The sequence below is a fragment of the Bombina bombina genome, chromosome 1 (genome assembly GCF_027579735.1).
Source record: "Bombina bombina isolate aBomBom1 chromosome 1, aBomBom1.pri, whole genome shotgun sequence".
Lineage (NCBI taxonomy): Eukaryota > Metazoa > Chordata > Amphibia > Anura > Bombinatoridae > Bombina > Bombina bombina.
The window spans coordinates 1,107,081,625-1,107,225,803 of NC_069499.1; the positions used below are offsets into that span (position 1 = coordinate 1,107,081,625).

The following is a 144,179-nucleotide window of genomic DNA, read 5'->3' on the forward strand; positions in this document are numbered from 1 at the left end:
TTTTAGATAAAAGACGCCCTTTGGTTTTTTCAATACTGGAAAGAATGGTTTTGCCTAGAGTTTGTTTTTCTAATTTTGAGGTTTTATTGTTTAAGGTAGCTTTTGTTTTAGCTTATTTTGGAGCTTTTAGAGTGTCTGAATTGGTTTTCTACCCGTTTCAGCTCTCCAAACGAGCCTTTGTCAATAATCTCTTGACAAAGGCTCGTTTGGAGAGCTGAAACGCGTAGAAAACCTAACCAGCTTCCGGAAAGTCATAGAGTGACTGCAACACAACTCCCAGGACCGCTAAATCAGCTGTGAATCAACTCAGAGCCTCTTGAAAAAAGGTAAGCTGAAGGGGCGGTAGGAGTCAGAACCACCATCGAGGAATTACTTTTTTTGAAGAGTGCACGCACTAAAAGAGGAGTGGATCCTGAACACAGACGTGACCAATCCTGGTCCACGCACACATAAACCCAGTGAACACGGAGCAAGCAGGTAAGCGGGTAAATACAACAACCGCTGCTAGTTAAAAGACAGGGTAAGTGTGAATCTACTTGCATACACAAAATACATTTTTTTGGGAACAAGGATATCTAATCCTAAAAACTGGATAAAGTATTGTGGAACCCTTTAGAAATTTAACATCGTTAAAAACAAACAATGAATCTAGTATCAATTGACTATACCTAGAGCCATAGGAGACAAATAAACTTTAGGCTTATTAGCCCGGGAGAATTATGTGCAAACATCCCTTGGACTAAATTTTAAGAGTCATTCTACTCACATGACAATTAATTCACAATTGCTGGTTATTAACTTATTTATTCGTATGAATTTTTTGTGATATATAAAACTGTGACTCTTATTTATAAAGTTGTAAGTTTGGCGAAATCAACCCGTATCCATTTTAGACCACTATGGAACGTATCAATTTTTATTAACAGTTTTAGAGAATTTTTAGAGTGTTTAGAGTTTTTAAGCCTTTAAAGTATTAAGATAGACACCGGTGTCGCTTTATATAAGCTTGTTTTTAGACAGAATTTACTAGCTATATTGATTAATTTTATGAATAAGGACATTTTTAGACTGCGTTAATAAACTATCAATTTTATTGTGAAACACATTTTTATCTCAAAGTTGTGTATTTTATGAGAATCCTTCAACAATTGAGTACTTTATTTTAAACCCTCAGACTGCCGTAGGCGCCACCTCTACCCTGTTTTCTCAGAAAGTTTGCCTGACATGTATAGTTCCCACCTAGGCAGCTCTATCACACTGTGCCTCCTGCTTCCTCCTCACTTATGCCACAGTTTCTCTAAACCTGGAACTGTTGACCCTGGTTTGTATCTCATTGTGTTTGGTTGTAGGCATACATTGTGTTGCTGTAGGTTAGGGACCAGGGAGGAAGAGACCATGATGTGGTCCTGGGCCTATCACCATTTGGCCTATTAATGTTTGGCCAATTGCTGTAACTTACTCTTCCATTTTGCTTTTAATCTAGCTGTGCAAGCTTAGCAGTATGCATGTCTGTAGAACCATTTGGCAGCAATTTTGCAAGAATGTTATAAATTTGCAAGGTATATGTGTAGGTTAATAGTGATTCTACACACATTATGGGACGCTGAACCCAATTTTTTTTTTCTTTCATGATTCAGATAAAGCATGGGATTTCAAGCAACTTTCTAATTTACTCCTAATATCAAATTTTCTTCATTCTCTTGCTATCTTTATTTGAAAAGCAAGAATGTAAGTTTAGAAGCCGCCCCATTTTTGGTTCACAACCTGAGTTGCGCATACTGATTGGTGGCTAAATGTACCCAACCAATAAGCAAGTCATGTCTCCTTAGCTTAGGAGCCTTCTTTTTCAAATAAAGATAGCAAGAGAACGAAGAAAATTGGTAATAGGAGTAAATTAGAAAGTTGCTTAAAATTGCATGCTCTATCTGAATCGTGAAAGAAAAAATTTTGGATTTAGTATCCCTTTAACAAGTTTGCCCTGTTAGTGTGCCTCTTGTTAAAAATAGCTTTCTGTGAGTGCTGGTGAGCCCTCAGAGCTGTGGATTTTTTAGGGTCATATAATGTGTACCCAGTCCAGTTTGAGAGTGCAGTCTATTTATGTGTTCTGTATGTATCTAGGGAAATTACAAAGGGCCTATGTCACCCTTGTTTGTATCTATGTTTGTATGGACCCAGGGTCCAGGAGGAAGAGACACTTGGTGTGGTCCCAGGCCTATCACAATTTGGCCAAATGCTGTAACTAGCTTTTCCATTTTGCTTTCAATCTAGCTGTGTGCCAGACTTTCTATGTGTTGTGTTAATAATTTTCTATTCTAATTTTGCATATGGGCTTTGCACCCAGGCTTGTCTGCCTGAGTCCTGAAAGCTGTGTGCTTGCATGAAATCTCTATCCACTCACCTCTCCCTAATTAATTAATTAATTAGCAGCAGCTAAATTCTAGGCAGAGAATATTTATTTTACCTGCTGAGGGTAGGATAGCAGTGAAAACTTATCTGAGAAAACAGTTAAGCAGAAAGGTTGGTGAAAACTATTATATTGTTTATTAAAACTGGGTTAGTTAGGATTGCTGCATGTTTAGTTAGTGCTCTAAAAGAGCTAGGCTTTTGTTTGTAGTTTTATGAATCACCTGTGAATGTGATTTAAAGCCAAGTGTGGAATGTGTTTGTTTGCAATAAAAACTTTTTTTCCTGCAATTTCAAGTCTGCGAGTGTTTATACCATAGAGGAACACATTGTTTTGCCTGAAAACAGATATCCTATGTGATTGCTGTATCACAATATATATCTATCTATATATATATATATATATATATATATGTGTGTGTACTATGTCTGATGAAGGGGGTGATACCTTGAAAACGTTATCACAACAGACAAGAGGAATGATAACTCTGCAGTGATTGCTTGCTTTGGATCTATTTTGTTATGTATGTGGGATGCACGCTAGATTGAATCTTGGAACAATGAGTGCTGCCTTCTCTACTATATATATATATTCAGCATTTTTGAGTGCTATATGTTGAGCAAACCCTGATTAAAGTCAATAGTGCAATTTGTGCACTTCTAATTGTCAGCACAGCCCACCGACAAGTTCAAAAAAAAACTGTGGGGGGTTCTGGTGCAGAGGGTTAGTGTTAAAGTTCCTGCTCAAATTCTGGGGTAAGTTATACAGTAAAATAACTATTTTTAGATTATACTGGGCCTTTAAAAATAAAAATGCTGAATTTAAAAAGCAAAGTTGACTGTTCATTTAATTTAAAGGGACAGTCCACACCAAATTTGTTATTGCTTAAAAAGATAAACACCTTTACTACCCATTCCCCAGCTTTGCACAACCAATGTTATTAATATACTTTATAACCTTTTTAAACCTCTACATTTCTGCCGGTTTCTGAGCCACTACAGACACTCCTATCACATGCGTTTGTTTTTTTTTTTTTTTGTTTTTTTATTAGCTTTTCATAACAGGACAATGCTCCTTCTGAGCCTACCTAGGTATGCTTTTCAACAGAGGATACCAAGAGAACCAAGCAAATTGGATAATTGAAGTAAATTGGAAAGTTGTTTTAAAAATGCATGTTTTATTTGAATCATGAACGTTTTAATTGTTTACTTTTAACTGTCCCTTCAAAGTATAAGAAAATCAGACAAAACAAAGAATGGCATTGTAATTTATTTTTTACTATACATAATTACATATTTTATGGGTAAAGACATTTTGAGGGTTTTTTTCCCCATTAACCGAAGAAAAAGATCACAGGGAGTGCTGGCATATGTGCTGCAGCTTATTGATGCATTAATATCTTGATGACTGCACCCCCACCCATTTTTTACACCTCTGATAGCTCCCTGGGGCCACCTCTGGATGAGGTAAGGGCTCTCATTTATTTAACGAGGAAAAGGCAGAACTTATTATGACTGCAATAGTTTTTGTGCCTCCCCCAAAAAAAAAAAAAAAAAAAAAAAAAATGTGTGCATTTGGGTGGCCACGACTCAAAAAAGCCACCTGGAGGTAAGAACAGCACACAGAGGGTTCCCTGCAACGTTGGCTTAACCTGGCCCTGTGCCACTGGACATTTTTAGGAAATAAATTTAATAGCTATAAATGTATATGCAGTCCTTAAAGGGACATGAAACCCAACATTTTTCTTTAAAGATTCAGAAAGAGCATGCAATTTTAAACTATTTTCTAATTTACTTCTGTATTCAAATTTAGTTTCTTCTTTTGTTAAAAGCAGGGACGTAAGCTGAGAAGTGTCTAGAGCGCTATATGGTAGCAGTTGGGCAGGAATGTTATGTATTTATAAGCGCTCTAGATGGCAGCACTATTTCCTGGCATGTAGCGCTCCAGACACCTAGATGGGTATATTTTCTACAAATACCATGGTAATGAAGCAAATTTGTTAACAGAAGTAAATTAAAAACTTTTTTTTTTTATTGTATACTCTGTCTGAATCACATAAGAAAATATTAAAGGTTTTATATCCCTTTAAGACACTGAACCCATTTTTTTTTCTTTCATGATTCAGATAGAGCATGAAATTTTAATCAACTTTCAAATTTACTCCTATTCATTTTTCTTTGTTCTCTTGATAGTTTTATTTTATGTTAATCTTAGCAGCCAGCCCATTTTAGGTTCAGCACCATGGATAGTGCTTGCTTATTGGAGGCTTACATTTACCCACCAGTAAGGAAGCATAACCCAGGTTCTCAACCAAAAATGGACCGGCTACTATGCATCACATTCCTGCTTTTTTTTTTTTTTTTTTTTTTTTTTTTTTTTTTTTTTTAAATAGCAAGAGAACGAAGAAAATTTGATAATATGAGTAAATTAGAAAGTTGCTTAAAAGTGCATGCTTTGTCTGAGTCATGAAAGAAAAATAGTGGGTTTAGTATCCCTTTAAGGCTTCTAAAATATTATATGACCTCCATATCTTGGAAAGTTGGCTACCCCTGGTCTTCACAATTAAAGGGACAAATAGAAAGGAAGTAGATACACTGGAAGTGATGGTACATAAAATCAGTTTAAAGGGATATGAAAGTACCTAAATGATTAGTGATATTTTGAAGATGCATCCCATTTTATTTTTTAAAAGCATATTTATTTTATCCAGTCTTTCCCACATAAAGGGCAAATGCATATCTTACTCCTGTACTGACTGCAAACTGATGTGAGTTTACATAATATCCAATATATTACTACTAATGCTGGGGCTTTTATTTTCCTTTAACCCATAGATGATGTCAGGACGTCAGGCATGTGGTCCTAAAAGTGCTGGGCTTAAACGTCTTTAGGACGGCAAGAAACATCCTTTTTCAGCTTACTGCTTTTAAGAGATAAAAAAAATCTGACTGGGGGACGTGTCGGTGTTCTATCGAGAACTCCAATCTGACGTCACTTCTGGTGATTTCATACATCTGATTGGTTTAAGTCTCAGTGAGTGACAGGATTCACAGCCAATCAGATGGGCACTGTGATCGCTTATCTTCACCATCTATTTTGCCTCCGCCTGGGGGTTCAAGGTTTACTTGGGGTGTATGCCAGAGGATCGGCGGTGCGCCCCCCCAAGACAGGCAAAACAGTGAAAAACAGTGAGTCACCGGAAGTGACGTCAGATTGGAGTTTTCGAGAAATTGGAGTTCTCGACAGAACACTGACATTGAAGTCACGTGATTGCATCGACAGTAGCATGATTTCCTTTTTCCAGCAAATGTCTTCAACACTTGTTCCTGTCCTGAAGGAGTGAAATAAAGAAATAGGTGAAGATAATGCTCCACCCACACACCATAAAACAACCAGGTTTGATAAAGTCTCCTACACAGCAGGTGCAGACAAACAAAATGTTGTAAGGGAAATTAAATTACCATGTTAGCAAACCTCCCAACATTTGAAAGCCAAAAAGGGACACTTTTCTCCTACTCTAATAAAGATCACCCGACCGACCCCCCCCCCCCCCACCACACACAATCCTACAAATGGGTTTGTGTTTCCCATTACTTCACCCTATCTGCTCCTCTCCCCCACACAGCCCTCATCCGTTGCTCACCACCCATTTTGATCCTCTCCCCCACACCATCACATTCCTCATTCCCTGCTCGCCCTTCTCCCCCACGCAATCATACAGCCCCCCTCTCCCATGATCTCACCACAGTCCCCAATCAACACACTGACCCTAAGTGAGTGGTGCACTGGAATATGAGGAAAAAGGTATGGAAATATGAATGCAGATAGGCTAATCCAACTGGCTATTTTTTCTGAGGTGGGGGTTAATGCTATTAGAATCAGGGTTGTAAGCTAAGCCCAGTAGATGTAGATGAGGTTGGACCCTGAAAACAGCTTGTTACAGTAGGGGAGGGTTGAGTCAGGAGGGCAGAAAATTACTTTATAAGCGGTATGGAGGCATAAAATAGGTTCAATTGTGCCGCTTCATGTATGAGTGAGGTTAATGACAATCCAGAACATAAACGTGGCCAGGGGAAATGCGTGAGAAGGGCTGGGCTATATGAGGACAAAGTTAAACTAGCAGTAACTGCAACCCGGTCAGAAGGTCACCCCCGACCCGGACTGTCACTCAGCAGAGCACCCACTGTGATCCAACTGAGGTCTGCAGATTCTGCTCTAGACAGTCTTTCCACGGGGCAGGCAGTCTCAAAGAGCCTCATGTCTGCGCCAGCCACTGCGATCCACGTGCCAAAGTAACTGAGCCACGAGAAGCTACAGATAATGGGGCTCCATTTATCATTCATTCTTGAAATACGACTTTCAGTTCTCCGCAGCTCGCCTTTGGAGAGGTGCACATGTGCGCCCATATTTATCATAAAAACTGTAGTATTTTATCGCCAATTTCCAAAGGCGAGATGCGGCGGATTATTGATAAATCTCTACATTCGTATTATATATGCGCCTTATTTATCATTAGAAATACTCCCAAATAGACTTGATTTTTGTATAGAACCTGTCTAACTTTTTTTTTATTGAAATGTAACTTGTTTAAACCACCCTTAAAGGGACATGCCAGCTACATTTTTTCTTTTATGATTTAGAAAGAGAATGCAATTTTAAACATCTTTCTAATTTACTTATATTATCTAATTTGTTTTATTCTCTTGTTATTCTTTGATGAAAAGCATATCTAGATATGCTCACTAGCTGCTGATTGGTTGCTGCACATAGAAGCATCGTGTGATTGGCTCACCATGTGCATTGCTTTTTTTTCAACTAAGGATATTTAAAAAATTAAGCAAAATAAATAATGGAAGTGAATTGTAATGTTGTTTAAATTTCTATTCTCTATCTGAATCATGAAAGAAAAATTTTGGGTTTAGTGGCCCTTTAAAGTAAAGGTCAATTTTGATGAATAAGTGCCCAGTTTTTAATAATCCTATTAAAAACAAGGGCACTTTAATTCATCAAAATTGACATTTCACTTCTTTTCTTTAAAAATTACCTTTTAATCCTGGCAGCCGCTCCAGCACTTCCTCTGCCTGTCGCAAGCCGTCTTCTCGGGTCCAAAATGACGAATCCGGCTTCCTCCAATCACAGCGTTGCTTCAGGCCAAGATTCCCCCGGGGGGGAAGCCGTGATTTGAGGAAGCCGGGTTCGTCATTTCTGACGTCTGCAGAGGCTTCCGACGGCTGAGGGAATTGCTGGATTGGCTGCCAGGCTTAAAAGTTAAGTTTTTGAAGAAAAGAAATGAAATGTCAATTTTGATGAATTAAAGTGCCCATGTTTTTAATAGGATTATTAAAAACCGGGCACTAATTTATCAAAATTGACCTTCACTTTAACTGTGTATTTCATTATTTAAATAAAAACCTATTTTAATGTAATAAAATAAATATCATTACAGTATTTTCTTTTTAAATGACAAAACATGTAACTGAATACATGTATTTTAATCAATAAATGCATTTTTTGGTTTTAGTCATGTGTAAGAAAGCTTTTATATATTTTTTTTTATACGCTACAATAATAAAAACTGATGTTTTAAACAATAACACCTTTATCTTCTTCCACACCCCCTGCAGTACTTAAGACTCCTCTATCTATCTATCTATCTATCTATCTATCTATCTATCTATATATATATATATATATATATATATATATATATAGGCTTACCAGAAGTCCCACTTTTACTGGGATTGTCCCGGTTTGGAGGTGCTGTCCCAGTGTCCCACCCAGTCGTTCATTCTGTCCCAGTAGGGTTGCCACCTCCAGGTTTCAAATCATGTGTCCGGGTTTCAGACCACCTGAAACCCAGACACATTATTCAAAATGACTGGACTGTGGATCTCCAGCATAGTTGGATGCTGGTACTTTGTTACATACAGCTGCTTAGCTTAAAGGGCCATGATACCCACATTTTTTCTTTCATGATTTAGAAAGAGAATGCAATTCTAAACATCTTTCTAATTTACTTCTATTATCTAATTTGTTTTATTCTCTTGATATTCTTTGCTGAAAAGCATATCTGGATATGCTCAGTAGCTGCTGATTGGTTGCTGCACATAGAAGTCTCATGTGATTGGCTCACCCACGTGCATTGCTTTTTCTTCAAATAAGGATATCTAAAAAATGAAGCAAAATAAATAATAGAAGTAAATTGTAATGCTGTTTAAATTTATATGTTCTATCTGAATCATGAAAGAAAGATTTTGGGTTTAGTGGCCCTTTAACGTTCGTGTCCTTCAAATTTACATTTAGTAATACAGGCTGAGTGAGCAGCGTAGGTTTTTTTTTAAATTTTGTAGTACTACTTGGTTTATTTTTCTAAGAATTTAACACCCCCCGTCCCTTGGTGACATTGCCGGTAATACACCTTTAGGGGAATCATATGGGTATGAATAGGAAGAACAGACAGGCAGGATTTTTGGCCTGGATCTTGCTTTACTTCATGCAGGATAGCATTTTGGCAATAATCTTCCTGCATTATGGTATAGAGTAGCCTCTTAAACAGCTTTAGCAGGTACGTGTTTCTTTATACTTTCATTCAATGTTGTATTTATGCCTTATCAGTATTTGGCTCTGTTCCTTAATTAGACACATAAAACACATATTACACTGCAGATATTACATTGTGAAATTGATAATTATGAAAGTGATGATTATGCTTGATGTTTGGCATTATTTAGCACCTGAGATTAAGATTAATGACTTATTTGCCATGACAACGTAATGGTGCCTTTTTCACTAGGGGGTGGTGTTATGGTCTATTTAAACTGTGTGATTCACTTGTTTGTCTGAGGAAGGGTAGAGTATCCACGAAACATTACACACATAAAAGCTACTACTTTAAAAGGACCAGTATTTGCCACGCCCCCTTGACCACGCTTCTGACCACACCCCCACTGGCACCGCACCAGGTGGTCCCAGTTTCACCTCTAAAAATTATGGTAAGCCTATATATATATATATATATATATATATATAATGTGCAAAAATGTCAGTGGTGACCAAAAATATGTTAATATCTATGTACATGTATCACATCCCTACTTAATATAATTTATTGTTAGCTTTAGACTGATAAGCTTGTCTTCCTTTACAAATAGAAATTAATAGGACACCAATTTTTTTATTTTCAAATAATATATTTATTATAAAACCTAAAAATAAAAATAATTACCTTCACATTCATTGATTTAAAAATATATTATTAAAATAAAATTTACATAGATTAATATTTCATTATTATAGCTACCAAAAGTAAGAAATATTCCATCTTCTCCTTGGCGAAAAAAAAGCGATGTTCTCCACAGTGGTTATGGAGAACTTTTGTGGTTGTATTTGTAGAATTTTAGGTTCTCATAAGGCGCAAAATAATGATAAATCTGAATTTTTGCGATTAGTAAGGCGTATTTTTAAAAATGCAACCAAAAAAGGGCTTTTTGTGCTTTCTTTGGCGCACATGTGCGCCTAGGGGAGAGAGAATAGAGTGGGAGAATTTTGCAGTCGTATTTGCTTATTTTTAGGCGTATTTTGCTTTGATAAATAGGAGAACAATTACGACAGCGTATTTATAGGCGTAAATGTGGGAGAATTACAATGATAAATGGAGCCCCTGGTGTTATTAGAATACTCCTGTACATCACGTGACGAAGTAGGACCCAATACAAAGTCTATTTTTTTTTTTTTACGAGTTGTACAGCGTCAAGTGGCCCGGCCCTGGTGCAATGCAGGACTGAAGGGTGTCTGTGTGGTCAGACAATTTAATTTGGCACTGTACCGCACAAATCAGGACAGTTGGAAATGTATGACTGTAGTTCTGGATACCTACTTTTACCTATACGTTAAAGGGGCTTTGCAGTGACCATAAAAACTGTTTTGTGGTAGAATTTTATTTATTTTTTAAATTCATTCTTTTACTTTATCTTCAACAAATTTGCTCTCATAAAAAAAAAAACACATTCAAATCCACACAAATTTGCTTCTGATTTGCTCTTCACGTGGAGTGGCATAGGAGCACAATATTGACTATGTTTTTAATGCCTTTTTAAGGCGTAGTGAAATAAATTGATTTAAATGTGTTAAAAAAAATGTCATACACTCAAAGTTTTCGCTTAACAATTATTATTTTTTTATTGTGGGGCATGTCACTCACTGCCCACCACCAACAGCTAGTGAGCATCCATCACACAACCCCAAATACTGTATATTTCATTCTATACTCATTCTCCTTACGTCGCAACATCTGCCTTACGCCCCCGACTCCTTTACACTGGCGCACAAGTTCTAGTTCGTACTGCTGCCCTCACCAGTATACACTTTCTCTCTATGGCATTTTTCATCAATCCTGTTCCCATGACCAACTACTGGCTTATTATTTCAACGCAAATAAGCAAGTGTCTAACACATGGCTTTGCAATGCAGCGCAAGAACTACATCTCCCATGTTACTCATCGGCGCAGAGAAGACGCTTGCGCATTCGATGGTTTTGGTGGCGGCAGAGTATCTTTTGTTTGTAGGCGCCAGATTCACCAGAACCGAACCGAATCAACCGGCTGTTGAACTAGACTTAAAACTCTAGTACCGATTTTAAGCACACATTTGCGTCCTCTTGCAGAAGCTTGAGACACCGCATAGAACTCGCGACCCTCTTCTAAGAACAGGCCTGAGACCACCGGGAAACGACCAAGTATATAGGACCACCGGTGACAGGTATGATCGGGATAACGGTGTGCAACGCACGTGCATGTGTCACGTGGATGCATCGTTCTTATTTAAACTGAGCGCGACTGTTTGAGTTTGTGGGAGTTATTCACCAAAGAAGTGCTTTAGATTAGAGATCAGTTTATCATAAACTAACACGGGATAGTCTTACTGATCCAGAGAAACAAAATACAGTGACAGGTACAAATAATGCCTGCAATATATATATATATATATATATATATATATATATATATATATATATATGTAAATCGTAGGGGAAAATAGAAACAATTATTCGTAACATCTCTATTAATTTTTAATATAATATGTTTTGGTCAAGGTATTTTGTAAATGGGGTTTTGGCTTTTAGAGGCATGTAAACAGGGATATCATAGATGGGCATATAAATGGCGATAAAAAGTTACGTGATTAAAGCTACATTTAATTAAGAACACTAAACGGGACAGTCTACACAAAAAATGTATTGTTTAAAAACATAGATCATCCCTTTATTATACATTCCCCAGTTTTGCACAGAAAACATGGTAATATTCATGCACTTTTTACCTCTGTGATTACCTTGTATCTAAGCCTCTTCTGACAGCCCCCTGATCACATGACTTTTTTTTTTTTATTTATTTATTATCTATTGACTTGCATAGACCAATTAGTGCATTAGCACACTGTTATCTATATGGCTCACATGACCTAGCAGACCCCTGTTGTGAATAGCTAATAAAAAGGATGTGATAAGAGGCTGTTTTTAAGTTAAACCTATGTAGGCTCATGCTAATTTCTAAGCATATACAGTTTTTCACAGACAGCGCTAGTTCATGTGTGCTGTGTAGATAACGTGCTCACTGCTGTGGAGTTATTTATGAGTCAGCACTGTCTAACCTGCAAGTATGAATAATTGAAATAAGGGGCAGTCTGCAGAGGCTTAGATAATAGGTAATCACAGAGGTAAAAAGTATATTTAAGGGACAATGAAACCCAATTTTTTTCTTTCGTGATTCAGATAGAGCATACAATACATTTTAAGCAACTTTCTAATTTACACCTATTAAATTTTTCTTCGTTCTCTTGCTTTCTTTATTTGGAAAATAAGGCATCAAAGCTATTTTTTTGGTTCAGGACTATGGAAAGCACTCGTTTATTGGTGGGTGAATTTATCCACCAATCGGCAAGAACAACCCAGTTTGTTCACCAAAAATGGGCTGGCATCTAAACTTACATTCTTGCATTTCAAATAAAGATACCAAGAGAATGAAGACAATTTGATAATATGAGTCAATTAGAAAGTTGCTTAAAATTGCATGCTCTATCTGAATCACAAAAGAAAAAATTTGGATCCAGTGTCCCTTTAATATAACCGTGTTAATTATGCAAAACTGGGAAATGGGTAATAAAGGGATTATCTATCTTAAAAAAAATTAATTCTGGAGTAGACAGTCCCTTTTAAAGGGTCAGTATACACCAATTTTCATATGTCTGCATGTAATATACACTACTTTAAAGAATAATATGCACAGATACTGGTCTTAAAATCCAGTATAAAACCTTTTAAAAACTTACTTAGAAGCTCCCAGTTTAGCACTGTTGATAAAGTTAGTCTAGGACACCCACTGAAGGAGGCTGGGATAACAAAAAGAGCAGACCCCCCCTGCATATGAAAAGACTGACAACATAAACAGGAGCCAGCAGGAGTGTGTAAACGCATGTATACATCTGACACTGTGGGGCTTGGTTAGGAGTCTGAAAATCAGCACGTTCTTAAAAAAATAAGCAAAACTATACATTTAAAAAAAAAAAAAAAAAAACACACACTCCCAGATGGGCTATATAGATGGATCATCTACAAAACATTTATGCAAAGATAAATCTAGTGTGCAATGTCCATAAAAGCTTTCCATTGTACCTAAGCATTATGTTCTGTAGCTGATACAGTAAAGATTAAAGGGCATTGCACAGGGTAAAATTGTTTTTCCATAAATGTATTTTGAATGACTTGTTATACCAAATGCAGAGTATAAAATATTTGAGAAATTGCATTTTCGGGTTTATTTGTGTATCTGAAGTAGCTGGTTTTGTGCTTTGAAACCACAGCCTATTACAATGGGTTGAGCTTCAGGTAATATCAGATCTCATTATGTTATCACTTTCATGTACACAGACTTGCTTCCTTATCTTATATTTGTCTGGAACACCAAAGCTCAATACATAGAGAGAACAATGGCAAATTATCATTTTATTACTTAACTATCATGCCCCCCACTGACAGTGTAATCTCTTCTGCTGGCTGTGTTTATTTAGGCTTGTCAATAGCATATACGCCAGTATCAAAACTTTCAGTATAGGTTGGGAAACCACAAGCTAAATCAGCTATTTCAAATGCTGAAATATGAGTAAATGAGCTACTTACAACCAATTTAATACACTCTAGCAGGTAAAAAGGATCATTGGGAATAATTTAAAGGGGAGAAAGTTTTTGGGTGAACTGTCCCTTTAACTTTTAGCTAAGTACTGTATTACATTTCAGTTTGGAAAGCTCATAACGGTATTATAAGACACTTCTGTCCATTCAGCCACCAATCATCAAGCGCTACCCAGGTGCTGAACCAAAAATGGTCCGACTCCTAAATTTAGATACATGCTTTTCAAATGAAGATAACAAGAGAACAAATACAAATTGATCATAGGAGTAAATTAGAAAGTTGCTTAAAATTGCCTGCTTTATCTGAATCACAAAAAAAAAAAAAAAAATGCGTTTAGTATCCCTTTAATGATTGGTGGCTAAATGTAGCCACCAATCAGCAAGCGCTACCCAGGGTGCTGAACCAAAAATGGTCCGGCTCGGAAACTTACATTCCTGCTTTTTCAAATAAAGATAGTAAGAGAACATAGAAAAATTGATAATAGGAGTAAATTAGAAAGTTGTTTATAATTGCCTGCTCTATCTGAATCATGAAAGAAAACATTTGGGTTCAGTATCTCTTTCAAACTGTTTCATGTCCCTTTTTAACTATTTTCTGGGTTGAGCTTATCAACATTGGATTCCACATGGATGCATTTCAGTTTTGAATAGAAGCATTTTTGCAATATACATGTATTAGTAAAAATGCTTCTAATAAAAGCTATAGCTGTTTCAAAAGTGTATTTAAGTATTGACCATGCTTCAGCATTTTAAACACAGCACTTGCTCGGAAAGCTGATATAATACAAGCCCCACTGGTGCTCTGAGCAGGTGCAATATTTAAAATGTTGGTGCACTGAGACTATCAAACTATGCTTCACATGCAGTAAAGTGATAACATTTACTAGAATCATTATTGCCAAAACACGTATATTGCAAGTTATATTTCTATTCAAAGATGTAATTCCTCTATGTGCATGTAAATTTTGCCTCTAATGTCCATTTAAAATAAAACAATAAGTGATCACCTCAAAACTACAATTAAAGGGACACTGTACCCAAAATGTTTCTTTCGTGATTCAGATTGAGCATGACATTTTAAGCAACTTTCTAATTCACTCCTATTATCAAAATTTCTTCATTCTCTTGGTATCTTTATTTGAAATGCAAGTATGTAAGTTTAGATGGCGGCCCATTTTTGGTGAACAACCTGGGTTGTCCTTGCTGATTGGTGGATAAATCCATCCACCAATAAAAAAGTGCTGTCCAGAGTACTGAAACCAAAAAAAAAGCTTAGATGCCTTCTTTTTCAAATAATGATAGCAAGAGAATGAAGAAAAATTGATAATAGGAATAAATTAGAAAGTTGCTTAAAATTGCATGCTCTTTCTGAATTGCAAAAGAAAAAAATTGGGTACAGTGTCCCTTTAATAAGAACTCAAATTGTATTTCAAGAGATATTGTAGAATTATAAGCTTGCTGTTAGTTGAAAGGTTATACTTAGATTTCTTTAAAAAGACAAAAAGCACATCCCAAACACACACTTCTCAATGCCCTAGACAGGCTTTTAGATACATAGCCAGACTGGATGCGTGGGGAAAAATAGTTTTTTGTTTAAAGTAATAAACTTTTGATTCAACTCAGAGGGACATCATTTGTATTGTTTTGCAGTCCAAGCATACATCCCTTGAAAAGTTTCTTGAGGGCTTATCGTAACTCCTTTATGTGGCCATTTAGGGGCCAATATAAATTATCTCCTGCACTAATCCAGCAATCACTGTGGATCATGTAGGAGGGGTCAGGGTTCTGAATGCCATAGAATGAACTTAAAGGGATAGGAAAGTTAAAAATAAACTTGCTTGATTCAGGTAGAGCATGTCATTTTAAGACACTTTTAAATTCACCTCTATTTTCAAATGTGCTACGTTCCTTTGGTATCCCTTGTTGAAAAAGAATACGCACATATCCTACACTAGTGGGAGCTGGTTGCTGATTGGTGCCTGCACACATTTGTCTCTTGTGATTGGCTGACTAGATATTTTCAGCAGGCTGCCAGTAGTGCAATGCTGTTCCTTCAGCAAAGGATAACAAGAGAATGAATATGAATAGAAGTAAATTGTATGTACTGTCCAGATAATGAAAGACATTTTGGCGTTTCCTTTCGGTGCGGGGGGACATTTTCAGAGTTAAATTCCAAGTGGGCAAAATCAGAACATGACGCTTGACAACATCATGTCAGTATACACTTATTTTTTGTAGCAAGTTGTTCTTTTACCATGTGTTTGCAATGCAGGCACGTAAAGTGTAGAAGGGAGCCGTTTGAAACTACTTACTGTTACTTTAGGTGTTGTACTCATACACATGCCTTTTTTTTGTTTTTCTCTTTCCCTTTTGAAACTCAGGAACGTCACCCAAGCAGATAAAAAAAAAATATGGCGGCATCAATGGGAAAAAAACAAAACAAGAAAAAAATGGAAGAGGTAGATGAGGAAGAGGAGGAATATGTAGTTGAAAAAGTTTTAGACAGACGAGTGGTGAAAGGGAAAGTGGAATATCTGCTGAAATGGAAAGGATTCTCTGAGTAAGTGCTAATTTAATGCAAGGGATGTGAAATATAAATTTTAAATTCATGATTTAGATAGAACATACAACTTTCAAATTTACTTTTATTATTAATTTTGCTTCATTCTCTTGTTATCCTTTGTTAAATAGCAGCAATGCACTACTGGTTGTTAGCTAAACACATCGGGTGAGACAATGACAAGAGGCGTATATGTGCAACCATCAATCGACAACTAGCTCCGAGTAGTGCATTGCTGCTCCAGAGCCTATCTGGGTATGCTTTTCAACAAAGGATACCAAGAAAATAGGTCAAATTTGATAAAATAAGTAACTTGTTTAAAATTGCATGCTCTATCTGAATCATGAAAGTTTAATGTTGACTTTAGTGTCCCTTTAATGTCATGATAGGCCTGAATATTTTTTTTGATTCCATATTGTATCTACCTTTTCGCATAGAAGTAAAAGATCAGGGGTTTTTTTTTCCTGTCTTTATTTTTATTCTGTTTTCCTCTCTTACAGCTAGATTACGAGTTTTGTCGGAAAAAACCTGCGGTGCTAACAAGCCTTTTTTTTCCAGCGCTTACTTTAAACAACGCTGGTATTACAAGTTTTCTGAATGGCTGCGTTAGCCTCAGAAAAGTGAGCGTTGAGCAAATTTAGCTCCACTTCTACCTGTAATACCAGCGTTGCTTATGGTAGCGGTAAGCTGGAAAAACGCGCTCGTGCACGATTTCCCCATAGGATACAATGGGGCTGAGCTGGCTGAAAAAAAACCCTAAAAAACCTAACACCTGCAAAAAAGCAGCGTTCAGCTCCTAACGCAGCCCCATTGTTTCCTATGGGGAAACACTTTCTAAGTCTACACTTAACATGAACCCCGAGTCTAAACACCCCTAACCTTACACTTATTAACCTCTAATCTGCCCTTATCGCTGACACCTACATTATATTATTATTAACCCCTAATCTTCCGCTCCGGACACCGCCGCCACCTACATTATCCGTATAAACCCCTAATCTGCTGCCCCTAACATCGCAGACACCTACATTATATTTATTAACCCCTAATCTGCCCCCCCCAACGTCGCCGCCACCTACCTACAATTATTAACCCCTAGTCTGCCGACCGGACATCGCCGCCACTAAAATAAATGTATTAACGCCTAAACCGCCACACTCCTGACTCGCAAACACTTTAATAAATTTTATTATCCCCTAATCTACCCTCCCTAACATCGCCGCCACCTACCTACAATTATTAACCCCTAATCTCCCGCCCCCAATGTCGCCGCTATTATAAGAAAGATATTAACCCCTAAACCTAAGTCTAACCCTAACACCCCCCTAACTTAAATATAATTTAAATAAAACAAACTAAAATTACTATAATTAAATAAATTAATCCTATTTAAAACTAAATACTTACCTATAAAATAAACCCTAATATAGCTACAATATAACTAATAGTTACATTGTAGCTATTTTAGGATTTATATTTATTTTACAGGCAACTTTGTATTTATTTTAACTAGGTACAATAGCTATTAAATAGTTAATAACTATTTAATAGCTACCTAGTTAAAATAATTACAAAATTACCTGTAAAATAAATCCTAACCTAAGTTACAAATACACTATCAATAAATTAATTAAATAAATTACCTACAATTATCTAAACTAAAATACAATTAAATAAACTAAACTATAGTACAAAAAAAACACTAAATTGCAAAGAATAAAAAAAATATTACAAGAATTTTAATCTAATAATTACACCTAATCTAAGCCCCCTAATAAAATAAAAAAGCCCCCCAAAATAATAAAATTCCCTACCCTATACTAAATTACAAAAGTAATCAGCTCTTTTACCAGCCCTTAAAAGGGCTTTTTGCAGGGCATTGCCCCAAAGTAATCCGCTCTTTTACCTGTAAAAAGAAATGCAATACCCCCCCCCCCCCCCAACATTACAACCCACCACCCACACACCTCTACTCTAAAACCCACCCGATCCCCCCTTAAAAAAACCTAACACTACCCCTTTGAAGATCACCCTACCTTGAGCCGTGTTCACCCAGCCGGGCACCACTGGTCATCCGATCCGTCCAGAAGTCTTCATCCGATGGAGCAGAAGAGGACATCCGGACCAGGAGAAGGCTTCAGCCAAGCGGCATCTTCTATCTTAATCCATCCGGCACGGAGCGGGTCCATCTTCAAGACATCCGACGCGGAGCATCCTCTTCTTTCCACGGCCGACGACTGAAAGAAGGTTCCTTTAAATGACGTCATCCAAGATGGCGTCCCTCGAATTCCGATTGGCTGATAGGATTCTATCAGCCAATCGGAATTAAGGTAGGAAAAATCCGATTGGTTGATGCTATCAGCCAATCGGATTGAAGTTCAATCCGATTGGATCAGCCAATAGAATTGACCTTGCATTCTATTGGCTGATCCAATCAGCCAATCGGATTGAACTTCAATCCGATTGGCTGATAGCATCAACCAATCGGATTTTTCCTACCTTAATTCTGATTGGCTGATAGAATCCTAGCAGCCAATCGGAATTTGAGGGACGCCATCTTGGATGACGTCATTTAAAGGAACCTTCATTCAGTCGTCTGCCGTGGAAAGAAGAGGATGCTCCGCGTCGGATGTCTTGAAGATGGACCCGCGCCGGATGGATGAAGATAGAAGATGCCGCTTGGATGAAGCCTTCTCCCGGTCAGAGACTTTTGGACGGATCGGATGACCAGTGGTGCCCGGCTGGGTGAACACGGCTCAAGGTAGGGTGATCTTCAATGGGGTAGTGTTAGGTTTTTTAAGGGGGGATCGGGTGGGTTTTAGAGTAGGGGTGTGTGGGTGGTGGGTTGTAAAAGAGCTGATTACTTTGGGGCAATGCCCCGCAAAAAGCCCTTTTAAGGGCTGGTAAAAGAGCTGATTACTTTTGTAATTTAGTATAGGGTAGGGAATTTTATTATTTTGAGGGGCTTTTTTATTTTATTAGGGGGCTTAGATTAGGTGTAATTAGATTAAAATTCTTGTAATATTTTTTTATTCTTTGTATTTTAGTTTAGATAATTGTAGGTAATTTATTTTATTTATTGATAGTGTAGTGTTAGGTGTATTTGTAACTTAGGTTAGGATTTATTTTACAGGTAATTTTGTAATTATTTTAACTAGGTAGCTATTAAATAGTTATTAACTATTTAATAGCTATTGTACCTAGTTAAAATAAATACAAAGATGCCTGTAAAATAAATATAAATCCTAAAATAGCTACAATGTAACTATTAGTTATATTGTAGCTATATTAGGGTTTATTTTATAGGTAAGTATTTAGTTTTAAATAGGATTAATTTATTTAATTATAGTAATTTTAGTTTGTTTTATTTAAATTATATTTAAGTTAGGGGGGTGTTAGGGTTAGGGTTAGACTTAGGTTTAGGGGTTAATAACTTTATTATAGTAGCGGCGACGTTGGGTGCTGGAGATTAGGGGTTAATAATTGTAGGTGGCGGCGATGTTAGGGAGGGCAGATTAGGGGTTAATAACATTTATTAAAGTGTTTGCAAGGCGGGAGTGTGGCGGTTTAGGGGTTAATACATTTATTATAGTGGCGTCGATGTCCGGTCGGAAGATTAGGGGTTAATAAGTGTAGTTAGATGGCGGCAACGTTGGGGGGGCAGATTAGGGGTTAATAAATATAATGTAGGTGTCGGCGATGTTAGGGGCAGCAGATTAGGGGTTCATAGCTATAATATAGGTGGCGGCGGTGTCCGGTTGGCAGATTAGGGGTTAAATAATTTTATTATAGGGTTTGCAATGTGGGGGGCCTCGGTTTAGGGGTTCGTAGGTAGTTTATGGGTGTTAGTGTACTTTGTAGCACTGTAGTTAAGAGCTTTATGTTCCGGCGTTAGCCCATAAAACTCTTAACTACTGACTTTTTTATGCGGTAGGCGTCTTGGAGGTAGAGGCTGTACCGCTCACTTCTTCCAAGACTCGTAATACCAGCGTTAGGCAAATCCCATTAAAAAGATAGGATACGCAATTGACGTAAGGGGATTTGCGGTAGCCAAAGTCGCGGAAGAAAAGTGAGTGGTGAGCCTCTACCTGCCATACTCGTAATACCAGCTGGCGTTAAAAAGCAGCGTTAGGACCCCTTAACGCTGCTTTTTAAGGCTAACACAGAACTCGTAATCTAGGCGTTAGTGTTTTAACAGTTTTACTCTTCATAGACTTCTGTGGTGGTCTAAATGCAAAACATGGACGTGGTTCCTTACATTATAAAGTGTTTATATAATTATTTTTATAGTGAGGATAATACTTGGGAGCCAGAGGAGAATTTGGACTGTCCTGATTTGATTGCAGAGTTCCTACAGTCCCAGAAGTCTGCACACGAAGCAGAGGGTAGCAAGCGCAAAGCAGATTCAGACAGTGAGGTTGGGGACGAGAACAAGCCCAAGAAAAAGAAAGATGAGGTGAGACTAATGGACAAGAGTTGCCTGATTTGCAAGCAACATCATTGGCTATTGTATAAATTAATTTTCATGTTGATCCAGTAAGGAAAACGCCTCAAAATCTGGGATGGATTTTTGTGAATGCAAATTTGCTAACTGGCTTATAAATTATGTTATTGTCTTAAAAGTGAACTAAAGTTTAGGAAAACAAAGTTGTTGTGGTTTTTTTGGGGGGGGTTCAGCAAATGCAGTGCAAAGCTAAATTCTTATTTATTTTTGAAAACTGATTTCCACCTTATCAAAGACCTGTAATACTTCAGTAGTTTGTGCAGTATCTTTACTGTAGTGAGTTGTCCAAGCTTCTTGTGAGGCTGAAGAATGATGGTAAATTTAGGTACTAATATGGTAACCATCGTGGAAGTCTAAATGGGACATGTATGATTCAGAGCACACAATTTTAGAAAAACAAAATGTATGTTTGCCTGATAAATTAATTTCTTTCATGGTGGTGAGAATCCATTGCTCCTGGCCACTAGGAGGAGACAAAGATTCACAAAGGTTCCAAGAGCACTTCATCCCTCTCACCTCTCTGGTATACCAATATGACGTATAGCCAAGCAAGGAAAAATAGAACAAAAGGTAGGAAAGGACAAAGCAGAGAAAATGAGGTGTAAACTAGAATTTCCGGCAGAACAAATATAATTAGTAAGCAGAAATTGTTTCCTTTTATATGGTGGTGAGAGTCCATTACTCCTGGGTCTTAATACCCATGCTGTGGAGTCCACGGGTAATGTTAGTCGGGACAAAACGTTTTGAAAAAGCAGACACCTAATTTCAAGACATTGCTGCCTGGAGGACTTTCCTACCAGAGACCACTTCAGAAGAAGTAAAAACCTCAAATTAGTAGTATTTAGGAAAATTATGACTATGTTGCTGCCTATGCAAATTTGTACAACAGAAGTCTCATTTTTAAATGCCCAGGAAGTGGAAACTGATCTATTAGCATGGGTTGTAAAGCATTTTAGGGGAGAGTTTCCAACCTCCAAGTAAGCCTCTTGAATCAAGAGTCTTAGCAAATAAATTAAAGTAAGCTGGTTAAATAATAGCCTTGAAATAGAATTTTAACGCTCTCAGTACTGTTTAAGCTTTTCTATAGAAATATGAAGATCAGAACAAACAGAAGGAATAGCGTTTTGAGATTGATGTTATCAGAAAGATGACCTTTAGGAAAAAAGTCAAATGATGTTCTTAAAAACCGCATTATCCTAATGAAATCAACAGATAAGGAGGCTCACAAGAAAGAGCAGACAATTCAGAAAACTCTTCTGACAGAAGATACTGCTAAAAGAAACAATACCTTCTAGAACAGACGCTGGAAGACTAAACTAGGTATAAACCTGCAAAACTCTGAGAACCAAATTTATTTTTCAAATAAGAGAAAATTGGATTAATCACTGATCTTATCCTGACTAAAGCTTTTAAAGTCAGGAAGAAAGCATTTTTTTTTTGGTGGTATAACACAGAGAGAACTGAGATGTGACCCTTAAAGGAACAGTGTACTCTGGAATTGTTATCGTTTATAAAGAAAGATAATCCCTTTATTACCCATTCTCCAGTTTTGCATAACCAACACAGTTATATTAATATACTTTTTACCTCTGTGATTATCTTGTATCTCAGCCTCTGCAGACTGCCCACATTATTTCAGTTTTGTTGACAGACTTGCATTTTAGCCAATAATTTCTGAATCATAAATAACTCAATCGGAGGGAGCACTTGCTATCTATATGGCACACATGAGCTAGCACTGTCTAGCTGTGAAAAACTGTCAAAGTGCACTGAGATAAAAGGCAGCCTTGAAGGGCTTAGAAATTAGCATATGAGCCTACCTAGGTTTAGCTTTAAACAAAGAATTCTAAGAGAACAAAGCAAATTTGATGATAAAAGTAAATTGGAAAGTTGTTTAAAATTGCATGCCCTATCTGAATCCTGAAAGTTTAATTTTGACTAGACTGTCCCTTTTAAAGATCTAGCAGATAAACCCTATATCTAAGCCCTCTTCTAAAAATTGAAGAATTCTAGGCATTCTGAAAGAATGCCGGCTAAAAACCTTTCTCACCAGGAAAGAAAACTTTCCAAATCTTGTGTGTAACAGAGGTATTCTGGCCTGAAATAAATTATAAACTTCAACTTTAGAAAAACCTCCATGTTTAAAAAATTAAGCAATCAGTCTCCAAGCCTTCAAGATGAGGCTTGAGATCTTGATGATAAAAAATGGGGGTTGAGGCAGGAGGCTGTTTCTTCATCTGTTACCAAACCAAGTTCTGCATGGCCAAGCAGAAACAGTCAATAGTACAATGAGAGCTCTTATTTTATCCAAGCTATCTCACACGTAGTAGCAGAACAGTTAGAGGAAAAAAAATACAAGCAAGACTAAATAACTAAAGAGCTGCTAGAGCATCTATAATTTCGGCCTATGGATACTTGGCCCTTGTAAAAAAAACAGGTTTGTTGACAAAATGAGGAGCATCCAAATCTATCTCTGGAAGATGCATTGATCTATAATCTGATTGAAAACTTCTCGAAGAAGAGATCATTCCCTTTAATGAAGGGATTGGTGACTGAGAAAATCTGCTCCCATTTCTTCACACCTGAAATATGAATTACATAAATTGAACAGAGATTGTTCTCTGTCCAAGTTAAAGTTTGAAAAACCTCCTGCACCTTTAAGGAACTGCAAGTTCCCCCTTACTGATTGCAGAGACATTGTCTGATTGAAAATGTAGACAAGTCTTCTTTTTTCAGTAAAGTCCAGCTCTGAAGGGTCCTTAAAGTGCTATCTTAAAGTGATGGTAAATACAAGCATATTACAAACACTAGGATTTACCATCACTAAAAATAAATGAGTTTCTCTCATCGTTTTGTAAAATACAGCATTACATTCACCCTAGCTGTTAGGAAATATCGTTAACACCGAGCCTTTGGCTGCCCACGGCACAGTGCTTTCTTCTATGAGGTGACTTTTCCACCTCTAGACCAATAGCCGTGTGTGTCGGTTGACATCCTAGCATGGCTAGAGGTCTAAACTTCAGCTCATTGGAAAAGAGCGCTGTGCCGTGGGCGGCCGAAGGCACTGTATCAGCAATATGCTTTCCTAACAGCTTGGGTGAGTGCAACGCTATATTTTACAAAACAATGAGAGAAACTCATATTTATTTTTAGTGATGGTAAATCCAAGTGTTTGTAATATTGTATTTACCATCACTTTAAGATAGCACAGAGTTCTAAGATATTTATTAGTAACCTCACCTCCCAAAGAGACCAAACTGCTTGTGCTCTCTTGGATCCCCGCACTGCACCCCAACCTGAGGGTCTTGCGTCTGTTGGGATTATTGTCCAATTGAATGGATTAAGAAAGCCCCCGGAGAAAAGGATTTAAAATCTATCCACCAGGATCGAGATTGCTTAGTTGTGAAATCCAAAAAGGATCCTTCTGAGAAAGCTGAGAGTAATCATTGCCCCATTGACTAAGTATGCAAAGGAGAAACGGTCTCCTTTGAAACTGAGCAAATGGAATAGAATCTGATGCAACAATCATCAGACCAAATACTTCCATGCATACGGCTACTGTAGGATTGGAAAATGACTAAAGTATTGTACAAGTTGTCTAACTTTGAACTCCTTTTATCTGATAAAGATCAACTCATTGTTATTAAGTCTATAATGACTCCTAGGAAAGAGGCCTTAGACTGAGGAGAAAGAGAAAGTCCGTATGAGATTGTGCTAAAGGTAATAATGGAGCGAGTACCAATAAATTGTCCGAGTATGGAGCCACAGAAATACCGTGAACTTTTATTACAGACAAAAGAGTTTCCCTAAGCTTTGTAAGTATTCTGGGATCAGTAGCTAGACTAATGGTAGAGAAACAAAACTGAAAGAGATTGTCCAAGAAGGCAAACCTTAAGAACTGGTAAAGGTCCTTGTGGGGATAGCATATATATAGGAAGCATCCTTCAAATCTATCATGGGCATATATTGACCCTGCTAAACAGGGGGTAGAATAGTCAAAATTGTTTACATTTTGAATGTAGGAACCCTGATAAACTCGTTTTGCAAACCCAGATTAGGACTGAAAATTCCCTGTTTCATGGGAACACTACGGATTAGAATAAAAATCCCAGCCTTGTTCTGACGTAGGAGCTGGAACTACCATTCCAATGAGATCTAGATCCTGAACACATTTAAAAAAGGCTTGTGCCTTTACCAGGTCTTTTGGAACATGCAGAAAAAGACATTGATTTGAAATCCTATTCTGTATCCCTGAGAAACTATGTTAAGAACCCAAAGATTGTGAACAGACTGGGACCAGGCCTTTCGAAAAAGGCATAACTTGCCCCTTACCAGAAGGGTAACTGGATCTGGGCCGCACCTTCATGCTGATTTGGTAGAGGTAGGAGGCTTTGGCTGTTTGGCCATGTTCCAATTGTGGATGGACTTCAAGACGGAAGGAAGAATCTTGTTTTTGTGCAGAGGACGGCTTTTGGTTCTTAGATTGACAAAAGGAATAACAGTTACTAGTAGCCCTGAACTTTCCATTGGACTTCTTGTCCTGAGGAAGATAAGCTCCTTTTTTTCCTCCAGTGACTATATAAATCTAGATTTTTTTTTTTTAAACCATATCAGCTGGTCATGACTTGAGCCACAAAGCTCTTTTTTAGTCAGAACCAATAAGGTTGTATCTTTAGCATTAAAACTAATTATGTCAACAATAGTATCAAAGATAAAGGCATTTGCTAACCTAAGAAGTTTTAAATAGTTTTAAAAATATTCTTCTATAGAATCTTCTGAAATCTTATCATAAAGATTGACATAGCAAAGAGTAGAAGCTGCTGCAAAACAAGCAATTCTGATTGCTGGTTTAAACATGTAACCCCCCTTGTAAAAATACTCTATATTATATTATTATAATAGAGTCTTTAAAAAAGGAACTCTCCTCTAAGAGAATAGTAGTGTATTTTTGATAAAGTGGAAATTGCACCATCCACCTTAGGAATATTTTCCCAAAGCTCTATACTAGGAGCTGGAAAGGGAAAACATCCTCTTCAGTGCTGAGGATGGAATAAAAGTAAGACCAGGCTTAAAGCACTCCTTGGAGATATCTCTGTAATTGTCTCTGGGACATGAAAAACCTCTGAAGATACAGCAGAAGGTTTAAAACTAACAACTAATTAACAGATCTGAAAATGTTCAAGCTTGAACATGAAAGAGGAGGATTCTGTATTCTGACCATCTGAAAAAGCTTAACCTTCAGAAAACAGATCTGAGGAATTAGAATCTAAGCCTGAAAGTAATTATTTAGCTTATCTGATTCTTAGAGATTCAGAATTGCTAGACAAATTAAGTGTAGGTTACTTGTCAGAGACTTTTTGCGCTTACTTGTAGGAGGCATGGCCATGAACATCTCAAAATCTTTAAATCCTGGAGCAAAATCTGAAGAATTCCCCTGTACAGTACAAACAGTACTATTTTAATCAGCACGCATTAAAGTGAATGTCAATTTTGATGCTAAAGTGTTTTTACCTTTTAATCTTGACAGCAGCTCCAGCTTCCTCCGGTCGTTGCAAGCCATTTCTGACGTCAGAAATGATGGATAGGTCATCCTCCAATCACAACTCCCCCCCCCCCCCCCCCCCCCGTGATTGGAGGAAGCTGGATTCCTCATTTTAGACCCAGGAAGAGGCTTTGCGATGGGTGGAATAAGCTGGAGCAGCTGTCAAGTTTAAAAGGTAAGGTGTTTTTTTTTCTCTTTTTTCTCAATAGGAGTGAAATGTAAATAAATTTTGATGCATTAAAGTCCCCCTTGTTTTTAATCAAATTTTTAAAAACCGGGCACTTTCGCATCAAAATTGACATTCACTTTAAACGATCCATACAGGGATTGCAACGCTGAGCTGGAGGATTCACAACTACCAGTTTGCAAAATGCACACCTAAACAGGGTATATAAATGATCAGATGATCTACCTCTAAAAAGGTCTAAGGTTATAGAAGGGGACAGTTACAGTATGCTCCCAAAAAAAAAATGAGAAGAAAACAGTTACAATTTATTTAGACCCAAAGGAAGTAATGGATATAATATTAGAATCAGTGTCCTAATATAGTAAGGAGACAGATGATCGTATACAGTCAGGGACTTAAAACAATAAGGTCTCATCACAAAGAGAACAGAAATTTAAGTAGACCCCTTTAGAGAGAGAGAGAGAGAACCAGATATATAGAGATAGATATACACAAAAAATAAATTAATAGTAGACTTAAAATTTCTAGGAAATCTTACCCCCTCCACACAGAATGGACACTCAGAGGGGCAATACCTCATTGTATAGCGAAGAGTTTTAGGAGCGCTTACTAAGCAGAAATGGCAGGAGTATAGCACAGCAGGAAAAATGTAACTGCCATGCTGCAAACATGTAGAAAACGTCTATCAACGTATATAGCGCACTAACTCTAGTCAGGAGCTTGGCTTGGTAGCACAGGTAGCAAATATCTGTGCAGAAGAAGTCGGTGCATGCTGTAAAGCCCAAAGGAGCCTGCTGACTGAAGCTGGTAAAAATAACAGTTAAAAAAGTACAAAAGAGTAATTAGTGTGTAATATTGCTAAATAGGTCCTTACTATTCCCTGCAGGCTTGATATAGGTACATTTCCCAAATCCAGAATGCAAAAATCCAAAATTATTCTAAGATCCAAACTTTTTCACTAATATTTAACATTTTTATCAAAAATTACTATTTTTCCCTGCCTGTAAGTCACAAAAGTATTAAAACAAATATACAACTACCTTTAGTTACATGTATAAGCTGTATCATGTAATTTAAATATTGACTAAATGACATGTGACATTGCTTACATTTGGTTCCATGCCCTGTCCCATTTTATAGATGCAAATATTCCAAAATCCAAACTATTCTGAAATCCAAACATTTTCTGGTCCCAAGCAGCTTAGTTAAAGGGTTTTCTACCTGTATTAAATATCTAGACTCTTGTGCATAATAAAGTTTAATATAAAATGTCTAATATATACAGGGAGTGCAGAATTATTAGGCAAATGAGTATTTTGACCACATCATCCTCTTTATGCATGTTGTCTTACTCCAAGCTGTATCGGCTCGAAAGCCTACTACCAATTAAACATATTAGGTGATGTGCATCTCTGTAATGAGAAGGGGTGTGGTCTAATGACATCAACACCCTATATCAGGTGTGCATAATTATTAGGCAACTTCCTTTCCTTTAGCAAAATGGGTCAAAAGAAGGACTTGACAGGCTCAGAAAAGTCAAAAATAGTGAGATATCTTGCAGAGGGATGCAGCACTCTTAAAATTGCAAAGCTTCTGAAGCGTGATCATCGAACAATCAAGCGTTTCATTCAAAATAGTCAACAGGGTCGCAAGAAGCGTGTGGAAAAACCAAGGCGCAAAATAACTGCCCATGAACTGAGAAAAGTCAAGCGTGCAGCTGCCAAGATGCCACTTGCCACCAGTTTGGCCATATTTCAGAGCTGCAACATCACTGGAGTGCCCAAAAGCACAAGGTGTGCAATACTCAGAGACATGGCCAAGGTAAGAAAGGCTGAAAGACGATCACCACTGAACAAGACACACAAGCTGAAACTTCAAGACTGGGCCAAGAAATATCTCAAGACTGATTTTTCTAAGGTTTTATGGACTGATGAAATGAGAGTGAGTCTTGATGGGCCAGATGGATGGGCCTGTGGCTGGATTGGTAAAGGGCAGAGAGCTCCAGTCCGACTCAGACGCCAGCAAGGTGGAGGTGGAGTACTGGTTTGGGCTGGTATCATCAAAGATGAGCTTGTGGGGCCTTTTCGGGTTGAGGATGGAGTCAAGCTCAACTCCCAGTCCTACTGCCAGTTTCTGTAAGACACCTTCTTCAAGCAGTGGTACAGGAAGAAGTCTGCATCCTTCAAGAAAAACATGATTTTCATGCAGGACAATGCTCCATCACACGCGTCCAAGTACTCCACAGCGTGGCTGGCAAGAAAGGGTATAAAAGAATAAAATCTAATGACATGGCCTCCTTGTTCACCTGATCTGAACCCCATTGAGAACCTGTGGTCCATCATCAAATGTGAGATTTACAAGGAGGGAAAACAGTACACCTCTCTGAACAGTGTCTGGGAGGCTGTGGTTGCTGCTGCACGCAATGTTGATGGTGAACAGATCAAAACACTGACAGAATCCATGGATGGCAGGCTTTTGAGTGTCCTTGCAAAGAAAGGTGGCTATATTGGTCACTGATTTGTTTTGTTTTGTTTTTGAATGTCAGAAATGTATATTTGTGAATGTTGAGATGTTATATTGGTTTCACTGGTAAAAATAAATAATTGAAATGGGTATACAGGGAGTGCAGAATTATTAGGCAAGTTGTATTTTTGAGGATTAATTTTATTATTGAACAACAACCATGTTCTCAATGAACCCAAAAAACTCATTAATATCAAAGCTGAATAGTTTTGGAAGTAGTTTTTAGTTTGTTTTTAGTTTTAGCTATTTTAGGGGGATATCTGTGTGTGCAGGTGACTATTACTGTGCATAATTATTAGGCAACTTAACAAAAAACAAATATATACCCATTTCAATTATTTATTTTTACCAGTGAAACCAATATAACATCTCAACATTCACAAATATACATTTCTGACATTCAAAAACAAATCAGTGACCAATATAGCCACCTTTCTTTGCAAGGACACTCAAAAGCCTGCCATCCATGGATTCTGTCAGTGTTTTGATCTGTTCACCACCAACATTGCGTGCAGCAGCAACCACAGCCTCCCAGACACTGTTCAGAGAGGTGTACTGTTTTCCCTCCTTGTAAATCTCACATTTGATGATGGACCACAGGTTCTCAATGGGGTTCAGATCAGGTGAACAAGGAGGCCATGTCATTAGATTATCTTCTTTTATATCCTTTCTTGCCAGCCACGCTGTGGTAGTACTTGGACGAGTGTGATGGAGCATTGTCCTGCATGAAAATCATGTTTTTCTTGAAGGATGCAGACTTCTTCCTGTACCACTGCTTGAAGAAGGTGTCTTACAGAAACTGGCAGTAGGACTGGGAGTTGAGCTTGACTCCATCCTCAACCCGAAAAGGCCCCACAAGCTCATCTTTGATGATACCAGCCCAAACCAGTACTCCACCTCCACCTGGCGTCTGAGTCGGACTGGAGCTCTCTGCCCTTTACCAATCCAGCCACGGGCCCATCCATCTGGCCCATCAAGACTCACTCTCATTTCATCAGTCCATAAAACCTTAGAAAAATCAGTCTTGAGATATTTCTTGGCCCAGTCTTGACGTTTCAGCTTGTGTGTCTTGTTCAGTGGTGGTCGTCTTTCAGCCTTTCTTACCTTGGCCATGTCTCTGAGTATTGCACACCTTGTGCTTTTGGGCACTCCAGTGATGTTGCAGCTCTGAAATATGGCCAAACTGGTGGCAAGTGGCATCTTGGCAGCTGCACGCTTGACTTTTCTCAGTTCATGGGCAGTTATTTTGCGCCTTGGTTTTTCCACACGCTTCTTGCGACCCTGTTGACTATTTTGAATGAAACGCTTGATTGTTCAATGATCACGCTTCAGAAGCTTTGCAATTTTAAGAGTGCTGCATCCCTCTGCAAGATATCTCACTATTTTTAGCTTTTCTGAGCCTGTCAAGTCCTTCTTTTGACCCATTTTGCCAAAGGAAAGGAAGTTGCCTAATAATTATGCACACCTGATATAGGGTGTTGATGTCATTAGACCACACCCCTTCTCATTACAGAGATGCACATCACCTAATATGCTTAATTGGTAGTAGGCTTTCGAGCCTATACAGCTTGGAGTAAGACAGCATGCATAAAGAGGATGATGTGGTCAAAATACTCATTTGCCTAATAATTCTGCACACAGTGTATATTTGTTTTTTGTTAAGTTGCCTAATAATTATGCACAGTAATAGTCACCTGCACACACAGATATCCCCCTAAAATAGCTATAACTAAAAACAAACTAAAAACTACTTCCAAAACTATTCAGCTTTGATATTAATGAGTTTTTTTGGGTTCATTGAGAACATGGTTGTTGTTCAATAATAAAATTAATCCTCAAAAATACAACTTGCCTAATAATTCTGCACTCCCTGTAAAGGAATGCCTTCTCTGTTCCTTACCCTGGATGCGGAGAAGGCATTGGACAGAATCAATTGGGAGTATATGCTAGCAGTCCTTAATAAGGTAGGAATAAGGGGTCCATTTTACACTGGGTTAAAAAAGTTGTATTCTACCCCAGATGCGTTTATAAGACTGTCGGGATACCAATCGAAGCAAATAGCAATCAGAAATGGGACTAGACAGGGCTGCCCACTGTCTCCGTTATTATTCGCACTGTGTATTGAACCATTAGCCCAGAGAATTAGAGACAACCCCAACATATCAGGAATTAAGCTAGGTGGAAACGAATATAAAATATCACTATTTGCGGATGATGTCATCCTCGCAGTCACTAAACCTTTGCTCTCCCTCCCAGTAATATACTCAGAGATAGGTAAATTTGGCCTACTATCAGGTTATAAGGTGAACGAGAGTAAATGTGAGGCCCTGGATATCCATCTACCTAATCACACGAAAAAACTTCTGGAGATTAACTTTGCCTTCTCCTGGGCAAAAACATCCATCAAATATTTAGGTATTTACCTTTCAAGAAATATGCACACTCTTTACAGAGAAAATTATAAAGTTATATTTAATCAGGTTAAGACATTGTTGACCAATTGGGCTAAACATAAACTGTCATTATATGGAAGGATTATGTCCATCAAAATGACGATACTACCTAAAATCCTCTATTTCGCTCTCTCCCAATAAACGTGCCGATATCAGAGTTACAAACGATGTAGACGGAAATCCTCAAATTTATATGGCAGGGGAAAAGGGCAAGCATTAATGGCCCAAACCATCCAATGGCATAAAACGACAGTACACCTCTCAGAACAGTGTCTGGGAGGCTGTGGTTGCTGCTGCACGCAATGTTGATGGTGAACAGATCAAAACACTGACAGAATCCATGGATGGCAGGCTTTTGAGTGTCCTTGCAAAGAAAGGTGGCTATATTGGTCACTGATTTGTTTTTGTTTTTGAATGTCAGAAATGTATATTTGTGAATGTTGAGATGTTATATTGGTTTCACTAGTAAAAATAAATAATTGAAATGGGTATATATTTGTTTTTTGTTAAGTTGCCTAATAATTATGCACAGTAATAGTCACCTGCACACACATATATCCCCCTAAAATTGCTATAACTAAAAACAAACTAAAAACTACTTCCAAAACTATTCAGCTTTGATATTAATTAGTTTTTTGGGTTCATTGAGAACATGGTTGTTGTTCAATAATAAAATTAATCCTCAAAAATACAACTTGCCTAATAATTCTGCACTCCCTGTATACAGGTATACCCCGCTTTACAACACTAATACGGAGCTGAAGCTGAATTTTACTACAGTAATTGTCACTGTTTTTACAGTTACTGTACCGTTTTTGAGTGCTAATTGAATATTGTATTGCGCTAGTGTCAAACTAAACGTAGCGCCTATTGCACAATGTCTTTTAAACACACTGGCAACTGAAGAAAGAAAAACCCAAAACCACCTTATTTCACTTTTAAGGCGGTTTTCACTTTACAGTGGGGCTCCGGTCCCTAACCTGCTGTATTATCAAGTTATAGCTGTAATGTGTCACCATGGCTTTGATGTATACAGAAAGTGAAGTATATCAGCTTGTTTCTACTAGTATAGCACATAAGGGTACTCTACTCTACAAAATGTCAGTACCCATTTGGCTAACTTTGCATTCTATTTCTTTTTATCTGTCTGGTGGATCTACACATGAGGGTGCCTCTTTGTTCTTTTTTCATTCTAAAGATAACAAATGTACCTGCTTAAAGGGACATGATGTCATGCCGCACCGCTCTGGCCGTTGCTAGGGGCGCGGCGTCTCCTTCCCTGCTCGTTGCCAGGAGTAGTGTTGGGTCCGGATGCGTGCGGCCCTGACGTCATGTCCCTTTAAGCAGGTACATTTGTTATCTTTAGAATGAAAAAAGAACAAAGGGGCACTGAAGATAAACAGCTTGTGCCACCTCATCTATCTGCCTGACCATTCTAATGGTTCATCCTTGGACTGCTCTGCAATTGCCGCTGGGGACTGTCCTACCTGTGGTGAGTGCCGCCTTCCTCATCTTACTAACTTTCTCTGCTTTGGGATATTCCATATCATTCCGACTCGACGCCTGGATAACAAGACTACTGGGCGAGTTTGGTCTGATAGAGGAGTATCCCATGAGCGTTACATTATACTTGGGCCATGCAGCCAGATGAGGTGGCACAAGCTGTTTATCTTCAGGGACAGATGTTGGGAACCCATACCACACAGTTGCAGAATATGGATTCCAAGCTAGAGGCTATTACCGCTCTTACTAGTTGCAGTGAGGGATGCCGCTCCTGTTGCTACACCACCAGTCCCTACTCCTAGTACTGTGACTTCTTTGTCTGCTTCTGGAAGTATACCCCGTATACCCTTAAATGACAAGTATGAAGGTACTACTGATTGAAGGGCTTTCTAAAGCAATGCAGGCTGCACTTCCGCAATGATCCTCACACCTTTTAGTTTCATCAGTCAAGTGTCACCTTTATCATTTCCCTCCTAAAGGAAGCCCTAGCCTGGGTCTCTCCCCTTTTGGAACAGAACGCTACACTCCTGCATGATGCTGATGAGTTCATTTCTGCTTTATCTTCTGTGTTTGGGGCTTTTGGCCGTACCTCTGCTGCAGAATATTTTCTCCTGGATCTCCGCCAGGGCAATAACACTGTGGCACAATTTGTCATCAAGTTCCGCACCTTGGCACTTGAAACCTCTTGGGATGGCAGTGCTCTCAAGGTAGCCTTTAGGAGGGGTCTCCATGAACGCATCAAAGATGAACTCACTTATCGTGATAATCCGTCTTTGGATGACTTTATAACGCTTTGTATCAGTCTGGACTCTCGCTCTCAGGAAAGACAAGCCGAGAGAGACCGAACAAGGTGGGTCCTTCCCTCCTGTTCGCCCAGTTTGGCAACATCCGCTACCCCTTCAGCAGCTCCAGTTACCTCAGTAGAGGAACCCATGGATCTCTCATCCTTCAAACCTTCAGAGTCTGAAGGGCAGAGGAGGAGACTGAGACTGTTTTTTATTGTGGATCTAACATCCACCAACTAAAGGACTATGACATTCTGCCGGGAAAAAGCCAATGCTTAGGGTATAACACTAGGGTACCTCTAAGCATGATCACTAATAAATCCCCTCACTCCTCTTGGATCCAGGTACCTGTTACCCTTACCTTCCTTCAGAATACTGTCCACACTCAAGCCTTCATTGATTCGGGGGCAGCTGGAAACTTCCTGGATCACCGTTTTATGATTCAAGCTGGTTTGTCTCTTTTGCAGAAAAGACATTGCCTCAACTACCCTGGATGGCACCCCCCTTGGTTCAGGCGTGATCCATTTTGAGTCAGCACCTCTGACCCTGACTGTGGGAGTCCTTCACACTGAACAGCTGCAGTTTGAGGTAATTCATTCCCCAGCATAGCCTGTCATCCTTGGTCTTCCTTGGCTTCGGGAAAACAATCCACAGTTCGACTGGGCTGAGGGACAACTGGCCTCCTGGGGTACCTCCTGTTTCCACTCCTGCCTTGCTAAAGTCATTCCTCTGCCCCTGTATTCCCATAGCCAGTATACAGACTCTTTCAAAGCTTCCTTCAGTATATACGGACTTTGTAGATGTTTTTGAGAAAAAAAGCAGCCAACGTGCTGCCACCCCACCGTCCTTATGACTGCAAGATCGACCTCTTTCCCGGAGCCCCACTTCCTAAAGGGAGGACTTATCCAATCTCCAAGGCTGAATCCAAATCCATGGAGGAGTACATCCAAGAGAAACTTCCTAAAGGTTTAATTTGCACTTCCTCATCTCCTGCTGGGGCTGGCTTTTTTTTTGTCAGTAAGAAGGATGGTGGGCTCAGACCCTGCATTGATTACAGGGCCTTGAACAACATAACCATCACTCTAAGATGCTCGCTTTTTCACCAAATTGGACTTATGTGGGGCATACAATCTGATTCGCATCTTTCTAGGCCACAAATCGAAGACTGCCTTTAACACAAGTTCTGGGCATTATGAATACATTGTTATGCCCTTTGGGCTGTGTAACGCCCCTGCAGTCTTTCAGGCATTTGTCAACAATGCCTTCCGTGACCACCTCAACCGCACTGTCATCTTTTATTTGGATGATAACCTTGTTTTCTCTTCCACTTTAGAGGAGCTTCATAGGCACGCGAGACAGGTGCTTCTTCGTCTCAAAGACGATTCTTTGGTAGCCAAGCTAGAAAAGTGTTAGTGATCAAGTTCAAATCCAATTCCTTGGTTATGTCATCTTGAAGGAGGGTTTTGCCATGGATCCTGCTAAACTCACTGCAGTTCTAGAATGACCTTAACCTACCTCTTTAAAGGAATTACAGAGGTTCTTGGGATTCTCCAATTATTACCGCAAGTTTATAAAGAACTTTTCTCAAACAGTTGCTCCTCTCACTGAATTGACAAAATGGAACAGAGACTGTAAACATTGGCCTCCTGAGGCCATAAATGCCTTCTCTTGTCTGAAAAAGGCTTTCTGTTCAGCTCCTGATCCTGACCTACAGTTCACTTTAGAGGTTGATGCCTCCAAGATAGGGGCTGGAGCAGTTCTTACCCAAAGGGACCCTTTGACTTCCAAGTCACACCCTGAAACCTTTTTCTCTAAACGCTTTACTCCTGCAAAGAGGAATTATAATGTGGGTAATCGTGAACTCTTAGCCACTAAGATGGCTTTGACTGAATGGCGTCATTGGTTAGAGGGCACCGCCAATCCCATTTAGATTCTCACCGACCACAAGAATCTGACTTGCCTAGAGACCGCTCATTGACTCAATCCTCGACAGGCCAGATGGGCCTTGTTCTTTTCCCGTTTTAACTTTGTGGTCTCTTATCTTCCTGGGACCAAGAACAAGAAGGCGGATGCCCTTTCCCGTCAGTTCCCTCACTCAAGTGATTCCTCTGAAGCTCCTATTGAACACATCATACCCCCTCCTGTGTGGTTGCTCAACTCAATACCACCCTTCTGCAAAGATTGCAACTTGCTCAGTCTAGTAAACCTCCTAGAGCCCCCATGGCCTCCGATATCCTCTTTGTATCTCTGTGCTAGCCTGGTCTCATGATTGCAAACTCTCAGGACATCCTGGTTCGACTAGGACTTTCAAGCGTCTTTCCCAATATGTTTGGTCTGACGCTCAGGATTATGTGAAAGCCTGCACAACTTGTGCTGCCAACAAGACTCCCTGATCTTTGCCTCCTGGCTTGCTCCAACCATTGTCCATTCCCAAACAACCATGGACACACATAACAATGGACTTCATTGTGGACCTTCCTTCTTCTGACCACCATACAGTTATCTGGGTTGTGGTGGACCGCTTTTCCAGACTGGACTTCGTACCCCTAACCAAACTGCCTTCTGCTCAAGAATTATCGTCCCTTTTTCTCTTGCATGTGGCACGACTTCATGGCATTCCTGTAAATATTGTTTCCGACAGAGGTCCACAGTTCATCTCTGCCTTTTGGAGAGCCTTTTGTAAGTTGATTGGGACCACTCTGGCTACCATCCTGAGACCAATGGACTAACAGAGAGCAAACCAGGATCTTGAAGCCTACCTTAGAGCCTTTGTCAACGCTCGCCATACCAGCTGGTCTAAGTTGCTACCCCTAGCTGAGCTGACAAGAAACACTAATTGGCACTCTTCTCTTCAATGTTCTCCATTTCAAACCGCAGCAGGGTATCAACCCGGCTCCAAGCTCCTCCACTCCTGGTCTGTGGTGACCCCGAATATGAGGTAGCTAAAATCCTGGACTCCAGATACAGGCGCAGACAACTGCAGTATCTGATACATTGGAAGGGTTACTCCGTGGCAGATCGTTCCTGGGTTCCTGCCCGTGATGTGCGTGCTTCATCTCTGGTCTCCAGATTCCATGCTGCTCATCCTTTGAGGACAACTCTGGTTCCCGGAGGGAACCCTTGAGGAGGGGGCTATATCACGCCGCACAGCTCTGGCCGTTGCTAGGGGCACAGGATCTCTTTCCCTGCTCATTGCCAGGGGTAGTGTCGGGTCCGGATGTGTGCGGTGCTGACGTCATCGTCAGCACTGCACCTGATGCCGGTCGGACCTCTGTGGCGCGAATCCTGCGCCTATTTAAAGTTTGTACAAACGATCTGTCACTGCCCAAGTATAGGTGTTACTTTGTGTGCTCCTGGGTGTGACAGATCGTTGTATCTATGTGCCTATTTACTGTTGCTGAACCTGCCTGACTATTCTACCTGCCTTACCCCTTAAACTGCTGGATTGAATTACTATTGCTAAACCTGCCTGTTAAACTACCTGCTTTACCACTTAACTGCTAGATTGTATTACTGTTGCCGAACCCTGCCTGACCATTCTAGTGGTGTGCCCTTGGACTGTATACTGTTACCGAACCCTGCCTGACCATTCTAGTGGTGTGCCCTTGGACTGCTTTACTGTTGCCAAACCCTGCCTGACCATTCTAGTGATGTGCCCTTGGACTGCTTTACTGTTGCCAAACCTTGCCTGCCTGATCATTCTAGTGGTTCATCCTTGGACTGCTTTGCCGTTGCCACTGGGGACTGTCCTGCCTGTGGTGAGTGCCGCCTTCCTCATTTTACTAACTTTCTCTGCTCTGGGATATTCCTTATCATTCCGACTCGATTCCGGGATAACAAGACTACTGGCCGAGTTTGGTCTGATAGTATCCCACGAGGGTTATACGTGAAACCCAGACATTTTTTCTTTTTTGATTCACATACAGCATGCAATTTTAATCAACTTTCTAATTTACTACTATCTAATTTGCTTTGCACTTTTGGTATCCTTTGTTCAAAAGGATACCTAGGTAGATTCAGGATCTTGAAGCTAGCTGCTGATTAGTGGCTGCACATATATAACGTGTCATTGGTTTACCAGTGTGTTCAGTTTGCTCCCAGTAGTGCTTTGCTGCTCCTTCAATAAAGGATACCAAGAGAATGAAGCAAATTGATAATAGAAGTCAAAGTTATGTTCTAATCTAAAGGGACATGAAACCCAAAAATTTTCTTTTATGATGATTCAGATAATGTGTTCATACTTACCTCAGATGCACCCACTCCATTGTGTTTTCCAGCTGCAAAAATGACTGCTTCCAGTAGATAGCCAATCCAGTGCTGAGCACATTGCAGCAAAGGATTTAAGTGTGGAGTATATCAGTGCCCCAACAGGAGGAGGCAAAGGGACTGGTCACCGCAACACCTCTGGCAGGCTTGTGAATAACTCATTCACTGGGAGTAATTGTGTCGCTACCCCATACTCCAATCAAATCTAATCCCCTGTCTCTTAGTAGCAACTCTCTGATGGGGAAAATAGGCTTCAAATCAGCCTGAGAACCCTTCTCAACAAAGAATCTGAAGCACCTCCATTGTTCACCTTCCTGCAGGAAGGCAAAGATTAGACTGGCATACCAGAGAGGTAGGAGGGATAAAGTGCTCTTGAAAGCTTTGGAAATCTTTGCCTCCTCCTAGTCGCCAGGAGTTAAATCCCAGGAGTAATGGACTCTCACCACCTTATGAAAGAAAAAAGTCCTTGTTATCTTTACTTAAAGGAATACTAAACACAATTTGTTTCTTTCATTATTCAGATAGAACATGCAACTTTCGAATTTACTCCTATTATCAATTTTCTTAGTTCTCTTGCTATCTTTATTAAAAGAAGAAATCTAAGCTGAGTCGGCCCATTTTTGGTTCTGCGCCTGGGTTGTGCTTGCTGATTGGTGGCTAAATGTACCCACTAATCGGCAAACGCTATCCAGGGTGCTGAACCAAAAATGGGCAGGCTCCTTAGCTTAAATTCCTGCTTTTTCAAATAAAGATAGCAAGAGAACAAAGACACATTGATAATAGGAGTAAATTCGAAAGTTTCTTAACCCCTTAAGGACCAGCGACGTACCCTGTATGTCGCTGGCCTTTTTTTGGGACTTGATTGTTTTATAGCGCGGTCTTGCCACCAGCGTTGAGACTGCTCTATTCCACAAAGCCTGCTGGAGGGAGGGAATTAATAGCATGTTCTTGCTAGACTTGTGCTATTATGTCCTGAAAAAACCCTTAACGACTAGTGACATACAGGGTACATTGTGGTCATTAAGGGGTTAAAATGCATGTTCTATCTGAATCACGAAAGAAAAAATATGGGTTTAGTATTCCTTGAACTAACTAAAGATAACAAGAGGACTAACTGAATTTAATAATAGTTTGTCTGAATAATTAAAAGAACATGTTTGGTTTTCATGTTCATTTAAAGCATACAAATTTAAAGGGATAGTAAACTTTGATGATTCAGATAGGACATGTAATTTTAAACAACTTTCTAATGTACCTTTATCATCAAATTTCCTTTGTTCTCTTTATATTCTTGATTACAACCTAAACCTATGTAGGCTCATATGCTAATTTCTAAGCCCTTGAAGGCCGCCTCTTATTTGACTGCATTTGACAGTTCACAGCTAGAGGATGTTAGTTCATGTGTTTCATATAAATGACATTGTGCTCATGCATGTGGAGTTATTTAAGACTCAGCACTAATTGCCTGAAATGCAAGTCTGTCAAAAGATCCGAGATAAGGAGGCAGTCTGCAGAAGCCTAGATACAAGGTAATCTCAGAAGTAAAAAGTATATTTCTATAACAGTGTTGGTTGTGCAAAACTGGGGAATGGTAAATAAAGGGATTATCTATCTTTCTCTTGCAAGATTTATCGAGTCCACGGATTCATCCATACTTGTGGGATATTCTCCTTCCTAACAGGAAGTGGCAAAGAGAGCACCCACAGCATAGCTGTCTATATAGCTCCTCCCTTAGCTCCACCCCCCCCCCCCCAGTCATTCTCTTTGCCTACTCTAAGTACTAGGAAGAGTAAAGTGAGTGTGGTGACAAAAATGTTAGTTTTTATTTTCTCAAGCAAAAGTTTGTTATTTTAAATGGTACCGGTGTGTACTATTCACATTCTGGCAGAAAAGGGATGAAGATTTCTGCGAGGAGGATGCTATTCTTAGCACTTTGTAACTAAGATCCACTGCTGTTCCCACAGAGGCTGAGGAGTACAGGAAAACTTCAGTTGGGGGAACGGTTTGCATGCTAAGCTGCATTGAGGTATGTTCAGACTATTTTTTTTCTAGACAGACACTGATAATTCTAGAAAAGGCTGGCAGTATCCCCATGAGGGAAGGGTAAGCTGTATTCTGATACTTAGTAGGGAATCCCAGCTTGCATAAAGGGCTCAGTTGTTACTGGTGACACTTGTAGAAAAAACGATTTTTTATTAGAAAGATTAACGTTTTTTGAGGGACTTTGAGGGCTCAATCATGGCTTATTATTAACCCACATGGCTAGTTTAGAAACACTTTAGTGTGTTTCTTTTAGGCCCCACTAACATCGAGTGAGGTGGGAGGGGCCTATTTTCGCGCTTCAGTTGCGCAGTTTCTTTTGCACAGAAGACATCCAGCTGCTTCTCCAGAGGGTCCTGCTGTGCTTGAGGGCCACAAATTTATCCCTAAGGGCAGGTAGGCGCCACAGCAGAGCTGTGGCAAGGTGCTGAACGTTTTTTTACCGGTTTTTGATGTTTTGTCAATCCAGTTTTGACATTAAGGGGTTAATCGTTTTTGTCTGGTGGTGCAATCCTACTAAGGCTTTATGATTCCACTGTAAAAATTTCGAAAAGTTTACTGCTTTTTTACACTGTTTTGCAGAGTTTGTGCATCTTTTTTTCTCTTAAAGGCACAGTACCGTTTTTTCTAAGTATTATTTACTTTGAATAAAGTGTTTTCCAAGCTTGCTTGTTTCATTACTAGCCTGTTTAACATGTCTGACATCAAGGAAACTCCTTGTTCAATGTGTTTAGAAGCCATTGTGGATCCCCCTCTTAGAATGTGTCCCACTTGCACTGATATGTCTATAAATTTTAAAGAGCATATTATAGCACTTAAAAATATAACAATAGACGATTCTCAGACAGAAGGAAATGAGGTTATGCCATCTAGCTCTCCCCAAGTGTCACAACCAGTAACGCCCGCACAAGTGACGCCAAGTACCTCTAGTGCGTCAACTTCATTTAATTTACAAGACATGGCCACAGTTATGAATACAACCCTCACAGAGGTTTTATCTAAACTGCCTGGGTTACAAGGAAAGCGTGACCGCTCTGGGTTAAGAACAAATGCTGAGCCTTCTGACGCTTTAGTAGCCGTATCCGATATACCCTCACAATGTTCTGAAGTAGGGGTAAGGGATTTGCTTTCTGAGGGAGAGATTTCTGATTCAGGGAAGACACTCCCTCAGACAGATTCTGATATGACGGCCTTTAAATTTAAGCTTGAACACCTCCGCTTATTGCTCAGGGAGGTATTATCGACTCTGGATGATTGTGACTCTATAGTGGTCCCAGAGAAATTGTGTAAAATGGACAAATACTTAGAGGTTCCTGTTTACACTGATGTTTTTCCAGTCCCTAAGAGGATTGTGAATATTGTTACTAAGGAGTGGGATAGATCAGGTATACCGTTTGCTCCCCCTCCTGTTTTTAAGAAAATGTTTCCCATATCTGACACCATGCGGGACTCTAGGCAGACGGTTCCTAAGGTGGAGGGAGCTATTTCTACTCTCGCCAAGCGTACAACTATACCTATCGAAGACAGTTGTGCTTTCAAAGATCCTATGGATAAAAAAATTAGAGGGTCTCCTAAAGAAAATTTTTGTTCATCAAGGTTTTCTTATCCAACTTATTGCGTGCATTGTTCCTGTAACTACTGCAGCTGCTTTCTGGTTCGAGGCTCTAGAAGAGGCTCTTCAGATGGAGACTCCATTAGAGGATATTATGGATAGAATTAAGGCCCTTAAGCTGGCTAATTCTTTCATTACAGATGCCGCTTTTCAACTGGCTAAATTAGCGGCAAAGAATTCAGGTTTTGCCATTTTAGCGCGCAGGACGTTATGGCTTAAGTCCTGGTCTGCTGATGTATCATCAAAATCTAAACTTTTGAACATCCCTTTCAAAGGAAAGACCCTATTCGGGCCTGAACTGAAAGAGATTATTTCAGACATCACTGGAGGGAAAGGCCATGCCCTCCCTCAGGATAAAACAAATAAAATGAGGACCAAACAAAATAATTTTCGTTCCTTTCAGAACTTCAAGGGTGGTCCCGCTTCAGCTTCCCCTTCTGCAAAGCAAGAGGGGAATTTTGCCCAATCCAAGTCAGTCTGGAGACCTAACCAGGCTTGGAACAAGGGTAAACAGGCCAAGAAGCCTGCAGCTGCCTCCAAGACAGCATGAAGGGGTAGCCTCCGATCCGGGACCGGATCTAGTAGGGGGCAGACTCTCTCTCTCCGCTCAGGCTTGGGCAAGAGATGTTCACGATTCCTGGGCTTTAGAAATTGTATTCCAGGGATATCTTCTGGACTTCAAAGACTCCCCCCCAAGGGGGAGATTCCACATTTCTCAATTGTCTGCAAACCAGACAAAGAGAGAGGCGTTCTTACGCTGTGTAGAAGACCTACATACCATGGGAGTGATCCGCCCAGTTCCAAAAGCGGAACAAGTGCTAGGGTTTTACTCAAACCTGTTTGTGGTTCCCAAAAAAGAGGGAACTTTCAGACCAATCTTGGATCTCAAAATTCTAAACAAATGCCTTAGAGTACCATCATTCAAGATGGAGACTATTCTGACTATTCTGCCTTTGATCCAGGAGGGTCAATATATGACTACCGTGGACTTAAAGGATGCGTATCTGCACATCCCTATTCACAGAGATCATCATCAATTCCTCAGATTCGCCTTTCTAGACAGGCATTACCAGTTTGTGGCCCTACCTTTCTGGTTGGCCACGTTTCCCAGAATTTTCACAAAGGTGCTAGCGTCCCTTTTGGCGGTTCTAAGACCACGGGCATAGCAGTGGCGCCTTATCTAGACGACATCTTAATTCAAGCGTCGACTTTACAGCTAGCCAAGTCTCACACAGACACCGTGTTGGCTTTTCTGAGATCTCATGGGTGGAAGGTGAACATAAAAAAGAGTTCTCTCTTTCCTCTCACAAGAGTTTCCTTTCTAGGGACTCTAATAGACTCAGTAGAAATGAAAATATTTCTGACGGAGGTCAGAAAATCAAAACTCTTAATCACTTGCCGAGCTCTTCATTCCATTCCTCGGCCATCAGTGGCTTAGTGTATGGAGGTAATCAGACTTATGGTAGCGGCAATGGACATAGTTCCTTTTGCCCGCCTACACCTCAGACCACTGCAACTATGCATGCTCGATCAGTGGAATGGGGATTATGCATATTTATCTCCTCAAATACATCTGGATCAGGAGACCAGAGATTCTCTTCTCTGGTGGTTGTCTCAGGACCACCTGTCTCAGGGAATGTGTTTCCGCAGGCCAGTGTGGATCATAGTAACGACAGATGCCATCTTGCTGGGCTGGGGTGCAGTCTGGAACTCCCTGAAAGCACAGGGCTTATGGTCTCGGGAGGAAACTCTCCTCCCGGTAAACATTCTAGAACTGAGAGCAATATTCAATGCGCTTCAGGCGTGGCCTCAGCTAGCTGCTGCCAAATTCATCAGATTCCAGTCGGACAACATCACGACTGTAGCTTATATCAATCATCAAGGAGGAACACTGAGTTCTCTAGCGATGTTGGAGGTAACCAAAATAATCCGATGGGCGGAGACTCACTCTTGCCATCTTTCAGCAATCCATATCCCAGGGGTAGAGAACTGGGAGGCGGATTTCCTAAGTCGCCAGACTTTTCATCCTGGGGAGTGGGAGCTCCATCCGGAAGTATTTGCCCAGCTGACTCAGCTATGGGGCACACCAGAATTGGATCTGATGGCGTCCCGTCAGAACGCCAAACTTCCTTGTTACGGGTCCAGGTCCCGGGATCCCCAGGCAGTACTGATAAATGCTTTAGCAGTGCCCTGGTCCTTCAACCTGGCCTATGTATTTCCACCGTTTCCTCTCCTTCCACGTCTGGTTGCCAGAATCGAGCAGGAGAGAGCTTCAGTGATTTTGATAGCACCTGCGTGGCCACACAGGACTTGGTATGCAGACCTAGTGGACATGTCATCTGTTCCACTGTGGACTCTGCCGATGAGGCAGGACCTTCTAATCCAAGGTCCATTCAAGCATCCGAATCTAATTTCTCTGCGTCGGACTGCTTGGAGATTGAACGCCTGATTTTATCAAAGCGTGGTTTCTCTGAGTCGGTCATTGATACCCTGATTCAGGCTAGAAAGCCTGTCACCAGGAAAATTTTTCATAAGATATGGGAAAATATCTTTATTGGTGTGAATCCAAGGGTTACTCATGGAGTAAGATTAGGATTCCTAGGATATTGTCTTTTCTCCAAGAAGGATTGGAGAAGGGATTATTAGCTAGCTCCTTAAAAGGACAGATATCTCCTTTGTCTATTCTTTTACACAAGCGTCTGGCAGATGTCCCAGACGTTCAGGCGTTTAGTCAGGCTTTAGTCAGAATCAAGCCTGTATTTAAACCCGTTGCTCCACCATGGAGCCTAAACTTAGTTCTTCAAGGGGTTCCGTTTGAAACTATGCATTCCATAGATATTAAGCTTCTAACTTGGAAAGTTCTGTTTTCAGTAGCTATCTCTTCGGCGCGAAGAGTTTCTGAGTTATTTGCTTTACAGTGTGACTCACCTTATCTTGTTTTCCATGCAGATAAGGTGGTTTTGCATACCAAACCTGGATTCCTTCCTAAGGTTGTTTCTAATAGGAATATCAATCAGGAAATTGTTGTTCCTTCACTGTGTCCTAATCCTTCTTCAAAGAAGGAACGTCTGTTGCACAATCTTGATGTGGTTTGTGCTTTAAAGTTCTACTTACAAGCAACTAACGATTTCCGTCAAACATCTTCATTGTTTGTCGTTTATTCTGGTAAGCGGAGAGGTCAAAAGGTTACGGCTACCTCTCTTTCTTTTTGGCAAAATTTTACAAATTCGATACTTTTGCTTCTTTGGAGGCTATTTTTGGGAGACAGGTTCTACAAGCAGTGGTACCTTCCGTTTAAGGTACCTGTCTTGTCCCTCCCTTCATCCTTGTCCTAAAGCTTTGGTATTGGTATCCCACAAGTATGGATGAATCCGTGGACTCGATATATCTTGCAAGAGAAAACAGAATTTATGCTTACCTGATAAATTTCTTTCTCTTGCGATGTATCGAGTCCACGGCCCGCCCTGTCTGTTTAAGACAGGTAGTATATTTTTATTTTCAAAAAACTTCAGTCACCTCTGCACCCTATAGTTTCTCCTTTTTCTTCCTAGCCTTCGGTTGAATGACTGGGGGGGGGGGTGAAGCTAAGGGAGGAGCTATATAGACAGCTCTGCTGTGGGTGCTCTCTTTGCCACTTCCTGTTAGGAAGGAGAATATCCCACAAGTATGGATGAATCCGTGGACTCGATACATCGCAAGAGAAAGAAATTTATCAGGTAAGCATGAATTCAGTTTTTTAACAACATATTTGGTGTTTAATATCCCTTTTAAACAACTTTTCAATTTACTTACAGTATATTATCAATTTTGCTTTATTCTCTTGGTACTCTTTATGGAAGGAACAGCAGTGCACTACTGGGAGCTAGTTGAGCACATTGGTAAGCCAATGATGAGGTATATATGTGCATCCACCAATTACCAGCTACCGCCCTGCTTCTAAGCATACATGGGTATGCTTTTCAAGAAATCCTTCCAATGGAATCAAGCAAATTGGATAACAGAAGAAAATTGGAAAGTTAATAAATGGTATGCTCTATCTGAATCATGAAGAAACATTTTTGGGTTTTATGTTCCTTTTTAAATTGCATGTTTTAAGAGCTATTAGTATTATTATTATTTTTATCCACTAAACCTATAGGGATTTGCTATACCAGAACAGTCTAGGTATTCATAGCTTGAAAAACATGTTGTAATCACCATGTGCCTGGCTTGATTTGGTGTGGGCAGAGGCTAATCTGAGGTTAAACGTGCAGCTTATTTGTTTCATTGTCCTAATTACAAGCTCAGGATAACCTCACGGAGGTGAACTACAGGCAAAGCAGACAAAATAGTTAATGTACATTGCCTCTTTTATGGCTAAACAATGATTTGTAACTGTTAAGAACCCATTGATGCAACACACTGCATAACAGTACTGTGAAGGACTCCGGATACCTTGACTGGGTATCTCCGCCAAAAAGACCTTCTTCAACCCTGGAGCCTGTAGCTGTAGTGCTGGCAAATATTAGCAAGTAGCCCACCCTAATAACCAGACAGTATTAAGGTGAAACAAGAACTGTTTTATTCACGCAAACCTATCATGTAGGTCGAGATTTTGGAGTGATCCCGAGGGAGTGGCGGTCTAAAAAGCGTCATGATACGTGGCTGGGGACCGGAGCGACAGGGTGGTAAAGGTACCTGGGCGTAGTCCATAAAGGAGATTGGCAAAACCCCACAGTTCCGTAGTGAGCTTCCCCTTTGTAATCACCCCAGCCCATGCCCCTTCAAGTGCATTGTAAGTCCCCAAAAGAGCGGAGTCCTGGAGCAATGGGCTTCCGGAGCGACCTAGGTTAAAGTTCAGCATGTATCTCTGGTGCTCGCAGCCGGTGAGTAGTTCATAAGATCCTGTCTGGAGCCGGTTAAAGTGGAAAGAGGGTAAAGCAGGGTAGCAATCAACTTTCAGTGCAAAGTTCAGTCACTGCAACACAAAGATGAAATCTTGCAGCCCAGTATCCATGCCAGTCTCAGCCCCCGATGGCAGGGCAGAGGGGAAAACGAGAACCTTAGACCACCGGATCACCCCTCTAGGATGGTGTATGCCACTGGTCCATGACAAGTACTTTGTATTTATCAAGGCTAGTATTGTATCTTCATTATGTGATAGAAAATGTGCAGTGTTCTTCTTTTTTTTTTTTTTTTCCTTTAAAAAAGAGAGCTTTCATGGAAGTAAGTTACAGGGAAATTCACTTTTCTAACCAAATATCGTCAACACATAAAATGTTTTTGTTTCTTTACCATACATTTGAATTACATCATTTATGCCCTAGTTTTTGCTGAAAATGCACATACCATACCTTCTAAAAGAGAATCTTATACCCACTTTCCTATGTAAACTATAATAAACACTGCCATCATTATATTCTGCAAGTGATTAGATTTGCAGTTGCTTTAGTCTAGTGAGTAAAGCTCTAATTGATCACACCTTTCCAGGGAAGTTAGCTCAAAATACTAAAGCAGTGTACTTTGTATTGTTGGAATTTGTAGTTATTGACAGTCTTTGCAATACTATCAGAGTTATTAGTTATTTCAAAATGTATAAGACTATGGAAAAGGGTAGTAAACATAGAATAGATAAGGGAAATAACTAGCTTAGTTGATTGGGAAGACCTATGCCTTGACAATACCTAAGAAGATGCATTTGCTTACTGGGACTGGAAGCTCTGTAGTTTTCAGAACTAAAAATAGCTGATGAGGGGGCAGAGCCAGCAGCCATTAACAGTAGACGTGTATTAGACAGCTCCGGAGCCCAAGTACTTTAAAATCCGATTTTCCTAAGGCTAATTAGTTCCACCAACTACCCCAAGCAGCAGAACGTCCCTTACCCACCACTCGAGACCACTAAGATACCGGCCTGAACTGCCTGGGACTGCCAACAGATGACTGTCCGGTGCTGATCCTGAGCACGGATTACATTGCGCAGCTGGTACAGGCCCAACAAGTGACTTAGCCGCTTCACTAACGCTCAAGAGGGTCGGAGCTCCGCTCCGGAGCCTGTGTGTACTTTCTTATTTGCGGCGGAAGCCTGTGAAGAGGAGTTCCAGGGTGTCAGCTCCAGCTAACTAGCGGCGGTGTTTGCAATAGAGCCTGATTGATTCTGGCCTAGGAGGAGTTACTAGCCGCGCGGCTGTCAGCAGTCCTAGAGGCATCCACCCTGACAGAACATCTTCTGCCTTTCACGGAGCAGTCATCCAGCGGTAACAGCAAGGAGGGCACCACTGAGGACGATCTGTAGTCCCTCTGAGGAGAAGGGGTTACCGCCATGTGGCTCGGGTAAGTGCGCAGTGTCCGCCATAAGCACACTCAGTGTAAAACGGGCCTAGCTTAAATCAGGGCCAACACATGCATTTTATCTTGGGCTGGGCTGCCCTGTACCTTAAGCTTAATCATGGTACATAGCCACAGACCAATAAGGGTCTTAACTGTTTTCCAAATTAAGAGGTTATCAATAAGTTGGATAACGCACTCCTTCGATGAGGCCTGTCCTGGGATAGTGGTTATGGATAAGATTACCTCAAAAAGACCTCCCGGGACCAATTAGCAGTACAGAGAGGCTTACACAGACCTTTACTCACTATATTGCCCTGCTGGGAACCAACTAACTAACGGCTCTAGTTATTTCATTTCACTGTGCCACTCACCCTATATCAACACATGGCCTGCAGTTAGGGGCTACATTTAACCAGGGTCAATTACTTTAAGTACTGTAAATATTGGACTGCTTTGGCAGCCATAAGCAACTCAGCCCTTTGTATCCCCCTGAGCTATAACCTCCTGGTGTGGCCTAGTAAAGTACAGGGACCTTTGACCAGATTTATGTAAGAGAACCTGCTGAGGTCATGCATTAGATCAGCGGTAATCGCATAAAGCTTCAATCTACCTCGAATGATGAGCTGGATACTGAACTATCAATGTCTAATATTGCTAAATTACTCAACAACGTTACCAAAGTCTCTGTATCCAGCAACCTTATAGAACTTAACATTAAAATTCTACAACGGTGGTATCTCACCCCTACTAGAATCAATAAATTGTTCCCTTCGATCTCAAATAAATGCTGGCGGTGTGGTGAGGAAAGAGGGTCTATGCTACACATTTGGTGGACTTGTAGATTATTGAGGCCAATATGGGTAGCAGTAGTTAAGGCGACTAACACAATGACTGAACTGACCTTAGAACCAGACCCCAGAATTTGGTTATTAAATGTAGTTCCTAATAAAATCCCAACGTATAAGAAAAAGTTGATTTTTATTGCTAGTAATAGCCTCAAAAAACTGATAGCAAGAAACTGGAAGTCTCAGGTAACGTTAAACATAGCCACATGGTATAACCAATTTCAATTCATCCTATCCCTAGAAGAATACGCTTATATGAGGAATGGTAGAAGCGAGGTATTTATACAAATGAAAGTTATGTGGGAAACTTTTATTACCAATACCTAGAATGTGAACAGAGAGAGATACAAAGCAAAGAGATAGCATTGTGGGCGAACTTGAATGGGTGCTAAAGATCAAAAACAAAAGTGAATAGCAACTCGTGGAACCTGGTTAATTATTTGTTGTTGTGTTAAATGTTTTATTTCTCATACTGTTTGACTTCTGCTTGGATGATTTGTTTTAAACTGTATACTTTACCCTTTGTATCGCAATGCAGAAATTACAATAAAAAACATTGTTTAAAAAAAAAGCTTCAATCTACCTCCTGTGCTGTTGGGGACTGGTGAGACAACTGTGTTACATCTTTGGGACTCACACGGGGTGTGCCAACCTCTATTGTACTCATTTACTTCCTGTTTCAAAACGTCCTTATTGAACACATTATGGCAGACTAAAAAAATAGCTGAAGCCCCTCTCCCTGCCGGTGTGAACTAACTGTGGTCACCCCCAGAGTGCTCCTTTTTAGTTTTCAATTGCACCTTCTTATATAAAGTACGTGGAGTACTAAATCCGCGCTCAGACCTACGAAATGTCGCAGCAAGCGAAGAAAAAACAAACCTAATCAGTCATCTAAGCACACGGTCAGGGACCACTTGTTGCCTATTAGAGATCCTAATCCAGGCCTATCAGATGATGAGCGATCACTATCCCCTACTCCTTCTGAAGAGAGGCCCAACCTGAGATATTCTCCACCTTCACGTTCGCAAGGTGATATAATCACAATAGATTCTTTGAAGCAACTGTTGGACAAAGTCAGTCCTTTGCAAAAAGATTTGATAAACTCGAGAGGTCTCTTGATGAGCTGCGCAAGGACATCACTACTGTCAATGAATGTATAGATATCATCGAAAGAAAACAAGAGGACCAATTGGTGGACAACACAAACTGGGTGAGCTACACTCAAAACTTGGCTGATCAAGTATCTTCCTTGGAAGCAAAATTTGCTGATCTTGAAGACCGCTCTAGGCGGAACAACGTAAGGATCAGGGGCATCCCTGAGTCTATCGCCCCCCCAAGACCTTAAAAAGTAAGCTCAGGCTTTATTCCAAGCTATCCTGGGGTCTCCCGGAGGAGAGGAAGCTAGAATTGACCGCATACGCAGAGCGGCTAGACCTAAAAACCTTCCCATGGATAAACCTCAAGACACAATAGCTCGACTACATTACTACACTTACAAAGATAAGATTCCTCGAGCAACCTTGAGGCAGCCTCACCTTTCGGATCATTTCAAAGACGTGATGCTCTACCCAGACCTATCATCACATACGCTACAGCAATGGAGATCCTTTAATTAAGTCACCAAAACGCTGAGACTCAACCAGATCCGCTACCGATGGGGTATCCTCACAAAACTGATAATCTCCAAGGATGGAACGCAGCACACTGCCCTCTCTCCCAGACAAGCCCAGGATTTACTGCAGGGATGGCATCTACCTTTGGGAGATGAAGAAGATCCGAACAGGCCTCCGTGCCCAGGTACCCCACTAAGGGCAGGAGCCCCAGATTGGAACCCAAATAGGCAAGATCCTGTTCGATGATGCAATCCTCTCACTTAACCTTGGAACACTCTGTAGGTCCTATTATAGGCCCTAAGCTGACTTTACTTTTCAGCCCCTCTTCTTTCAGGATGGGTTTGCTTGTCGATTCCTGCTCCAGTGGATGGTCAGTAAAGTAGAACAGAGACATTTGTTTTTTTTCATGTGCTATGGGCTTGTCTCTATGTTTATATGCCTGTTGTTCCTGACTTATTTCATGTAAGTTTTGTTCCTGTTGAGTTATTGATAATGTAACAGCTGATTCTTCTTCACAGGAAACTAAAGACCCCCTAGTTTAAGACCCAGCCCCACCCTTATCTATGCCATTTCTATTTAACTGGCCCTATTTGCACCCCCAGATACCATGCTTTGACACACTACTAACATCAAAAAATAAATAAATAAAAAATAATAAAAAAAATAAATAAAACATAATTTATGCTTACCTGATAAATTCCTTTCTCCTGTAGTGTAGTCAGTCCACGGGTCATCCATTACTTATGGGATTATATCTCCTCCCTAACAGGAAGTGCAAGAGGATCACCCAAGCAGGGCTGCTATATAGCTCCTCCCCTCTACGTCATACCCAGTCATTCGACCGAAACCAAACGAGAAAGGAGAAACTATAGGGTGCAGTGGTGACTGGAGTTTAATTTAAAAATTTAGACCTGCCGTAAACACAGGGCGGGCCGTGGACTGACTACACTACAGGAGAAAGGAATTTATCAGGTAAGCATAAATTATGTTTTCTCCTGTTAAGTGTAGTCAGTCCACGGGTCATCCATTACTTATGGGATACCAATACCAAAGCTAAAAGTACACGGATGACGGGAGGGACAGGCAGGATCTTTACACGGAAGGAACCACTGCCTGTAGAACCTTTCTCCCAAAAACAGCCTCCGAAGAAGCAAAAGTGTCAAATTTGTAAAATTTCGAAAAGGTGTGAAGTGAAGACCAAGTTGCAGCCTTGCAAATCTGTTCAACAGGGGCCTCATTTTTAAAGGCCCAAGTGGAAGCCACAGCTCTAGTAGAATGAGCTGTAATTCTTTCAGGAGGCTGCTGTCCAGCAGTCTCATAGGCTAAACGTATTATGCTACGAAGCCAGAAAGAGAGAGAGGTAGCCGAAGCTTTTTGACCTCTCCTCTGTCCAGAATAAACGACAAACAGGGAAGAAGTTTGGCGAAAATCTTTAGTTGCCTGCAAATAAAATTTCAGGGCACGGACCACGTCCAGATTATGCAAAAGTCGTTCCTTCTTTGAAGAAGGATTAGGGCACAATGATGGAACAACAATCTCTTGATTGATATTCCTGTTAGTGACTACCTTAGGTAAGAACCCAGGTTTAGTACGCAGAACTACCTTGTCTGAATGAAAAATCAGATAAGGAGAATCACAATGTAAGGCCGATAACTCAGAGACTCTTCGAGCCGAGGAAATAGCCATTAAAAACAGAACTTTCCGACTTTTCAGATGTTGTAATATTTTTTTTCTCTTGGCAGGGGAGGAGAACCCCCCTACATTCCAAGATAGTAAGTTAAGTAATTTTTTCATTTCTATTAATGTGAGTTTTTATAGCCCCATCCAAAGAGAGGGGGAAAGGAAAAGGAGGGAAGAAAAAAAAAAAAAAAAACACAAAAACAAACAGACAGTAGAACATGTCGGTGCCGAGCAGGCCAACTAATGTACAAAGAAAGAACATCGCTATTCTCATAGTTAATTCTGACTTTTCTTATTTTCCTAGAAAATGTTTAACCTCCTCCACTGTAGTTAATGTATAAATGTTATTGTCAGTAAAGATTTTGATTTTTGCCGGGTAGATCATAGTGGCTTTATGACCTGCGTTGATCAGTTGCGTGCACCAAGGGGCCATCAGTCTCCTTCTATTTAGTGTTTCCGCAGAAAAGTCTTGAAATAAGTATATACGTTCTTTATTGACCTCTACTATGCTTTTTTTCCTATAGTATGCCAAGATTTTCTGCTTATCCTGAAAATTTAGGAGTTTTGCCAGAACTGGTCTTTTATATTTAGAGGTGTCATCTTTCTTTACTCCCAGTCTGTGTACCCTCTCAACTGCTATCTCTGTATTATCTGATGGCATACCTAATAGTCCTGGTAATGTAATTTTCATAAAGGTCATTAGATCAGCAAATTCTGAAGTCTCTGGGAGACCCACTATTCTCAAGTTGTTTCTACGCGACCTATCCTCTAGGTCGTCCAGTCGTGCTTGCAGTGTGTCAATATTCTTAGTGTGTATCTCTACAAGGGTCTGTTGAGTGTGTTGTCGGTCCTCTATATCAGAGATCCTGTTCTCTATTTCCCCTAATCTGCTTGAAATTTGTTTAAGTTCGTTTGTCAAAGTCATTAATTCTGTCTTAACTTCTCCAAATTGTGGTAGGAAAAGATCAGAGATTTGTTTTACTAGGATATTAGTGTCTATGATAGTGTTGGAGGTTGGTGTAATATCTATTGTAGCTGATTCTAAGCTTCCTATACTTGACCTGGGTTTCCTATCTTTTGTTTTGGGTGGCATTGTGCCTATATCAGTTCTACTAATTCCTAAGAATTTGTCCATAAAAGAGAGATTGGTATGAGAGAGAGTAATAAAGACTGTAGTGGCAACGTGTACTTAAATAACTCTTTAAGGGTGTAATAGGTGAATCTCCACTATCTTCCAAAAAAGTGAACTGCCAGACCTTGGCAAATCTCAAAGAGCACAAAAAAAAAAAAAAAAAAAACAGATATTGCTTTCCTGCAGGAAACACATTTGAGTATGCAGGAAATAGAGAAACTAAAAATGGGCTGGATTGGAGATGTCTATGCGACTCCGGCAGTTAAAAGAAAGAGAGGAGTGGCATGTATTTTTAGTAAGAATCTAGAGTTCCAGTTAATTTCGCAACAGAGAGATGTAGAGGGAAGGTATATTATTTTAGAAATAGAGATTAATAAATGACGCTATACCTTATGTAATCTCTATGCACCAAATGAATGCCGACCAGATTTTTGGGATAAACTTTATGCAAAATTAATCAAATCAGTGGACTCCCAAATAATTATTGGTGGAGATTTCAATAGTGTATGTGTCCCCCAGCTGGACAGACTAAGATCAAGTGGCTCTTATAGGTCTAAGAAGGAGGCCAGGGTCCTAAAATCCTTTATGAAAGGTCTTGGACTCAGGGATGTTTGGAGAATACAACATCCGGATGAGAAAATGTTTACATGTGAGTCCAAGACCTTCCATACATTCTCAAGGAAAGATATGTTTTTGGCCTCTGAAAAACTCTTACAATTGGAAATTATAACAGATATAAAAAGTATAGTCCTATCGGCTCATGCGATTATCTCTTTGTCTGTCCAGCTGGGGAATAACAGAGAAAATCTATGTGGCAAATTTTTTTTCCCTTCATTTCTGTACTCTAACATTTATTTTAGGAACTGGCTTACCCAAAAATGGAGGGATTATGCTCTGCTAAATAAAGATTATCTCGTTAAGACTGAAATATATTGGGAAGCTGCGAAGGCCTTTCTCAGGGGTGAGATAAAGGCCTTTATGGTCAAAAGGAAAAGAAAGATAAAAGCTAGAGACCTTCAATTAACGAATACCTTGAAAAATAAATTTAGAAAATATATTGACAATCCGAGTAGAGAAAATTGGATCATTTATCAGGAGGCAAAGAAAGAAAGAGAGATATTTTTAATACAAAATCAGTTACAAACAGAACTCAAAAACAAAGCCTTATTTGGTGCATTTTCTCCAAAAACGGCAAAAATGCTTGCGACCATTTCAAAAAGCAAAAGGAAAAGTAATTATATTGGCTCAATACTATCTGATGGCCAAAAATACAACACCCCAAAGGACATTAATAGACAATTTTACTTATTCTTCCAAAAACTGTACACTTCTACTGAAGCCAATCAGGAGACGAAAAATAGGTTTTGGAATAGCATTAAGATGCCAAAAATTTCAGCAGCACAGCTGAGTACAATAAATAAGGAGATCACAATGGGGGAGGTTTCAAAAGCTATTATAGAACTAACCCTAGGGAAGGCCCCAGGCCCTGATCAACTTCCCAGTGAGTTTTATAAAATACTCGCAGAAGAGATTGCTCCTATATTGACTAAACTGTTTAATAACTACTTTCTACTGCATGTCAAACCCTCACAAACCTTTACAGCGTCTAATATTACTCTCATTCTAAAGAAGGATAAAGACCCTAACTCACTCGATGCATATAGACCAATCTCCCTCCTCAATAACGATTATAAAATACTAGCAAACATATTAGCGTCCCGTCTCAAAAAGATCATAGGTGATGTCATTCACCCAGATCAAACCGGTTTTTTACCGGGGAGAACAGCACAAAAAAATATAAGAAAGGCTATGATGCTGATTGAATATGTATTAGAATCCCATAGGACAGGGTCAGATACAAAGCAAGATTTTGCTCTTCTGACAGTTGATGCGGAAAAAGCTTTTGACTCTGTCCTATGGGATCACTTATTCACAACGCTAACTAATTTTGGCTTTTCAGGGCACTTTTTCACATATATCTCCTTAATATATCAGAACCCCATCTCTTGTCTTAGCATAAATAATATCCTATCCCCCCCTATAACGTTATCGAAAGGAACGAGACAGGGGTGTCCCCTTTCACCCTTGTTATTTGATCTGGCTATAGAACCTTTAGCTATAAAGAGTAGAGAAATATTAGAGGGCATTAAGATAAAACAACATAAGATGGTTCTATCCCTCTATGCGGATGATATTCTATTCTATATAAGGAACTCTGCGAAAAATATTCCAATCTTAGTGGATCTACTAGCGGAATTTAGCAATTTTACTGGCTACAGAGTAAATATAGCCAAATCAGAGATTTTGTGGATAATTAAGAATAGAAATAGTCTCTTAGAAAATACTTTCAAATTAACCGATAATTTTATCAAATACTTAGGAATTAACATCTCCAGAAATCCACAGGAATGGTATGGCATAAATTTTACTCCTATATGGAGGAAGTGTCTCTCTGAGATGCAGAAATGGAGTAGGTTACCACTGTCTCTATCAGCAAGGATTGCGTTAATAAAAATGCGAACTCTCCCAAAAGTTTTATTTGTTATCCAGAATGTCCCTGTATTTATACGGAAGATGGATATTAAAAAATTCAATACAGGCTGCTCCCACTTTTTATGGGCTTCTAAAAAACCACGGATTGCATTAGCCAGACTGATGCATCCAAAAGAAATGGGTGGTTTTGCCTTCCCGAATCTGGTAAAATATAATTTGGCCTGTCTTGCCAGAATAGCACTGGACTGGCTAACTGAAGCAAACTATGTTACCAGCTTAGAGATTGAGGAGAAGATAGTATCCCCCTACTCATTGAAAGCAATACTACATATATCTCACTATTCAACGATTCAAAATTCTATATTAAAATTTACAATTAACAATATAATTCTAGCCTGGCTCAAAATCTGTAAACATTTAGAGATAAGGCACACTCTATCCAAATACCTACCCATCAGAGGAAATCCTGATTTTGAAAGCGGATGTTCAACCTCTGCCTTTATGAAATGGTCAGCAAATAATCTGATTTTCTTACGGCAACTGATAGATCCACTCTCTAATCATATGAAATCATTTGAAACTCTGACTAGAGAATTTAATTTAGATAGGAAATCATTTTTTGCCTATCTCCAAATAAGGCATTTTTTCTATAAGCAAGGGAGTCTGGAGAGTGATATATGGTCATTAGGACCATTAGACGCAGTCATAAATCGGTTCTCCACTGGAAATCATTCTATTTCCTACATTTATCAATTACTTGTATCTAAAGATGCAGAGGCAAGAATAAATAGTCTCTTAGGTTTATGGAGACAAGATTTTCCTGAAATAGATAGAGAATATTTTCAAAAGAGCTTTAACAAGGTCAGGAAGTTTTCAAGTAACATGGCGATAAGAGAATCACATCTAAAGCTTCTAAACAGGGCATATCTCACTCCCACTAGGCTTGCCAGGTGGAAGGGGAATATGGCCTGTCATAGATGTAGATTCCCTTATGCTGACCTTTTTCATATGTTTTGTGCCTGTCCAAAAATAACTAAGGTATGGAAACAGGTGGAATTTTGGCTGAATAAATTTCTACCGGTCAGCATAACACTTAAACCATTATATATATTTTTTCTGGTACAAGATCAGGTCCAAAACAAACCTCTAATCAACACGGTAATTCTATTAGTGAGACAGATGATTTTAGGAATGTGGAAGGACAAAAATGTTCCAACTATAGCTGCGGTTATCGGTAAGATTCGTTATCAGATGCTCTTGGAACAGCAAGACCCACAAATATTTGAGGAAAATAAAGTAAAAAATTATCTAACTAAATGGGATAAGGTTATTTTAGACCAAACCGAGGAAGTGCAACGACAAATATTAACCCACTTTCGCAGGTCATCAGATCTGTTAGAACTAATACTCTCAGATAGATACCCTGAATCCTGGAGACAATTTCTATCTTGAGATGGATGGGAGTGGGGAGGGGGGGTGAGGACTGGGAGAGGATTAGTTGATTTTTTTAAATTAAAAAAAAAAAATTTTTTTTTTTTTTTTTCTCTTCCTTTCTTTCTTTTTGTGTTTGTTTGTATGTCTGCTGTTTGTGTGTGTGTTTTTTTGTTTTTTTTTTTCTCTTTTTTTTTTTTTTTTATGTTGTTCATTGAAGAAAAGATAATGAATAAAGGACTAGGAAGGAAAAGGAAAGGGGCAAAAAGATAAGAAAAGAAATCCATGTAGGGAGGGAATTAAGGTATCCTTGAGTTATTGAAGAAGACATAGGACTTTTTTTTGAAGATTAAGTATTTGGTTAATTGGATGGAGTATAACTCAATAGAAAAGGCTTATGTTATGATGTCATTAGCTAAAAATTGTTTATTTCAAAACCTTATGTATGCATTTTTTGTGATGTAAAATATCTGTCTTGTATTGCCAATTTGCCTTTCTCACCCCACCTATTTTTTTTTTTTTTCTGTACCCCCTCATGGATTTCATCAATAAATATATATATGAAAAAAAACAAAAAAAAAAACAGAACTTTCCAAGATAACAGCTTGATATCAATGGAATGAAGGGGTTCAAACGGAACACCCTGTAAAACGTTAAGAACTAAGTTTAAGCTCCACGGCGGAGCAACAGTTTTAAACACAGGCTTAATCCTGGCCAAAGCCTGACAAAAAGCCTGAACGTCTGGAACTTCTGACAGACGCTTGTGTAAAAGGATGGACAGAGCTGAGATCTGTCCCTTTAACGAACTAGCAGATAAACCCTTTTCTAAACCTTCTTGTAGAAAAGACAATATCCTAGGAATCCTAACCTTACTCCATGAGTAACTCTTGGATTCGCACCAATGCAAGTATTTACGCCATATTTTATGGTAAATTTTCCTGGTAACAGGTTTCCTAGCCTGTATTAAGGTATCAATCACTGACTCCGAGAATCCACGCTTTGATAGAATCAAGCGTTCAATCTCCATGCAGTCAGCCTCAGAGAAATTAGATTTGGATGTTTGAAAGGACCCTGAATCAGAAGGTCCTGTCTCAGAGGCAGAGACCATGGTGGACAGGACGACATGTCCACTAGATCTGCATACCAGGTCCTGCGTGGCCACGCAGGCGCTATTAGAATCACTGATGCTCTCTCCTGTTTGATCCTGGTAATCAATCGAGGAAGCATCGGGAAGGGTGGAAACACATAAGCCATGTTGAAGACCCAAGGTGCTGTCAGAGCATCTATCAGTACCGCTCCCGGGTCCCTGGACCTGGATCCGTAACAAGGAAGCTTGGCGTTCTGGCGAGACGCCATGAGATCCAGATCTGGTTTGCCCCAACGCCGAAGCAGTTGGGCAAATACCTCCGGATGAAGTTCCCACTCCCCCGGATGAAAAGTCTGGCGACTTAGGAAATCCGCCTCCCAGTTCTCCACGCCTGGGATGTGGATCGCTGACAGGTGGCAAGAGTGAGACTCTGCCCAGCGAATTATCTTTGAGACTTCCATCATCGCTAGGGAACTCCTTGTCCCTCCCTGATGGTTGATGTAAGCCACAGTCGTGATGTTGTCCGACTGGAACCTGATGAACCTCAGAGTTGCTAACTGAGGCCAAGCCAGAAGAGTATTGAAAACCGCTCTCAATTCCAGAATGTTTATTGGAAGGAGTTTCTCCTCCTGAGTCCATGATCCCTGAGCCTTCAGGGAATTCCAGACAGCGCCCCAACCTAGCAGGCTGGCGTCTGTTGTTACAATCGTCCAATCTGGCCTGCTGAAGGGCATCCCCCTGGACAGATGTGGCCGAGAAAGCCACCATAGAAGAGAATCTCTGGTCTCTTGATCCAGATTCAGCATAGGGGACAAATCTGAGTAATCCCCATTCCACTGACTTAGCATGCATAATTGCAGTGGTCTGAGATGCAGGCGTGCAAAAGGTACTATGTCCATTGTCGCTACCATTAAGCCGATTACCTCCATGCATTGAGCCACTGACGGGTGTTGAATGGAATGAAGGACACGGCAAGCATTTAGAAGTTTTGTTAACCTGTCCTCTGTCAGGTAAATTTTCATTTCTACAGAATCTATAAGAGTCCCCAAGAAGGGAACTCTTGTGAGTGGCAATAGAGAACTCTTTTCTACGTTCACCTTCCACCCATGCGACCTTAGAAATGCCAGAACTAACTCTGTATGAGACTTGGCAGTTTGGAAACTTGACGCTTGTATCAGAATGTCGTCTAGGTACGGAGCTACCGATATTCCTCGCGGTCTTAGTACCGCCAGAAGAGAGCCCAGAACCTTTGTAAAGATTCTTGGAGCCGTAGCTAACCCGAAGGGAAGAGCTACAAACTGGTAATGCCTGTTTAGGAAGGCAAACCTTAGGTACCGATAATGATCTTTGTGAATCGGTATGTGAAGGTAGGCATCCTTTAAATCCACTGTGGTCATGTACTGACCCTTTTGGATCATAGGTAAGATTGTCCGAATAGTTTCCATTTTGAACGATGGAACTCTTAGGAATTTGTTTAGGATCTTTAAGTCCAAGATTGGTCTGAAGGTTCCCTCTTTTTTGGGAACCACAAACAGATTTGAGAAAAACCCTTGTCCTTGTTCCGACCGCGGAACTGGGTGGATCACTCCCATTATTAAAAGGTCTTGTACACAGCGTAGAAACGCCTCTTTCTTTATCTGGTTTGCTGACAACCTTGAAAGATGAAATCTCCCTTTTGGAGGAGAAGCTTTGAAGTCCAGAAGATATCCCTGAGATATGATCTCTAACGCCCAGGGATCCTGGACATCTCTTGCCCAAGCCTGGGCGAAGAGAGAAAGTCTGCCCCCCACTAGATCCGTTTGCGGATCGGGGGCCCTCACTTCATGCTGTCTTAGGGGCGGCAGCAGGCTTTCTGGCCTGCTTGCCCTTGTTCCAGGACTGGTTATGCTTCCAGCCCTGTCTGTAGCGAGCAACAGTTCCTTCCTGTTTTGGAGCGGAGGAAGTTGATGCTGCTCCTGCCTTGAAGTTACGAAAGGCACGAAAATTAGACTTGGTTTGGCTCTGTCTTGAGGCAGGGCATGGCCCTTACCTCCAGTAATGTCAGCGATAATTTCTTTCAAACCGGGCCCGAATAATGTTTGCCCTTTGAAAGGTATGTTAAGCAATTTAGATTTAGAAGTCACATCGGCTGACCAGGATTTAAGCCACAGCGCTCTGCGCGCCTGAATGGCGAATCCGGAGTTCTTAGCCGTAAGCTTAGTTAAGTGTACTACAGCATCAGAAATAAATGAATTAGCTAGCTTAAGGACTCTAAGCTTGTCTATAATCTCATCCAATGGAGCTGAGCTAATGGTCTCTTCCAGAGACTCAAACCAGAATGCCGCCGCAGCCGTGACAGGCGCAATGCATGCAAGGGGTTGTAATATAAAACCTTGTTGAACAAACATTTTCTTAAGGTAACTCTCTAACTTTTTATCCATTGGATCTGAAAAAGCACAGCTATCCTCCACCGGGATAGTGGTACGCTTAGCCAGAGTAGAAACTGCTCCCTCCACCTTAGGGACCGTCTGCCATAAGTCCCGTGTGGTGGCGTCTATTGGAAACATTTTTCTAAATATAGGAGGGGGTGAAAAAGGCACACCGGGTCTATCCCACTCCTTGTTAACAATTTCTGTAAGCCTTTTAGGTATAGGAAAAACGTCAGTACACGTCGGTACCGCAAAATATTTATCCAGCCTACATATTTTCTCTGGAATTGCAACCGTGTTACAATCATTCAAAGCCGCTAATACCTCCCCTAGTAATACACGGAGGTTCTCAAGCTTAAATTTAAAATTTGAAATGTCTGAGTCCAGTTTACTTGGATCAGATCCATCACCCACAGAATGAAGCTCTCCGTCCTCATGTTCTGCAAATTGTGACGCAGTATCAGACATGGCTCTATTATTATCAGCGCACTCTGTTCCCACCCCAGAGTGGTCGCGTTTACCCCTAAATTCTGGCAATTTAGATAATACTTCAGTCATAACATTAGCCATGTCTTGCAAAGTGATTTGTAAGGGCCGCCCTGATGTACTTGGCGCCACAATATCACGCACCTCCTGAGCGGGAGACGAAGGTACTGACACGTGAGGAGAGTTAGTCGGCATAACTTCCCCCTCGTTGTCTGGTGAAATTTTCTTTACATGTACAGATTGGCTTTTATTTAAAGTAGCATCAATGCAATTAGTACACAAATTTCTATTGGGCTCCACATTGGCCTTTAAACATATTGCACAAAGAGATTCCTCTGTGTCGGACATGTTTAAACAAACTAGCAATTAGACTAGCAAGCTTGGAAAATACTTTTCAAATAAATTTACAAGCAATATAAAAAACGTTACTGTGCCTTTAAGAAGCACAAAAAACTGTCACAGTTGAAATAACAATGAACCAAATTAGTTATAGCAACCAAATTTTCACAGTAAATGCATTAAGTTAGCAAAGAATTGCACCCACCAGCAAATGGATGATTAACCCCTTAGTACCCAAAAACGGATAACAATTTAATATAAGCGTTTTTATCACAGTCAAAGCACAGTCTCACAGGTCTACTGTGAGTGATTACCTCCCTCAAAACTAGTTTTGGAGACCCCTGGGCTCTGTAGAGACATCCTGGATCATGGAGGAAGAAATAGGAAGACTGTGACTGAATTTTTACTGCGCAATAAAGCGCCAAAATAGGCCCCTCCCACTCATAATACAACAGTGGGGAAGCTCAGTAAACTGATTTTATTCATAAACAAACGACAGCCATGTGGAAAAATAATGCCCATAAAGTTTTATCACCAAGTACCTCAGAGAAAAACGATTAACATGCCAGTAAACGTTTTAAATATAAAATTATGAAATGTTATTAAAAAGCCTGCTGCTAGTCGCTTTCACTGCAGTGGAGGCTCAAATATAAGTTAAATGTATACAGTATTTTCTTAGTGAAGTTCCATTCCCTAGAAATACCTCAGTGTAAACATACATACATATCAGCCTGATACCAGTCACTACTACTGCATTTAAGGCTGCACTTACATTATATCGGTATTAGCAGTATTTTCTCAGTCAATTCCATTCCTTAGAAAATAATATACTGCAACATACCTCCTTGCAGGTGAACCCTGCCCGCTGTCCCCTGTTCTGAAGTTACCTCACTCCTCAGAATGGCCGAGAACAGCAAATGGATCTTAGTTACGACCGCTAAGATCATACACAAACTCAGGTAGATTCTTCTTCTAATGCTGCCTGAGAAAGAACAACACACTCCGGTGCTGTTTAAAATAACAAACTTTTGATTGAAGAAATAAAAACTAAGTATAACAACCACAGTCCTCTCACACGTCCTATCTATTAGTTAGGTGCAAGAGAATGACTGGGTATGACGTAGAGGGGAGGAGCTATATAGCAGCTCTGCTTGGGTGATCCTCTTGCACTTCCTGTTAGGGAGGAGATATAATCCCATAAGTAATGGATGACCCGTGGACTGACTACACTTAACAGGAGAAATGGGTATCTTAATTTTCTCAGTTAATCAGTTCACTAAACCTTTCCCACATGCCCTGGATGCTGCACCCTAGATGTGAAGCAGTACATAATGGGCCACTAACAACTATAGCTGGCTTGCGGGCCTATGTGTTGTATCATTCGCTTCCTGACATCCATTCCGCTGATATACCTACCCTTCTTACTTAGTCACAACTGAAGGGCGCCCACTTGGAAAAGAGTTAATTCCACTGTTACATGTTCTGCACTTATGATTGTATAGATGGCTCAAGATCTGGTTATTATGCCTTTGAATACCTGTATTGTGTTATCCGTATGTGCCTTTCTAGATGTCTTGGGTAATTGCGCCCAGACTGGGAACATGCCAGTTTATTTGTTCTGTTTATTCTTGACTATGCTGTTCGTTCACTGCATTACCTATAGAACTTTTTCTGATTCTGCTATGACTGTCCCTTGCAACCCTACCTACTGTGTCTGGTATGGACTTTGACCTACTTTGCACAATTCATTGCGGTACTTTTCTATGTTTTCTTACCCCCTGACAGACAAGGCTTTCGACCCACCAATAGATCACTACCTGTGGACTATGACAATACCCAGTTTGACTACCCCGATTGTAGAACATGTGACATCCTCTCTCTTTGGTTAAGAGAATACAACTAGTAAAAAAACAAATAGAACAGCTTGAACTGGAAAGGGTGCAGCGTAACCTTTCCTTAATGAAACAGAAATTTTACCATAAAGGTGATAAAGCCGACAGACTATTAGAAAACAAATTAAGACAATGATCCCTCCTAAATAAAATAGCGTACATTTAGAATAAGATAAGCACAGATATTACTCCCCAAATGATATAGGCGAAGCCTTTGTTGACTTCTATAGTCAATTATACCAGATATCAGACAGTGCCTACTCTCGCTACGCCCCTAAAGATGTAATTACTGATTTTTTTTTGGGCTGAATTACAGCTCCTGCGGGTACCTGACAGGTACATAGATTATCTTTCATTGGATATCTCTATTGAGGAGGTTATTACTACTATTAAGGGTCTTAAGCTCCATAAAACTCCGGGCCCGGATGGGTATGGAGCGCTATTCTATAAGAAGTTTGCGATTACCCTCGGCCCTCTCTTGACCAGAGTTTTTAACACGGCAATGGTTTAAGGAAGCTTTCCCAAGGAATTTCTTGAAGCCTCCATTATTACGATCCCTAAGCCGGGAAAAGACCCTACCCTGTGCGAGAGCTACTGTCCACTTTCCCTTATAAATGGGGATGTGAAGATATACGCTAAGATCTTGGCCTTAAGACTTAACAGAGTCCTCACATGTTTGTTTCATCCGGATCAGGTGGGATTTACTCCCAGACGCCAGGGTTCGGACAATACTAGAAGACTTTTCTAAACATCTTATCTGGGGCAGCGTCGCTCGGGATCCCATTGGTAACCCTGTCATTAGATGCGGAAAAGGCATTCGACAGGGTCCGATGGGATTACATGACGGAGGTGCTTCTGGCTTTTCATTTCCCTGACAAATTAATTTCTGAGGTTACTAAGCTATACTCTGGCCCTTTGGCTAGGGTACGTGGATTAGGGTTTGTCTCTAGGATATTTGACATCAAGAATGGCACTAGGCAGGGGTGCCCCCTGTCGCCTCTACTATTTGCTCTGATGATTGACCCTCTGGCGTGCAAGCTTAGGTCGTGCCCGAATGTACAAGGCCTCGTGTTATATGACACCCTCCATTCTTTAGCTATTTTCGCTGACGATCTGACTGTGTTTCTTTCGGAACCAGAGGACTCACTGCTAGAACTATTTAAGCTATTGGGTGAGTTCGCACCCGTGTCTTAATATAAATTAAACTATGATAAGACAGAGGCGTATGCATTGGGTCTCCCCACGGATAGACTGGAGGCCTTGAGGGAACAATTCTCCTTTACGTGGTCTATAGACAGTTTGAAACACTTAGGTATAGAACTCTCACATGATCCAAAGATACCTATTGCTAAGAACTAAGAGCCTCTTCTTCAGGATTTCAGCAAGATAACCGCAAGGTGGTCTGAGATGTAGGTGTCTTGGATGGGCAGAGTCATGGCCCTGAAGATGATGCTGCTCCCTAGGCTAACATATGTCTTCCGCTGCTTGCCAGTGGCGGTCCCTGCCTACCTCATTAACCATTTCCAGTCTGTGTTTACTAAATTCGTCTGGAGGGTCGGCCTCCCAGACTTTCACTTCTCCAGTTGCAAAAACCCAAGACGTGTGGCGGTATTTCAGCCCCCAACGTAGCCTTATATTATAAGGCGGCTATGCTGTCTCTTATTGCTGCCTGGGGAGCCCAGACCAAAAACTCGCGTTGGTTCCAGATAGAGCAGACTACACTGCCGGCTGGAGTGGCACTGGCTGACTTGATTTGGATTCCAGATCATGCAGATGTCCTTAAAGGAATTCATAGCACCATTATAAAGACATGTCTGAGATGCTGGTGAATGCTCCGCTCCCACAAGTCGGTTGCTCCGCACCCGTCGCCAATTCATTCAGTGAGATCCTTACTGCAGTGTTTGCCTAATTCGAGACCTAAAAAATGGGAAACCTTAGAGATCAAATGTGTTTCGGACCTCTACAGGGGCGATGCTCTTATGTTACAGCCAGACAACTTTCCAACTAATTACTTCCCTAGAGACGTACAATTCGAGTATCTTAGGTTGACTTCATTGCTCCTTTCATGGGGATTCCCTAAGTTGTGCTCCCGGATTCTCACACAGTGGGAGAGAAGATGGATGACGGGCAGACCAATTAAGGGTTCACTCTCCTTTCACTACAAACTTCTTCTTGACTCTCCCCACTTTGTCAAACCGGGCACCGTGGTGGACTGGGAGAGAGACCTGCGAGTGGTTCGTCGGGATGCGGTGTGGCAGCAAGCCCTTCAGGATGTGATACTAGCAGTTCGTTGCTCGAATCTCTTTGAACTCTACTTTAAAATATTACTGCAATGGCATTGGGTCCCAACCAGGTTGCATAGGGTGTTCCCCCTTTGGCAAGCAGACTGCTGGAGGGGGTGTGAACAGAGAGGCACTCGCCTACATGTGTGGTGGAGCTGCCCCTAGATTGAGCACTTTCTGAGCACAAGTGGCGGATTTGTTACTTCATTTACAGTTAGTACAGTATCTGACTGGGGACATTGCATTCTTCTACCTAGGACTCCAAATATTGACGAAACCTGCCAGAATCCTATGCGTCATCATCCTCCTAGCTGCTAAACTAGCCATAGTAAGGCAATGGGCCAGGGACTCCCCTATGACTGACATTAGTTCTGGACATTCTAGCTTACATACAGAGAATGGAAGACTATGCATTGAAAATAGAGGGACATTATGACTTTTACTGCTCAGTTTGGTGCCCCTAGGACGAGTTCCAGAGAAATAACTCACAAACTCACAGTATAGGCCAAGTCGCACATAACACTGATACATGGATCACATCTGTTAGGGAATTATTCTTGACTGGGGACACTTTCTTAACCCCCTCCCTTTTTTCCCCCCCTCCTTCTTCTTTTCTTATATGAAAGCCCTAAGCCTGACAATTAATGATTTGTTTATGCACTATATTTGTTTTTTTATTAATAGTTCCATTAGCGTGTCCTCACTGGTTCAATAAAGACTCTGGTCCCTTGAGTGGATCTGTTTTACATGGAGGACACTATGTATCTATAAGGAAAAAATGAGGTGTCTTGAATTAACATGTTGTGTCAAACTGCCATATGATGATGTATGTATAAGCTGTATTACACTGATCCTTTTCTCAGGACATGAGCAAATTGTAACCTGTTTGATGTGACTGTTCTGTATATGCAATTTTCACCTCAATAAAAATAACAATTAAAAAAAAAAATGGCTGACCCCATAAAGACAAACTATACTTAAAAAAAAGTCAGACTTTTAAATTAACATTATAATACATGTTTGTTTTGGATGAGTGCTACAGTATATAATTATCCATATATTGTACAACCACTAGTCTTGTATTCCTCCCTTTTTAGTGATTGTTTTTTCTCTCTTTTTTTTCAGGCAGATAAACCAAGAGGTTTTTCTCGGGGATTTGAGCCAGAAAGAATTATTGGAGCTACAGATTCCAGTGGGGAGTTAATGTTCTTGATGAAGTGGTAGGTTTTATAAAATTGTATTTTCTCTTTCTATCAGTTTATAGTTAGTATTTGTAAATGGAAAATGATTTTGCTTTTCTCTTATTATCCTGCCAAGTTAAAAAATAAGGTTTTCTAACGTTTCTACTGAAGAGGGGGAGGCCAGACCAGATTTTTTGAATATTCCAATGTCAGAAAATCAGTGCAATTAGTGGACCCAGCTGTGCTCTCATTACATCTCTATAAAGGGCCACTAAACAAAGTAGAATAGCATAATTAATAAATGCATAATAAAGAGACAATGCAAAAGCACTTAGTTTGAATTTCAAATGTTACATTTTCCTTCCTAATGCATCATGTGACAGCCATCAGCCTATCACAAAGTGCATATACATATATTCTGTGAATTTTGCACATGCTAAGTAGAGGTTGGTGTCTCAGACAGTGTGCATATAAAAATACTGTGCATTTAGATAATGGAGGTGAATTGGAAAGTTGTTTAAAGTGAATGTCAATTTTCAGCAATGAGTGCCCGGTTTTTAAAAATACTTTTAAAATCAGGGGCACTTTCATTGATGAAAGTTAACATTGCACCGGATTTATAGAAATACCTTTTACTTCTGCAGAGCCGGATTGACGATCCCCCGCCTTCTTCTTCCTTCTGTACAAACACAGCAATGACGAATCCGGCTTCCTCCAATCACAACCGGGCATCACGAGATGGACGCTCTGGGGGGGAAGCCATGATCGGAGGGAGACGGTTTTGTCATTTCTGACGTCAGTACAGAGGTACTGAGGTTGGGATTGGTGATCCGGCTTTGGAGAAGAAAAATGTAAGTATTTCTACAAATCCGATGCAATGTAAACTATCATCAATGAAAGTGCCCCTGTTTTTAAAAGTATTTTTAAAAACCGGGCACTCATTGCTGAAAATTGACATTCACTTTAAAATTGTGTGCTCTATTCTAATTATTTATGTAAGAACTTACCTGATAAATGTATTTCTTTCTAATGACACGATGAGTCCACGGATAATCTAATTACTATTGGGAATATCACTCCTGCCCAGCAGGAGGCGGCAAAGAGTACCACAGCAAAGCTGTTAAATATCACCTCCCTTCCCTCCAACCCCAGTCTTTCTCTTTGCCTATGTTAGAGCAAGGAAGTGATAAAGATAGGTATTAAAATCTTGCTTGAAGATTCTTTTCTATTATTTTTTTTAAGTAGTGCAAGATTGTGCTGCTTTGTCCTAGGGTGTAGCCATAGTCCATATCAGTCTCTTCAGTAGAGCAGTGGTGGCTTTCAAGCAATGGGAACTTGTGGGACATAATTCTCACTGCGCCTCCCATGTAGTTAATGCTGCCCTAATACTGAAATCCTCAGTAAGATTACTCAGTCTTTATCTCTTTTTCCACAGGTCCATGTGAGGGAGAAGACCTCTCAAACCTAATGAGCTGCCTTGCTGCCTGGCAGATTTATGAGGTAAGTGCTGACTTTATTTTTTCTGGGAAACTCAGGAAAAATTGGGCACTTTATTCACTAAGGGACACATACATTTCTCCTATATATTTGGGGGAACATATAAAGGCAGTATTATTATGGCAGGTACTGGTTTGATGTGGTTTCACTTCTCCCGGCTCGAATTTAAAATATGCCGACCGGTAGGTTAATTTGTTAGACGCTGTTGCACGCCATTTCTGCCTTCACTTCCTGTGACCGGGAGGGTACAATAGGTCGTGTCAGATAGCAGTCTCAGACAGGAAAGTGCATAATAAGACTTAATGCTGCGCTTTTAGGACCGGACAGCTGTTTATTGGGCTGCAAGTCGAGTTCCGGATCTTTTACTGGAGAATACTATCCGGTGTCAGCAGGGCAGGTAGGAACCTCAACAAAGCTAAGCTGAGGTGGTCAATATTACTTGTATAACACTATTTAGTTCCTTACTGCAAAAAATAAAAAAGTTACTTTTTAAAATTTAAAGGGACAGTAACTTTGTGTTTAAATTTTTATCAGAAATGTAATTTTATTTTTTTGGTAATTTGTTCCATTGTAAGTCAGAATGGACCAAGAGGCCCTGCAGAATGTTACTTGTTCTTTATGTTTTGATGCTAGTCTGGAACCACCAATCCCTTTCCGTTCCTCATGTTTTGCGAGAACTTTAAATTATAGGGATAGACTTTTTTCTGAGCCAACATTGTCTAAGGCGGATGCTGTTTAGGAGTCTAATGAAAATGTTCAATATATGCCGCAGCTTTCTCCTCAAGTGTCCAAAATGTTATCACCCACACATGCAGTGCCCTGCGCTTCCTCTCTAACTCCACCTGGAGTTACATTGCAAGACATCGCTTCCCTCATGTCCTCTGCGGTTTCTGATGCGTTGTATGCTTTTCCCATGCTGCAGGGAAAGTGCAAGAGGAAAAGTAAACATTCAGTAAGTGAGGTTACTGGCGCAGTTTTTGCTATTTCGAATGCCTCCTCCCAGAAGCCAGAGGAGGAGGATACTTCGGAATGCATCTGAGGGTGAAATCTCAGATTCAGACAGTGTAATTCCTTCTGCTGATACTAAAGTTGTATCCTTTAGGTTTAAGCTGGAACACCTCCGTCTGTTACTTAAGGAGGTTTTAGCTACACTGGACGACAGCAACACCACAGTCGTAGTTAATCCTAGGAAATCCAATAAGCTAAAAAAATATTTTGATGTATCTTCCATGGTGGAGGTTTTTCCTCTACCAGATCTAGCTACAGAGATCATTGCTAAGGAATGGGAGAGACCAGGTATCCCTTTTTCCCCATCCCCTATATTTAAAAAGATGTTTCCTATAGCAGACTCTATCAAGGAGTCTTGGCAGACAGGTTCCCAATTTCCACTCTGGCTAAGAGGACTACTATTCCCATAGAGGATAGTTGTTCTTTTAAGGATCCTATGGACAAAAAATTAGAGGGGTTACTCAAGAAGATGTATGTACACCAGGGTTTACAATGGCAACCTGCAGTGTGAATTGCTTCCGTCACTAGTGCGGTGGCATACTGGTTTGATTCATTGTCTGATTCTATTAGGACAGACACTCCCCTTGAAGAGATCCAGTATAGGATCAAGGCCCTTAAGTTGGCCAATTCCTTTATTACGGATGCTTCCCTACAGGTTATTAAACTGGGAGCAAAGATTTCTGGTTTTGCTGTGCTGTGTTCTTGTTAAAATCTTGGTCTGCGGATGTGTCATCTAAGTCTAAACTTTTGGCGATAACTTACAAGGGAAAGACCTTGTTTGGACCGGGTTTGACGGAAACAATTTCTGACATTACGGGAGGAAAGTGCAATTTCCTCCCTCAGGATAAGAGAAATAAACAAAAGGGACTTCAAAGTAATTTTCGTTCCTTTCAAAATTTCAAGGGAAATCCTTCCACTCCCTCTTCCAAGCAAGAGCAGTCCAAACCTTCCTGGAGACCCAATCAGTCTTGGAACAAGGGGGAACAGTCCAAAAAGCCTGCTATTGAATCAAAAACAGCATGAAGGGCCTGCCCCCGATCCAGGACCGAATCTTGTGGGGGGCAGACTTTCCTTCTTCACTCCAGGCTTGGGTTCGAGATGTTCAGGATCCCTGGGCGGTGGACATCTTGTCCCAGGGATATAAACTAGAGTTCAAGACATTTCCTCCCAGGGGCAGGTTTCTGCTTTCAAACACCAGACAGAAAGAGAGGCGTTCTTACACTGTGTTCAGGACCTCTCCGACCTGGGAGTGATTGTTCCTGTTCCGATACAGAAACGGGGTTTGGGATTCTATTCCAATCTGTTCGTGGTTCCCAAAAAGGAGGGAACCTTCTGACCAATTTTGGATCTCAAGAGTCTAAACAAATTCCTCAGAGTGCCGTCCTTCAAGATGGAAACTATTCGTTCCATTCTTCCTTTGGTCCAAGTGGGTCAATTTATGACAACGGTGGATTTAAAGGAGGCGATGTCCCCATCCACAGGGACCATCACAAGTTTCTACGGTTTGCATTTCTATACAAACACTTCCAGTTTGTGGCTCTTCCATTCGGCCTTTCCACAGCTCCCAGAATTTTCTCAAAGGTTCTGGGATCTCTGTTGGCGGTGCTCCGATTGCGGGGCATTGCAGTGGCGCCTTATCTGGACGACATTCTGGTTCAGGCGCCATCCTTTCAACAGGCAAGATCCCACACGGAAATGTTATCTTTCTTTTGATTTGGAACTAAGAGTTCCTTAGTTCCAAATACAAGGGTAGTTTTCTTGGGAACCATAATAGTATCCTTATCAATGAAGATTTTTCTGACAGAAGTCAGTAAATCAAAGATTTTCGATTCTTGCCTAGCGCTTCAGTCCTCTCCTCGACCATCAGTGGCTCAGTGCATGGAGGTAATCAGTCTGATGGTAGCGGCAATGGACATCATCCCGTTCGCTCGTTTCCGCCTCAGACCTCTGCAGTTAGTGGAACGGAGATTATGCGGATCTGTCTCCACAATTACAGCTGGAACAGGAGACAAGGGATCATCTCTCCCACGGAACCTGCTTTTGCAGACCCTCTTAAGTGATTGTGACAACAGACGCCAGCCTTCTGGGATGGGGAGCAGTCTGGGGCTCTCTGAAGGCTCAGGGAACATGGACTTGGTCGGAGTCTGTTTTACCCATAAACATTCTGGAGCTGACTTCAACTGGGCGTCGATCCAAGATGGCCACTGACTCTTGAACCTCTGTTCAGTTTGGAGCTAAAAGTGGTTATATATATCGCCATCCATTCTCCCTTGGCAATATATGTTCCCGGGAACTGTGCTGGATCAAGATATACGCCCTCTTGGCCGCAGAGAAGCAAGAAAATAAGCCGCTTGGCACTGTGGCGGGAGTATTGCCGCCACGTTTTATACAGCTCTACTACAACATATTATAAGCCAACGTTTACCTCTGTTCCCGCACAATGGAGCTACCTGTTGCTAAACAATATTACATTAACTCCCAAATCCTGGCTGAACTAAAGGCTACATTCCTGCCTAAACTAGAGCGGCTCTTGTATTCTTGCTTGGACCTATGCGCAATAGTGCAAGCAAAGGGACAATCTTGCCAACAACAGAAGCGTCTCTTAAATGCTGCCACACAGAGTACAGCAAGCAGCTCCTCAAACCCACAAACGGGCGACAGCCTCATGACCTTGGGGTGGAGAGAAACGCCTATGATTATGGTGACCGAGGCAGTTACCCCCAGCAAGACCCCATCGCACTCCGTTATGGAACCGATTATAGAAACAGAGAATAGCTTGCCGATATCCCTGATCCAACCGATGACTATCACACCACCAGACCTCGATTTTGAAGTCGGCTACAACGCGCACCACTTTTCAATGAATATGCCGTTGACTATTCACACCCACTACTTGTCTGCCACTGCACAGGTAAACTAGCAGGACCATCAGGCATACAGATTCAAAATCAAGATTACACGTGTAACCAGCAAATTTACAACGGACAGGTTTGTCAACATGAACATGGCACACGCAGAAAGGAAACAGCAAGATGCAGGTGTGTGGGGCTCCTGTGGCTGGCTTCCCCCAAAAATACGCTATGTTCCTCTGAGGTATGGTTATCTGCATCTAGTCCGTGCTGGAATCGGCTGATTTACTTATTTGGCCCTATCCACCTGTTGGGTTATGGCTCTTCCATGTGTGCCCTTTTTTTACTAGCAGGTGTGAACAATTGCTAATGGAACGAGACACCAATTTCTTTGTGCAACATCATCTCCAATTAAACCGGCTAATTTAACTGCAATGGATTTCTAGTGCAATTCACTCTGGTAAAAGGCGGAGATGCCCCATAATAACTGATTGATGTTCAGCCTGTATGGCCATTGTACTGTACTGTATTGTTATTGTTTTGCATTGGCTCCCAACCTTGACCCTGTTGGCCGCTTGTTAAGTTTTATTTTGTTATAATATCAATTCTACCCATGATATAACGGTAACAGCTTTTTGCAAATGACAAATGTGCTTGGTGTGGGTGTCCACAGTCACTCCCATGTCAGCTTCTTCCACCTACTACATAAATGAATAGTAGCTGTATACTTTCTCTAAGCCTCAACTGACGTAGGAGATTGTTAATGGAAATATCATAAGTAACTCCCACTACCTGGTTGTGGGGGGGGGGGTACTTTACACCTGTCTGTTTGCCTCTTACTAACCTATACTCCCTGTCCTATATCTTTTCTACAACTGGATACCTCCTTTTTGTGCTGTCACCCAATGTCTACTCTAATCCTACATATTATTGTTGACACATCAGAGAAACAGATGTTTTCCTCCCTATGATAGCAGTTTGCAATAAGTTTCCATTCCTGACTCCTCTGTTGGGATGTTCATTGCAAAGTGTCCATAAGAGTCCTTCTACTGCAGTCTAGCTACTGTAAATACATATACACTCTTAACATATAGACTCTTCCAACATTGGGAGTCTGTGACCTATACAGAGTATATTCACATATCACTTACAGACCTCCCCCACCCTACGATAGAAACTGTGTACCCGTATTACCTGGACTGCAACGTTTACTTTCTTTCATGTATTAAATACTTTATTATTTTTATTATGTGTGCTTTGTTTTGTTGTAAAATTGGAAAATGAGGGAAATGTTTTAATCAATAGGGGAACCCATGGCACTTGTATTTCAAAGGGACTTTAGATAAATGCAGAATATACACCTATTCTCAGATGTCATCTATTAGCGAGGGTTTCCCCCTCCACTTTCCCCTTACTTATATGAATAGTAGAGCCTTTCTCTGTAGCAGGATAATTACATACATTTTTCATAATGTATTAGTATAGGAATACTCTTCTTGATACGACTTGACATATGCACCTTTTCAAAAATTGTAATGTATGTATACTCTGAAGAGTTCCTCTTCTCATTGTTTTGTCTTTAATGCATTTTCCTCAATAAAAAGAATTAAAAAAATAAAAAACATTCTGGAGCTGAGAGCAATCTTCAATGCTCTCCTGGCCTGGCCTCAGTTAGCCTCGGCCCGTTTCATCAGGTTCCAGTCGGACAACATAACTTCAGCGGCTTACATCAACCATCCATAAGGGAGGAACGCGGAGTTCCTTGGCCATGACAGAGGTAGCCAAGATAATTCAGTGGGTGGAGACTCACAATTGCTTCCTGTCGGCGATTCACATCCCAGGAGTGGACAACTGGGAGGCGGACTTTCTGAGCATGCAGACCTTTCACCTTGGGGAGTGGGAACTCCATTCAGAAGTATTTTCCAGTCTGATTCTCAGATGGGGTCAGCCAGAATTGAATCCCATGGCATCGCGGCAGAATGCCAAGCTTCCGAGGTACGGGTCGAGGTCAAGGGACCCTCAGGCTGTACTGATAGACGCCCTGGCGGTACCTTGGAATTTCAGTCTCGCATACCTGTTTCCTCCGTTCGCTCTTCTACCTTGGGTCATTGCTCGAATCAAGCAGGAAACGGCGTTAGTGATCCTCATTGCACCAGCGTGGCCTCGCAGGATTTGGTATGCAGACCTGGTGGACATGTCATCTCTTCCACCTTGGAGACTCCCGTTGAGGACGGATCTTCTACTTCAGGGTCCCTTCCTTCACCCAAATCTAGTTTCTCTGAAGCTGACTGCTTGGAGTTTGAACGCTTAATTCTGTCCAAGCGGAATCGGTCATTGAGACCATGATTCAGGCTCGTAAAGCTGTGAGTAGAAAGATTTACCACAAGATATGGCGTAAATATCTATATTGGTGTGAATCCAAGGGTTACTCTTGGAGTAGAGTTAGGATTCCTAGAATTCTGTCCCTTTTCCAAGAAGGTTTGGTGAAGGGTTTATTGGCAAGTTCCCTTAAGGAAATATCATCTTTGTCTATTTTGTTGCATAAACATCTGGCGGACGTCCCAGATGTACAATCGTTTTGTCAGGCCTTGGTCAGGATCAGGTCTGTGTTCAAGCCAGTTACTCCTCCCTGGAGTCTTAATTTAGTGCTTAAGGTTCTTCAAGGGGCTCCGTTTGAGCCTATGCATTCCTTAGATATTAAGTTGTTATCTTGGAAAGTTTTGTTCCTTGTTGCTATCTCATCTGCTCGTAGAGTGTCAGAACTCTCGGCATTACAGTATGAATCTACTTACCTTATTTTTCATTCGGATAAGGTAGTTTTGCGTACTAAGTTAGGTAAAGTAGTTTCAGATTGGAACATTAATCAGGAGATTGTTGTTCCTTCCTTGCATCCTAATCCTTCTTCTCAGAAGGAACGGCTTATGCACAATCTGGACGTGGTGTGTGCACTAAAATTCTATTTGCAGGCAACTAAGGATTATCGTCCGTTTTCTGCTCTGTTTGTGGTATTCTCTTGTATACGTAAGGGGCAGAAAGCTATGGCTACTTCTCTTTCTTTGTGGCTGAAGAGTATCATTAGGTTTGCTTATGAAACTGCTGGACAGCAGCCTCCTGAGAGAGTTACGGCTCATTCTACGAGGGCTGTTTCCTCTTCCTGGGCATTCAAAAATGAAGCTTCTGTGGAACAGATTTGCAAGGCTGCAACTTGGTCCTCTCTTCACACTTTTTCAAAATGTTATAAATTTGACACTTTTGCCTCGGCTGAGGCCTCTTTTGGGAGAAACGTTCTTCAAGCAGTGGTGCCTTCCGTTAAGGTTCCCTGTCTTGTCCCTCCCTTATCATCTGTGTACTCTAGCTTGGGTATTAATTCCCAGTAGTAATTAGATGATTCATGGACTCGTGTAATTAGAAAGAAAACAAAATTTATGCTTACCTGATAAATTTATTTCTTGACATGATGAGTCCACGGCCCGCCCCGTTATTTTTGGACAGGGTTTGTTGGTATGTTCAGGCACCTCTGCACCTTGTTACTTGCTTTACAGCTTTGCTGTGGTGCTCTTTGCCGCCTCCTGCTGGACAGGAGTGATATTCCCAATAGTAATTAAATTATCCGTGGACTCATCGTTTCAAGAAAGAAATTTATCAGGTAAGCATAACATTTTTTTTTTTTTTTTTTTTTTTTTTCATGGTGACGAGAGTCTAAAATCTGTTTTGTATGGTATGTCCATTCCTACCAGGAGGAGGCAAAGTTTCCCAAACCTCAAAAGCCTATAAATACCAATCTCACCTCACACATACCTTAGTTTTACGAATAGCCAAGTGGTGATATGTTTTAAGGCATAAAAAAAAAAAAAAAAAAAGATCCGGAAAAAAGGTGTGCTATTAAACAAAAAAAAATACAACCCCAAATAGGTGGGGCCTCATGGACGCTCGCCACCATTAAATAAATACATTTATCAGTTGTTCTTATATAAATTATGTTTTCTTTCATATAGCTGGCGAGAGTCCACGAGCTGTTACGTATGGGATATTAATACCCAAGATGTGAAAGTCCATGAGTAACAATAAAGGAAGGGATAAAAAATAAAAACCGCTTTTTTAGCTGAGAAATGTAAATAAAAAATAAGGTCTTTTATGGCAAATTATAGGTACAATTATGATGTGGCATAAATAAGATGTGGCAACCGATCTAGTAGAATGAGCTATAATTCTCTGAGGCGGAGACTGACCTGCCTCCAAATAAGCTTTGTGGATCAAAAGGTTCAACCAAAAGGCTTAAGAAAAAGCAGAGGCCTTCTAGCCTTTCTTAGGACAAGAAAACCAAACAAACAGACTGGAAGTCTGTTTGAAATCCTTAGAGCATTGAAATATTATGTTGATGCTACTAACATCCAAAGAAAGAAAAGCTTTTTCAGTAGCATTTTTTTTTTATTAGGACACAAGGAGGGAACAATAATTTCCCTATTAATGTTGTGGGAATAAACAACTTAAGGTAAAAATTGAAAAGTAGTTTGCAAAACAGCTTTATCCTGATGGAAAATCAGATAAGGAGACTCACAAGGGAGAGCAGACAATTTAGAAACTCTTCTAGCAGAAGAGATAGCCAAAATAAATAACACTTTCCAAGAAAGTAGTTTAATGTCCAATGTATGCATAAGCTCAAAAGGAGGAGCCTGTAAGACTTTTAGTACTAGGTTAAAACTCCAAGGAGGAAAAATAGGCCTATTAACAGGTTTAATCCGGATTAAAGCCTGAACAAAACAATGAATATCAGAAAGATAAGCAATTTTCTTTTGAAATATTATAGAAAGGGCAGAGATTTGTCCTTTCAAGGTACTGGCAGATAAACCCTTATCTAAGCCATCCTGAAGAAACGGAAGAATCCTAGGAATTCTAAAAGAATGCCAGGAATAATCATGTGTAGAATACCATAAAATATACATTTTCCAAACTTTGGGATCTTTCTAGAAACAGGCTTGCGGGCCTGAATTGTAGTAATAATCACAGAGTCAGAGGATTCTCTGTTTGAGAGCAAAGCGTTCAATTTCCATGCCTTTTTAAGTTTAGACATTTTGGATCTGGATGGAAGAAGGAACCTTGAGACAGAAGGTCTAGCCTTAGAGGAGAAGAGTCCACTGCCGGCAACTGGACATTCGGAATAGATCCGCATACCAAATCCTGTGAGGCCACACTGGGGCTATTAAGATTACAAATGTTACATTTTGATTTTGGAAATTACGCTGGAAAGCATGACTAGAGGAGGGAAGATATAAGCAGGTTGTTAAAACCAGGGAACTGCTAGAGCAACACCTCCATCTGAGGATCCCTGGACTTTGCAAGGTACCTGGGAAGTTTCTTGTTCAAACGAGAGGCCGTCAGATCTATTTCTGGCTCCAAAGTTGTACAATCTAATTGGATACAACTAGGTGGAGAGGCCACTCTCTTGGATGTAGGGACTGATGACTGACGATAATCTGCCTCCCAGTTGTCTACCCCTGGGTTGTGAATCGCAGAGGATGAAGCAGGAATTGGTTTCTGCCCAAGAAAGAATTTGAGATACTTCTATCATGGCTAGGGAATTTTGAGTTCCCCCTTGATGGTTGACATAAGCCACTGACGTGATAATGTCTGTCTGGAAACAGATATAAGCCTGCTCCTTCATAAGAGGTCAAGCCCGTAGGGCCATGAAAATAGCTTGGAGTTCCAAGATATTGATTGGTAACCTCGCCTCTAGAGGATTCCAAACTCCTTGTGCTGCTAGAGACCCCCATTTAGCTCCCCAACCTGTAAGACTAGGTAGGATGAGCAAAAGGAAGCCCCTGAAGAGTAGAGTGGTGGTTTAACCACCAAGTCAGATAAAGTTGTGTATTGGGATCTAAGAATATCAGTTGTGATATTTGAGTATAATCCTTGCACCATTGGCGCAGTATTCAAAGTTGAAGAGGTCTCATATGAAAAGGAGCAAAAGGGATCGCGTCCGATGCTGTAATCATGAGGCCTAGTACTTCCATACACATAGCCACTGAAGGGAATGATAAAGACTGAAGGTTTAGACAAACTAAAACCAATTTTATAAGTCTCTCTCTTTTCTGTTAGGTTCAGTGTCCATGACTCTTTGCCTATCTGGAAACCCAAAAAGGTGACCTTTTTTGAGGAATAAAAGAACTTTTTGGTAAATTGATCCTCCAACCATGTCTTGGAAAGAAACAACAGTTGACTTGTGTGAGATTCTGCTAAATGAAAAGATTGAGCTAGTACCAATATATTGTCCAAATAAGGAAACTCTGCAATACCCTGCACTCTGATTACAGATAAAAGGGCACTGAGAACCTTTGTACAAATTCTTGGAGCTGTTGCTAGGCCAAACGGAAGAGCAACAGATAATAATGGTAATGCTTTTCCAGAAAAGAGACGCTCAGAAATTGATAATGTTCTGGATGGATTGGGATGTGAAGGTAAGCATCCTGTAATTCTATTGTGGACATAAAGTGACCTTGCTGAACAAAAGGCAGAGTAGTATTTATAGTTTCCATCTTGAAAGTTTGAATTCTCACAAATTTGTTTAGAGTTTTCAGATCCAGATTTGGTCTGAAAGGATTTTCCTTTTACGGAACAATGAAGCGATCTGGATAAATCTCATCACTTGTTACTGTAAAGGAACTGGGACAATCGCTCCCATATTTTCCAGGTCTGAAACACATTTCAGAAATGCCTGGGCTTTTATCGGATGCCTTGGAATATGGATGAGAAAGTTTTAGTCTGCCCCCTACCAGAAAACTGGTTTGGGGGCCGCACCTTCATGCGGTTTTAGGGACTGGATTAGATTTCTTAAAGGGACAGTCAACACCAGTGTTCCCTCTAAGGCCAGTTTTGTGTGTGGCCCAGCATTGAAACAGTTAATTAGGTAACCACACCCTGCAATTAGCAAACACTGCACAATGCAGATGGCAAGGTATGGTTCTCTTGTTAACTGTTTCACTGCTGGGCTGCACACAAAACTGTCCTTAGAGGGAGCACTGGTCAACACCAGAATTTTTGTTGTTTAAAAAGAAAGATAATCCCTTTATTACCAATTCTCCAGTTTTGCATAACCAACACTGTTATAGAAATGCACGTTTTACCTCTGTGATTACCTTGTATCTATGCCTCTGCAAACTGCCCCCTTATTTCAGTTCTTTTGACAGTCCTGTATTTTAGTCAATCAGTGCTCACTCCAGGGTAACTTTACGTGCATGAGCTCAATGTTATCTATATGAAACACATGAACTAATGCCCTCTAGTGGTCAAAATTCAGTCAGATTAGAGGCAGTCTTCAAGGTCTAAGAAATTAGCATATGAACCTCCTACGTTTAGCTTTCAACTAAGAATACCAAGAGAACAAAGCAAAATTGGTGATAAAAGTAAATTGGAAAGTTGTTTTAAATTACATTTCTTATTTAAATCACGAACTTTTTTGTTTTGTTTTTTGGACTTGACTGTCCCTTTAAATTGTTTGGATTTATTCCAATTTGAAGAAGGTCTCCAGGTTAAGCTAGGGGCTTTAGGGGAGGGGTAGTTTTTTGTTCTCTGTTCTGATGAAAGGAACAAAAACAGTTGGGAGCCTTAAATTTCCCATTTGAATTTTTGTCTTGAGGAAGGAACACTCCCTTACCTCCAGTAATAGTGGAAATAATAGAATCCAATTGTGATCCAAATAGATTATTTCCTTGAAAAGAAAGATATAGTAATCTGGTTTTAGATACTATATCAGTATTCCATGATTTAAGCCAAAAAGCCCTTCTGGTAAGAATAGCTAAGGACATAGCTTTAATGGTTTTCATGATGTCAAATACTGCATCCCAAATAAAATTATTTGCATGTTATAGTAAATGCAGAATTTTGGAACATTCAGGGTCAGAAGATAACTGCCACGCAAGACTAGATAACTAAAAAGTAGAGGCAGCCGCAACGTCAGCAATAGGTATGGCTGGTCTAAGAAAATAGCCAGTATGTAAATATGCACACTTCTTAGATAAGATTCAAGTTTTCTATCTAAAAGGGTCTTTAAAAGAAGTACTGTCTGCCAATGGAATAGTAGTAGTATGTTTAGCTTAAGTGGAAATGGCCCCATCAACTTTGTAAAGGATATAATCTTTTAAACCTTGAAGGATTAAAAGAGGTACTTGGTTTAGATCATTATTTAGCAATCATATCAGAGACTGCATAAGGAACAGGGAAAATTTCAGCGAGATTAAAGGGACACTGTACCCAAAAAATTTATTTCGTGATTCAGATTGAGCATGAAATTTTAAGCAACTTTCTAATTTACTCCTATTATCAAATTTTCTTCATTCTCTTGGTATCTTTATTTGAAATGCAAGAATGTAAGTTTAGATGCCGGCCCATTTTTGGTGAACAACCTGGGTTGTCCTTGCTGATTGGTGGATAAATTCATCCACCAATAAAAAAGTGCTGTCCAGAGTACTGAAACCAAAAAAAAGCTTAGATGCCTTCTTTTCAAATAATGATAACATGAGAACGAAGAAAATTTGATAATAGGAGTAAATTAGAAAGTTGCTTAAAATTGCATGCTTTATCTGAATTAGAAAAGAAAAAATTTGTGTACAGTGTCCCTTTAAGAACACTGAATTTAAATGATTACAGGGTTTATTATCAGAAGGTTTAACTTCTTCAGTCCCTAAATTGATTAAAATTCCTTTTAAAAGAGAAGAAATAGGCTCAATTCTAAATAAAAAAAGACGACTTATCAGGTTCTGTGTCTAGGAGGTATCAGAGGAATCCTCATCATATGAATCAATACTGCCGTATTTTGCTGGTCAGTACAAATATTACTAGTAGAAGGTAAAATAGGACCTGACCTTTTATGTTTATTTGCAGGCGGTAGTGCAGTCAGGGCCCTCTCAATGGCTATAGCCAGGGCTGGCTCAAGACATTGTGCTGCCTGGGTCCGAGCACAAAATGACGCCCCCTCCCCACCTAGGGTTGCCACCTTTCTTGGAAGAAAATATGCTAATTAACATACATTTGCATAAATAATTAAACAGCATAACTCAAAAACTAAAGCTGATAGGACTGATTTTAAATGCTCATTTGTTTATAACTAGTATTCATCACACAATGCCACTCCTCTGCATACCTCCCAAATTTGCAAAGAGCCAAAGAGGGACACTTTTCTGGCTTTCTTAGTGGGACAGACCTCTGAATTTGGGACTGTCAGGACAATTGGGAGGTACACTATCACCTCTAATTTAACTGTCTTTCTTGCTGCTCCAATTTCTCAGCCAGTACATTCCAGTATTTATTTTTTTGTTTAAATTTCATTTCTCCAACATAGGTGTGTCCGGTCCACGGCGTCATCCTTACTTGTGGGATATTCTCTTCCCCAACAGGAAATGGCAAAGAGCCCAGCAAAGCTGGTCACATGATCCCTCCTAGGCTCCGCCTACCCCAGTCATTCTCTTTGCCGTTGTACAGGCAACATCTCCACGGAGATGGCTTAGAGTTTTTTAGTGTTTAACTGTAGTTTTTATTATTCAATCAAGAGTTTGTTATTTTAAAATAGTGCTGGTATGTACTATTTACTCAGAAACAGAAAAGAGATGAAGATTTCTGTTTGTATGAGGAAAATGATTTTAGCAACCGTCACTAAAATCCATGGCTGTTCCACACAGGACTGTTGAGAGCAATTAACTTCAGTTGGGGGAACAGTGAGCAGTCTCTTGCTGCTTGAGGTATGACACATTCTAACAAGACGATGTAATGCTGGAAGCTGTCATTTTCCCTCTGGGATCCGGTAAGCCATGTTTATTACGATTGTAAATAAGGGCTTCAAAAAGGGCTTATTAAGACTGTAGACTTTTTTTGGGCTAAATCGATTGATTATTAACACATATTTAGCCTTGAGGAATCATTTTATCTGGGTATTTTGATATAATAATATCGGCAGGCACTGTTTTAGACACCTTATTCTTTAGGGGCTTTCCCAAAGCATAGGCAGAGCCTCATTTTCGCGCCGGTGTTGCGCACTTGTTTTTGAGAGGCATGGCATGCAGTCGCATGTGAGAGGAGCTCTGATACTTAGAAAAGACTTTCTGAAGGCGTCATTTGGTATCGTATTCCCCTTGGGGCTTGGTTGGGTCTCAGCAAAGCAGATACCAGGGACTGTAAAGGGGTTAAAGTTCAAAACGGCTCCGGTTCCGTTATTTTAAGGGTTAAAGCTTCCAAATTTGGTGTGCAATACTTTTAAGGCTTTAAGACACTGTGGTGAAAATTTGGTAAATTTTGAACAATTCCTTCATGTTTTTTCGCATTTGCAGTAATAAAGTGTGTTCAGTTTAAAATTTAAAGTGACAGTAACGGTTTTATTTTAAAACGTTTTTTGTACTTGTTATCAAGTTTATGCCTGTTTAACATGTCTGAACTACCAGATAGACTGTGTTCTGAATGTGGGGAAGCCAGAATTCCTATTCATTTAAATAAATGTGATTTATGTGACAATGACAATGATGCCCAAGATGATTCCTCAAGTGAGGGGAGTAAGCATGGTACTGCATCATTCCCTCCTTCGTCTACACGAGTCTTGCCCACTCAGGAGGCCCCTAGTACATCTAGCGCGCCAATACTCCTTACTATGCAACAATTAACGGCTGTAATGGATAATTCTGTCAAAAACATTTTAGCCAAAATGAACACTTATCAGCGTAAGCGCGACTGCTCTGTTTTAGATACTGAAGAGCATGACGACGCTGATATTAATATTTCTGAAGGGCCCCTAACTCAGTCTGATGGGGCCAGGGAGGTTTTGTCTGAGGGAGAAATTACTGATTCAGGGAACATTTCTCAACAAGCTGAACCTGATGTGATTGCATTTAAATTTAAGTTGGAACATCTCCGCATTCTGCTTAAGGAGGTATTATCCACTCTGGATGATTGTGACAAGTTGGTCATCCCAGAGAAACTATGTAAAATGGACAAGTTCCTAGAGGTGCCGGGGCTCCCAGAAGCTTTTCCTATACCCAAGCGGGTGGCGGACATTGTTAATAAAGAATGGGAAAGGCCTGGTATTCCTTTCGTCCCTCCCCCCATATTTAAAAAATTGTTTCCTATGGTCGACCCCAGAAAGGACTTATGGCAGACAGTCCCCAAGGTCGAGGGAGCGGTTTCCACTTTAAACAAACGCACCACTATACCCATAGAGGATAGTTGTGCTTTCAAAGATCCTATGGATAAAAAATTAGAAGGTTTGCTTAAAAAGATGTTTGTTCAGCAGGGTTACCTTCTACAACCAATTTCATGCATTGTCCCTGTCGCTACAGCCGCATGTTTCTGGTTCGATGAGCTGATAAAGGCGGTCGACAGTGATTCTCCTCCTTATGAGGAGATTATGGACAGAATCAATGCTCTCAAATTGGCTAATTCTTTCACCCTAGACGCCACTTTGCAATTGGCTAGGTTAGCGGCTAAGAATTCTGGGTTTGCTATTGTGGCGCGCAGAGCGCTTTGGTTGAAATCTTGGTCGGCTGATGCGTCTTCCAAGAACAAGCTACTTAACATTCCTTTCAAGGGGAAAACGCTGTTTGGCCCTGACTTGAAAGAGATTATCTCGGATATCACTGGGGGTAAGGGCCACGCCCTTCCTCAGGATCGGCCTTTCAAGGCAAAAAATAAACCTAATTTTCGTCCCTTTCGTAGAAACGGACCAGCCCAAAGTGCTACGTCCTCTAAGCAAGAGGGTAATACTTCTCAAGCCAAGCCAGCTTGGAGACCAATGCAAGGCTGGAACAAGGGAAAGCAGGCCAAGAAACCTGCCACTGCTACCAAGACAGCATGAAATGTTGGCCCCCGATCCGGGACCGGATCTGGTGGGGGGCAGACTCTCTCTCTTCGCTCAGGCTTGGGCAAGAGATGTTCTGGATCCTTGGGCGCTTGAAATGGTCTCCCAAGGTTATCTTCTGGAATTCAAGGGACTTCCCCCAAGGGGGAGGTTCCACAGGTCTCAGTTGTCTTCAGACCACATAAAAAGACAGGCATTCTTACATTGTGTAGAAGACCTGTTAAAAATGGGAGTGATTCATCCCGTTCCATTAAGAGAACAAGGGATGGGGTTCTACTCCAATCTGTTTATAGTTCCCAAAAAAGAGGGAACGTTCAGACCAATCTTAGATCTCAAGATCTTAAACAAGTTTCTCAAGGTTCCATCGTTCAAGATGGAAACCATTCGAACTATTCTTCCTTCCATCCAGGAAGGTCAATTCATGACCACGGTGGATTTAAAGGATGCGTATCTACATATTCCTATCCACAAGGAACATCATCGGTTCCTGAGGTTCGCATTCCTGGACAAACATTACCAGTTCGTGGCGCTTCCCTTCGGATTAGCCACTGCTCCAAGGATTTTCACAAAGGTACTAGGGTCCCTTCTAGCTGTGCTAAGACCAAGGGGCATTGCTGTAGTACCTTACTTGGACGACATTCTGATTCAAGCGTCGTCCCTTCCTCAAGCAAAGGCTCACACGGACATTGTCCTGGCCTTTCTCAGATCTCACGGATGGAAAGTGAACGTGGAAAAGAGTTCTCTATCTCCGTCAACAAGGGTTCCCTTCTTGGGAACAATAATAGACTCCTTAGAAATGAGGATTTTTCGGACAGAGGCCAGAAAAACAAAACTTCTAGACTCTTGTCGGATACTCCATTCCGTTCCTCTTCCTTCCATAGCTCAGTGCATGGAAGTGATCGGGTTGATGGTAGCGGCAATGGACATAGTTCCTTTTGCACGCATTCATCTAAGACCATTACAACTGTGCATGCTCAGTCAGTGGAATGGGGACTATACAGACTTGTCTCCGAAGATACAAGTAAATCAGAGGACCAGAGACTCACTCCGTTGGTGGCTGTCCCTGGACAACCTGTCACGAGGGATGACATTCCGCAGACCAGAGTGGGTCATTGTCACGACCGACGCCAGTCTGATGGGCTGGGGCGCGGTCTGGGGATCCCTGAAAGCTCAGGGTCTTTGGTCTCGGGAAGAATCTCTTCTACCGATAAATATTCTGGAACTGAGAGCGATATTCAATGCTCTCAAGGCTTGGCCTCAGCTAGCGAGGGCCAAGTTCATACGGTTTCAATCAGACAACATGACAACTGTTGCGTACATCAACCATCAGGGGGGAACAAGGAGTTCCCTGGCGATGGAAGAAGTGACCAAAATCATTCTATGGGCGGAGTCTCACTCCTGCCACCTGTCTGCTATCCACATCCCAGGAGTGGAAAATTGGGAAGCGGATTTTCTGAGTCGTCAGACATTGCATCCGGGGGAGTGGGAACTCCATCCGGAAATCTTTGCCCAAGTCACTCAGCTGTGGGGCATTCCAGACATGGATCTGATGGCCTCTCGTCAGAACTTCAAAGTTCCTTGCTACGGGTCCAGATCCAGGGATCCCAAGGCGGCTCTAGTGGATGCACTAGTAGCACCTTGGACCTTCAAACTAGCTTATGTGTTCCCGCCGTTTCCTCTCATCCCCAGGCTGGTAGCCAGGATCAATCAGGAGAGGGCGTCGGTGATCTTGATAGCTCCTGCGTGGCCACGCAGGACTTGGTACGCAGATCTGGTGAATATGTCATCGGCTCCTCCTTGGAAGCTACCTTTGAGACGAGACCTTCTTGTTCAGGGTCCGTTCGAACATCCGAATCTGGTTTCACTCCAGCTGACTGCTTGGAGATTGAACGCTTGATCTTATCGAAGCGAGGATTCTCAGATTCTGTTATCGATACTCTTGTTCAGGCCAGAAAGCCTGTAACTAGAAAGATTTACCACAAAATTTGGAAAAAATATATCTGTTGGTGTGAATCTAAAGGATTCCCTTGGGACAAGGTTAAGATTCCTAGGATTCTATCCTTCCTTCAAGAAGGATTGGAAAAAGGATTATCTGCAAGTTCCCTGAAGGGACAGATTTCTGCCTTGTCTGTGTTACTTCACAAAAAGCTGGCCGCTGTGCCAGATGTTCAAGCCTTTGTTCAGGCTCTGGTTAGAATTAAGCCTGTTTACAAACCTTTGACTCCTCCTTGGAGTCTCAATTTAGTTCTTTCAGTTCTTCAGGGGGTTCCGTTTGAACCCTTGCATTCCGTTGATATTAAGTTATTATCTTGGAAAGTTTTGTTTTTAGTTGCAATTTCTTCTGCTAGAAGAGTTTCAGAATTATCTGCTCTGCAGTGTTCTCCTCCTTATCTGGTGTTCCATGCAGATAAGGTGGTTTTACGTACTAAACCTGGTTTTCTTCCAAAAGTTGTTTCTAACAAAAACATTAACCAGGAGATTATCGTACCTTCTCTGTGTCCGAAACCAGTTTCAAAGAAGGAACGTTTGTTGCACAATTTGGATGTTGTTCGCGCTCTAAAATTCTATTTAGATGCTACAAAGGATTTTAGACAAACATCTTCCTTGTTTGTTGTTTATTCCGGTAAAAGGAGAGGTCAAAAAGCAACTTCTACCTCTCTCTCTTTTTGGATTAAAAGCATCATCAGATTGGCTTACGAGACTGCCGGACGGCAGCCTCCCGAAAGAATCACAGCTCATTCCACTAGGGCTGTGGCTTCCACATGGGCCTTCAAGAAGAGGCTTCTGTTGATCAGATATGTAGGGCAGCGACTTGGTCTTCACTGCACACTTTTACCAAATTTTACAAGTTTGATACTTTTGCTTCTTCTGAGGCTATTTTTGGGAGAAAGGTTTTGCAAGCCGTGGTGCCTTCCATTTAGGTGACCTGATTTGCTCCCTCCCTTCATCCGTGTCCTAAAGCTTTGGTATTGGTTCCCACAAGTAAGGATGACGCCGTGGACCGGACACACCTATGTTGGAGAAAACAGAATTTATGTTTACCTGATAAATTACTTTCTCCAACGGTGTGTCCGGTCCACGGCCCGCCCTGGTTTTTTTAATCAGGTCTGATAATTTATTTTCTTTAACTACAGTCACCACGGTACCATATGGTTTCTCCTATGCAAATATTCCTCCTTAACGTCGGTCGAATGACTGGGGTAGGCGGAGCCTAGGAGGGATCATGTGACCAGCTTTGCTGGGCTCTTTGCCATTTCCTGTTGGGGAAGAGAATATCCCACAAGTAAGGATGACGCCGTGGACCGGACACACCGTTGGAGAAAGTAATTTATCAGGTAAACATAAATTCTGTTTTTAGTTAGGACTACCAATAATAGCTGAATTATTTTATGTAGTGTTGTGAAGCATGATATAAGTGCATGTATGAAGTAGATTTTATTTTACAATCATACACATTACCTCTCGGGCACAATACATAGTCTCACACACACAGGCAACTGATACAAAGACACAATCACTGCCACACGGAGAACAGATCAGTGCAGTGAGATACAGATCTTTTACAACCATACACATTACCTCTCGGGCACAATACATAGTCTCACACACACAGGCAACTGATACAAAGACACTATCACTGCCACACGGAGAACAGATCAGTGCAGTGAGACACAGATCTTTTACAACCATACACATTACCTCTCGGGCACAATACATAGTCTCACACACACAGGCAACTGATACAAAGACACTATCACTGCCACACGGAGAACAGATCAGTGCAGTGAGACACAGATCTTTTACAACCATACACATTACCTCTCGGGCACAATACATAGTCTCACACACACAGGCAACTGATACAAAGACACAATCACTGCCACACGGAGAACAGATCAGTGCAGTGAGACACAGATCTTTTACAACCATACACATTACCTCTCGGGCACAATACATAGTCTCACACACACAGGCAACTGATACAAAGACACTATCACTGCCACACGGAGAACAGATCAGTGCAGTGAGATACAGATCTTTTACAACCATACACATTACCTCTCGGGCACAATTACATAGCCTCACACACACAGGCAACTGATACAAAGAGACTATCACTGCCACACGGAGAACAGATCAGTGCAGTGAGATACAGATCTTTTACAACCATACACATTACCTCTCGGGCACAATACATAGTCTCACAGACACAGGCAACTGATACAAAGACACTATCACTGCCACACGGAGAACAGATCAGTGCAGTGAGACACAGATCTTTTACAACCATACACATTACCTTTCGGGCACAATACATAGTCTCACACACACACAGGCAACTGATACAAAGACACAATCACTGCCACACGGAGAACAGATTAGTGCAGTGAGACACAGATCTTTTACAACCATACACATTACCTCTCAGGCACAATACATAGTCTCACACACACAGACAACTGATACAAAGACACTATCACTGCCACACGGAGAACAGATCAGTGCAGTGAGATACAGATCTTTTACAACCATACACATTACCTCTCGGGCACAATACATAGTCTCACACACACAGGCAACTGATACAAAGACACTATCACTGCCACACGGAGAACAGATTAGTGCAGTGAGACACAGATCTTTTACAACCATACACATTACCTCTCGGACACAATACATAGTCTCACACACACAGGCAACTGATACAAAGAGACTATCACTGCCACACGGAGAACAGATCAGTGCAGTGAGACACAGATCTTTTACAACCATACACATTACCTCTCAGGCACAATACATAGTCTCACACACACAGGCAACTGATACAAAGACACAATCACTGCCACACGGAGAACAGATCAGTGCAGTGAGACACAGATCTTTTACAACCATACACATTACCTCTCGGGCACAATACATAGTCTCACACACACAGGCAACTGATACAAAGACACTATCACTGCCACACGGAGAACAGATCAGTGCAGTGAGACACAGATCTTTTACAACCATACACATTACCTCTCGGGCACAATACATAGTCTCACACACACAGGCAACTGATACAAAGACACTATCACTGCCACACGGAGAACAGATTAGTGCAGTGAGACACAGATCTTTTACAACCATACACATTACCTCTCGGGCACAATACATAGTCTCACACACACAGGCAACTGATACAAAGACACTATCACTGCCACACGGAGAACAGATTAGTGCAGTGAGACACAGATCTTTTACAACCATACACATTACCTCTCGGGCACAATACATAGTCTCACACACACAGACAACTGATACAAAGAGACTATCACTGCCACACGGAGAACAGATCAGTGCAGTGAGATACAGATCTTTTACAACCATACACATTACCTCTCGGGCACAATACATAGTCTCACACACACAGGCAACTGATACAAAGACACTATCACTGCCACACGGAGAACAGATTAGTGCAGTGAGACACAGATCTTTTACAACCATACACATTACCTCTCGGGCACAATACATAGTCTCACACACACAGGCAACTGATACAAAGACACTATCACTGCCACACGGAGAACAGATTAGTGCAGTGAGACACAGATCTTAGTTGAAGCTAAAACAGGAGCTGATCAGCTGTGTGAGCTGCACTGGTTAGAGGTGTAAATAGCGAAAACAGGCAGCATAGGAAAACAGAGCTGAACCAGCCCTGCAAAATGCATGCATGTAAATATTGTCGCTTCTTATGACGTGCATGAACTGTGTGCAGCTAAATGTAGCCACTAATCTCAGCAAGCGCTACCCAGGGTCTGAACTAAAAATGGGTTGGCTCCTAAGCTTACATACATTCCTCCTTTTTCAAATAAAGCTAGTAAGAGAACAAAGACAAATTGATCATAGGAGTAAATTAAAAGTTGTTTAAAATTGCATGCCCTATCTGAATCATGAAATAAACAATTTTGCTTTAGTATCCCTTTCATTTTATGTTATGTGCACACTACTAACTGCCCTTCTTTACTGTGCAGGCAGTGTGATGCCAATCACTTACTATACCACATGTGGAAATATTGAAGTTGAGAAAACTTTTGTGCTCCTTTATTAATATCTTGTCCTGTTCCTTTAGCACAATGATTGTTTGTGGCTACATATATGCTTGGTTTTAACCCTGTTAGTGCCAGTGGATATTTTAGCACACTGCTGATCTCTCTGGCTGCCAATGGGTTAAACAGTTTGAGCCACTGAGTAAGTTGGAGCCTTTTGGTGAGCTTTGCCCTCATTAAAATTAGAGAGACTAGAAAACTTTTTGCAGTGTCTCTTGTAGAGACCAAATCTTTAATAAAATAAACTCTCTGCTACCTTGCATGTATGTAAGTATATTAAATTATTTTTTGATAGCATACATGATCCAGTTATTTCATAAAAAACCTACATTATATATAATATGCTATCAATTTTCATTTTAATTGATAAAAAATAAATGAAAATTACTTAAACAACTAATATATTATCTCTATTGTTGGGGGAAAAAAGCAAGACAAAACAAAAAAATAGTCTAAGAAATGGTATCATTTCATATACAAAATACATACCAGTTTTTCTCTATTAATAGTGGGTTCATGTAGATTGATAAAAACAGAAAGTGATAATAACAAAAAGTGTACAACATATGTTTTTTATTTTGAAGAAGAAATTTTTTTTTTTAATATTTTGCTCTTCCCCTCACAATTCTTCCTTCCACTTTAGAGTTAGTTTTTATAAACAATTAAAATAAAAACTTCCTATAAACATTATTAGCACTGAAGCAGAATATATGCTTAGTAGTATGACAATAAAACATAAATATTCCTTATATGTGGAGGGAAACCTCCTGTAATTTACTTAATATATACTTGGTGCTCTAAATAGCTCTTTCCAGTTAAGAACAAAATTGCAATACAATTTTTCTCTCACACATCCTCCCCATCTGAGCTCTCAGATTTGCTTACCTTGTAAATCAGCAAACTTCTCAACAGCCCTGTTAGTGTGAAGGAGTAGAAGGGAGGAGCTAACCTTTACCCTTCTGATAGCAGGCACTGTAAAGTTAGTTTGTACTAGTGATCAGAGAGCAGAAATAATAATTACTTTTTGCATGTATGCTGGTTGCAGGGCTGCTCATCTCTGTGCTGCTTGCTATCTCAATATACTCCTTTACAAAGTGCAGTACAGAGATGAGCAGCCCTGCAACCTGCATGCATACATACAAATGTTGCTGCCATACCTATTCTAGCTGTGTGCAGCTGCTTGTGTGTGATGGTGGATGGTAAGTACTGTTGAGGCATAGGCTAAGCAGATGAGTCCCTTACTCCACCGGTATATATTAGAAGCTGTCTGCTTGTACTGATTGCTCACTGCGGTGCACACTTTTTTGATGTCTATATGGTGCAAACTACTTTTTTTTTTTTTTTTTTTTTAATAAACTCTTTGCCGCCACCTAGAGGTTTACCCATAGGAATTGCGCATCCAGGCTTTCTAAAATAAAACAAAAATGCCGGTTTGCTTGGAGGATTCGTGACAGACTCACTGCCAAGTGCCGCTTGGACCCATGGTTATGCCGGCCCTGGCTATAGCAATAAATAATTTCATTACTGGTGGTACGCCCTCTGCATCCATCTGATATTGAGAAACAGTAGGTGCATTAGTACACATAGAAACATTATTAGATTGATCCGTTTTAGACAAAAAAAAAATCTAAACATGAGCTACATAAATGAGCTGAAGAAGCTACTTTGGTTGTTTTACAATAAGCACACTTGGCTTTGGTAGAAAGGTGTTCAGCTTTTGAGGAAAGGGCAACATTTGCCTATAAAAAAAGTTTGCATGTAAAAAGTCTTATCATGAGAGTAAAGAGTGATTGAAATAAGAGTTAAAAGATGGTATATCGTTTAACATTAAACTTAAAACAAAATTTGCAATGGGGCGGGTCTTTTATCACAGAAGAAATGGCATAAAAACCTGTGGGGGGATGCACATTAAATGGAGCAAATTAATGACGCAACATCTTTTTCTTAAATGGAGGCGTAGTAGCGTGCATGCTCACACACGAAAATTTAAAAGGTATGCCTTGTGAACTGAAGGCTATGTCCTGCTAAAAAGAGGGAGCCTCTATAATCTAAAATAATTGCACCCTTATATCGCACAATAAGCATACTTATGGCCAGAATATGTCCCATAGACCTCTTATATTTGAAATATATCAAAGTGTATATAGGGGTGTGACGACCAGGGTTAACCAACCCTGCACCAGTTACTTTTTTTTTAGCACAGAAAGGGTTAACAGACCCTTACCACCTTACTCATTCTTGCCATTTCAGGCAAGCCTGTGACTTTGTTCGGTGGGTGCAAGGGTTAACAAACAATCTCTTGTAGCTTGATGCTACTTGGAACGCATAACTATTTACTAAGAGGTGGAAACCTTACCTCACAGCAAATAGTGTTTTGCCATGGGCTGCCTGAGCAGCTCAGTGCGGCGATTACTTCCAACAAATTTTATACTTCATGACTGAAAATCCCTTCTTTTTTTTTTCCAATTGTAATTCCTAGCGTTTCTAAAATGCTAGAATTTACAATCACTTTAAGATTTATTATATGGGAAATCTTAAGGAAAACCCAGACTAACAAACTAAATCCCAGAATACAATTTATCTTTTAGTAATGTGGTTCAAATATTAGACAACTGCAAAAACTTAATAAATTAATATTTATTATCCAAAAAATGAGGCACAGTGCATACCTAATAAAAAGATGATAAATAGAATTATACACAAGCAAACAGTTTTTAAAATAAAAAAGAGAAATAACAGAACCTAATACTGTACTAGCTTAGATGTCTGCATCAGCGAGATTGACAAAAGATGGTCACTCACTCCAATGTAGAATGAACATCAAATTCCTTGATCAAACCTCCTTCCAGGGGGGCCAGGGAAATATCCACCGCTCTCTTTTCTGACATGTCATAAAGCTCTGTCTTTGACTGAAATTATATCTATCTATTATCTAGTTCATATACTCAGATAGGCAATCCCTTTGTGATGTCAGGAGTATTTTGATAACAAACACCATATATTTTGCATTCTTTATGGTTCTGAGGCATTATGCCTTCTAAAAGTATATTTATTTGAAAGGCTGGTGGTCCTGTCAATGACCTCAGGTTAGTGCCTGGATAGAGGCTCTGTGCTGAAAGGTTGGGGCAATAAACCAACCATAGGCGATTAAGTTCTATCTTGTGGATCTTACAAACTATTTATGAGGACTCTTTCTTATCTAAGGGAAAACACAGGAACACATTTCTTCTGAGAAAACGAATGTTTTCAGCTCACATGCTAAAAAAAGTAACCCTTTAACAGCTAAATCATGAGTTTTTCATGACAAGGGAAATAGTGCCTGTCCCAAGGCTCTTATATAGAAATATACATAGGAAGAACTTTTAACAAAAAAGTGCCCAATCCATAGCTGAGAGTGTCTTCAGAAAAAGAAATGTTTAATATACTTACCTTCAGACACTCATCCACTTATAGCAGACAGCTAAACCAGTACTGAAACATATCAGTAGAGGTAATGGAATAGGAGTAAAATGTTGATCTTTAAAGGGAGGCAGATGATGAATCCCTGCGACCGAATTTACAGATTGTCCATGAAAGGATTTTCTGTGAGGCAAAAACATGGTGACATGAGGCAGTACTCCCTTTACTTCCCTCTGACAATCACTGTAATCTGAAGGGAACTGGGCTTCAAAATGCTCTGATGCGTCTTTCACTGAAGAAATAAAGCACATCATAATGCTTCAACCACCACCTAAGAAGGCAAGGTTTAAAACTGAGGTATGAGTGAGCAGTATTTATAGGCTTTTGAGGTTTGGGAAACTTTTTGCCTCCTCCTAGTAGGAATGTATATCCATTATATAACAGCTCGTGGACTCTCGTCACCTATATGAAAGACATTTTAATTTTTACTTGACTGTCCCTTTTTACATTTGGTCTGTCTCCAACACTCAAGGGTAAAAGTCTTTACTATGATCCAACTTAACAATTGGTTACAGATAGCAATAGTAAAGTTTTCCAGTTGATTCTTGTGGCAAACATGAAGCACGTGATTATTATCTGATATGGAATGGTAAGATGGGTACTGTCACTGGCAAGTATACTAAATTCACATAGACTGTGCATATTCATTTTAGGGTAGCTCAGTTATGATTCACTACATCAAGTTCATTTTTATTCTATGTGAGGATGTAGAAGAGTGGAACTTTACAGTTGGTAACATGAAAATATAACGCTGTAAGACCACCCAAGTCCAACTATAGCAATCCTCAGAAGCCACTAACAAGCTAGATTTTCAGGATTACCTTAGACAAGACCAATGACTGAGCATGAAATATCACCTGATCACTGGAGTTAGAAAACATTTCCTTTGACAGATTGTTTCCTCTTTAATGAACAAAACCTATTTTTGTTGTGATATTGATATTTTTTTAATATTTACCTCCAGGAAAAACTCGGATGAAGCAGATCTTGTCCCAGCAAAGGAAGCAAATGTGAAGTGTCCTCAGGTTGTGATATCCTTCTATGAGGAACGGCTGACGTGGCATTCATACCCCTCAGAAGATGATGAGAAGAAAGATGAAAAGAACTAAATGCAGTTTGTACCATCCTCATGGTGGGTGACATTTCCAAGCCGGCACTTCCACTACACAGTAGGGAGGGAGGCACATGCAGGATTCATTGTCTGCCCTGCAGCCTGCGTCTGTACATCATACGTAGCTGTTTTTTAGGAGTGTCGGTGAGCAGAATGCAGGAGACACTGCACCCTACAAGCTTTCCTCCTTCCCAATAGTGTTACAGACTTTCTACATTTTTACCAAGTAGCATGTAATGTTTGGCTATTAGTTATGTCTGTTGAAAGCTTTGAGGTCATAGGGGGAGGGAAGGGTTGAGAATTTTATTTTTTAACCTTGCAACAAAAAAAGGGGGGGGAGAGATTATAAACCCTACTACTCTACAGGGATCTTACAGACTATATACCTGTCAACCTAGACTCGGGTCCAGAAGAATAATGGATGGAGTGGCTATACATTGTATGCACATACAAGGATGATGGACAGCTATGTATATGGGAAGGGTTCCATAGATTTTAAATGTGTGTTTGGGGGAGGAAGGCGCAAAGGGGATTTATTACATAAATGACAAAAAAGGTTATGGGTTTCTGTATCACTGGACACAGGAACTCGGTACTACTTAGATTTTATAACCCATCTCATTTAAGATCCCTTTGTAATTGTTTTTAAAATAAATTTTAAAAAATCAAGGTTTTGGTCCTCACACTAGAACCACTGTAAAAACTGTCTGATTTTGTATATTTTTTTTTAAAGCATGTGCTCTGGGTTTATGTGAAAAATCTGTTTAATGTCCAAGTAAAATTTAGGAAGCATTTTGTCAGTATGTTGTCCTATTAAAACTTTTAGATTTATAATTAATTGAATGTGTGTTTTTATTCTTCTGTAAGAGAACTAAATGTGAATGTGTTCAAGCAGATCTACTGTCTACAGTGTTTGCGGACTCTCTGCTAACTCTGTGTCTTAACTTTAATGGATGTATTCAGCTCTCATCAACTTATATAGGCGAAGAATTTTAAAACAAACGACACTCAAACCAAATAGCGTGACGTATAAGATGGGAGCATTTTATCTATCCTTCCACTTTTCTAAAAATTAATTTGGCATACATAGGATTCAAAAATCAATATTTCAGTACTTGAATTTTGTATTAAAGTTATGGTAAATCCTATTGTTTGTGAAACACTAGGATTTACCAGTGGAACAAATAAAGGGGACTTTCAGTCATGAAGTATAACTCTAGAAAAGAGAAGGAAATATTCAACAATTTACAAAAATACAATCCGATAACCATAAAACAAGCAGACGGTGGTGATGGTGGTGGTGGGGGGTGTTGTAATGGACACAGATAAATATTTATTGGAGGCAGAGAGACTGCTAGGTGACAAGAAGACATACAAAAAAATTGGGCTTGGACCCACGAAAAAGTTTCTAGAAAAAATAAGGATCCTAGATAAAGGAAAGGCAGAAGGGATACTTAAAGAAATACTGAACTCAATTTTTTTTATTTCGTGATTTGAAAAGCAAGAATGTAAGTTTAGATGCCGGCCCATTTTTGGTGAACAACCTGGGTTGATCTTACTGATTGGTGGATAAATTTACACATCAATAAACAAGTGCTGTCCATGATCTGAACCAAAAATTGTCTGTCTCCTTAGCTTAGATGCCTTCTGTGTCAAATAAAGATAGCAAGAGAACGAAGAAAAATTGATCATAGTAAATTAGAAAGTTGCTTAAAATTCCATGCTCTATCTGAATCACAAAAGAAAAAAATTGGGTTCAGTGTCCCTTTAACGAAAAAGAATACCAATTTTTAAGACCCCAATTTACCAGAATACCAATATTTTATTTTGTGCCCAAGATCCATAAGAATCTTAAAAAAAACCCAGGTAGGCCTATAGTCTCTGGGATAGGATCCATAACAGCAAACCTCTCTCAGTATGTAGATGGTTTCCTGCAGATATATGTGAGCCAGTTGTATTTGTATCTAAATGATTCCACTAGTGTGTTAAGGCTTATACAGGAAATTGAGTGGGAGGAAGGCTTAATACTTGCCACATGTGATGTTTCATCACTGTACACAACTATCAACCACAATCTAGGATTAGAGACAGGCCAGAACTTTATCAGTCATGACAGTGAATTACTTCCGGCACAAAGAACATATTTATTAGACAGTATAAGATTTATATTGGAGCACAACTATTTCTGTTTTAATGGCATATATTATCTGCAGATAGAGGGAACAGCAATGGGCACAAGATTCGCACCCAGCTACGCAAATTTGTTCATGGGAGATTGGGAACGAAGGTTTTTGGCGTTCTCAGAGCTGGATGCGACTCTTGTGCTGTTCAAAAGGTATATCGATGATATCCTTATAATATGGAGAGGTACTGAAGAATCTTTGGAGGAGTTTTTCTTACAAATGAATAATAGTGATAGAAGCCTTGGGGCATATTTATCAAGCTCTGTATGGAGCTTGATGCCCCGTGTTTCCTTAAGGCTCGCCGGAAACTGAAGTTATGAAGCAGAGGTCTAAAGACCGCTGCTCCATAACCTGTCCGTCTGCTCTGAGGCGGCGGACAGGAATCAACCCGATCGATATGATCGGGTTGATTGACACCCCCTGCTAACTGCTGATTGGCCGCAAATCTGCAGGAGGCGGTATTGCACCAGCAGTTCACAATAACTGCTGGTGCAATGATAAATGCCGAGAGCATATGCTGTCAGCATTTATCGATGTGCAGCGGACATGATCCGCTTTTTCAGATCATGTCCGCTTGCACCATAATAAATAGACCCCCTTAGCTTTACTTATGAATTTAGTAGGGAAAGAAGAACATTTTTAGATTTGGAAATCACAGTGACTGAAGACCATTTTAAGACTAGAACGCACTTCAAAAAGGTGGATTCTAATAACTACATACATACTAATAGCTGTCACTATAAAAAAATGGAAAAACATCCCAGTAGGCCAGTTTATTAGATAAGTGGATGAAGCGAGCGCCAAAATAGGCTGAGGTGAATAGATATGTATAAAATATCACAATTTTATTACAATACAGTATTACTATAAAACATAAATATAGCTATATATCATGGATCCATGAATGACATATTGGGCTACATAAACTTAAAATAGACCATATGTATAAAAACAGTTAATAAAAACAATAACAATAATATAAAAACAATAAAAGACGGGGGGCGGAGCTTGGCCGTTCAGAGAAATGACCGTGTAGTGCAATAGCTCCTAGGCCCTAAGTTTTCAAACCCAGCAGCCATACCTGACCTAAGCCTCAAATACAGCTCCACATCAGAGGTGACAGCCCGCTGAACCCGGCTCAACATTTCAACAGCCGCAAACCCCTCTTGTCTGCACCGGGCCCGCTCATAACATCGGGCGACGCCCGGACCTGGGGGAGAGGACGACACGTGCTCAGGCCTCAGCAGCACCAGGGTTGGGCTCAATCCAGCGAGACACAACGCGGCAAGCCATCGGCTGCCGGCACCCGCCAACGACCTTACACGCCAAAGCCCATCGCAGCCCTGCGGGTGTGACTCTTTCCTAGGGCGCGACTCACACACCGGGGTAGCGAGGTAAGAAGGCGCGCATCACAGGCCTTAGGCGGCAACGGACTCAACCACTTACAGCTCCGCCGCATAACCACCCACCACAGCACAGGGGAGTCCAGAGACTAAGCACCCCGCAAGACTACCGGAGCCCTCAGTGGGGAGGGAGCACACTCTCTGCACCCAGATAGACGCTGAAACAAGGGGTTTACCCATATTGCCTATAGCGGTCACTGTGCAATACACATACTGCGCACCTCCTGGGGGATTTATTTTTATTTCTACCGCTGCACATCACTAAGCTACCGGCTCACCTGCCCATAAAGCCACAGACACCAGAGATAGCATGCCTACACAGTTCCCTTAAGGCAGCAGTTACACTCAGGAGACCCTTGAGCTGCACTGTACAAAAGGCAGACCACAGGACTGTAGCCCCTTAAAGTGTGTAGGAGAAAAAGCCCAAACACCAGCTCAAACTCATTTGCTTTATAAACACTCTCTTTGGCTTCTAAAAAAAAAAAAACGGTCAGCCATCATCCACTCTAGCCTTCATCATATTACATAAAAAGCAGATCACAGGGCAGCAACCCCTTAAAGAGTACAGGGAGGAAAAGCTCAAACGACAGCACAAACATCCTCGCTTTATAAACTTTATTTCTCCAACATAGGTGTGTCCGGTCCACGGCGTCATCCTTACTTGTGGGATATTCTCTTCCCCAACAGGAAATGGCAAAGAGCCCAGCAAAGCTGGTCACATGATCCCTCCTAGGCTCCGCCTACCCCAGTCATTCTCTTTGCCGTTGTACAGGCAACATCTCCACGGAGATGGCTTAGAGTTTTTTAGTGTTTAACTGTAGTTTTTATTATTCAATCAAGAGTTTGTTATTTTGAAATAGTGCTGGTATGTACTATTTACTCAGAAACAGAAAAGAGATGAAGATTTCTGTTTGTATGAGGAAAATGATTTTAGCAACCGTCACTAAAATCCATGGCTGTTCCACACAGGACTGTTGAGAGCAATTAACTTCAGTTGGGGGAACAGTGAGCAGTCTCTTGCTGCTTGAGGTATGACACATTCTAACAAGACGATGTAATGCTGGAAGCTGTCATTTTCCCTATGGGATCCGGTAAGCCATGTTTATTACGATCGTAAATAAGGGCTTCACAAGGGCTTATTAAGACTGTAGACTTTTTCTGGGCTAAATCGATTCATTATTAACACATATTTAGCCTTGAGGAATCATTTTATCTGGGTATTTTGATATAATAATATCGGCAGGCACTGTTTTAGACACCTTATTCTTTAGGGGCTTTCCCAAAGCATAAGCAGAGCCTCATTTTCGCGCCGGTGTTGCGCACTTGTTTTTGAGAGGCATGGCATGCAGTCGCATGTGAGAGGAGCTCTGATACTTAGAAAAGACTTTCTGAAGGCGTAATTTGGTATCGTATTCCCCTTTGGGCTTGGTTGGGTCTCAGCAAAGCAGATACCAGGGACTGTAAAGGGGTTAAAGTTCAAAACGGCTCCGGTTCCGTTATTTTAAGGGTTAAAGCTTCCAAATTTGGTGTGCAATACTTTTAAGGCTTTAAGACACTGTGGTGAAAATTTGGTGAATTTTGAACAATTCCTTCATGTTTTTTCGCAATTGCAGTAATAAAGTGTGTTCAGTTTAAAATTTAAAGTGACAGTAACGGTTTTATTTTAAAACGTTTTTTGTACTTTGTTATCAAGTTTATGCCTGTTTAACATGTCTGAACTACCAGATAGACTGTGTTCTGAATGTGGGGAAGCCAGAATTCCTATTCATTTAAATAAATGTGATTTATGTGATAATGACAATGATGCCCAAGATGATTCCTCAAGTGAGGGGAGTAAGCATGGTACTGCATCATTCCCTCCTTCGTCTACACGAGTCTTGCCCACTCAGGAGGCCCCTAGTACATCTAGCGCGCCAATACTCCTTACTATGCAACAATTAACGGCTGTAATGGATAATTCTGTCAAAAACATTTTAGCCAAAATGAACACTTATCAGCGTAAGCGCGGCTGCTCTGTTTTAGATACTGAAGAGCATGACGACGCTGATAATAATATTTCTGAAGGGCCCCTAACCCAGTCTGATGGGGCCAGGGAGGTTTTGTCTGAGGGAGAAATTACTGATTCAGGGAACATTTCTCAACAGGCTGAACCTGATGTGATTGCATTTAAATTTAAGTTGGAACATCTCCGCATTCTGCTTAAGGAGGTATTATCCACTCTGGATGATTGTGACAAGTTGGTCATCCCAGAGAAACTATGTAAAATGGACAAGTTCCTAGAGGTGCCGGGGCTCCCAGAAGCTTTTCCTATACCCAAGCGGGTGGCGGACATTGTTAATAAAGAATGGGAAAGGCCCGGTATTCCTTTCGTCCCTCCCCCCATATTTAAAAAATTGTTTCCTATGGTCGACCCCAGAAAGGACTTATGGCAGACAGTCCCCAAGGTCGAGGGAGCGGTTTCCACTTTAAACAAACGCACCACTATACCCATAGAGGATAGTTGTGCTTTCAAAGATCCTATGGATAAAAAATTAGAAGGTTTGCTTAAAAAGATGTTTGTTCAGCAAGGTTACCTTCTACAACCAATTTCATGCATTGTCCCTGTCGCTACAGCCGCATGTTTCTGGTTCGATGATCTGATAAAGGCGGTCGATAGTGATTCTCCTCCTTTTGAGGAGATTATGGACAGAATCAATGCTCTCAAATTGGCTAATTCTTTCACCCTAGACGCCACTTTGCAGTTGGCTAGGTTAGCGGCTAAGAATTCTGGGTTTGCTATTGTGGCGCGCAGAGCGCTTTGGTTGAAATCTTGGTCGGCTGATGCGTCTTCCAAGAACAAGCTACTTAACATTCCTTTCAAGGGGAAAACGCTGTTTGGCCCTGACTTGAAAGAGATTATCTCTGATATCACTGGGGGTAAGGGCCACGCCCTTCCTCAGGATCGGCCTTTCAAGGCAAAAAATAAACCTAATTTTCGTCCCTTTCGTAGAAACGGACCAGCCCAAGGTGCTACGTCCTCTAAGCAAGAGGGTAATACTTCTCAAGCCAAGCCAGCTTGGAGACCAATGCAAGGCTGGAACAAGGGAAAGCAGGCCAAGAAACCTGCCACTGCTACCAAGACAGCATGAAATGTTGGCCCCCGATCCGGGACCGGATCTGGTGGGGGGCAGACTCTCTCTCTTCGCTCAGGCTTGGGCAAGAGATGTTCTGGATCCTTGGGCGCTAGAAATAGTCTCCCAAGGTTATCTTCTGGAATTCAAGGGACTTCCCCCAAGGGGGAGGTTCCACAGGTCTCAGTTGTCTTCAGACCACATAAAAAGACAGGCATTCTTACATTGTGTAGAAGACCTGTTAAAAATGGGAGTGATTCATCCTGTTCCATTAAGAGAACAAGGGATGGGGTTCTACTCCAATCTGTTCATAGTTCCCAAAAAAGAGGGAACGTTCAGACCAATCTTAGATCTCAAGATCTTAAACAAGTTTCTCAAGGTTCCATCGTTCAAGATGGAAACCATTCGAACTATTCTTCCTTCCATCCAGGAAGGTCAATTCATGACCACGGTGGATTTAAAGGATGCGTATCTACATATTCCTATCCACAAGGAACATCATCGGTTCCTAAGGTTCGCATTCCTGGACAAACATTACCAGTTCGTGGCGCTTCCTTTCGGATTAGCCACTGCTCCAAGGATTTTCACAAAGGTACTAGGGTCCCTTCTAGCTGTGCTAAGACCAAGGGGCATTGCTGTAGTGCCTTACTTGGACGACATTCTGATTCAAGCGTCGTCCCTTCCTCAAGCAAAGGCTCACACGGACATTGTCCTGGCCTTTCTCAGATCTCACGGATGGAAAGTGAACGTGGAAAAGAGTTCTCTATCCCCGTCAACAAGGGTTCCCTTCTTGGGAACAATAATAGACTCCTTAGAAATGAGGATTTTTCTGACAGAGGCCAGAAAAACAAAACTTCTAGACTCTTGTCGGATACTTCATTCCGTTCCTCTTCCTTCCATAGCTCAGTGCATGGAAGTGATCGGGTTGATGGTAGCGGCAATGGACATAGTTCCTTTTGCGCGCATTCATCTAAGACCATTACAACTGTGCATGCTCAGTCAGTGGAATGGGGACTATACAGACTTGTCTCCGAAGATACAAGTAAATCAGAGGACCAGAGACTCACTCCGTTGGTGGCTGTCCCTGGACAACCTGTCACAAGGGATGACATTCCGCAGACCAGAGTGGGTCATTGTCACGACCGACGCCAGTCTGATGGGCTGGGGCGCGGTCTGGGGATCCCTGAAAGCTCAGGGTCTTTGGTCTCGGGAAGAATCTCTTCTACCGATAAATATTCTGGAACTGAGAGCGATATTCAATGCTCTCAAGGCTTGGCCTCAGCTAGCGAGGGCCAAGTTCATACGGTTTCAATCAGACAACATGACAACTGTTGCGTACATCAACCATCAGGGGGGAACAAGGAGTTCCCTAGCGATGGAAGAAGTGACCAAAATCATTCTATGGGCGGAGTCTCACTCCTGCCACCTGTCTGCTATCCACATCCCAGGAGTGGAAAATTGGGAAGCGGATTTTCTGAGTCGTCAGACATTGCATCCGGGGGAGTGGGAACTCCATCCGGAAATCTTTGCCCAAGTCACTCAGCTGTGGGGCATTCCAGACATGGATCTGATGGTCTCTCGTCAGAACTTCAAAGTTCCTTGCTACGGGTCCAGATCCAGGGATCCCAAGGCGGCTCTAGTGGATGCACTAGTAGCACCTTGGACCTTCAAACTAGCTTATGTGTTCCCGCCGTTTCCTCTCATCCCCAGGCTGGTAGCCAGGATCAATCAGGAGAGGGCGTCGGTGATCTTGATAGCTCCTGCGTGGCCACGCAGGACTTGGTATGCAGATCTGGTGAATATGTCATCGGCTCCACCTTGGAAGCTACCTTTGAGACGAGACCTTCTTGTTCAGGGTCCGTTCGAACATCCGAATCTGGTTTCACTCCAGCTGACTGCTTGGAGATTGAACGCTTGATTTTATCGAAGCGAGGGTTCTCAGATTCTGTTATCGATACTCTTGTTCAGGCCAGAAAGCCTGTAACTAGAAAGATTTACCACAAAATTTGGAAAAAATATATCTGTTGGTGTGAATCTAAAGGATTCCCTTGGGACAAGGTTAAGATTCCTAGGATTCTATCCTTCCTTCAAGAAGGATTGGAAAAAGGATTATCTGCAAGTTCCCTGAAGGGACAGATTTCTGCCTTGTCGGTGTTACTTCACAAAAAACTGGCTGCTGTGCCAGATGTTCAAGCCTTTGTTCAGGCTCTGGTTAGAATTAAGCCTGTTTACAAACCTTTGACTCCTCCTTGGAGTCTCAATTTAGTTCTTTCAGTTCTTCAGGGGGTTCCGTTTGAACCCTTGCATTCCGTTGATATTAAGTTATTATCTTGGAAAGTTTTGTTTTTAGTTGCAATTTCTTCTGCCAGAAGAGTTTCAGAATTATCTGCTCTGCAGTGTTCTCCTCCTTATCTGGTGTTCCACGCAGATAAGGTGGTTTTACGTACTAAACCTGGCTTTCTTCCAAAAGTTGTTTCTAACAAAAACATTAACCAGGAGATTATCGTACCTTCTCTGTGTCCGAAACCAGTTTCAAAGAAGGAACGTTTGTTGCACAATTTGGATGTTGTTCGCGCTCTAAAATTCTATTTAGATGCTACAAAGGATTTTAGACAAACATCTTCCTTGTTTGTTGTTTATTCCGGTAAAAGGAGAGGTCAAAAAGCAACTTCTACCTCTCTCTCTTTTTGGATTAAAAGCATCATCAGATTGGCTTACGAGACTGCCGGACGGCAGCCTCCCGAAAGAATCACAGCTCATTCCACTAGGGCTGTGGCTTCCACATGGGCCTTCAAGAACGAGGCTTCTGTTGATCAGATATGTAGGGCAGCGACTTGGTCTTCACTGCACACTTTTACCAAATTTTACAAGTTTGATACTTTTGCTTCTTCTGAGGCTATTTTTGGGAGAAAGGTTTTGCAAGCCGTGGTGCCTTCCATTTAGGTGACCTGATTTGCTCCCTCCCTTCATCCGTGTCCTAAAGCTTTGGTATTGGTTCCCACAAGTAAGGATGACGCCGTGGACCGGACACACCTATGTTGGAGAAAACAGAATTTATGTTTACCTGATAAATTACTTTCTCCAACGGTGTGTCCGGTCCACGGCCCGCCCTGGTTTTTTTAATCAGGTCTGATAATTTATTTTCTTTAACTACAGTCACCACGGTACCATATGGTTTCTCCTATGCAAATATTCCTCCTTAACGTCGGTCGAATGACTGGGGTAGGCGGAGCCTAGGAGGGATCATGTGACCAGCTTTGCTGGGCTCTTTGCCATTTCCTGTTGGGGAAGAGAATATCCCACAAGTAAGGATGACGCCGTGGACCGGACACACCGTTGGAGAAAGTAATTTATCAGGTAAACATAAATTCTGTTTTTTGGCCTATAACAATCCTAAAGGAGCAGCCAGCCATCACCCACGCCAGCCTCCATTATATCACAACAGCATGCCAGGGAAAAAAACAACTAGGCTGGACAATATATCACAACCTAGGACCATGCAGCAGTTCTTAAAACAACCTGAACTCATACCAAAGCAAACACAACAAACTTCAGACAACATCGTGCCTGCAACTAGTTCACAGCCCAGTGCCCAGACTGTGAACCCTGATCTTGGCACTACTCAGCCAATCACTAGAGAGGACCTTAAATCTTTATGCTCCAAAGAAGATTTTAAAGAAATGCTTACTGAAGTAAAGGGCTGGTATGGCGACCTCAAAAGGGATCTATCAAGGGTGACGCAGAGAGTCACCAACTTAGAAGAAAATCACAATACAACCAGTAATGATATTAATCATATGTCCCGCCTTCTCTATGATCAAGAAGAAACCATATACAACTTGCTGGAGAAGGTTGAGGACCTAGACAACAGGGGCAGGAGGAATAATCTGAGAGTTCGAGGGATTCCAGAATCCATACACCCAGGAGCCCTGGAGGGCTGCCTGCAGGCCCTGTTCCGTACGTTAAAAGATGACGAGAATGCCCCTGAGGTAACTATTGAGAGAGCACACAGGGCCCTCAGGGCAAAGCCTCCACCTAAAGCACCCCCCAGGGACGTCATCCTGAAGCTGCTGCACTTCAAGGACAAGGAGGACATTCTAAAACACTCACGGCAAAAACAGGAAATCACACATGCAGGCAACCGTATCCAGATCTTTACGGACCTGAGCCCCACGACACTCCAGAAAAGGAGGGAATTGAACCACATAACCACAGTGCTCCGAGAGAAGAAGATCGCCTACCGGTGGGGGTTCCTGGTCAGCATCATTGCCAATAATGGCAACACTACAGCTATCTACAAAGCCCAAGATGACTTACCTCGTTTTTGCGAGACCTTACAGATACACATCCAGACAGAGGATCAAACAAAGGAAGGCCCTACACCAAGGCCCCCCTCAGGGAGCCGGGTGCGACCCGCACCTACATTCAACAATGAAAGGGGCTTTCACAAACACCCCTCATTAGTGACTGTCGCTGATGATGTGGAGGAACCACATCAACACTCGGACTGCTCGCCCCCACGGCCCAAGCTGGGGGTCAGTTCCTGAATCAAGGCAACAGGTCGTATATAATATAATGTTATCTTTAAATTTACCTTTTCAAATGCTGGGTTTGTTGACGGGGATACTACCCTAATTTGCTAGTTACTCATTTTGTTAGTTAACTGTTATCACTGATTGCTGCTTTTATTGTTTTTTAGAGATAAATCTTCTTATATAACATCGGCTCCCACAGTGAGGCAGCCGTACTGTTATAATACCACAACTGTTTGTAAACTCACCCCTCCTTTTTTTCACCCTCTTTACCCCCCTTTTTCCTCTCCCTACTCCCTCTTCTTCCACCCCACCTTCTACCTACCACTGCACACAGGGCTGGAGAGACCTAAACACCACTCATACCACAGACTTACAGAAGGAGTAGGGCTCACAGATTAGACAGACGCTGCACAGCCTCCAGTACGCCCGTACATTAACAAACAGACTAAGCGCAACCGAAGTACTCTGGTGCTGCTTGGTCAGACCTACTAAACCCCAGAAATATGCAGCCGCGCCCCATTAAATTCATAACCATTAATGCCAAAGGGCTTAATAGCCCTGAAAAGAGATTGGTCACTTTCACACAGTTACACAAAGCAGGAGGGGATATTATTTGTATCCAAGAGACACACTTCAAAAAAGGGAGGGAGCCTAGGTACATCACTCACAGGTATAACACCTTCTATCTAGCATCGGGCTGTTCAAAGAAAGGCGGGGTGGGAATCTTCGTCAGGAGCTCGATCTCTTTTCAACCAACCAAAGTTTTTAAAGACCCCAATGGATCCTACCTGTTAGTGGTGGAATTCTGTTTAACTCTTACATCACAATATCCAATGCCTACCTGCCAAACCAAGGTCAGCATACCATGTTCAAACAGCTGACACAACTGATTTTGGAACACACGAGAGGTATATTGTTCCTGGTGGGCGACTTTAATCTTCCACTAGACCCCTCCCTTGACACCTCATCAGGGAAAACCACAACACCGCACAGAGTAATCAGAACTGTCAACTCACAACTCCGCTCACTAAAATTACACGACATATGGAGATCTTTACACCCAGACACGCGGGACTACACCTTCTTTTCACATCCACACCATGTCTACACCAGAATTGACTACCTCATAACAGACCAATTGGGCCTCTCGCTGATTGACAGCGCCGACATACTGCCAATTACCTGGTCGGACCACGCCCCTGTACAATACACACTAGACTGGCCAGATGTACCCATAAAACCCTACATCTGGAGACTTGACGATCATACGCTAGATAACCCTCTACACAAACTGGCCATTGACACCACCTTACGGCACTTCTTCAACGAAAACCCACTAGACGCTCTGCCCACCTCCACGACATGGGAAGCACACAAGTGTGTGGCAAGGGGGGAATTCATAAGACTCAAAGCCACAGAAACCAAACAAAACAGACAATTCCTGAACTCATCTTTGTCACAGATTCGGTACTGGGAGTCTGAGTTAAAGAAGAACACATCATCCACCACAATACTAAAGTCCCTGAATACGGTTAAGACCGAACTGAATAACCACCTTATCAAAGAATATCAGAGAAAGGCTTCAATGCTACAACAAAAATACTTTGAGATGAGTGATAAAATAGGCCCCTCACTAGCCAAGGCGCTGAAGCGCAAGCAATTAAACACGCACATACACTCCCTAACGGATGCACTAGGGCATACGCAGAAAGACAGCGTGAAAATAGCTGAGACTTTCCGACGGTATTACGAAGCACTTTACAACATCACCAACAAAAGCCCACAGCCACACATAGACGCATACCTAAGGGACATCCAGCTGCCCACACTTTCCCAAGAGTACTCAGAACAATTAGACAGACCGATAACAGCTGACGAAATTAAATTAGCCATCAAGAGTATGCCAAATGGAAAGAGTCCTGGGCCTGACGGACTGGGGGTAAAATATTACAAAGACTTTACACATCACTTATTAGCACCCCTTACACTCCTGTTCAACTCACTGCTGACAGAGGGGGGATTCACAGATCAGATGCTAGAGGCTAATATTACTGTTCTCCCTAAACAGGGCAAAACCCCGGATAGGCCAGAAAATTTCCGCCCGATCTCGCTCCTCAACGTGGACGTAAAGATCTATGCCAAGGTATTAGCCAACAGAATCAATAAGATTCTACCTACGCTGATACACCCTGATCAGGTGGGATTCGTGCCTGGCAGAGAGGCACGCGATAATACGCTGAAAGTGCTACAGCTCGTATCGCACGCGCAGCATCAGAACGCGCCTCTCATACTGGTCTCAACAGACGCCGAAAAGGCGTTCGACCGGGTGCACTGGCCTTTCCTGAAGGCGGTACTAGCCAGAATGAAGTTTAGCGAAACCTTTGTCAGACAGATATTCACTCTCTATGAAAACCTCTCGGCCAGAGTAAAAGTCAATGGCCTACTGTCAGATAGATTCCACATCAGAAACGGGACCAGGTAGGGATGTCCACTCTCGCCGATCCTATTCGCTATTTCAATAGAGGCTTTAGCGCAGAAAATTAGAGAGGACCCTCAGATCTCGGGTATTAAAGTCAAATCAAGTACACACAAATTGGCACTATACGCTGATGATGTCCTACTGACACTCTCTGACATAGAGACCTCCCTTCCCAGAGTTCTAAGCACCTTTAGTGAGTACGGTCAATTCTCTAACTTCCACCTCAATGTGGCTAAATCTGAGATATTGAACATTACATATAACACGGAGGTATTGACCACAGCACTAGGCACCTGCCCCTTGAGATTACAACAAGATAAGCTCAAATACCTAGGGATATACATCTCCCCAGACGCCCAGACTGTTTTCCAAGAAAACTACAAATGTTTGGAAACCGCACTGACAGCGGACTTGTCTAGATGGAAGAACAAATCTATTTCCTGGTTAGGGCGAATAAATGTTGTCAAGATGAACGTGCTACCCAGACTGCTTTACATTCTCCAAACGACACCGATTCCCCTCCCAAGGAACTACCTACAAAAAGTTCAAAACTTAATTGAACAATACATCTGGGGAGGGATCAGACCAAGGGTAGCCAGGAAAACTTTGTATCTGCCCAGGGACAGAGGGGGCCTGGGGGTCCCAAACATACTAACAATCAAACAGGCAATCACGCTGAGTAGACTGCTGGACTGGTGCTCTAACGACCCCAATAAAAAATGGGTACGACTGGACTGTGATATCTTAGACACAAACAACGCAGGCTTAGGTGCCTGGATACTAGAAAAGGATAGGCACACAGCCACAACAAAGTACCCCCTGCTGATGGACTTTTACTCCACATGGGATAATATAATAAATACCACATCTCAAATAACAACTAAATATTCCCCATTAACCCCTATCTATCAGAACGCCGCTCTGCCCTGGAACTTACCCGACAGCAGCACCACTACCGACACACCCTTGAAAGACTACGTCTTCAGGTCTCTGACCGACGGACATAGGCTCAAGACACTGACAGACATCTCGGAGGAACAACCTCACCTGATACTGAGCTAGTACTCACATATGCGGTTGAACCATTACCTCATGACACATAAACACAGACCCTGCTTAACCAGAACACCTACCACCTTTGAGACCTTATGTCTAAAGGGCACGCCAACAGCCCACGCAATCTCATTACTCTACAAACTGCTATTGATAGATGATACCCAGACACTTCCCTCCTACACGAAGATGTGGGAAAAGGAGTGGCAGATCGAGATAGGTTATGAGGATTGGCAGAATGCTTTCTTAGTGACCAAGTCAGCCTCAATCTCTGCGAGAGTGCAGGAATCCAGCTTCAAATGCTTAGCAAGGTGGTATCTCACACCCAGCAGGCTGCAGAGGATCTACAAACAGGCCTCAGGCAAATGTTGGAGGGACTGCAGCGCAGTTGGTACCCCAACACACATATGGTGGGACTGCCCTAAGCTAGATGAATACTGGGTCAGCGTCTTCAATCACATAGAACTAGTCCTGGGGAAACCCCTGCAGAACAGCCCAAACACTTTGCTGTACCTTTCACTGCCCAAATTACCCTGTAAAGCAAATAGGGCTCTATTATTGGTTATGCTAAATGGAGCCAAACTATTGATCCCAAAGCATTGGAAGTCTAGAATCACACCGACCTTTCAGGAGTGGCAAGAACAAGTAGACACTCTGCTACGCCTAGAAAGATACCACCACACCAGGCAAGGGACTGTAGACACACACGAGATGATGCTGGAGAGCTGGGCAGCACAAAGATAACAGATAGTGTAGGATAAGACAGACCGCAATCTGGTCCCCTGACTCCCTCATTGACGCCCCTCCCCCCCCTACCTCACCCTCCTTCCCCGCTCCCTCTTTCCACCTTCTCTCATCACCCCCGCCTATCCTCCACGAGACATGCGCAAGTGAGCCGCAAACAACCCCAGATAATGGGAATACAGTATAGGGAATGCCTGTGCAAACTTTTCCAATCGGCCCAATGGAGACAGACCCCCCCTCCTTTCCCCTCACCCTTTCTTGCTTCCTGCCCCCTGGTAACCCTAGCTTATGCTTGTATAACTTGGCGGGAATGGACATAGAGCACCAGGGACAAAGCACTAATGGACTTTTGGACTCTCATCACTTAAGTGCTTTTTGAACTGTGTCCTGATCCCTTCGGAATTATACTCCACCTGCTCTTGGATCGGTTAATAATTTCACATGCTCAGGGGTAGAACGATTCTTATGTGTTAGTATTTTCCTGTTACACTTTGTAAAGCTACATTCGAACAACTTTGTATTTACATTTACTTTGGAAAAACTGAAAAGCTTGTAACTACTTGAATTTCCTTTAATAAAGCTCTTTTGAAAAATAAAAAATAAAAAAAAAATAAAAAAAAAACAATAAAAGACAACAGCCTTTACATAGAAATAGATGAGAAAGTGGCTAGTGCAAGTATAGTTGAAAAAAGTCCCAATTAAGGTGTTTCACATAAGTTGCAATAGAATTGTCCCAAATGAAGTAAGATCAAAATTTGTGTAAAATAAAATTGTACATAGTGATGTGAAACTATGAAATACCAAAATATTCCAATATATAATGGTGAGAAAATGGAATAAAAAAATGAAAAATATTAAAAAATATATAGGAATTAAAAATATAAAAATTGTGAAAAAAATATAAAAAAAGGGAAAAAACTTTTTTCACTTTTTTTCATATTTTTACACAATTTTTATATTTTTAATTTCTATATATTTTTTATATTTTTAATTTTTTCACTTCCTTCCACTTCATTTTTTATTCCATGTGACATGTATATTCACCGCGACCTATTTTGGCGCTCGCTTCATCCACTTATACAATTGACTTTCTTAAGGTTTTTCTAGGAGACCTACTGAAGGGAGCATTAGGTGCATATACTTGCGCTAGGTCTACTGACAACCAATAACCAGTAGGCCAGTGTCTTAGAATAAAAAAATATTGCATAACATAACTGATTTTGAAGAGCAGACAAAAATTCTGAAAAATAGATTTTTTTGAGCGAGGATACAATGTTGAAAATGTTAAAGGGGCAGCAGACAGAGCAAGAAATATAAAGAGAAAAACTTTTGGAATATACAATAAAAACTAAATTTAATGATAATCTAAGCGTGCCATTTGTAACGCAATATAGAGAAGGGCATAATGTGATTAGAAGAATAATGAGGAAGCACTGGCACTTAATTAAGAATGACCCAATTTTAGTAGATAAAATTTCACCATATCCAAGGATTGGAAAAAAACAACAAAAAAACAATTTCTCTTACAAGGTGTATCCAGTCCACGGATTCATCCTTACTTGTGGGATATTCTCATTCCCTACAGGAAGTGGCAAAGAGAGCACACAGCAGAGCTGTCCATATAGCTCCCCCTCAGGCTCCGCCCCCCCAGTCATTCTCTTTGCCGCTCTAACAAGTAGCATCTCCACGGGAGGGTAAAGTGAATGTGGTGTAAGAATATTAACCAGGAAATCATTGTTCCTTCTCTGTGTCCTAATCCACTTTCTAAGAAGGAACGACTATTACACAATCTTGATGTGGTTCGTGCTTTAAAATTCTATTTAAAAGCAACTAAAGATTTCAGACAAACATCATCCTTGTTTGTTGTCTATTCTGGTAAGAGGAGAGGTCAGAAAGCGACTGCTACCTCTCTTTCCTTCTGGCTGAAAAGTATCATCCGATTGGCTTTTGAGACTGCTGGACAGCAGCCTCCTGAACGAATTACAGCTCATTCCACCAGAGCTGTGGCTTCCACATGGGCTTTCAAGAATGAGGCTTCTGTTGAACAGATTTGTAAGGCAGCGACTTGGTCTTCACTGCATACTTTTGCCAAATTTTACAAATTCGATACTTTTGCTTCTTCGGAGGCTATTTTTGGGAGAAAGGTTTTGCAAGCAGTGGTGCCTTCCATTTAGGTTACCTGACTTGTTCCCTCCCTTCATCCGTGTCCTAAAGCTTTGGTATTGGTATCCCACAAGTAAGGATGAATCCGTGGACTGGATACACCTTGTAAGAGAAAACAGAATTTATGCTTACCTGATAAATTACTTTCTCTTACAGTGTATCCAGTCCACGGCCCGCCCTGGCATTTAAGTCAGGATAAAAAAAATTTCGTTTAAAACTACAGTCACCACTGCACCCTGAGGGGGAGCTATATGGACAGCTCTGCTGTGTGCTCTCTTTGCCACTTCCTGTAGGGAATGAGAATATCCCACAAGTAAGGATGAATCCGTGGACTGGATACACCGTAAGAGAAAGTAATTTATCAGGTAAGCATAAATTCTGTTTTCAAATCAAAACTAGCAATGAGTGAGTTTAAAAAGCCCCAGAGAAGAAATGTGATCAAAGATCTAGATGGAAAAGAAATAAAAGATTTTGTTCCCCTGCATGCAGATGTAGTAGTAAGAAGAATTCTTTATCCCTTCCCTAAAAAAGGAATATGTAATGAATTATTTAATCAGATGCACACACAGGGGGGGGGGGTTGTATACATGTTACAATGTTCCTGCAATTTAATATACATAGGGGAAACAAGATGTCTCGGAATAGAATTAGGGAGCATCTTTGCAACATTGAAAAAGGGAATTTAGACATACATCTGTATAGCCATTTTAGGGAACACCATGGGAATTGCCTGAAATAATTTAAAATACTGGAGATTGTTCAGACTGAAGGCTAATTGGAGAGGGGGGATTTTGAAAATAGACTTAAGAAAAGAGGCAGAGTTCATATACAACTTTAATACCATCTGAATTCGGAACTAGATTTTACCCCCTTCCTGACTTGATTAGCAGAAATCAGCGATTGCTTATTAACTCCTCACTTTTCTAAGCCCTATTCCTTAAATAATTCTGAAACACTTATAAAAGATTTTTAAAATACCATAAAAGATTTTTGTGAGTTTAGAGTAATTTTGAAATACTTGATTTTTTAAATATTTTTTAAATTGATTCTCAAGCACAACATATGTAGACTATTGGAGTTCCAAGGTGATAACCAATAACTCAAGGAAGGAGATGTGACACATGTTGCATATTTAGAAATATAGGTTGTAGGGAGATGAGATGTAAAAAATGACAAGTACACGTCTTGTCTATTTACCCACCAGTCACACCAGTACGCGAAAACCCAGATAATGGCCTGGCAAACAAAGCCCCAATCCCGGGACATACAAAAACTCTGGCTGAGGCAGCTATATACAATGCTTTCCACAAGGAGAAGCTTCAGACCCAGGAGAACCTGATGAACTGGGATCACTGGCTGTTCTCTTCTTGGTTCAGAGTAGCACAATTCCATCAATCGGACATGAGGGTGGGGCCCCTTTCACCAGGGACAAGACACCTTTTGAAACTATCTGCACAATGACATCCCTCGAGGCACTTGATTTTCCGCTTATACAAGTTGCTGTTAGCGGGAGGTGATAACACCTTGCCTTCCTAAGTGGACGCATGGCGTGAGGAGTTAGGCTCTTATATCAATACAAAAGCTTGGCTCACAATCTTTAATAAAGCTAAGAAAGCCTCGGTCTCAATGAGACTTCAGGAAATGCATTATAAGTTTTTGAGCAGATGGTACCTGATACCTCAGAGACTGAACAAAATCTACCCGCAGATGAGCGGGGAGTGTTGCAGGGGATGTGGGATCAATTTTACACATATGGTGGACATGCCCGCACATACAGCCATTCTGGGAGAGAGTACTCGCAGAGAGCAGCAGACTCCTTCGCGTCATTCTACCTCCAAATCCCCACTATTTGATATACCATGCCCTTCCTAAACTAGTAGAGGAAGCAAAACAGAGGCTGTTTCTCTTGATGCTGAACTGCGCTAAGGGTTTGATTCCAAGATACTGGAAGTCAACAAGGGTGCCGAGTCTTGGAGAGTGGAGGGATGGAGTCGGAGACCTGCTTAGTCTGAAAAGGTATCACTATCTTAGAGCAGGAAAACTAGCAACACATGAACACATGACTCTGATATGGGAGGGTAAAGGCCTTTAGCAATAATTTTTTAGGTGTGACATAAATGTCTTGCAACAGTTTAAAGTGTGATTCCCTCAATTCTGAAGAGAGGGTGGCTGGTCTGACCTTTTGGATACTTTTCCTGAAAGCCTTTCCCGGCACAGCTTCCCCCAATAAAGACCCCCAAACATCTACGATCTTACTTATGCATTTCATGTTCACCGGTTTTATCAATCGCTTGTATATTGGTGATATGGAAGTGTTCCCCTGTTTTGCTAGTTCTACACTTTGTAAGATTTGTGAATGATCGGCATGACCATCTTCCCTATGCAGCGTGTTGAGATAGTATCTGGCCTGCAGATAAGCATAATGATGAGTCTTAGGTAGTTTGAAGGTATCCCTCAGAGTCTCAAATGACTGCATATGTTCCGCACCTTCTATTAAAGGGACACTGTACCCAAAAATTTTCTTTCGTGATTCAGATAGAGCATTTAATTTTAAGCAACTTTCTAATTTACTCCTATTATCAAATGTTCTTTATTCTCTTGGTATCTTTATTTAAAATGCAAGAATGTAAGTTTAGATGCCGGCCCATTTTTGGTGAACAACCTAGGTTGTCCTTGCTGATTGGTGGATAAATTCATCCACCAATCAAAAACTGCTGTCCAGAGTTCTGAACCAAGAAAAAAGCTTAGATGCCTTCTTTTTCATATAAAGATAGCAAGAGAACAAAGAAAAATTGATTATAGGAGTAAATTAGAAAGTTGCTTAAAATTGCATGCTCTATCTGAATCACAAAAGAAAATTTTTGGGTACAGTGTCCCTTTAATGTCTGGCCTATGGTACATAGACCCTGTTCTCTCCATAGCATAAAAACTTTGGACGTGATACCTGCTGGGAATTCCGGATTCCCACACCATGGTAAGTATTGTACGATCCTATGATTAACTCCCAACCACCTACAAGCCAGTCTCCAGGCTCTCGCAGGTTGGTTGAGGAGGTCTACATTCCCCAGACACCTAGTCGCCTGTACCTGTGTCATGTGTGGAATAATTTCCAATGCCCATGGTCTTATTAGAGTGCCCTCCTTAAATTTCTCCTGACCAGTTAGCCAGTCCATAACAAATTTGCATTGGGCTGCCCAGTTATAAAGTTCAAAATTGGGCAATGCCAGTCCTCCCATCTCCAGTGATGCTGTGAGCTTCAAGTAACTAACCCTATGCTTTTTATTGTTCAATACAAAATTGAGAACCATTTGTGTACTAAATTTGAGGTCTGTTTTTTCTTTCATGTAATTAGCAAGAGTCCATGAGCTAGTGACGTATGGGATATACATTCCTACCAGGAGGGGCAAAGTTTCCCAAACCTCAAAATGCCTATAAATACACCCCTCACCACACCCACAATTCAGTTTTACAAACTTTGCCTCCCGTGGAGGTGGTGAAGTAAGTTTGTGCTAGATTCTTCGTTGATATGCGCTTCGCAGCAGGCTGGAGCCCGGTTTTCCTCTCAGAGTGCAGTGAATGTCAGAGGGATGTGAAGAGAGTATTGCCTATTTGAATACCATGGTCTCCTTCTATGGGATCTATTTCATAGGTTCTCTGTTATCGGTCGTAGAGATTTCTTCTCCTACCTCCCTTTTCAGATCGACGATATACTCTTATATACCATTACCTCTACTGATTCTCGTTTCAGTACTGGTTTGGCTATCTACTATATGTAGATGAGTGTCTTGGGGTAAGTAAGTCTTATTTTATTATGACACTCTTAAGCTATGGTTGGGCACTTTATTTATAAAGTTCTAAATATATGTGTTTAAACTTATATTTGCCATGATTCAGGGTAATCAGTATTCCTTATTTTAGACAGTCAGTTTCATTATTTGGGATAATGCATATGAATGATTATTTTTTCTTACCTTAAGTTTTTTCAATTGACTTTTTTCCCTGTGGGCTGTTAGGCTCGCGGGGGCTGAAAATACTTCAATTTATTGCGTCATTTTTGGCACAAAAATTTTGTCATTTCCGGCGCCCTAATTGACGACGGAAGTTGTGTGTTCAGACGTTTTCTTTCATGTAATTAGCAAGAGTCCATGAGCTAATGACGTATGGGATATACATTCCTACCAGGAGGGGCAAAGTTTCCCAAACCTCAAAATGCCTATAAATACACCCCTCACCACACCCACAAATCAGTTTTACAAACTTTGCCTCCCATGGAGGTGGTGAAGTAAGTTTGTGCTAGATTCTTCGTTGATATGCGCTTCGCAGCAGGCTGGAGCCCGGTTTTCCTCTCAGTGTGCAGTGAATGTCAGAGGGATGTGAAGAGAGTATTGCCTATTTGAATTCAATGATCTCCTTCTACGGGGTCTATTTCATAGGTTCTCTGTTATCGGTCGTAGAGATTCATCTCTTACCTTCCTTTTCAGATCGACGATATACTCTTATATATACCATTACCTCTACTGATTCTCGTTTCAGTACTGGTTTGGCTTTCTACTACATGTAGATGAGTGTCCTGGGGTAAGTAAGTCTTATTTCTCTTGTTAAGTGTATCCAGTCCACGGATCATCCATTACTTATGGGATATATTCTCCTTCCCAACAGGAAGTTGCAAGAGTCCACCCACAGCAAAGCTGCTATATAGCTCCTCCCCTAACTGCCATTACCAGTCATTCTCTTGCAAGTCTCAACATAGATAGGAGGTCGTGAGAGTCTGTGGTTTTTTATACTTAGTTTATTTCTTCAATCAAAAGTTTGTTATTTTTAAATGGCACCGGAGTGTGCTGTTTATCTCAGGCAGTATTTGGAAGAATAATCTGGCTGCGTTTTTTCTATGATCTTAGCAGACGTAACTAAGATCCAGTTGCTGTTCTCACACATTCTGAGGAGTAAGGTACTTCAGAGGGGGAATGGCGTGCAGGTTTTCCTGCAAATAAGGTATGTGCAGTAAAATATTTTTCTAAGGAATGGAATTGACTAAGAAAATACTGCTGATACCGAAGTAATGTAAGTACAGCCTTTAAATGCAGTGAAAGCGACTGGTACCAGGCTGATTGATAGAGATATATGCTAAGGTATGTGCAGTAATATATTTTTCTAAGGAATGGAATTGACTAAGAAAATACTGCTGATACCGAAGTAATGTAAGTAAAGCCTTAAATGCAGTGATAGCGACTGGATCAGGCTTATTAATAGACATACATACTCTTATAAGAATGTGTTTTAAAACGTTTGCTGGCATGTTTAATCGTTTTTTAACATATGTTTGGTGATAAAACTTATTGGGGCCTAATTTTTCCACATGGCTGGCTTAAATTTTGCATAGAAACAGTTATAGGGAAGGTAATCCACAGCTCAGCTGTGGCAGTTTTGTTGTGTCTGTTTAAAAAAATGTCGTTTTTTTTTTTTTTATCTGTTTTTTTGCATTAAGGGGTTAATCATCCATTTGCAAGTGGGTGCAATGCTCTGTTAACTTATTACATGTACTGTAAAAATTTCGTTTGATTTACTGCCTTTTTTCACTGTTTTTCAAATTTTGACAAAATTTGTTTCTCTTAAAGGCACAGTAACGTTTGTTATATTTGCTTGTTAACTTGATTTAAAGTGTTTTCCAAGCTTACTAGTCTCTTTATTAGTTCTAACATGTCTAACATAGAGGAGGCTCTGTGTTTATTATGTTTAAAGCCATGGTGGAACCCCATTTTAGAATGTGTACCAGATGTACTGATTTCATGTTAAACAATAAAGATCATTTTTTGTATTTAAAAACATTATCACCAGAGGATTCTGTCGAGGGGGAAGTTATGCCGACTAACTCTCCCCACGTGTCAGACCCTTTGACTCCCGCTCCAGGGACTCCCGCTCAAATGGCGCCAAGTATATCAATGGCGCCCATAGCGTTTATTTTACAAGACATGGCAAAGGTTGTGTATAATACACTGGCAGCAGTATTAGTCAGACTACCTGAAATTAAAGGAAAGCAAAACAGCTCTGGGGGTAGATACAGAGCATACAGACGCTTTAAGAACCATGTCTGATACTACCTCACAATATGCTTAGTCTGTGGGTGATATTTGTGACTCAGGGAAGATGATTTAACCTGATTCTGATATTTCTACATTTAAAATTTATGCTTGAGAACCTCCACTTGTTGCTCAGGGAGGCTTTAGCTGCTCTGAATGAATGTGTACAATCGCAGTGCCAGAGAAATTGTGTAGACTGGATAAATAATATGCAGTGCCGGTGTGTACTTATGTTTTTCCAATACCTAAAGAGGTTTACTAAAATTTTTCATAAGGAATGGGATAGACCAGGTGTGCCGTTCTCTTCCCCTCCTATTTTTTAGAAGAATGTTTTCTAATAGTTGCCACCACACGGGACTTATGGCAGACAGTTCCTAAGGTGGAGAGAAGAGTTTCTACTCTAGCTAAGCATACCACTACCTCTGGCGAGGACTGTTGTGCTTTTTTAGATCCAATGGATAAAAAATGTTTATTCAACAAGGTTTTATCCTGCAGCCCCTTGCACGCATTGCTCCTGTCACTGCTGCTGCGGCGTTCTGGTTTGAGTCTCTTGATGAGGCTTTACAGGCTCCATTGGATGAATATATTTGACAAGCTTAGAGCACTTAAGCTAGCCAATTCCTTTGTTTTCTGATGCCTTTGTTCCTTTGACTAGACTAACGGCTAAGAATTCTGTTTTTTACTATACTGGCGCGCAGAGCGCTATGGCTTATATCATGGTCAGCTGTCGTGACTTTAATAAATAAGCTACTTAACTTCCCTTCAAGGGGCAGACCCTATTCAGGCCTAGTTTGAAGGAGATTATTACTTATATCACTGGAGGAAAAGATCATGCCCTTCCTCAGGACAGGTCCAAATCAAGGGACAAAAAAGGCCTAATTTTCGTGCCTTTCGAAAATTTAAGGCAGGTGTGGCATCAACTTCCTCTAAGGCAAAATAAGAGGGAACTTTTGCTCAGTCCAAGGCGGTCTGGAGACAACCGGACCTGGAACAAAGATAAGCAGGTCAAGGAGCCTGCTGCTGCCTCTAAAACAGCATGAGGAACGGACCCCTATCTGGTAACGGATCCTATAGGGGGCAGACTTCATTCTTCGCCCAGGCATGGGCAAGAGATGCCCAGGATCCCTGGGCATTGGAAATTATACCCCAGAGATATCTTCTGGATTTCAAAGCTTTCCCCCCCAAAAAAGGGGAGTTTTTGCCTTTCACATTTATCTGCAAACCAGATAAAGAAAGAGACATTCTTGCATTGTGTACGTGACCCATTCAGTTCCAATAGAGGAACAGGGACACAGTTTTCCTCAAATCTGTTTGTGGTTCCCAAGGAAAGGAAACCTTCAGACCTATTTTGGATCTAAAAGATCTTAAACAAATTCTTTAGAATTCTATCATTTAAGATGGAAACTATTCGTACCATCTTAACTATGATCCAGGAGAGTCAATAGAGGACTACAATGGATTTGAAGGATGCTTATCCTCACATTACGATGCATAAAGATCACCATCGGTTTTTCAGGTTTGCCTTTCTAGACAGGCATTACCAGTTTGTAGCTCTTTCCTTTGGGTTAACTACAGCCCCTAGAATCTTTATGGAGGTTCTGGGGTCACTTTGGCGGTCCTTAGGCCGCGGGGCATAGAAGTGGCCCCTTATTTAGACGACATCCTGATACAGGCGTCAAACATCCAAGTTGCCAAGTCTCATACGGACGTAGTACTGGCATTTCTGAGATCGCATGGGTGGAAAGTGAACAAGGAAAGAGTTCTCTATCCCCAATATCAAGGGTTTCCCTCCTAGGGATTCTGATAGATTTTGTAGAAATTAAAATTTACCTGACGGAGTCCAGGTTGTCAAAGTTTCTAAATTTCTGCCGTGTTCTTCATTCCATCCGCGCCCTTTGGTGGCTCAGTACATGAATGTAATCGGCTTAATGGTAGCGGCAAGGGACATAGTACCGTTTGCACGCCTACATTTCAGACCACTGCAACTATGCATGCTCAGCCAGAGGAACGGGGATTACACAGATTTGTTCTCCTGTTAAATCCGGACCAAGAAACCAGAGATTCTCTTCTCTGGTGACTATCTCGGGTCCATCTGTCCAAGGGTATGACCTTCCGCAGGTCAGATGGGACAATTGTTACAACAGATGCCAGCCTTTTAGGTTGGGATACAGTCTAGAACTCCCTGAAGGCTCAGGGATAGTGGACTCAGGAGGAGACCCTCCTTCTAATGAATATTCTGGAACTGGGAGCGATATTCCATGCTCTTCAGACTTGGCCTCAGTTAGCAACTCTGAGGTACATCATATTTCAGTCGGACAATATCACGACTGTGGCTTACATCAACCATCAAGGGGGAACAGAAGTTCCCTAGCAATGTTAGAAGTCTTAAAATAATTCACTGGACAGAGACTCACTCTTGTCTAAAAGCTATCCCTATCCCAGGTGTTGAGAACTGGGAGGCAGATTTTCTAAGTCGTCAGACTTTTCATCCGGGGGAGTGGGAATTCCCTCCGGAGGGGTTTGCACAAGATCAAGCAGGAGAGTGCTTTGGTGCTTTTGACAGCGCCTGCGTGGCCACGCAGGACCTGGTATGCAGATCTGGTGGACATGTCATCCTTTCCACCACGGTCTCTGCTTCTGAGACAGGACCCTCTACCTCAGGGTCTTTTCAACCATCTAAATATAACTAATCTGAGATGGACTGCCTGGAGACAGAACGCTTGATGTTATCAAAGCATGGCTTCTCCGAGTCAGTAATTGATACCTTAATACAGGCATAAAAGCCTGTCTCTAGGAAAATTTAACATAAGATATGGTGTAAATATCTTATTGTTATGAATCCAAGGGTTACTCATGGAGTAAAGTCTGGATTCCCAGGATATTATCTTTTCTCCAAGATGATTTTGAGAAAAGGGTTGTCAGCTAGTTCTTTAAAAGGACAGATTTATACTCTGTCTATTCTTTTGCACAAGCGTCTGGCAGGTATTCTAGACGTTCAGGCATTTGGTCAGGCTTTGGTTAGAACCAAGCCTGTGGTTAAAAATGTTGCTCCGCCATGGAGCTTAAAGCTGGTTCTTAAGGTTCTTCAAGGAGTTCCATTTGAACCTTTTCATTCCATAGATATCAAACTTCTATCTTGGAAAGTTCCTTTTTGGTAGCTATTTCCTCGGCTCATAGAGTCTCCGAGTTATCTGCGTTGCAATGTGATTCTCCTTATCTGGTTCTCCGTACGGATAAGGTAGTCCTGTGTACCAACCTGGGTTTTTACCTAAGGTGGTATCTAACAAGAATATCACTCAAGAGATTGTTGTTCCATTCTTGTATCCTAATCCTTCTTCAAAGAAGGAACGTCTATTACACAATTTGGACGTGGTTCGTGTTTTAAAGTTTTACTTACAAGCTACTACAGATTTTCATCAAACATTCACCTTGTTTGTTGTCTATTCTGGACAGAGGAGAGGTCAAAGGACTTCAGCAACCTCTCTGTCTTTTTGGTTAAAAAGCATAATTCATTTAGCTTATGAGACTGCTGGACAGCAGCCTCCTGAAGGGATTACAGCTCATTCTACTAGAGCTGTGGTTTTCACTTGGGCCTTTTTTAAATGTGGCTTCTGTTGAACAGATTACAAGACGGAGTCTTGGTCTGCGTTTCATACTTTTTCAAATTTAACAAATTTGATACCTTGCTTCTTCGGAGGCTATTTTTGGGAGAAAGGGTTTTTTACAGGCAGTGGTAACTTCCGTTTAAGTACCTGCCTTGTCCCTCCCATCATCCGTGTACTTTAGCTTTGGTATTGGTATCCCATAAGTAATGGATGATCCGTGGACTGGATACACTTAACAAGAGAAAACATAATTTATGCTTACCTGATAAATTTATTTCTCTTGTAGTGTATCCAGTCCACGGCCCGCCCTGTCACTTTAAGGCAGGTAATTTTTCCATTAAACTACAGTCACCACTGCACCCTATGGTTTTCCTTTCTCTGCATGTTTTCGGTCGAATGACTGGTAATGGCAGTTAGGGGAGGAGCTATATAGCAGCTTTGCTGTGGGTGGACTCTTGCAACTTCCTGTTGGGAAGGAGAATATATCCCATAAGTAATGGATGATCCGTGGACTGGATACACTACAAGAGAAATAAATTTATCAGGTAAGCATAAATTATGTTTTTTTGTGACACTCTAAGCTATGGTTGGGCACTTTTATATAAAAGTTCTAAATATATGTGTTTAAACATTTATTTGCCTTGATTCAGGATGTTCGATATTCCTTATTTCAGACAGTCAGTTTCATTATTTGGGATAATGCATATGAATAATCAATTTTTCTTACCTTAAAAATTTGACTTTTTTTCCTGTGGGCTGTTAGGCTCGCGGGGGCTGAAAATGCTTCATTTTATTGCGTCATTCTTGGCGCTGACTTTTTTGGCGCAAAAATTTTCTTTGTCATTTCCGGCGTCATACTTGTCACCGGAAGTTGCGTCATTTTTTTGATGTTTTGGCGGCAAAAATGTCGGCGTCACCGGATGTGGCGTCATTTTTTGGCGCCAAAAGCATTTAGGCGCCAAATAATGTGGGCGTCTTTTTTGGCGCTAAAAAATATGAGCGTCATTATTGTCTCCACATTATTTAAGTCTCATTGTTTATTTGCTTCTGGTTGCTAGAAGCTTGTTCATTGGCATTTTTTCCCATTCCTGAAACTGTCATTTAAGGAATTTTATCAATTTTGCTTTATATGTTGTTTTTTCTATTACATATTGCAAGATGTCTCACATTGACCCTGAATCAGAAGCTACTTCTGGAAAATCGCTGCCTGATGCTGGATCTACCAAAGTTAAGTGTATTTGTTGTAAACTTGTGGTATCTGTTCCTCCGGCTGTTGTTTGTGATGAATGTCATGACAAACTTTCTAATGCAGATATTTCCTTTAGTAATGTTCCATTACCTGTTGCTGTTCCATCAACATCTAATACTCAGGGTGTTCCTGTTAACATAAGAGATTTTGTTTCTAAATCTATTAGGAAGGCTATGTCTGTTATTCCTCCTTCCAGTAAACGTAAAAAGTCTTTTAAAACTTCTCATTTTCCAGATGAATTTTTAAATGAACATCATCATTCTGATTCTGTTTCTAATAATGATTTTTCTGGTTCAGAGGATTCTGTTTCAGAGATTGATACTGATGAATCTTCATATTTATTTAAAATGGAGTTCATTCGTTCTTTACTTAAATAAGTCTTAATTGCTTTAGAAATAGAGGAATCTGGTCCTCTTGATACTAAATCTAAACGTTTAAATACGGTTTTTAAACCTCCTGTACTTATTCCGGAAGTTTTTCCCGTCCCTGATGCTATTTCTGAAGTGATTTCCAGGGAATGGAATAATCTGGGTAATTCTTTTACTCCTTCTAAAAGGTTTAAGAAGTTGTATCCTGTGCCATCTGACAGATTAGAGTTTTGGGACAAAATCCCTAAAGTTTATGGGGCTATCTCTACTCTTGCTAAACGTACTACTATTCCTACGGCAGATAGTACTTCCTTTAAGGATCCTTTAGATAGGAAAATTGAATCCTTTCTAAGAAAAGCTTACTTATGTTCAGGTAATCTGCTATATCTTTGGCAGATGTTGCTGCAGCTTCAACTTTCTGGTTGGAGGCTTTAGCACAACAAGTAACAGATCATAATACTCATAGCATTGTTAATCTTCTTCAACATGCTAATAATTTTATTTGTGATGCCATCTTTGATATCATTAGGGTTGATGTCAGGTATATGTCTTTAGCTATTTTAGCTAGAAGAGCTTTATGGCTTAAAACTTGGAATGCTGATATGTCTTCTAAGTCAACTTTGCTTTCCCTTTCTTTCCAAGGGAATAAATTGTTTGGTTCACAGTTGGATTCTATTATTTCAACTGTTACTGGGGGGAAAGGAACTTTTTTACCACAGGATAAAAAATCTAAAGGTAAATATAGGACTGCTAATCGTTTTCGTTCCTTTCGTCACAATAAGGAACAAAAACCTGATCCTTCCCCTACAGGAACGGTATCAGTTTGGAAACCATCTCCAGTCTGGAATAAATCCAAGCCTTTTAGAAAGCCAAAGCCAGCTCCCAAGTCCACATGAAGGTGCGGCCCGCATTCCAGCTCAGCTGGTAGGGGGCAGATTACGATTTTTCAAAGAAATTTGGATCAATTCGATTCACAATCTTTGGATTCAGAACATTGTTTCACAGGGGTACAGAATAGGCTTCAAGATAAGGCCTCCTGCAAGAAGATTTTTTCTTTCTCGTGTTCCAATAAATCCAGTGAAGGCTCAAGCGTTTCTGAAATGTGTTTCAGATCTAGAGTTGGCTGGAGTAATTGTACCAGTTCCAGTTCTGGAACAGGGTCTGGGGTTTTACTCAAATCTATTCATTGTACCAAAGAAGGAGGATTCCTTCAGACCAGTTCTGGATTTAAAAATATTGAATCGTTATGTAAGAATACCAACATTCAAAATGGTAACTATAAGGACTATTCTGCCTTTTGTTCAGCAAGGGCATTATATGTCCACAATAGATTTACAAGATGCATATCTGCATATTCCGATTCATCCAGATCACTATCAGTTTCTGAGATTCTCTTTTCTAGACAAGCATTACCAGTTTGTGGCTCTGCCGTTTGGCCTAGCAACAGCTCCAAGGATTTTTACAAAGGTTCTCGGTGCCCTACTATCTGTAATCAGAGAACAGGGTATTGTGGTATTTCCTTATTTGGACGATATCTTGGTACTTGCTCAGTCTTCACATTTAGCAGAATCTCATACGAATCGACTTGTATCGTTTCTTCGAGAACATGGTTGGAGGATCAATTTACCAAAGAGTTCGTTGATTCCTCAGACAAGAGTAACCTTTTTAGGTTTCCAGATAGATTCAGTGTCCATGACTCTGTCGTTAACGGACAAGAGACGTCTGAAATTAGTTTCAGCTTGTCGAAACCTTCAGTCTCAATCATTCCCTTCGGTAGCCTTATGCATGGAAATTCTAGGTCTTATGACTGCTGCATCGGACGCGATCCCCTTTGCTCGGTTTCACATGCGACCTCTTCAGCTCTGTATGCTGAACCAGTGGTGCAGGGATTATACAAAGATATCACAATTAATATCTTTAAAACCGAATGTTCGACACTCTCTGACGTGGTGGACAGACCACCATCGTTTAGTTCAGGGGGCTTCTTTTGTTCTTCCGACCCGGACTGTGATCTCAACAGATGCAAGTCTGACAGGTTGGGGGGCGGTATGGGGGTCTCTGACAGCGCAGGGGGTTTGGGAATCTCAGGAGACGAGATTACCAATCAACATTTTGGAACTCCGTGCGATTTTCAGAGCTCTTCAGTCGTGACCTCTTCTAAAGACAGAGTCGTTCATTTGTTTTCAGACGGACAATGTCACAACCGTGGCATATGTCAATCATCAAGGAGGGACTCACAGTCCTCTGGCTATGAAAGAAGTATCTCGAATACTTGTATGGGCGGAATCCAGCTCCTGTCTAATTTCTGCGGTTCACATCCCAGGTATAGACAATTGGGAAGCGGATTATCTCAGTCGCCAAACATTACATCCGGGCGAATGGTCTCTTCACCCAGAGGTATTTCTTCAGATTGTTCAAATCTGGGGACATCCAGAAATAGATCTGATGGCTTCTCATCTGAACAAGAAGCTTCCCAGGTATCTGTCCAGATCCAGGGATCCTCAGGCGGAAGCAGTGGATGCATTGTCACTTCCTTGGAAGTATCATCCTGCCTATATCTTTCCGCCTCTAGTTCTTCTTCCAAGAGTGATTTCCAAGATTCTGAAGGAGCGTTCGTTTGTTCTGCTGGTGGCTCCAGCATGGCCTCACAGGTTTTGGTATGCGGATCTTGTTCGGATGGCTACTTGCCAACCGTGGACTCTTCCGTTAAGACCAGACTTTCTATCGCAAGGTCCTTTTTTCCATCAGGATCTCAAATCCTTAAATTTGAAGGTATGGAGATTGAACGCTTGATTCTCAGTCATAGAGGTTTCTCTGACTCCGTAATTAATACTATGTTACAGGCTCGTAAATCTGTGTCTAGGAAGATATATTATCGAGTCTGGAAGACTTACATTTCTTGGTGTTCTTCTCATAAATTCTCCTGGCATTCTTTTAGAATTCCTAGAATTTTACAGTTTCTTCAGGATGGTTTGGATAAAGGTTTGTCTGCAAGTTCCTTGAAAGGACAAATCTCTGCTCTTTCTGTTCTTTTTCACAGAAAGATTGCTAATCTTCCTGATATTCATTGTTTTGTACAGGCTTTGGTTCATATCAAGCCAGTCATTAAGTCAATCTCTCCTCCTTGGAGTCTTAATTTGGTTCTGAGGGCTTTACAAGCTCCTCCGTTTGAACCTATGCATTCTCTGGACATTAAATTACTTTCTTGGAAAGTTCTGTTCCTTTTGGCCATCTCTTCTGCTAGAAGAGTTTCTGAGTTATCTGCTCTTTCTTGTGAATCTCCTTTTCTGATTTTTCATCAGGATAAGGCGGTGTTGCGGACTTCATTTAAGTTTTTACCTAAGGTTGTGAATTCTAACAAAATTAGTAGAGAAATTGTTGTTCCTTCATTGTGTCCTATGGCTTAAAGGATTACTTTCTGTTATATTTTTTAAGCCAAACAACTAACATATTAAAGTTAATAAACATTAATTAAAACCTACTGACCTATATTTTCTCCAAAACGAAGTTTCATAACGTTCTAAAAGTTATATCTTTTATTCGCCGATGATGTCACGTTATCCTGCCCACTATTTTCAGCACTGTGTGTTCAAAATACTTAAACCAATGAAATTGTGTTTAAAGCGCCATTTTGAAACCTAGGTATTGTAAACGGATTGGTACAGAGCAAAGGATACCCAAGGAGTGGGTTTGGAAAACAATTAAATTTGCAGACAAGATTTCTGATATACGGTAGAGATATGTTAATGAAATGCTATTGATAAAAAGCGTATTTGGGGTAGTTAGTTAGTAACAGGCATAGAAAATATTTACTTACAGTGGCCCTTTAAAAACTTGGAATGCAGATATGACTTCTAAGTCAACTTTGCTTTCTCTTTCTTTCCAAGGTAATAAATTATTTGGTTCTCAGTTGGATTCTATTATTTCAACTGTTACTGGGGGGAAAGGAACTTTTTTGCCTCAGGACAAAAAATCTAAAGGTAAATACAGGGCTGCTAATCGTTTTCGTTCCTTTCGTCAGAATAAGGAACAAAAGCCTGACCCTTCCCCTAAAGGAACGGTTTCCGTTTGAAAATCTTCTCCAGTCTGGAATAAATCCAAGCCTTTTAGAAAGTCAAAGCCAGCTCCCAAGTCCACATGAAGGTGCGGCCCTCATTCCAGCACAGCTGGTAGGGGGCAGGTTACGATTTTTCAAAGATATTTGGATCAATTCGATTCACAGTCTTTGGATTCAGAACATTGTTTCACAAGGGTACAGAATAGGTTTCAAGGTAAGGCCGCCTGCGAGAATATTTTTTCTCTCTCGCATTCCAATAAACCCAGTGAAGGCTCAGGCGTTTCTGAAATGTGTTTCAGATCTAGAGTTGGCTGGGGTAATTGTGCCAGTTCCAGTTTTGGAACGGGGTCTGGGGTTTTACTCAAATCTATTCATTGTACCAAAGAAGGAGAATTCCTTCAGACCAGTTCTGGATCTAAAAATATTGAATCGTTATGTAAGGATACCAACATTCAAAATGGTAACTATAAGGACTATTCTGCCTTTTGTTCAGCAAGGGCATTATATGTCCACAATAGATTTACAGGATGCATATCTTCATATTCCAATTCATCCAGATCACTATCAGTTTCTGAGATTCTCTTTTCTAGACAAGCATTACCAGTTTGTGGCCCTTCCGTTTGGCCTAGCAACAGCTCCAAGGATCTTTTCAAAGGTTCTCGGTGCCCTTCTCTCTGTTATCAGAGAACAGGGTATTGCGGTATTTCCTTATTTGGACGATATCTTGGTACTTGCTCAGTCTTCACATTCTGCAGAATCTCATACAAATCAACTTGTGTCGTTTCTTCAAAGACATGGTTGGAGGATCAATTCACCAAAGAGTTCATTGATTCCTCAGACAAAGGTAACCTTTTTGGGTTTTCAAATAGATTCAGTGTTTATGACTTTGTCTCTAACAGAAAAGAGACGTCTGAAATTGGTTTCAGCCTGTCGAAACCTTCAGTTTCGACTTGTTTTCACATGCGACCTCTTCAGCTTTGTATGCTGAACCAGTGGTGCAGGGATTATACAAAGATATCACAATTAATATCCTTAAATCCCAATGTACGACACTCTGACGTGGTGGATAGATCACCATCGTTTAGTCCAAGGGGCTTCTTTTGTTCGTCCAACCTGGACTGTGATCTCAACAGATGCGAGTCTGTCAGGTTGGGGAGCTGTATGGGGATCTCTGACAGCGCAGGGGGTTTGGGAATCTCAGGAGGCGAGATTACCAATCAACATTTTGGAACTCCGTGCGATTTTTAGAGCTCTTCAGTTCTGGCCTCTTCTGAAGAGAGAATCGTTTATTTGTTTTCAGACAGACAATATCACGACCGTGGCATATGTCAATCATCAAGGGGGGACTCACAGTCCTCAGGCTATGAAAGAAGTATCTCGGATACTTGTATGGGCGGAATCCAGCTCCTGTCTAATCTCTGCGGTTCACATCCCAGGTGTAGACAATTGGGAATCGGATTATATCAGTCGCTAGACGTTACATCTGGGCGAATGGCTCTTCACCCAGAGGTATTTCTTCAGATTGTTCAAATCTGGGGACTTCCAGAAATAGATCTGATGGCCTCTCATCTAAACAAGAAACTTCCCAGGTATCTGTCCAGACCCAGAGATCCTCAGGCGGAGGCAGTGGACGCGTTGTCGCTTCCTTGGAATTATCATCCTGCCTATATCTTTCCGCCTCTAGTTCTTCTTCCAAAAGTGATTTCCAAAATTCTAATGGAACGTTCGTTTGTACTGCTGGTGGCTCCAGCATGGCCTCACAGGTTTTGGTATGCGGATCTCATTCCAATGGCCAGTTGCCAACCTTGGACTCTTCCGTTAAGACCAGACCTTCTATCTCAAGGCCCTTTTTTCCATCAGGATCTCAAATCATTAAATTTGAAGGTATGGAAATTGAACGGTTGATTCTTAGTCATAGAGGTTTCTCGGACTCAGTAATTAATACTATGTTACAGGCTCGTAAATCTGTGTCTAGGATGATTTATTAGAGTCTGGAAGACTTACATTTCTTGGTGTTCTCATAAATTCTCCTGGCATTCTTTTAGAATTCCTAGAATTTTACAGTTTCTTCAGGATGGTTTGGATAAAGGTTTGTCTGCAAGTTCCTTGAAAGGACAAATCTCTTCTCTTTCTGTTCTTTTTCACAGAAAGATTGCTAATCTTCCTGATATTCATTGTTTTGTACAAGCTTTGGTTCGTATAAAACCTGTCATTAAGTCAATCTCTCCTCCTTGGAGTCTTAATTTGGTTCTGAGGGCTTTACAAGCTCCTCCGTTTGAACCTATGCATTCTCTGGACATTAAATTACTTTCTTGGAAAGTTCTGTTCCTTTTGGCCATCTCTTCTGCTAGAAGAGTTTCTGAGTTATCTGCTCTTTCTTGTGAATCTCCTTTTCTGATTTTTCATCAGGATAAGGCGGTGTTGCGGACTTCATTTAAATTTTTACCTAAGGTTGTGAATTCTAACAAAATTAGTAGAGAAATTGTTGTTCCTTCATTGTGTCCTAATCCTAAGAATTCTCTGGAGAGATCTTTACATTCTTTGGATGTAGTAAGAGCTTTAAAATATTATGTTGAAGCTACTAAAAATTTTAGAAAGACTTCTAGTCTATTTGTTATCTTTTCTGGTTCCATTAAGGTCAGAAGGCCCCCGCCATTTCTTTGGCGTCTTGGTTAAAGTCTTTGATTCATCATGCTTATGTAGAGTCGGGTAAATCTCTGCCTCAAAGGATTACGGCTCATTCTACTAGGTCAGTTTCTACTTCCTGGGCGTTCAGGAATTAAGCTTCTGTTGATCAGATTTGCAAAGCAGCAACTTGGTCTTCTTTGCATACTTTTACTAAATTCTACCATTTTGATGTTTTCTCTTCTTCTGAAGCAGTTTTTGGTAGAAAAGTACTTCAGGCAGCTGTTTCAGTTTGATTCTTCTGCTTATAATTTCAGTTTTTTTCATTATTAAGATTAAAACTTTTGTTTTGGGTTGTGGATTATTTTTTCAGCGGAATTGGCTGTCTTTATTTGATCCCTCCCTCTCTAGTGACTCTTGCGTGGAAGTTCCACATCTTGGGTATTTATTATCCCATACGTCACTAGCTCATGGACTCTTGCTAATTACATGAAAGAAAACATAATTTATGTAAGAACTTACCTGATAAATTCATTTATTTCATATTAGAAAGAGTCCATGAGGCCCACCCTTTTTTTGTGGTGGTTATGATTTTTTTGTATAAAGCACAATTACTCCAATTCCTTATTTTTGATGCTTTCGCTCCTTTCTTATAACCCCACTTCTTGGCTATTCGTTAAACTGAATATTGTATTTATAGGCATTTTGAGGTTTTGGAAACTTTGCCCCTCCTGGTAGGAATGTGTATCCCATAGGTCACTAGCTCATGGACTCTTGCTAATATGAAAGAAATGAATTTATCAGGTAAGTTCTTACATAAATTATGTTTTTTTAAGTATTCCTGGTACTGCTTGGAAGAAATAGAGCAATTTAGGAAAACAGATCATCTTTATGAGACCTACTCTGCCAGACAAAGAGAGTGGTAGCTGAGCCTTTTATTAAAGGGACATGAAACCCACATTTTTTCTTTCATAGAGAATGCAATTTTAAACATCTTTCTAATTTACTTCTGTTATCTAATTTGATTTATTTTCTTGATATTCTTTGCTGAAAAGCATATCTAGATATGTAGCTGCTGATTGGTTGCTGCACATAGAAGCCTTGTGTGATTGGCTCACCCATGTGCATTGCTTTTTCTTCAACTAAGGATATCTAAAAAATTAAGCAAAATAAATAATAGAAGTAAATTGTAAGGTTGTTTAAATGTGTATTCTCTATCTGAATCATGAAAGAAAGATTTTGGGTTTAGTGGCCCTTTAAGCTATATAGTTTTTTGAGCAGTGGGGTATAGTTAATTGAGTACCATTTACGTGGGTCTATATGCAGGGTTATGCCTAGGTACTTAAAATTCTCTTTTACTGTTATAAAGTCATATCCCGAAATGTGTTTCTCACCATGTGATAACAGCCAAATTAATTCAGTTTTATCTGTTTTTTACCTAGAACCTTGACTAAACTCTGTGATTAGTTCCATTATCTTTTGGTATGTTGTTATGTGGGTCATGAATATAGAGCACCATGTCATCTGCAAATAGTGAGACACGCAGAGAGGTCTCGCCAATTTGTAATCCTTCCAATTGTTGCCTAATTTCTTTCATGTAATTGGCAAGAGTCCATGAGCTAGTGACGTATGGGATATACAATCCTACCAGGAAGGGCAAAGTTTCCCAAACCTCAAAATGCCTATAAATACACCCCCCACCACACCCACAATTTAGTTTTACAAACTTTGCCTCCGATGGAGGTGGTGAAGTAAGTTTGTGCTAGATTTCTACGTTGATATGCGCTTCTCAGCTTCTTGAAGCCCGGTTCCTCTCAGAGTGCAGTGAATGACAGAGGGATGGGAGGGAGTATTACCTATTGAATACAATGGTCATCCTAACGGGGATCTATTTCATAGGTTCTCTGTTATCGGTCGTAGAGATTCATCTCCTACCTCCCTTTTCAGATCGACGATATACTCTTATATACCATTACCTCTACTGATTCTCGTTTCAGTACTGGTTTGGCTATCTGCTATATGTAGATGAGTGTCTTTTGGTAAGTATGTTTCTTTTATTTAAGACACTCTGAGCTATGATTTGGCACTTTATATTTAAAGTTCTAAATATATGTTTATTCTTATATTTGCCATGATTCAGGTTCATCAGTATATTTCCTTTTTGCAGACTGTCAGTTTCATATCTGGGAAATGCATAAAAAAAAATTTTTACCTGAAGTTTTCAAATTGACTCTCTTTTCTAAATTGCGGGCTGTTAGGCTCACGGGAGCGCAAAATGCTATAATTTATTGCGTCATTCTTGGCGCAATACTTTTTTGGCGCGAGAATTACGTTTGTTGACGTAGTTTCGTCATTGAGAGTTGCGTAATCTATGACGCTCATGTTTGTTGCAGACGTTCTTGGCGCCAAAAAATATTTTGTCAGTTGTGGGCGTCATACTTGGCGCCAAACTTTTGGACATTATTTTTCTTTTCTCATGCAAGGTGTATCCAGTCCACGGATTCATCCTTTACTTGTGGGATATTCTCCTTCCCTACAGGAAGTGGCAAAGAGAGCACACAGCAGAGCTGTCCATATAGCTCCCCCTCTAGCTCCACCCCCCAGTCATGCTCTTTGCCGGCTCTAAGCACTAGGGTCTCTCTCGGGAGGGTAAAGTGAATGTGGTGTTAGAATTGTAGTTTTTATTATCTTCAATCAAAAGTTTGTTATTTTAAATGGTACCAGTTTGTACTATTTACTCTCTAGCAGAAAAGTGATGAAGATTTCTGCTGAGAGGAAAATGATTTTAGCATGTTGTAACTAAAATCCACTGCTGTTCTCACACAGGACTGAGGAGTACCAGAAAACTTCAGTTGGGGGGAACAGTTTGCAGGGTGATCTTCAATAAGGTATGTTCAGTCATTTATTTCTAGACAAGACTGAGATAATGCTAGAAGAGACTGACAATATCCCCATGAGGGGAGGGTAAGCTATGTTCACAGACTTAGTAAGGAATTGAATGCTTACATAACAGGGCTAATTATGCTGGTTGACACTTATTCAGGGCAATCGATTGTTTAGCTAAGGAAAATATCGTTTGCAAGACACTTTGAAAGTCCTTTTGGGTTCTTTCTGGGGTTATTACCCACATGGCTATTTTTTATTCACTTAGGAGTGATTTCTTAGGCCTCACAGCTCCGGAATAGAGTGGGAGGAGCCTAATTTCACGCCTCAGATGCGCAGTTAGAATTGCAGAGAAGTTCATGCTGCTTCACATGGAGGGTCCTGCTGCTGTTTGAGGGCCTTAAGGAAGCTATATTCCCCCAAATCTGATCCCTAAGGGCAGGTAGGGCCACAGCAAGGTGCTGTAGTAATTTTAACCGGGTGTTGGCTTTAGGCTGCTCCGGTTTGGGCATTAAGGGGTTAATCGTTTTGCAACTTGTGGTGCAATCTTATTAAGGCTTTAGGTACATACTGTGAAAATTTCAAAAGGATTGCTGCATTTTTCACTGTTTTGTAAAATTGTGTGCTCTTTTTACCTCTTAAAGGCACAGTAACGTTTTTTCAAATTGTGTTTTTTATTTGATTAAAGTGATTTCCAAGCCTGCTTGTGTATACTACTAGTCTGTTAAACATGTCTGACACTAAGGAAAATCCTTGTTCAATGTGTTTAGAAGCCATGGTGGAACCCCCTCTCAGAATGTGTCCCACTTGTACTGATATGTCTATACACTTTAAAGATCATATTGTTGCACTTAAGAATGTGGCCCAAGATGATTCTCAGACTGAAGGTAACGAGTGTAGCCCGTCTGCCTCTCCCCAAGTGTCACAACCAGTTACGCCTGCGCAAGCGACCCTAGTACCTCTAGTGCGTCTAACCCTTTTACATTACAAGACTTAGCGGCAGTCATGGATAATTCTCTTACATTTTAAGAACAGATTATGAGCATTCTGATGCTTTGGTAGCCGTATCCGATATACCCTCACAACGCTCTGAAGTGGGAGCGAGGGATTTGATGTCTGAGGGAGAAGTCTCTGATACAGGAAGGGTTCCTTCTCAGACAGATTTAGATACATTGGCTTTTAAATTTAAACTAGAACACCTCCGCGTTTTAGCTTAGGGAGGTTTTAGCTACTCTGGATGACTGCGACCCTTTGGTGATCCCAGAGAAATTGTGTAAAATGGACAAGTACCTAGAGGTCCCTGTTTACACGGATGCGTTTCCGGTCCCTAAGAGGATTGCGGATATCGTTACTAGGGAGTGGGATAGACCAGGTGTTCCCTTTGTTCCCCCTCCTGTTTTTAAGAAAATGTTCCCCATATCTGACCCTGTGCGGGACTCGTGGCAGACGGTCCCTAAGGTGGAGGGGGCTGTTTCTTCACTTGCTAAACGCACAACCATACCAATTGAAGACAGTTGTGCTTTTAAAGACCCTATGGATAAGAAGTTAGAGGGTTTACTTAAGAAAATTTTTGTTCAACAAGGTTTTCTTCTCCAGCCTATTGCCTGCATTATTCCTATAACTACTGCAGCCGCATTCTGGTTTGAGGCGCTGGAAGACTCGCTCCAGACGGAGACCTCATATGAGGAAATTATGGATAGAATTAAGGCTCTAAAGCTAGCTAATTCTTTTATCACTGACGCCGCTTTCCAAATAGCTAAGTTAGCGGCAAAAAATTCAGGCTTCACCATTTTGGCGCGCAGGGCGCTACGGCTAAAGTCCTGGTCGGCCGATGTGTCGTCTAAATCCAAGCTTTTGAACATCCCTTTCAAAGGAAAGACCCTCTTCGGGCCAGAATTGAAAGAGATTATTTCAGAAATCACCGGGGGAAAAGGCCATGCTCTTCCTCAGTACAAGTCCTTTAAGACAAAGAACAAAGCTAATTTTCGTTCCTTTCGTAATTTCAGGAACGGCCCTGCTTCATCCTCTCCGGCTGCAAATAAGAGTGTAACGCTTCACAGCCCAAGGCAACCTGGAAACCCTACCAGGGCTGGAATAAGGGTAAACAGGCCAAAAAGCCTGCAGCTGCCACCAAGACAGCATGAAGGGGTAGCCCCCGATCCGGGACCGGATCTAGTAGGGGGCAGACTCTCTCTCTTCACTCAGGCCTGGGCAAGAGATGTACACGATCCTTGGGCATTAGAGATTGTATCCCAGGGATATCTTCTAGAATTCAAGGACTCTCCTCCAAGGGGAAGGTTCCACATTTCTCATCTGTCTACAGATCAGTTTTTACGCTGTGTAGAAGATCTACATACAATGGGAGTGATCCACCCAGTTCCAAGTGCGGAACAAGGGTTGGGTTTTTACTCAAACCTGTTTGTGGTTCCCATAAAAGAGGGAACTTTCAGACCCATCCTGGATCTAAAAATTCTAAACAGATTCCTCAGAGTCCCATCATTCAAAATGGAGACCATTCGGACAATCTTACCAATTATCCAGGAAGGTCAATATATGACTACCGTGGATCTAAAGGATGCATACCTACACATTCCTATCCACAAAGATCATCACCAGTTTCTCAGGTTCGCTTTTCTGGACAAGCATTACCAGTTTGTGGCTCTTCCTTTCGGCTTAGCCACTGCTCCCAGAATTTTCACAAAAGTGCTAGGGTCCTGTCATGAACTCCTCAGTTCCACCTTAACTTATGTAACTACATCTCACATACCACCTTAAGAATCAATTATCTGGCTCTCTTTTCCTTTAAAAGCTTTCCATTTCCCATACACCTTTGCTGGTTTATTGAAGGTTGATACTCATTCACTCTCCAGCCTTTCTTGTTACTTGTCTAAAACAGAGTATCACTTGTTCTGTGATTAGCTCTGTCTCCTTCAACTGAAGCTACTTCTCATCAAAAGCAGAAGTCACCTGTTGCAACTGCAGCACGCACGGCGCTCTAACAACTTCCAGCTTAACAAGCACAGGCCGCAATCTGCAGAGAGGATCAGAGAGGCTGCACGCACACAGCTGCTAGAGCCAGGTTCCGTATACAAGTGTTAGCATTGCCGTTAAGACTGTGAACTTATCTTTACCGTATGGTGTAATGTTTAACAGCGCAGCAAGCTGATACAGTATTCTTAACACTGTTTACAAATCTTTACTGCAAGGTGTATTATTTAAAGGCCCAGCAAGCTGAAACAGTAAACTTAACACTGTGAACTTATCTTTACCACAAGGTGTATTATTTAAAGGGCCAGCAAGCTGAAACATTATACTCCACACTGTGAACTTATCTTTACTGCAAAGTTTATTATTTAAAGGCACAGCATTACCTTAAAGGGGACCTCACTTATCTGTCACAAACCTATATAAACTGCTACTTATTATCTAAAAGTTTACATAGTACAAACTTATCTCTGGACCCAGATATAATTCACCTGATCTTACTACTTATAATTTTGAGGTGAATATTCCGGGCTACATTAATCCAGGTGATTAAGACTCTGTCTCCTCACTAGCAGACAGACTTAATCACATGATACATACAAACTATTTACCAGAGAATACTCATAATTAGACTAAAGAAACAGCAATCGAATTGCTGATCATTACATAATAAACCAGCCCTAAAATCTATATTTGATAATGGAGCCCAGTGACCTGACATCACAAATCCATACCCTAAATCAGCGTTTGGATAGTCTGACACAGGCTTTTAGAGAGCTGCAGGTAGAAAACCAGAGTCTCAAAGCCTGTTTAAGGGAAGCATTGTCAAATAGGAACTCTGGAACTGATCATCAAGCAGAACCCCAAGTCTCCTACCCGGAGAAATTTTCTGGAGATCGTTCCACATTTAGGCAGTTTAGGAATGCATGCCTCTTGCTTTTTGACCTTCGTCCTAGGACATATGCAACTGATAGGTCCAAGGTTCTAACCATACTCTCCTATCTCAGGGGAGAACCCAGGGCCTGGGCCGACTCCTTTTATGAGACCCAGGACCCCATTCTAAATTCCCTGGATACTTTCCTAAAGGCATTATCAGGCCTCTACGATGACCCCTACCGTCAAATAACTGCAGAAAGTAAACTCAGGAACTTAAAGCAGTCTAAAGCACCGGTAGAAGAGTACATTACCAGATTTAGAATCTGGGCTAGAGATTCCCTCTGGAATGAGGTATCTCTAAAAAACCAATACCGTCTTGGACTTGCAGAGGAGATCAAGGATGAGCTTGCCAGGATTGGTATACCGAATCGTCTTGATGACCTTTATGCCCTCACGATTACAATTGACAGACGCCTTAGAGAGAGGAAGCAGGAAAGAAGCCCATCTACAGCACCTGTTCGCAGGGTACTGCCAACTCCTCCAACCGTTGGTCCACCGTCCGACCAACCCATGGACATCAGTTTTATTAGGGGTCCACTTACCCGCAGGAAAAGGCTAGACGCCGAACTGCGAATTTATGTATGTACTGCGCAGGTACTGGTCATGCAGTTAAGGAGTGCCCTCTATTACTAAAGCAGAAGATAGGTAAGATCCATAACATAAAACATTGTTTCCACACAAAAACCACTGCTACAGCTTACCTTACCATTCCCTTGCTTTTGCAGTGGGACCGACACAGGATAGAGTGTAACGCCATCATCGATACAGGCGCTTGCGCCAACTTTATTGATTTACGTTTGGTTGAATTAAATAAAATACCCTTTCAGTTTAAAAGCACACCTTTGCCTATAAAAGTCATTGTTGGTTCACATTTAGCATCTGGTCCAGTGTCTCAACAGACTATTCTTTTACTCGTTTCCTCTCCACCTGGTCACACTGAAACTATCTCCTTTGACATTATTTCTTCTCCCATTTACCCTATTGTTCTGGGAATCACTTGGCTTCAACTACACCAACCTGTGGTACATTGGGATACCCTCACCATTTCATTCTCCTCTCCCTACTGTGTCTCAACTTGTTTTCCAAACACTCACTTGTTCACTACTTCCTCATCTCCTATTCCTACACAATATCTTGACTTCTCTGCTGTCTTCAATAAAACAGGAGCCGAGTCGTTGCCCCCACATAGGCCTTACGATTGCCCCATAGACTTACTTCCCGGGGCAACCATTCCCTATGGCCACATCTATCCTCTTTCTAGACCTGAATTGGCTCATTTAAAAACCTATATCACTGATAATCTAAAAAAAGGTTTTATTCGCCCTTCCACCTCCCCTGCCGGTGCCGGCATTTTTTTCGTGAAAAACAAGGATGGGTCTTTACGTCCGATAATAGATTATCGGGAATTAAACAAGCGTACTAAAAAGAACAGGTACCCTTTGCCTCTCATTCCCGAGTTAATTGAGAGGTTAAGAGGCGCCACTATTTTTACTAAACTTGATCTTAGGGGCGCCTACAACCTTGTAAGAATAAGGTCCGGAGACGAGTGGCTGACTGCATTTAGGACCAGGTATGGTCTTTTCGAATATACAGTTATGCCATTCGGGTTGTGTAATGCTCCGGCAACAATCCAGAATTTCATTAATGATATCTTTAGGGACATCCTCAACACTTTCCTGGTGGTCTATCTAGACGATATTCTTATCTATTCTTCCTCTTTCTCTGAACATGTCAAACACGTCAGGTTAGTGTTATCCAGATTACAGACACATAAGCTGTATGTCAAGTTAGAGAAGTGTCTCTTCCATGTAAATGAAGTATCATTTCTTGGCTATCGCATTAGCAATAGCAGGATATCTATGGAGGATAGTAAAATCTCTGCCATCACCACTTGGCCTATACCTTCCAACATAAAAGAAGTCCAGCGGTTCTTAGGCTTCGCCAATTTTTACAGGCGCTTTATCTGCAATTTTGCAGCCATTGCTAGCCCACTCACTAACCTGACTAGGACCTCTAAGCCATTCAACTGGACTCCAGAAACTCAAAAGGCATTTGAACTCCTTAAATCTCTATTTGTCACTTCCCCAGTACTGCACATTCCCAACAGCAAAGCACAATTCGTATTGGAAGTGGATGCGTCCGAATACGCCATCGGATCTATTCTATCCCAGAGACTCTTACCAAAAGATCCTTTGCACCCAGTGTGTTACTTCTCCAGACTCCTTACACCTGCTGAACTCAACTATCCAGTGGGGGAAAAGGAGCTTCTCGCAATTAAGACTTCATTTGACCAGTGGAGACATTTGCTGGAGGGCGCAGAACATCCAATAGTAATTTATACGGACCATAAAAACCTACAATATCTTCAAACTAGTTGTACTTTGTCAGCTCGTCAGCTCAGGTGGAGCTTGTACTTTTCACGATTCAATTTCACCATCACATATCGACCTGGATCAAGAAACGGTAAGGCGGACGCTCTGTCTCGAAAAGATATTAAGCCTTCCACAGCTCCTCCCAACTCAACAATAGTTCCCGTTACATCCATAATTGGTGTACTCTCACCTGATAGCACTGAATTAAAAAACCAACAACAACTGGATACAACAAAGGCTACTTACCCTCTCACCCCTGATCAAAACGGTATCCTCTGTAATAAGTCAAGATATTACATACCACCATCTCTCCGGACAAAAGTGTTATCTATAACTCATGATTCCTCCTTAGCTGGTCATTTGGGAATACATAAGACCTATGACCTTCTACAAAGGCACTTCTGGTGGCCTTCTATGAAACACTCAGTAAAACAATATATAAGTTCCTGTTCCACCTGTCAAACCTGTAAACCATCTCATCAACTCCCTCTGGGCCTATTGCAAAACATACCCACCAGACTATCCATGGGCATACGTCTCTATGGATTTTATCGTTGATCTTCCAAGCTCCTGTGGCATGACTGTCATCTTTGTCGTAGTTGACCTGTTCTCTAGAATGGCCCACTTCATTCCTACAGCTTCACTTCCTACAGCACAGCAGACTGCAGATCTATTTATCAAAGAGATTGTTCGACTGCATGGCCTTCCAGTATCTGTACTCAGTGACAGAGGGTCGCAATTTACATCCAAGTTTTGGAGATCCCTATGTCAATCTCTTGGCATTCAGCAACATCTGACTACATCGTACCACCCGCAAACAAATGGGCTATGTGAACGTACCAACCAATGGTTGGAGCAATACCTGAGATGTTTTTTCTCCCATAAACACGACTCTTGGGCTTCGCTCCTTCCCCAGGCTGAATTTTCTTTCAATAACACTACTAATTCATCCACAGGATTTTCACCCTTTTATGTCAACTCAGGAAGGCACCCTCGTTTTCACCCGCTACCTCCTGCAAACAGTCCCTGTCCACAAGTAAATGACTTGGTCAACTCCATTAAACAGACATATACTGTCATACAAGAGAACATCAAGCAAGCACAAGCCACCCAGAAACGATACTACGACCTACGCCATCGTCCCCAACCCGCCTACAAAGTGGGTGACTTAGTTTGGCTCGCCACCAAAAATCTTAAATTACCTACACCCTGTAGGAAATTCAATAAACTGTTTGTGGGACCCTTCCCGATAGTGGCTATAAGCAACCCTGTCACTGTTACCCTACAACTCCCAGCAACTTACCGTATACATCCCACATTTCATGTGTCACTTGTCAAACCCTGTGATCCCTCTACCCATGTCTCTCCATCTCCTCCAGAATCTCCTACACCTGACCCAGAATACGAAGTACATTCTATAGTCGACTCCCGAAGGTATCACGGTGAACTCCAATACCTTATCCGCTGGTCGGGGTATGACTCATCTGAGGATTCCTGGGAGCCGGCATCCAATCTATCGGCTCCCCGTCTGGTGTCTGTGTTCCACCGTAGGCATCCTGATCGTCCAGCGCCTTGACACCTCCTTGAGGTTCTTTTGAGGGGGGGATGTGTCATGAACTCCTCAGTTCCACCTTAACTTATGTAACTACATCTCACATACCACCTTAAGAATCAATTATCTGGCTCTCTTTTCCTTTAAAAGCTTTCCATTTCCCATACACCTTTGCTGGTTTATTGAAGGTTGATACCCATTCACTCTCCAGCCTTTCTTGTTACTTGTCTAAAACAGAGTATCACTTGTTCTGTGATTAGCTCTGTCTCCTTCAACTGAAGCTACTTCTCATCAAAAGCAGAAGTCACCTGTTGCAACTGCAGCACGCACGGCGCTCTAACAACTTCCAGCTTAACAAGCACAGGCCGCAATCTGCAGAGAGGATCAGAGAGGCTGCACGCACACAGCTGCTAGAGCCAGGTTCTGTATACAAGTGTTAGCATTGCCGTTAAGACTGTGAACTTATCTTTACCGTATGGTGTAATGTTTAACAGCGCAGCAAGCTGATACAGTATTCTTAACACTGTTTACAAATCTTTACTGCAAGGTGTATTATTTAAAGGCCTAGCAAGCTGAAACAGTAAACTTAACACTGTGAACTTATCTTTACCACAAGGTGTATTATTTAAAGGGCCAGCAAGCTGAAACATTATACTCCACACTGTGAACTTATCTTTACTGCAAAGTGTATTATTTAAAGGCAAAGAATTACCTTAAAGGGGACCTCACTTATCTGTCACAAACCTATATAAACTGCTACTTATTATCTAAAAGTTTACATAGTACAAACTTATCTCTGGACCCAGATATAATTCACCTGATCTTACTACTTATAATTTTGAGGTGAATATTCCGGGCTACATTAATCCAGGTGATTAAGACTCTGTCTCCTCACTAGCAGACAGACTTAATCACATGATACATACAAACTATTTACCAGAGAATACTCATAATTAGACTAAAGAAACAGCAATCGAATTGCTGATCATTACAGGTCCCTCCTAGCGGTTCTAAGACCGCGGGGCATAGCAGTGGCGCCTTACCTAGACGACATCTTAATTCAGGCGCCGTCTTTCCAAAGAGCCAAGTCTCACACGGAGATTGTATTGGCCTTTCTGAGGTCTCACGGGTGGAAGGTGAACATCAAAAAGAGTTCTCTTTCGCCTCTCACAAGGGTTCCCTTCCTAGGGACTCTAAAAGACTCGGTAGAAATGAAAATATTTATGACGGAGGTCAGAAAATTAAAACTCTTAACTACTTGCCGAGTTCTTCATTCCATTCCCCGGCCATCTGTGGCTCAGTGCATGGAGACAATCGGATTAATGGTAGCGGCAATGGACATAGTCCCTTTTGCTCGGATACACCTCAGACCACTGCAACTATGCATGCTCAAACAGTGGAATGGGGATTATGTAGATTTGTCTCCTCAAATTCAGTTGGACCAGGAGACCAGAGATTCTCTTCTCTGGTGGTTGTCTCAGGATCACCTGTCTCAGGGAATATGTTTCCGCAGACCAGAGTGGATCATTGTAACGACCGGCGCCAGTCTGTTAGGCTGGGGTGCGGTCTGGGACTAGGGCTTATGGTCTCGGGAAGAAAAGCTTCTCCCGATAAACATTCTGGAACTGAGGGCGATATTCAACGCTCTTCAGGCATGGCCTCAACTAGCTGCGCCAATTCATCAGATTTCAGTCGGACAACATCACGACTGTAGCTTACGTCAATCATCAGGGGGGAACAAAGAGTTCCCTAGCGATGACGGAAGTAACCAAAATAATAAGGTGGGCGGAGGATCACTCCTGCCAGCTCTCAGCAATTCACATCCCAGGAGTAGACAACTGGGAGGCGGATTTCCTAAGTCGTCAGACTTTTCACCCGGGGGAATGGGAACTCCACCCGGAGGTGTTTGCCCAGCTGACTCAGCTATGGGGCACTCCAGAGTTGGATCTGATGGCGTCCCGTTAGAACACCAAACTTCCTCTCTACGGGTCCAGGTCCCGGGACCCCAAGGCGGTATTGATAGATGCTCTAGCAGCGCCTTGGTCCTTCAATCTGGCTTATGTTTTTCCACCGTTTCCCCTTCTCCCTCGCCTGGTCGCCAGAATCAAGCAGAAGAAGGCTTCGGTGATTCTGATAGCGCCTGCGTGGCCACGCAGGACTTGGTATGCAGACCTAGTGGACATGTCATCTGTCCCACCATGGACACTGCCAATGAGGCAGGATCTTCTAATACAGGGTCCGTTCAAGCATCCAAATCTAGTTTCTCTACGTCTGACTTCTTGGAGATTGAACGCTTAATTCTATCAAATCGTTGTTTCTCTGAGTCGGTTATAGATACTCTGATTCACTCATGGAGTAAGATTAGGATTCCCAGGATATTGTCTTTCCTCCAATAAGGATTGGAGAAAGGATTGTCAGCTAGTTCCTTAAAGGGACAGATATCTGCTCTGTCTATCCTTTTACACAAGCGTCTGGCAGAGGTACCAGACGTTCAAGCGTTTGCTCAGGCTTTAGTCAGAATCAAGCCTGTCTATAAAACTGTGGCTCCGCCATGGAGTCTAAATCTAGTTCTTTCAGTTCTTCAAGGGGTTCCGTTTGAACCTTTACATTCCATAGATATTAAGTTGTTATCTTGGAAAGTTTTGTTTTTGGTAGCTATCTCTTCTGCTCGAAGAGTTTCAGAATTATCTGCCTTACAGTGTGATTCACCTTACCTGGTGTTCCACGCAGATAAGGTAGTTTTGCGTACCAAGCCTGGTTTTCTTCCTAAAGTTGTTTCTAACAAGAATATTAACCAGGAAATAGTTGTTCCTTCTCTGTGTCCTAATCCTTCTTCGAAGAAGGAACGTCTGTTACACAATCTTGATGTAGTTCGTGCTTTAAAGTTCTATTTACAAGCAACTAAGGATTTCAGACAAACATCCTCCTTGTTTGTTATCTATTCTGGTAAGAGGAGAGGTCAGAAAGCGACTGCTACCTCTCTTTCATTTTGGCTGAAAAGCATAATCCGTTTGGCCTATGAGACTGCTGGCCAGCAGCCTCCTGAAACAATTACTGCTCATTCTACTAGAGCAGTGGCTTCCACATGGGCTTTTCAAAACGTCTTTCCAAAGAGCCAAGTCTCACACGGAGATTGTATTGGCCTTTCTGAGGTCTCACGGGTGGAAGGTGAACATCAAAAAGAGTTATCTTTCCCCTCTCACAAGGGT

General features: G+C 41.1%; 1 protein-coding gene across 1 annotated transcript; it reads left to right on the forward strand.

Moving 5' to 3' along the window:
* The first annotated feature begins 10,926 nt into the window (after window positions 1-10,926).
* On the forward strand, window positions 10,927-95,425 carry CBX1 (chromobox 1). The gene is made up of 5 exons (XM_053697398.1): window positions 10,927-11,161; window positions 15,971-16,149; window positions 20,440-20,605; window positions 66,684-66,778; window positions 94,445-95,425. The coding sequence occupies exons 2-5, from the start codon at window positions 16,001-16,003 to the stop codon at window positions 94,587-94,589; spliced, it is 555 nt and encodes a 184-aa protein (XP_053553373.1). The 5' UTR covers window positions 10,927-11,161; window positions 15,971-16,000; the 3' UTR covers window positions 94,590-95,425.
* The last annotated feature ends 48,754 nt before the right edge of the window (window positions 95,426-144,179 follow it).

Coding starts and splice junctions, on each gene's coding strand:
- CBX1 (XM_053697398.1), top strand. CDS start 16,001: ATGGCGGCATCAATGGGAAAAAAACAAAACAAGAAAAAAATGGAAGAG. Junction 16,150..20,439: donor AAATGGAAAGGATTCTCTGA/GTAAGTGCTAAT, acceptor TTATTTTTATAG/TGAGGATAATACTTGGGAGC. Junction 66,779..94,444: donor TTAATGTTCTTGATGAAGTG/GTAGGTTTTATA, acceptor ATTTACCTCCAG/GAAAAACTCGGATGAAGCAG.